The sequence below is a fragment of the Pristis pectinata genome, chromosome 9 (genome assembly GCF_009764475.1).
Source record: "Pristis pectinata isolate sPriPec2 chromosome 9, sPriPec2.1.pri, whole genome shotgun sequence".
Lineage (NCBI taxonomy): Eukaryota > Metazoa > Chordata > Chondrichthyes > Rhinopristiformes > Pristidae > Pristis > Pristis pectinata.
The window spans coordinates 27223916-27355238 of NC_067413.1; the positions used below are offsets into that span (position 1 = coordinate 27223916).

At 42.1% G+C, this 131323-nt stretch overlaps 2 protein-coding genes across 2 annotated transcripts; one reads left to right on the forward strand and one right to left on the reverse strand.

Annotated features, from left to right (window-relative positions):
* The first annotated feature begins 6398 nt into the window (after window positions 1–6398).
* Window positions 6399–10763, forward strand: LOC127574331 (cyclin-dependent kinase 5 activator 1-like). Its single transcript, XM_052023256.1, has 2 exons — window positions 6399–6846; window positions 7372–10763. The coding sequence occupies exon 2, from the start codon at window positions 7442–7444 to the stop codon at window positions 8348–8350; it is 909 nt and encodes a 302-aa protein (XP_051879216.1). The 5' UTR covers window positions 6399–6846; window positions 7372–7441; the 3' UTR covers window positions 8351–10763.
* A 19008-nt stretch (window positions 10764–29771) lies between these two features.
* LOC127574216 (unconventional myosin-Id-like) lies at window positions 29772–112451 on the reverse strand. The gene is made up of 22 exons (XM_052023027.1): window positions 112269–112451; window positions 108548–108756; window positions 101425–101518; window positions 99794–99959; window positions 96091–96144; window positions 93327–93422; window positions 89954–90070; window positions 88187–88393; window positions 84424–84569; window positions 82989–83103; window positions 82209–82379; window positions 81109–81179; window positions 80688–80762; window positions 78077–78209; window positions 74428–74594; window positions 72676–72883; window positions 68642–68865; window positions 67652–67796; window positions 66634–66738; window positions 62462–62575; window positions 60398–60540; window positions 29772–29996 (listed from the first exon to the last, which is right to left on the reverse strand). The coding sequence occupies exons 1-22, from the start codon at window positions 112361–112363 to the stop codon at window positions 29840–29842; spliced, it is 3012 nt and encodes a 1003-aa protein (XP_051878987.1). The 5' UTR covers window positions 112364–112451; the 3' UTR covers window positions 29772–29839.
* Between the last annotated feature and the right edge of the window lie 18872 nt (window positions 112452–131323).

Genomic DNA, 131323 nt, shown 5'->3' on the forward strand with positions numbered 1-131323 from the left:
ACTCCCTCCTTAAGTGTCCTTTTGCTCACTGGCCCAACCACTGAAAGGGCCCAGTTCATTTGGTTCACTCCCATCCGGGCTGGAGTGACAGTCTTCAGATGCTCTGTGTGCATTTCTTCTTTCTCTATCTCAGTTTGGTCTGCCTGGCCTTCCAGGTTGCGGAACTTGTCATCCTTGCCATTAACTCAGCTCCCTTCCCGTCTATTTTCCCACTGCCTTTCTGTCTAATCTATAAAACTAAACCTCTACCTCCCAGAACCAGCCTTCATTACAAAGTACAAGTACCATTATACTTTTACATTTTAATCACGGTTTGCTGACACGCTGTTTGTGTCTTCTGCATTCGCGTTCCCGTTCCCTCTCATTCGTAGCTCTGCTTCCATCAGGAGCAGTCAGATGTGAAGCGGCAGGCTAGTGTTCATCATTTAAATTCTCTGTAATGACATCGTTAGTGGGTGGACTTGATCTCTTGGTCTGCCAGTGAGGGCAAGAAGGTGGTGAGTTATAACGTTTGACCTGAGTCCAGTGTTTCCTTTGGCTGCCTCGCCAGGTCTGTACACAGACACAGGTGTCATTTGTCCTCATCCTGATGACCACCTTAGCGTGCGGCTGTATCATTCGGTGTGTGGACTCCAAGTACGTGGGCACCAAGTGTCACTACGTGCTGAGGCTCTACCTGTCTCTGGTGTTGTGGAAGATTGGCCTGGCCCCTCTACCGCGCAACGCCCCAGTCAGCTGGATGTTGCTGCACTACCTGTCCTTTGTGGAAGAGTTCTTCCAAGTAAACACGTTTGACCACAAGTCCATCAGACAGTCATCAGCGCAGAATGTACTTCGGACACTGCGGGACAGAGACACTGAATTCTGTGGGTTTGTTCCCTGAACAAATGGTCCAAACCAAATGGCGGAACGCCTCATCGCCAGATCTGACCAACAAGCACCAAGACCTCGCTTGGCTGGCAGTGAGAGCTGCCCTCCTAGTCAGAGCCTTCCTTGACAGTCAAGGTATCACCTCCCAATGCACGCTGCCCTCAGGACAGCTTGCGGTGGGGAAGAAACGGTCACCCATCTCTTTGCAGACTGCGAATTTGCTAAGAGGGTGTGGAGAAGGATGCAAGGGTCCATGTCCCGGTTCATCCCCAGCAGATGCGTGACAAAGGACTCTCTGATCTCCAGGCTGTTCCCAGGGACACACACCGAGACAGACATCAAGTGCTGCTTAAAGCTCATCAACTCGGTGAAGGGGCGCCCTTTGGTCTGCCCAAAACTTGTTGATCTTCCAGCACAGTGACGTGTCCATAATGGAATGCTGCTGAATGGCACAGTCCAGGCTGCAGGAGTACGTGCTGAGGGACGCACTGAAGCTCAGTGCAGCCAATGCTAAGGCTCTGTGGGGAAGGACCACAGTCTGGGCTCCTTCCACTACTGCACATGGAGGGGCAGAGTTGGGTGGGGAAGCCCCTCGAATAATGAAAGGGGTATCACCTCAGGGAGCCACATAAGTGTTGTTTTTTTCTCTTTAACGTTTACACTACTGAATGTAACAACCATGAATGTCAAGGTTTTGTTTTTTGCAATGTTTCTTCCTTTGTACTTTTTTAAAATTATGAATAAAGTTTATTTTTGAAATTAAAAAAAAAGGTGCCATTTGTCAATAGAACCACCTGTGGCCCTATCCACCTGGGAACGAACCCTGCTTTTACAGGCAGCTCCCCCAACGTGACTTGGTCACCCGGCTGTGGGAGGATGACCTTCTCTCCCTTTGGCTCTCTCTGATCAGCAATGTGTTGCTGCTGTTTTGCTCGGTCCCTCAACATTTTAACCTGGCTACAACAGTCCTTCACTTCTCCATATAATTTCACTAAATTGGCTTCAGTAGTTCCTTTCTCCACACTTGCAATTTCTGTGATCTCCTGTTCTGCTGCTCCCTTTGTCCTGTGATCTGCCCACTCATTCCCGTTCTGCTCCTTACTTTCCCTTTTCTGGTGTGTCTTTAATTTAATCCCTGCTACCTCTGCAGGCAGTCGCTCCACTTCTTGTTTCTGTCTGGCCCCTACCCCTGAGACATCCTGACATGATTCACACACATTGTCCTGATTCCTGTCCTTGCTTGGGGTTGCTGTCTCTCTGCAGGCCAGGTTGTCTGCTCTGTGAATCATATGGATTTGCTGACCATAACTCATCCACGTAATCTGTCCTCTTCCTGAGTCTGTGACAGCACCTGCCTTACATAGTGTGTCTATCCCCAGGACAGCACCCTCATTGTTTGGGCCTACCCAGAAATCTACTGGAAGCTGCACTCCCACTTTTATTAATTTCCAGTGGCTCACTTCTCTCTGCCCTCACTGTTTCCCCTCCTGCACCGGTAATACAAAGAGCCTCTCCAATCGTGGGAAAGAGTCAGTCAGTTATCGATACCGATGACCCTGTGTCCACTAACATATCATGTTGCTGGCCCCCTTGTACACCTCTTGTGTACCTCACCATGGGTGGCCAGTACTGGCAATGGGGGCTGCCGCCAACTGCTTGACTGACCTGGAGCTGTCCTCACCAGCTCTATGATCTGGTTGGCTGTCAGGTCGGACAGAGAGGGCACTGCTGTGGTCCCTGCCTGTTTTGCGGGGGGGGGGGGGAAGGTGGTGACTCTCATATCCTCCTTCCTTTATAGGACACCACCTCCAACCATAGCCTGAGAGGCCACAGCTGTAACACATCATCCCCTTTACCCTTCTATGTCTAGTGCTGCAGTCCCTCACCCAGTGCTCCAGTCACTGGCACACAAAGCAAGTCCTCTGTGGCCTCACAGCAGCTACATTCACTACAGACGCCTTACAACCTCTCTTCCCCCTCCTCTGGTCTATCTCCCCAGCCCATGATACTATTGCAGGATAGGTTGATCCCACTTTTATCGCCAAGTCTAAAACCTCCTGGTGGGCTGAGCTCAGCCCTTCCTTCAGCATCTTTAGGAAGACTGGATCATCCCTCCCTGGATTGTCTGCCCGAGTATTCCTCATAGGCCCGATATTTACACTCCGCATAATCCATGGCGGACTCATCAGTTCTCTGACCCACTGACATTATCATTCCCCAGTTACTCTCACCTCCCACCAGTCGCTGTCTCACTTCCCCCTTAAAGTTCAGATATCCCTCCTCGTCACTGGCACTCCCACTGGTCACCCGTGCACCATCCCGCACCCCCTGGGCCATACAGTTCCACATGTTCCTTGGGCAATTAGCTTTAACCAACAAATGTATATCTTTGGGGTGCAACTGGTGAATTTCACTTGTTTCTTCGAGCTTGTGCCAAAGTTGTGTTCCCACAAGCAACTTTACGTGAGGGCAGCTCAGACAAAATGCTTTGCTTCTCCCTGGGGGTGAAGGGTTTGTGGATGGTAGGGGCTGTGTCAGGGGCTGGCTGGGGTCATCAGGTTTCTGGGCCTACCTTTGCCTGACCTCAGTAGCTGCAATCCCTGCAGGCAGGGCTGGGTATAACCTCTCCCTCAAATATTTCCATACCAACTCCCATATTATACAAAATATACAGGATGGATAAAAATAAAACAATGCATATTTAAAACCTAAGAGTATGTATTCTGTGATCTCCCACTTCTGTGCCACTGAACTGATGATGGTGTTTGAATTCCCTTTCATAGAAGACAGTTTTTCCTCAAAGTTTCAAAGTTATTCTTAACACACACAAACACACAAGCAAATGCACTGCTATAGTTTACCGAATGAATATCCACGCACTCCTCTGGTGTCCTGAAGAGTCAGTAACCACCTTTTGCAACTGGTGGCCCTATCTCACCAAAATTGCCCAGTGCTGTCTGATAGCTGGTCCCTTACACAAACACACATTTATATCTACCAGTTCATCTCTCCGCTGTGTTCTTCGATACATTGTGATCCCCAGGTTGTTGACCTGAACAGATCTAAGGATGTGTCCCACACTTAAAAATACTCACCCCCTTAGACTGCTGAGGTTGTTGGCCACTTAGTGGTCGCAGACATGTCCCAGACAAGCCCCCAGATGCTGTGACTGACTAAACTGAGCCACACAGAAGCTGTAACTGGGAGATACAAGTCTTGGAAGAGGATTCAGAAAATGTCAAATCCTCTTCCAACACAATATTTTATACTTTTTAAACACAAAGATAACAATAAACAACTAACTGCAGTTTCATTGGTTATAATCACCTCCTTAATTCTGACATGTTGAATGTTGACAGGTAACTTTGCAGAATTACAATGGTAGCACATCCCAACTAGCAGAACCGCTTTGAATATTCAATACTGGTGGTTGGTCCAAAGATTTTTCAGCACAAACTCCAGACACCCAAAATATACCTCTTTTGTTACAATATTGAGGGATTTTTTTAATATTCCAAAATAAACTTTGTTCGTCATAAAAAAACAAACTATATACAACAATAAAACAGTGCGAACCTTTACATTTGTGTACGGATCAATCATTAGTGTTACCTTTTTTATAAAAAACCACAGCACTGATACCACTCATGTGGCTTCCTGGGGTGCTACCCCAATCTCATATTTACAATATTTAAGTACAATATTGAGGGATGGCTCGCTGAATATACAACTAGCCAGAATATTAAGTAACAAACTTGTCCTGAACTGCGCATTAAGTGACAGGGATAAACCTTTAACTATGTGTTAATACAGGAGGTGGCCACTTAATGCTTCCCTGATCTCATCCTGATGTTTTCAATGAGCATCAATTAACATGAACGTTCATCTATTGTCTTTCCCTGCATGGTATGGAATCAGAATATCCTACACCCAGTGATTGGTTTCAATAGCCTTAACATATCTGTTGAAGTTAAATTGTGAACGGGTTTTATTTCCTGAAAACTGGTTCTGCAGCCTCTCGTGTCCTCATTTTAATTAATGTATACCAACCATAATGTCTAACTCCAGAATAATCCCTAACAGACATAATGGATGAAGGGCCTGTCTCTGTGCCTAGTGGCTCTATGACACTATGCAAAAGATTCCAATGAAATAAGTTGTTGAGAAAACAGAAGGAAAGTCTGTGATGTGGTGAAAGCAGGAAAGGTTGAATATGATACGAATAAAGGACTATTTATAAATTATATGTAAAATTGGAGTAGCAGAATCATTACCTAAGTTTGTTAAATTCAACACTGAGTTTGGAAACCTGTGAATGTGTGCCCAACCAAAAGATGGCTTACTGCACCTTGAATTTGCATTAAGCTTCTTTTGAGTACTGGAGGATGGACAGGTCAGCTTAGAAATGGGATGAAGAACTAAAGCAAGAAGAAGGCTCAAGGTCACACTTGCAGACTGAATGAGGGTGCTCTGCATATGTCTCATAGGATTTGGTCCTGGTCTCTTCAGAACAGCAGAGACCATACAATGAAGAATGAATACAGAATGCTGAATAGAAAATATGTGCATGCAAGTCATGTTTCACTTGGAAAGAGTGCTTAGGGTCCCCGCCTCTGTAAAAGGAGGAAGTATAGAGGCAAAAGTGGCATATAATGATTTAATATTATAGAAAGGGAAGGAAGTATAGGGGCTAACAGAGAAGTGGACCAGGATAATACAAAGGGAAGGGTCCCTATAGAATGCCAAAATGGGAGGATGATTTTGGCGGTGCCATCATTCTAGAGATGACATTGGTTGTTTGTTGTTAGGCAGAAGGTTAGGACAAGAGAAACCCTGTTGTGCTTCTGGAGGGAAGGAAAGGTACGAAGCTAGAAGTACAGGACATGTGAGAATAGAAGCAACGGAGATGGAAAAACTACCAGATTTGTGTCCTGACAGGAAGTGAGGTGGGAAGATATAAGGTCAATGTAATTATGTCCAAAAGCAAAGCACTGCGGAAAATAACAGAGAAAATGCTGGAAATACTCAGCAAGCTTAAGTGGAGTTAATCTTTCATCAGAACTGTGGGAGTGGGATCAGAGCAGGGGTGTGCATGGAGTTGGAGGTGGGGCTATGACTTGGGGGTAAACAGCAGTGGCACGGGCCTCCAATAATCATTAAACATGTTCGGGATGTGCATGTATGAACTTAAGTGTACATTTTGTGCTGTAACCTGCCCTTTCAAAAGCTGGATTTCAGTCCCCCTGCTGACTGCAAAATCTGGGCCAACACACTAGTGCAGTAATGAAGTAGTGCTGATATGCACCTTTAGGGGAATGTTAAACTGACGCCCCAATCAGGTGAATATAAACAATCCTATGATAATCGGGAGAAAAACAAAATCAGGGAATTTCTATTTTTTTTTAACCTGATATTTGTCCTTCAATCAACATCACTAACACGGGTTATCTACTAATTACCATTCACACTGACGGCAAAAATGACAGGTTTCCCCCGAGAGAATGAATTTCATTTTCTACCCATGAAATGGGAGGAGAAGGGAGGCGTGTGCTGTCTGCAGATCTGTTGTCACTTTTACTCCACCCCAGAGTCTCAGCCGTTCGGATTCACTATAGCTGCCGGAGAGGAGGCGATGCGAAAGAGCCGGGTCCTGTTTCTATAGCGGGAGGCTTTAGTAGAATAGTGGGAGCAGGGGAGATAGCGGGGGAGGGGATGAAGAATAAATCGGGCGAAAGGGTGAATGGCCTGTTCCTTTTGCAAGTAGATATTATGAAGAGTAGAATTGAAAGGGATTTTGAATGATTGGTTCCCTGCACACACAGCTAGAACCAGACAGAGCGCTGGAAGAAATCGCCTTAGACTGTCAACTTGATGCACAACCTTCAGCGAAAAAGGCAATCTGCAGCCTCTTTTAAACACAAGATTTTTAACAAGCAGCACTTGCAGAGAGGAGGACAAAGATTTCAACTGACGCAGGTGAGATGCATGAATTTATTCCATTTAAATCCTGCCGGCTCCTGCTGCAAATAATTGTATGTGGGATAATTCTTCTAGAGCGGACCATTGCGTTTGTATTTATTAAATTGGGAAAGATTTATATTGTACCGGAACTCAGAGTCTGATTTATTGGTGGAAAAAAATCTCATCAAGCGGGGCTATCAAATTGCATTGCATCTGTGCATTTTCTGCTCGACCCTTCAACCAATTTCGTCATCCAGGCGGTCTGATGCCGGGGCCACAAATTGATGTTAATCCGGGAATCGTTCAGATGCTATCGAATGGATTTGTTTTGCCTCCTTTAAATGTTTAATGCCGCTGAACGCTATATATATTTTTAACCAGATAACGCTACCTGGGTCTCCAGCGGAGTGTAATTTGCGAGTTCGCGGAGATTTGCATTTGCAATGATTCTGCTAATTTGACTTTTTGCTTTGGAAATGCATTAAAATCGTGAACAGGAATTTGCACGAATTAATCGGGCATTTTTCCCTTCTTTTAAAGGCGCCAAGCCCACTACGCGAAGTATTGGATTTATAATCCATAGACATAGGTTGAAAAGAAGCAGCGTAAAATGGGCACCGTTTTGTCTCTGTCTCCCAGCTCGCGAAGATCGAGTTTATTTGAGGATGGTACCGATTCCAAGTCTTTGAGTCACTACCACGCCATTCAAAGTGCCAAAAACAATGGTCAGAAGGACAAGAACCTGAAGCGTCACTCCATGTTTATCCCTGCCTTGACTTGGAAGCGCCTGGTAGCCTCAACCAAGAAGAAAAGCTCCAGGAAATCCAACCCGAGTAACTACCACCACCAGAATGACGTGGTGCACCTCAACAGTGAAAACGTGAAGAAGTCTCTTTCCTGTGCCAATCTTTCCAGCTATGAACTCCAGGTACCCAGTGACCCTTTGAGCACCAAACAACTCTCTTCCATCAAGAAGGTCTCATCTCATAACAGTGGAGCAGGATCGCCCAAACGTGTTATAGTCCAGGCATCCACCAGTGAGTTGTTGAAGTGTCTGGGAGAGTTCCTCTGCCGGCGGTGCTACAGGGTCAAACACTTGTCCCCGACTGATCCTGTTCTTTGGTTGCGCAGTGTTGACCGCTCCCTATTGCTTCAAGGCTGGCAGGACCAGGCATTTGTCACGCCAGCCAATGTGGTCTTTGTCTACTTGCTTTGTAGAGATGTCATCGATGGGGACCAGGTGGCCACAGAGCATGACTTGCAAGCCACCCTCTTGACCTGCCTGTATCTGTCCTACTCCTACATGGGCAATGAGATCTCCTACCCGCTGAAACCTTTTTTGGTAGAGACTGCCAAGGATGCTTTTTGGGACCGGTGCCTTCGTATTATTAACACCATGAGTACCAAAATGCTGCAGATCAATGCTGATCCTCACTATTTCACACAGGTCTTTGCGGATTTGAAAAATGAAGGAAATCAAGATGACTTTAGCAGGATTTCTGTTACTTTAGATCGGTGACTGATGGAGGAAAAAAGGCCTCCGTACGAGATCTGCCAGAGAGTTGCTGGTATCGTTAAATAATTTAGAGTGTCCCTCCTACTGGTTTGCATAGGAAGCTTCTGTGATCTGTTAACGGTTGACATTGAAAATGTTAGACCTTTTTGCTTTTATCATTGTTTGTGAAAGGGAAAATGATTTTCATTTTCCTTTTTGTATCGTAAGAAAAGAGATGAAGTACAAAGGATTAAAATGGGTATCTGTGCAATGCTTTTCAAACTTTAGTATGGGGACCTAATGTAAATATTTGCCTAGGCATTCTGTGGATCTGCCCCTTTCAAGGGTTGATGATTGTTGGCATGGCCGATCCCTGTTTTCTAAAATAAGATCAAATGGAAACATTAAAATGATTGTACATCATTAAATGCAATTTTTACATAATGGAAATAGCATAACAAGGCACCCAATACAGAAAATTTACATAACTGGATTCACTAGAGACTTAAGAAGCTTGAGGGAAAACTATAATATTTTGGTAATGGCAGTCTCTCTTTAAACAGCCCTACTCAGTATTTATATTTTTTAGAAAATTGGCACATCACACTTTTCTGAAAATCTTTAAAATGGAAAGCTGCTATTTTATAGTGAGTATAATCTCTCAGTACTTAATGAGGTCATGGGCTGGCAGATGTAATATTTTATCCATCCTTTTGCACCTTCAGCCTTTGTGGATTTGGATCAATTTTCCTGTTTTCTCCTTCACCCTTGTACAGACCCACACATGCACACCCAATCTTCCCAAACCAACTGAATCAGTGAATCTGTTAGCAGTGAATCTCAGATAGACCTCTACCTATTCTGTAACCTGGGGAGGAGCAATACAGTTTCTTATCAAATGTATGCAAAGTGAAATCACTTCTTATGATCATCACTTACAGAATCCAAAGCATTTAACCACATGACATCCCACTTCCAATCCCTCCAGCCAGCCAAAGATCCTCGTTTCCCTCCTGTCTCCATTTTATTTTAATAACTTGATGGAGAGTAAATGCATTTTAAATGCTCCAATGGTTTTTCTTCCATGTTGCTGTAAAATGTCAGGAGATTTAATCCTTAATGCTTGAGCATTCAGCACAAACCTGAAAGGTTGGCAATCCAAAATGCTAACACCAGCTTTGGGTAAGGAAGATGAGGGATGGGGATCTCATCAGAGCCAAAAACTGGGAGCTTGTAAATAGCTTGATTGCCTGTTTTGATTATGGTGGGAAAATCCCTCCTACTATTAAAAGATTGAAGTGACATGCTTCTGAAACATTGAATGGTACATTCTAGTTATATCACTTGTCTAGTTTACAAAAAAAAAAGTCTGCATGAAGTTGCTTATGGGTTTTAATTTTTTTGGCCCACTGCACTGGTATTTTTTAATTCAAAGTTAGCAGAACTCCTGTGGAATTACTCAGGAGTAGTCCAGAGTTTCTGATATTTAGCTGGTATAATACATTTAACTAAGCCTGACCATTCTTTTAAAGCCAATGTTCACATAAATCCTGTGGAGAAATAGGTATCTCCAAGTCATCATAGCTGTTTAAGTTTTTGGCTCTTGTTCAAGAGAACCCAGTATCAGCTTTGAGGCAGTCGGCTTTCCTTTCTCTTTGTGATTCAAATGTAGCTAAATAAGATGGATGCATGTTAGATAGAAAAGTCTCCTCTAGTTTAAAGATAGCTGGATCCTCCCTATGCTTGCTTCCAACCAGAGATTTACAGCCTTTATCTGGAGGGTTTGGGAATAGGTAATTGGAACATCTTGGGGATTGCAATTAAGATGTTCATGCATGAAAAATAAAAGGGAAGCTACCTTTTGAAAGTTAATAACATCACAGGAAATCTTCTATGGCCCTTTGACCTTCCAAGAGATGTCACTTAGGCCAATGCTGCTAATAAATTTTGGAATATCCTATGTAAATATGATGCTACTGTGAATGTGAGCATTTGTATTGGAGATTTTTTTATTTAAATTGTTGTCAATGTAAACTAACTTAATCACCTTTCTCAAATCTCTTTTGCCAGTATTTGAGAATAGGTTATATTTGTCAGTGTTATTTAATTACTTTCTTCTCTACTGTGAGTTGGTAATGTTGCATGAACAGTTTTGAATTTTGAGACCTTCCACCTTGAATGTGTTTGCTCAGATTGACTGCCAGGAGATGTATTTTTGTTTTAAAACTTGCTCCTTTGCTTAAATTATTGCTTCATTTCTGAAAAGTTATGTTTAGAATATGTGTTCAAGATGGTTGGAGCTTGTAAACCAAAAAAAATGCATATGTCAATCTTGTTTGTTTACTTTCTGATTCTTTAAATAACCAGGTTGGCTGGAATTAAAAGAAGAAATTCATATGCTGAGATTCTGAAATAAAAACAGGAAGTTCAAAGCAAATCTATGAACATCTGAATGAGAATAAAGGTACCAATGTCTCAGGGGATCAGCTGGAATAAACTCTGAGCTTCAGATGTTTTCCAATGCAGCACATCTCCAGAGATGTATAGTTTTGTCAATGGAGGCTAAGGGGAGTTAGTGAAAGTATGTGCCAAATTTGTATTATCAAACGATTGCCGTATTTGTAAATCAGATGCTTACAGCAAAGGAATGACCCATTGTGCCTTTACCAGAGCATTTTAAGCCAATTTCATTGCCCTGATCTCCTGCCAGCAAAACACACACACACACACACACACACACACACACACACACACACACACACACACACACACACACACACCCCTTCACTTTATTTAATCAATTTATCCTTCAATAATTAACTATCCAATACAACCACAAATGTCCACACAGTTCCAATCTCAATCACTTTCACAGCCCTCCATGAAAAGGTTTCTTCTACTCTATTCTAAATCTCTCATGTTTGGTCTTATAGTTGTGGCTTTTGTGGACCCTAGCCCTTCAACTACATATGTGTTCTGCTACCATCTCACTTGGGAAGGTCCAGACCTCCTCCAAGTCATGAAATAAGATGTTATTTGTCTCTTAATAGGTAGAATGCCCCCTTTTTAAACTTCTTAGAAAGCAAGAAATTCTCTCAGAACTGTGTAATCATTTTCCTTCCCTTAACCAATGCCACATACAAAAGAAAGGTAGTATTTGTCTTGTTGCTGGTTTTATTGCTGGCTCAACAATTTCACTGCTAAACTTTTAAAGCATGTTGTTGAAATGCAAGAAAACCTTATTATCAATGCAAGTATTTGTGGGGTCATTTATTGACGCTGACTTCTTGCTGGTGGTCCCCAAAGAGTGATCCCTAGTCTAATCCCAAAATAAAATTAGAGGATTTGTTAATCTAAATCAATAGAATGAAGTTTTGCTTTTGCCTAAAGGAAAATATGGGAAACTTCCTTGGTATCTTTCTTGATCCAATGTCATGATATTGTCAGAAGCTATTTGTATATTTAATTAGATTTTTGATAAACATCTGCTAAAATTGCAGCAGCAATGGGGAGGAAGTTGAAGGAATTTCACCCATTATGGGTTCATTTAGCAAGTGTCTTTGGGGAACACAAACATGAGAACATCTAGCTCCCTTGACCCTATTCTGCCAGTCAGAAACTTTGCTCCACATTTCTTTCTGCTCTTGCCCAACAACAAGCATCCTCTCCATTTAATTTTGAAAACTTCTACTGATGTGGTCCAAGTTTGCTTAAGATTTACTAGTAACATAAAACCAGAAGAAGAATACTTTTAAATAATGTCATTTCCTCTGTAACCAAAGTACATTCAAAAAAATCTGTGCATGGCGTACCTATCACTCAAAGAATACAGGTGGCTAGATAATGGGCAATGTTAGTGTAGACATTTTATTAGGTCAATAGTTCATAGGTTTTCTGGGTTAGCAGTCCTAAGTTTATAGTCTTAGCATAGTGATTGAGAATTTGAATACAGTGGATTTTCAGATGTCTGGAAATAATTTTTAAAAAAAACTGTTGTCTGTGAAAGTGACCTTAAAGCTGTTGTGTTTTCATTTTTTTTTTAAAAATGCCCAACTGAAGCCCTTGCCTAGTCTAGCTTGTATATGGCATTGATCCCACACCAAAGTGGTTGGCCAGGAATGCCACTCAGTTGTATAAAATTGCTCAGGAGTTGACCCAATTTGGGTAACTGTTATTATTCATTTCTGTGATCTGGGCAAGACCAGAATTTCTTGCCCATCCCTAATTGCTCTTGAGAAGGGGGTAGTGAGCTGCCACTTTCAACAACTGCAGTCCTAATGAAGGTACACTCACTGTGCTGTTGGGTATTGAGTTCCAGAATTTAGCCCCTGTGATAATGAACAATAAATACTAGCCATACAAGCTACTTTGTGATTAAAATATGTATTTTTAAAGAAGTTGCTTTGCACACTCTACTTGGACCTGAGTTTAATATATCCTGGGTTTTAGGTTGGGGAAAAATGGAGGCCTCCTTTCAAAGTACAGTTAGCAGTTTGAATGAACCAATTTAAGTTACAGCATTCAAAAGATACCTTAAGCACAACACAGATATGAAATTTTTATCAAGGCCTGTGACAGATCTTATCTCAATACATGCATTTGTCCCATTCATGTGCAATCCTATGGGCTGGTATGCAAATAATAACAGCAGAGGTGGAGGTGTATAGTGCATATGTTCATGGTTCAGCTATGAAGTTTGATGATTCATTCTACCCTCCATTGTAACATTTTAGTTAAAAAGTTTTGCAGTTTTCTTTTACAGGATTGGGCAGCCCTATTTTTGTATTAAGTATGGAGGTTAATCTTAAAGTCTGTGGCCAGTGTAGGTGAATAAACTGTGAAGCTTTCATTGTTAACAAGTGAAAAATTCTTTGTTCTAATCCACTGTCACTGTGGAATTGGAACGTTCCACCTCAGCCTGTGAAACATTTGGCTCTTCATCCTTCTCTCTGTTCTGTTAATATTCATTTCTCCTCCCCCTATCCTAAGAGTGCAGATAAATCTACTTGCAGTTTCACATGTGCTGGCTGCCCCTTTGGTAGCTTGTTCAAGTGGCTATTTTTTGTCCACATCCTTAAGCAGTGAGCAGTGGCAGGTTGTTCCATTGCAACCAGGACTACAATATTATTCACACAATTTCAGAAATGGAACCTGGAACGTGAACATAAGAATGCAAGAAAACAGGGGTGCATGTAAGCTACCAGCCCCCTCAAGCCTGGCTCACCATTCAATATGATCATGGCCTCAGCTCCTGTGCCAGTTTCTCATAATCCTTGATCTTTCAAAGAGTTATCTATCTTCACCTTAAATAAATCTAATGATCTGGTCTCTGCCACCTCTGGGGCAAAAAATTCTAGAGATTCACTACCCTCTGAGAAAAATTTCTATGCACCTCAGTATTATTTTAGCATGAACGGGCCATTAATCCCCTGGAGTTTATTCTCCCATTGAAGTGGATCGTAATGAATCTGCATCTTCTCTCCATTTACCTACGATGGCGTTTTAGCCCTTGGTATCCTCCCAGCAATTATCTGTTAGCGTCGATGTTGAAGGTTCCAAATTTTTTTACCATTGACTATTCTGGGGGAGAGAGTTTGGACATGTTTCCTTACAACATAGAATAAGACCATTCAGTCCATCAAGTCTATGTCGGCTATCAGAGCAATTCCATTATTCCCATTCCTCCATTCATTTCTTGGGAACTTTTCACAGATACCCATCAACACCCCTAGATTCTACCACTCATCTACATACAAGCTGTAATTTACAGTAACCAATTAATCTACCAAGCTGTATGTCTTTGAGATGTGGGAGGAAACTGGAGCATCTGGGGATATCTACGCTCTCACAACATGCAAATTCTACATAGATAGCAAAGTACGTTGGGATCGAACCCGGGTCGTTCGAGGTGTGAGGCAGCAGTGTTACATCCTGCACCACCCTGTGGACTCTTGCATATCAATTGGGGGTAGAAATCTTGGGTTAACTTATTTAGTTCATGATAGCTGAGGGACAGAAGAGGAGTCTGGCAAAGAATTGCCAACCTGCCATAGATTGAATCTACACCTTGCAACAAAAAAAAGTATTTAGTTCTCTGTTGCTCATCTGAGTGCACTTTTTTAGAGTTTCACATTATTACTTAATTGAAGGCAGTCAATCCAGCTGCACCTTGACAAAAGGAGTTATACTAGCCACATAAAAAGGAATCATTGAATGACATAGCACCTTCCATTCATCGTGCTTGTGCTAGATCTTTAAAACTGTCCAATCAGACACATTTCTCCCTCTGAATCTTTGGAATTCTCCAGCCTGGAAGATTATGGAGGTCAGTCAATGGGAGTATTTACTGAAGAAGTATATACACTTCTGAAAGGTCAGGGAGCTGAGAGCAATGGGAATTGGCATTAAAGAGGAGACAAGGCTTGAGGCAGATCAATCGTGATCATATTAAATGGTGAGGCAGACTTGAGGGGCTGAGTAGCCTATTTATGTTTATCATTGGAAATTTTCAAGTGTTTACATCTAATTCCCTTCTGAAGATCATTTGCTTCCACCACCCTTTCAGACAGTGCTCCAGATCACAAGAAGTTGCTATGAAAATAAGTTTTTCCTTCTCTCACTTCTGATTCTATTTGCCTATCTTAAAACTGTATCCTCACAAGAACAAGATGTGAGGAACAATTACAAAAATTTGGATTGATTTTCTGGAATTAATAGATTAAAGAACAAGTTGTTTGGTTTCAAAGATATTAAGAGGGACGAAGGGGATGAAGCTGTTTCCACTGGTGCGGAATCTAGGACCAAGGGCATGGTCTGAAGGTTGGAACCAGCCTTTTGGGAGTAAAGTTATAAAACATTCTCTTCTGCAAATGGCATTTGAAGCTAGGCCAATTGTTAATTTTGTCTAAAATCTTGTGTTGATCAAAAGTTTCAGGGAAAATGGTGGAAAAGTTAGGTGGATGGATTGAGGCTACAGAACATGCCTAAGGAGCTAAATAGTTCTCTACTATTTCCTCGGTTTTGATCGAGTATCGAATATACAAATATTTATTGAATTTAATTTATAATCTGTGAAGATAGGATTAGAACTAATGAACAGAGTTGCTAGACCAATAATATAACAATGACATTACCAAATCCTTCTTTGCCCTATTATTGGTGACTGTGAGCTACATTCTGAAATTCATTCCCTAAACCCTCCTGCTTCGCCAATCCCTTTCTTTCTTTTAGACCTTATTTAAAGCTTCGTCTAATCCTAATGCTAAGCCTGCCGAATATGCAGTTCTTTGTTCCACATCTACTTTTTGTTAGATTACCACTTTTATGAAGCCCCTTTGGGAATTTTCCATGCCATGTTTAAGGTGCCATATAAATGCAATTGTGCAAAATTTGAAATGTAGCCATGATCCTTAATGCATGTCTAATCCTATCAGTATTTAGAACTGAAATATGGTCAAATGGGGATTGAGAGGTGGAGACAAAATAGAACTCACAATTGTATATTTTCCATGCTTGAGATCTCTACTGAGAAGAGAAAGACCAGATAAATTCCAGGCCTGCGATTACGAACTGTTACAACATATAGTTTGATGTACATGTGACTAATAAAGATATCTTATCTTATGTGTGAGTTATATCAGCTTTGTGGAACTGGACAACAGGCTGTCTTGGCCCAAAGGACTTTTCTGCTCCCGTATCAGCAGTCAGATTCTTCACCATTCATGTCCTTCTCTGAGAAAGCTGAAGAAGCTTAAGGAGGCCCTGTGCTGCTACCTACCGATACATTGTAAGCATTCTTGGAGCTTGTTTTCATGTTTTAAAATTCAACAATTAAATAAATATAAGTAACTGATATGAAGAGTAATGTGCTGTGGCTGTCTGTGATGCAGAATTGCAATCCACAGAGAGGCTGCCTTAATGGTGTTGACATAAAATCCGAACACTGTGGCTGAATGTGATGAAAAATGTTTTGTAGTCCATGAGCTGTAGTTTTAATAACTGTTTGTTTAAATAATTTTGTACTTAATGAATAAAATGAAAACTTCATAAAATGAAAAATGCACAATTTTGTCTACTTGTCTTTTTTTCAAAGGCCATTTTCTGCCACACTGCTGCTCCTGTTCTCAATTCAAGAAACATCCGGTCATCTGATTTGTATTCCTTCTCACACAAATAGCTTATAATCTTGTTACTCACCTTGCTCTGCTCTTCCACCTATGACTCCATCTCTCTAGCACACCTGGTTACACAGGTAGACGGGGTGATGAAGAAGGTGTATGGCACTCTTACCCTTTTTGGTACTGGTATTGGTTTATTATTGTCACTTGTACCGAGGTACAGTGAAAAACTTGTCTTGCATATCATTCGTACAGATCAATTTATTACAGAGTGCGTTGAGGTAGTACAGGGTAAAAACAATAACAGAATACAGAGTAAAGTGTCACAGCTACAAGGAAGTGCATTGCAGGTAGACAATTAAAACTGTACAAGATGTTGGTGAGACCGCACTTTGAGTATTGTTTCCAGTTCCGGTTACCATACGATACAAAGGAGGTGATTAAACTAGAAAGGGTGCAGAAAAGATTCACAAGGATGTTGCTGGAACTGGAGGGCTTGAGTTATAAGGAATGACTAGAAAGGCTGGGTCTGTTTTCCCTGGAGGGAAGGGGCTGAGGGGTGACCTTATTGAGGTTTATAAAATCATGAAAGGCATGGATAAGGTGGATGATTCCAGTCTTTTTCCCAGGGTAGGGGAGTCTTAAACTAAAGGGCATAGGTTTAAGGTGAGAGGGGAAAGATTTAAAGAGGACCTGAGGGGCAGGTTTTCCACACATAGGGTAGTGGGTATATGGAACGAGCTGCTAGTGGAAGTGGTAGAGGTGGATACAATTATAACATAGAGACAGGTTCATGGATAGGAAAAGTTTAAAGTTTAGCTTGAGTTAAATGCAGGCAAATGGGACCAGCTCAGAAAGGCACCTTGGTCGGCATGGATGAGTTGGGCTGAATGGCCCGTTTCCATGCTGTATAACTCCATAACTCTGACCCTATTTAGCTTGCAGCCTAGAAGGACTGTTCTGTGCAAGTTAATGATTTCTTTGTAGTGTGTAATGAAGGACCATTTTGTGCAATGATCTTACACTGGTCCATTTTAGAAATGATATTTTTAATTCTTCTGGATACAGATAGAGAATGCAAATCCAAGATAGGTTGTGCTGTTCCAACAGTGGTGACTGCATGCTACACCTGCTGTACTTGACTCTTATTAACAAGTTTCATTGTGGTGCCAAAGGTGTTTTCCTATAAAACTGGATAATTTTACATTTCCCCATACCGAACTCCATCTGCTTCTTCTTCGATCATTCACCTAAGCTGCCCATATCCCTTTGCAGCTTATCCGCATTCTTCTTGTTGTTTACTTTCCTGTCCTAGCTTTGTATTATCAAACTTGGGTGCATCTCCAGTTACAACTTGCCAACCCACAACTACCATATTTCCATATGACATAGAAGGAGGCCATTTTTGGCACTCAAGTATATGCCAGCACACAGAGTAACCCTATTCACAGAGTGATTGTTCCTGTAACCTTATCTCCCCTCAGATTTTACCACTCACCTACAAACTAGGGGCAATTTACTGTGACCAACTAACCTACCAACCCAGATCTTTGGAGTGTGTGAGGAAACCAGGGGAAACCCATACATCATGGAGAATGTACAATCTCCTCATAGACACCACTGGAGGTCAGGATTGAACCCAGTCACTGGAGCTGTGAGGCTGCAGCTCTACTAGCTGTGCCATTGTACCCTCCATATATTCATTTATCCAATTTCTCTTTGTTAACCAGTTCTCAATCTATGCTAATATATTACCAACAACCCCAAAAGGCTTGATTTGGAGAACAAATGATCTGCTAGCATTCCCTGCTAGAGAGTGGTGGTACTTAAGGAGTCATTGACCCAGAAACCTGCCCACATAACATTTCCAGTATTAACATGTTTTGAAAAGCTCCAAAAAGATCACAAGATTCATGAGCACCTGCTTGAAAACAGAACTATACAGCTCCCTTGCAACTCAGTATCAAGAACTGTTAACTTTATCAAACAACTAGCATGTATCCTCACATATGTGATCTCTGACTGTAGTTGCACAACATTACAGGCAGCAGTCTTCCAGCTGAGATGGAATGAAGGCATGCTCTGATGATGGGAGGGTGTGGTAGAGACTTCCCAGGGAGACCGAGGAACTTGCACAGTGAGTATAGGAGGCATCCTCCTTATGCAAAGTCACTTCTAACAAGTTGCCAGGAAGGTGTGTGTCAGAGAATGAGTGCCTTCCTTGAATGCCTGTATGTTGGTGAATCCAGCAGGGTGAGCAAATGCCAGCTCTGAATACTGAAGGTTTCTTGCCACGATAATTGAGATCTTTTTGGCCTCTATAATACAGCAGTCAACAGTAAAGTGCCATATGTGGTATACATCAGTAGAGAGAGTAGGAAGGAGACTAAGTCAAATTTTCGAAAAGTGGGGGTGACCTTGCTTTTGAGAGCAATGGAGGCCCTTGGGTGAGGATGTACCGGAGGTTTTCTGAGATTGCAGATGTGAGTGAGGATTGCTTTGTGGAAGGGTAGCCCACAGAAGTGTTGGTATCACAGTGGGCCACCCATGAAGCATAAGTAGATGAGGTGACACGGGAGACTGCAGATGCTGGGATCTGGAGCAACCTACAAAGTACTGGAGGAACTCAGCAGGTCAGGCAGCATCTATGGACGGAAATGGACAGTCGATGATTCGGGTCGAGACCCTTCATCTGGGCACCCTCGACTCTCCATTTCCCTCCATAGAAGCTGCCTGACCTGCTGAGTTCTCCTAGTGCTTTGTAGGTAGATAAGGTGTGAGGTTTTGTCAGATATCTTTCTCCAGTACTTTAACTCACTTCTCTATTTATTTCAGGATTTCTTCTGGTATTTAAAGCTACTAAACTTTGAGGGGTACCTACTGGATCCCATTTTGGGTCAGGTTACCTCAAGTGTGCAGCACTCTGCAGGAGAAATGCAATTGCTTCATTAAATAACACTCCAGTGGAACCTTTAGAATTAGTAAAAGCCAGATCTTCTGCAAGTTAACAGCATTAGTTGTTATTTCTACTAAAATGGTTAATAAACTGACTAGATTTGAATTTGTAGTGCTACAGAACTGTTGACTTTACTTAGACACCAGAGAAGCACCAGAGAACAAGAGAATCTTACATCAAAAAGGCCACCCTATATTAATGACTGGTGTTGACCTCCCAGAAATATGATCCAACTTGCTCAACATTATATTAAAGTGATTTTTATCTGTGCAACACCCTGTTTTCCAGCATTGTTCAGATGAATTTCAAGTCATTGTTCTTCAAGGTAGTTTGTGATTATATTAAAGTAACTGTGTCTTATAAGGCAGGTGAAGGAGATTATGGGCAGTGGCCTGTGAAGATGGACAAAGTAAGTGCTGAAAAGAGACAGCACAATTTTTATTTCGACCACAACCCTTCCTCAAGAACTCAGACAAAGAATCTCAGGAATGGTACAGGTTTGAGAACCAAATATTAACAGAGAAAGGTGATATGCTGTTTTGAGATGAAGGCAAAACAATTTCACACACCCAATGTCTCTAGCAAGTGCTAATTACTTGCTGTTGACTGGCTCCAGTGTAGTGAGAAGGGAACTGGTTGAGAAGAATAGGCTTGGCGAGGAGGAGAGAGGCGATGCTGGGATGATGCATGACTCTGCTCTGTTCCTGCATCAGCTCTGAGCTAATTATAGGTCTACACTGCAGCACTAGTCATAAATATTTTGAGTAACTGAAACCAACAGTGTGCATCATTTAATTGTAAATGGCGTTCTTGTTATTTGAGATATTTCTAGAGGAACAGCAAAATGCAGAAAGAGCCACTGACAATTTTATTTCTTTCACTTTATCCTTTATTCTCTCCTCACTCATTTTTTTTGTCTTCATTTCTCTGCTAAATCTTTCTACCCCTCCCCCACAGCTGTCCCCCCCTTTCCTTTCTTCTTTCCATTTGCAGTGCTGAGAGAATACTGGATAGAAGGAGGTATCTCTCATTAAATCCTTGCCCGAACTGCAAGGGTTAAAAAGTTCTGACGGCACCTTTTACAGAACAGTATTAGCCTTGCTATTTATTCCTCACCAACACCACCATAAACACATTGACTAACCACTTGTCTCATTTGTAATGTGGGAAACATCTGCGGCAAAATTCATCATCCTGTGAATGAGTGACGGGGTGCTTCATAACAGTAAGTCTGTTGCTTCTTTTCTTCTTTCCCTCCCTCCTTTGCTTTCCCTCCCTCTATTTCTCTTTCCCTTCCTTCCTCTCTCATTCTTTTTGCTTTTCTGCTTTTACCGCTTGAACTTTCTCCGTTCCCCTTCTTCAGTTTTCTTTCCTCTCTGCCTTCCCTCTTGATTTTCTCTTCCCTCCTACAATCTGCTTTGTCGCTTTGCTCTCTCTCTCTCCTTGCCTTTCTTTTTTTCTCTCAGTGCTTATCTCCTTTGTCTCTTCTTTCTCTGTCCTCCCCCTCTCCTTTATTATTTTGGCAACTAATTCTTGCTTCACTCTTCCCTTCTCACCTTTTTCTTAAATCTTTGCTCCCCGTCATATTCCCTTACAACATGAAAGGAGGCCATTTGGCCCATTAAGTATCTGCTACTCTCAGATCAATCCTTCGATCCCATTCTCCTAGTGATTTCCCTGTTATATATTCTTTCTCACATGCCCATCAACTCCACCCTAATTCTCCTACCATCTGCGTTAATTAATAGGAGACAATTAACCTATCCACCAGCATGTCCAATGACATTTGGACAGGTACATGGATAGGAAAGGCTTAGAGGGATATAGGCCAGATGAGGGCAAATGGGACTAGCTTAGATGGGCATCTTGGTCAGCATGGATGAGTTGGGCCAAAGGGCCTGTTTCTGTGCTGTGTTACTCTATGACTCTATGCCTTTGGCCTATGGGAGGAAACTGGAGCACCAGTGGGAAACCAATGCAGCCAGAGACAAAACATGCAAACCCCACACAAACAGCACTGGAAGTCTCGGTTGAACCTACGTTGCCAGAGTTCTGAGGCAGCAGCACTCTGGTGCTGTCCTTTACCAGCTGCTTTCCTCTACTTGTCTTTTCAGCTCTGGCTTTTCTCTTCATTCTCCCACTCCATAATCTGTCTGCTTCCTCTCCCTCGTGACTTCTTGCCTCTGCTGTCTGTAAGCCACCCTTTTCTTTCTTAGAACATAGGACAGTACAGCACAGGAACAGGCCCTTCGGCCCATGATGTTGTGCTGAACTAATTAAGCTAATGACATCTATTCCCTTCTGCTTGCACATGGTCCACATCCCTCCATTCTCTGCACATTCATGTGCCTATCTAGGAGCCTCTTAAATATCCCTATTGTATCTGCCTCCACCATCACCACTGGTAGCGCATTCCAGGTACCAACTACTCTCTGTGTAAATAAAACTTGCCCCACATATCTCCTTTGAGCATTCCCTCTCTCATCTTACATGCGTACTCTCTAGTATTAGACTTTTAGTCCTGGGAAGAAGATACCTATGCCTCTCATAATTTTATATACTATCAGCCTTCGCCACTCCAGAGAAAACAACCCAAGTTTATCCAACCTCTCCTTATAGCACTTTCCCTCTAATCCAGGTAGCATCCTGGTAAACCTCTTCTCTACACATCTTTCTTTTTCTCCCTCACAACTTATCGCTGCAAGTCAAACTAGCAATCAGTCAGTTAGCAGAGTACACATTAGTCATACATCCACTCTTCTATGATTGGAGGGAGCTGTACAATTTGGTGCAAGACTATCTCAGTTTTGAATAAAAAGCCCTGGAAACCATGACATTTCATTTATTGTAATTTGTACTATCATATGAACAGCCACACACATCACAACCTATCACTTGGAAGTTGGCTTCTCGTATAATTGCTGTTTATTTATACTCCATTTGTTAATGACACTGAGTTATACAGGGATGAAGAGCTTCAAGTATAATTTCATCCATCAATTACAACATCATTTAAAATGATGTGAAATACTTTGGAATATCCAAGGGACATGGTAAAGTATTTGAAGTGAGAAGTTGTCATCAATAAATGTGACGATGAAATCATTGGGTTATTGTAGAAACTTATTGGTTCAGGAATGCACTTTACCAGATATAGCACTACAGGGAAAAGTTGTGTTAAAGAGCAAGAAAGGAGAAGGAAGGAACATGGCTCCAGTCCTACATAAATTTTGTTGAACTTGAACTGCTTTTTGACTGACCCCGATTGCATCAGATCAGTGCAGTTTATAAGAGTCCAACACTTTTTCAGGAGAATAGGAAAGGACAATAGACATTGCCTTGCTAGTGATGTTGATATTCTGAAATTAAGTTCATAAAAATCTTCAGTATCCTTTTCATTGCGTTCTAATAATAATGTTAATTTGTATTTATAAATCCTCAAAGAAAGAACTAGAGAGAAGTTTCTGCCATGCAGCCAAGCCTGCACTTGTACCTCTAGCTCCCAATGAAATGCACTGCTAGGAAGCACTCCTATGGCAGAATTGTCCCCTGGGTTGAAACTATTAGGCCCTTCCTCCTAAATGCAGAGTGCTCCACAGGTATAGTGCTCTGGTTGGGCATTCAAAGAGAGACATCTGTGCCTGCCAGTTTTACATGTGTTATTAGCAGAATTCCTTCAGTGCTATTTATGATGCATTGAAGACTAACTTTTGTCACTATTTGGAAGTAGGGATAAAACTATACATTTCTAGTAATAACACATTTGCCTCTGTCGGAAAATTGTTAGTTCAAATCCCATTCTGAAGCTTTCACTGGTTGTACATAGTTTATTCCTTTCTGAGTTACAGAAATTAATCCTGTAATTAAAATACTGCCACAATGCTGATCAATAGGGACTTCCGGGATTTTGCCCAGTGACAGTGACTTACATTTGATATGTTTGAGCTGCTGATACAGGGTTTCGATCTGAAACATTGACCATCCATTTTCCTCCACAGATGCTGCTTGACACGCTGAGTTCCTCCAGCAGTTTGTTTTTTGCTGCATGTTTGAGATGCGATAGAGTGCAGTTTGAAGCTGTGGTGTACCCGTGCACCTATTGTCCTAAGTGCTGTAGATTTGGGAGGTGCTGAAAAAGTGAATCTTAGCCAATTACTTGGTCCATGTGCTCAGAACACCTTGTCCCTGGGGTTGTTGGAGTTGGGACCCAGCTGCTTGGTGCAACTTAAACCCTAATTTTAACCTGACCTGTTTAACAATGATGGTGTGGATTTGAGTGGGAAGATAGATTTACATTCTCGTTTTATTTGAGGGATTAGCTATGTCGGCACAACATTGTGGGCCAAAGGCCTGTTCTGTGCTGTACTGTTCTAAGTTCTATGTTATTCTACTTTTCAATGACTTATTGCCCATTTAGGAAAGCACAGACTGAGTCATAGAAGAGAGTGAGGATATATTGCGGGCAAAATTTTCTCAAGTAATTTAATTGATTTGATGAATTACAATGTGGGCAGATAAAGGGAAAATGCACTTTCAGATAGCCCTTGACAAAATACACAAAGCTCTGCAAACCATAATTTATGAGTTCAAATACCAACAAGTTGAATGGCTACTTGATGGTTACCATGGACTCAGTGGGCCAAGGGGCCTGTTTCCATGCTGACTGACTCTATGACTCTTAAGCAAATGAATTCAAAAACATTAGCATCTTGTGGGTACCCCCACAAAATATGTCCATAAAAAACTAATCATCATGTAGACACTACTCGTTCACTGATAATTTCAGGGAAGAAGTCTATCTGCCAGTTTCATGGCTGTACAACATTAGTGAATTACATGTGTTTTCATGAGTCAGTATCTGATGGGTTCACAGACACTTTTACTAATACCAGCTGTTTATTTCCATTTTCCTTTCAGCTGAATTCAGGTTTTCAAGCTGCCATGATAAGATTTGAACTTACATTACTTAAAGTAAGTCAAAAAACTGCTGATGTTGGAAATCTGAAATAAAGACAGAAAATGCTGGAAATACTCAGCAGGTCAGGCAGCATCTGTGAAAGGAGAACCAGTCTGTGTTTTGGGCCCAGGACCCTTCAACAGAACTGGGAAAGAGAAAAAAAGAAATTACTTCTCAGTATAAGCGAGCTTAAATACGTTAGTTTCTCCCACCTTCTCTCCTACTGAAAACTGAAATGTTAACTCTGTTTCTCTTTCCACAGATGCTGCCTGACCACTGAGTGTTTTCCAGCACCTTCTGGTTTTGTTTTTGCATCCACATTCCCTGAATTATTATTATAGTGCCTCTTGTTTATTTAACTGTGGCCCATAGCAGATCTATATATGAGGCTGCCCTGTTCCAAGTACAGAAGAAGTATCCTGTCTGATTAAGCATTTGACTACACACGTATTTAAACCTTTAATCCTCTTTAAAAATGAGAGCACGGTAAGCATTATACCTTGTGATATAATCTGGGAACTAAAACCCACCATAATTGTCTCTTAAACGGTTCATCTATTTTCCACATCGACAAATCCTTCTTTGCCCAGGGAGCCAGCCGATGAAGCTAGTGCATGCAGAGGCTGGAGAGAACTGGTAGGGAGCAGTTCCACAATGACTAAGGGTGGAGAGAAATGGGGAAGTTCAGAGGTTGCTTGGACAGCATCGTTCCTCCTCCTGGCCCTCAAGCAATTCTGAGAAAAGTAATTTTGAAAAGAGCTTAACCTCTGCTGGCTGGTCAGCTCCTTGCACTGTGGTTTTACTGCAGGGCTGCTGCAAGTACAGACCTCTCCTGGTGTAAATGTAATACTCATCGTTAGGCCATTGACTCCTCTAGGACCTCAGCTATGACGAGTTTAGGTTCCCATAAGTTTTAACTGGGTTCTTGCCACATCATTAGTCACTGCCATAAGCATCACGGCCCCAGAAATAGGGTCTAAGTCTGGAGCTGGAAATTTCAGATTTTAACCTCTCCTTAACACCATTCATATCGGGCAAAGAAGCTAATCATCCTGGCCCTATTGTTCCTTGAAACCATTTCTTCTGAGTTTATGATAAGATATCTTTATTAGTCACATGTACATCGAAACACACAGTGAAATACATCTTTTTGCGTAGTGATTTGGGGAGCAGCCTGCAAGTGTCGCCACGCTTCCGGCGCCAACATAGCATGCCCACAACTTCCTAAACCGTATGTCTTTGGAATGTGGGAGAAAACTGGAGCATGCAGAGGAAACCCATGCAGTCACGGGGAGAACATACAACCTCCTTACAGACAGCGGCCAGAATTGAACCTGTGTCACTGGCACTGTAATAGCGTTACACTAACCGCTATGCTAGCATGCCTGCCCTGAGTTTAGGGTCACAGAGTCATACAACAGCCCTTCAATGCAACAGGTCTGTGCTGACTATCAAGCACCCGTATAACTAATCCTACACTAATCCCATTTTATTCTCCCCATATTCCCATTAACTTTTCCATGCCCCCCATTCCATTTTCCTACTGTTCACTTACACTAGGAGTAGTTTACAGCAGCCGATTAACCTACTAACCAGTATGTCTCTCAGATGTGGGAGGCAACCAGAATGCTCAGGGGAAACTCATGTGGTTACATGGAGAGCATGCAAACTCCACACAGACAACAGCTGGACGTCAGGAGTGATCCTGGGTTACTGGAGCTGTGAGGCAGTTGTACTGCCAGCTGTGTCACCCTGCTGCCCGAGAAATACCAAGAGGGTTTACTTGTTCAAGATTTTCACTGATAATTTTGTCTTTCTGGCTTCTGCTTCTCTGCTTTCCCTTGTTTACCGGATGTCCTCTTGGATTTGAACTACAGGGGCCATTTTTCCCAGCTTCTTTCATAATTGGTCAATGACCCTCAGATCAGTTCAAAGTATCCTCTTTCCCCACAAAAGGTCAACTACCTGACGTCCCACCATCACCAGTACACCGTGCTTGCAGTATGTATCATCTGCACAATGCACTGCAGGAGCCTTGGTAAAGCAGCCAGCATAATCAAATACCTCTCCCACCCCAGACATTCTCTCTTCTCCCCTCTCCCATCAGGCAGAAGATACAAAAGCCTGAAAGCATGTACCACTAGGCTCAAGAATAGCTTCTATCCCACTGTTATAAGACTATTGAATGGACCTCTTGGACGATAAGATGGACTCTTGACCTCACAATCTACCTCGTCATGGCCCTGCACCTTATTGTCTGCCTGCACTGCACTTTCTGCATTCTGTTATTGCTTTTCCTTTGTACTACCTCAATGTGCTGATATGGTGAAACGATCTGCATGGATGGCATGCAAAACATGTTTTTCACTGTGTCTCGGTACATGTGACAATAATAAACCCATATACCAATTAACAAGTTAGCAGGCACGGTAGTGTAGGGGGCAGGCATGGTAGTGTAGCAGTTAACATAACTCTTTACAGCGCCGGCGACCTGGGTTCAATTTCGGCTGCTGTCTGTAAGGAGTTTGCACATTCTCCCCGCGTCAGTGTGGATTTCCTCCAGGTGCTCCAGCTTCCTCCCACATTGCAAAGATGTACAGGTTGGGAAGTTGTAGGCATGCTATGTTGGTGGCGGAAGCGTGGTGATACTTGCGGGCTGCCCCCAGAACACTCTACACAAAAAAGATGCATTTCACTGTGTGTTTCGATGTACACGTGACTAATAAAGATAGTCTTAAATGCTAATTCACCAGCCTCTCCCAAACCTGTCCTCAACTGTCTAGAAGAACAAGAGCAACAAGCACATGTCACCAGCGCCTGCAAGTTGCTCTCAAGTTGCCCTCCACCATGCATGTCATCCTGACTTGAAATGAATCATTAATTCTTTATCACAGCAGGATCAAAATCCCGGAACTTATTGCACTCTGAGGGCAGCCTCATCACCAAGGGTTCAGTGGTCTGTGCAGGTGGCATACCTTCTTGAAAGGATCTGGGGATGAGTAATAAGTACAGATCTTGCTGGGAATGTTCATATCCCATGACAGAATAAAAAAGCTTTCCTTATGAGCTGCATCCCGATATCTACTATGGTCCTGATAGCTGCCACAGAGCCATGAAACATGATACTTGGTGTTTCAGGACATCTTGTGTTTTCCGAACCATTTTTGATACTGGTCACATCAGTTTCAATGAAACCTAATTTGGCAAGGTTATCAGGATCTCATCCCAAGGCGTTATGGTGATTTGAGCCAGTGATCTTCCATCAGGAAGGTCAGCAACATGAAATGTTGACCGTTTCTCTATTGGCAGATGCTGTCTGACCTGCTGAGGGTTTCGGGCATTTTCTTTCCTTATTTTAGATTTGCAACAGTTGCAGTATTTTGCTATCAAGTTATGGATACAGGTCCTCCACAGCTTATGAACAGCCCAACTTATGTACATCCTCTACATACAAATGAGCGTTTGGGATACTGGCATGATGGATTTGCTGGCTGTTATGGGGCTGCAAGCAACTGTTCTCGACACTAGCTGGAATGTTGTCACATCAAAGCCGAGAAGAGCGCATTCTAGTTAACACATTGATATCCATTCTGCGAGTCCTACCTAGGACCAGAGGCAGCTTGGGCTAAATTTGTTCATATAAGCTTTATTATTAAGAATAGCAAAACAAGATTTAAAATGCTTCTCCAGACTATCTATTCCCATGGGACAACTCACCTCTGCAAGCATCTTCTGCCGTGTGAGAACTCGGTTTGTGGCCGCACTTCCGACTTGTGACCTGATCAGGTAACGAACAGTTCTCAGGAACGGAACACTGCCGTAACCTGGGGAGGTGCTGTATTCATCCTCTGAAATGTAAATAAAGGATTCACTCACAGCTCATGTACTTTATCTACATGCTCTGCTGAGGCAGAGGCAAAGGCACAAGGAAGATGGAGTTTAAATTAACATTACTGATTATTGAAAGGATTTCCATGGATCCAGTAATGTTATTTGGTTTTACTTGTACTACCTCAATGCACTCTGTACTAACTCAATGTAACTGCACTGTGTAATGAATTGACCTGTACGATCGGTATGCAAGACAAGTTTTTCTCTGTACCTCGGTCCAAGTGACAATAATAAACCAATACCAATACCAATACCAATAATGGACATAAACACATAAAGTCTTTAAATTGTTGAGTATTTATGCCTCAGTACTTACAGTTCTGCTCAGTGCAAGCCAACATTGGTCTGAAACTGAGATTCCACCTTTACTCCTGAAGATGCTGCTTTGTGCCATTATATTCCAGTATGTGCGCTGGTGAAACTGCAAAGCGTTAACATGTCAGCTATCCTACACTGGGCTAAAATGATGACTGTCAGCTCATCAGTCAATAAGAAGATCCACCGAGGGGAGTGAGTGCCACTCCTAGAACTAATGGCCTCTGCCAGATTTCCTGGTGTGGCGGCTCAGCGGTGATGCAGGTAGTGCAGCTGCCTACAGCTCCAGCAACCCGGCTTCGATTCTGACCTCTTGTGCCCTCCATGTGGAGTTTGCAAGTTGGTCCTGTGATTATGTGAGGTTTTCCTGGATGCTTTGGTGTCCTCCCACATCCCATACATCAACTGATTGGTTAAAATAAAGATTAAGATTTCTTTATTAGTCACATGTACATCGAAACACACAGTGAAATGCATCTTTTTGCGTAGTGATTTGGGGAGCAGCCCGCAAGTGTCGCCACGCTTTCGGTGCCAACATAGCATGCCCACAACTTCCTAACCTGTACTTCTTTTGGAATGTGGGAGGAAACCAGAGCACCCAGAGGAAACCCACACAGACACGGGGAGAACGTACAAACTCCTTACAGGCAGCAGCCGGATGTGAACCCGGGTCGCTGGCGCTGTAAAGCGTTATGCTAACCACTATGCTACCATGCCTGTTGGCATGTGAATTGGCACTGTAAATTACTTATAGTGTAGGCAGCCGGTGGGAGAATCAGGGTGGTGTTAAAGGGCGTGTGTGTGAGAATAGGTTACAGGGAAATAAAGTGGGGAAAGGGATTACTCTGAGAGCTGGCATAGACTTGATGGACCAAAAGGCATCCTTCTATGTTAATATGAAGTAATAGATTGAATGTACACCAGTGATGCAAAAATCAAAAAAACTTCCATTCATTTACAGTCAAACATGACTTCAAAAAATCCCAGATCACTTTAAGAGCAATATGCATGGTTGTAAAGTCGAAAATGTAGCAGCCACTCTGTGCACAAAGCTCCCATACTGTAAATGGCAAAGATTTGCTGTTAGTGATGCTGGGTGGGCTTGGGATGTGGGAAAAATGCTTTTCAATCACACATTCACCTTGGTCCATTCGAGGCAGGCCTTTGATGCAAAAATGAGCGAGTGAAGAGAGAATAGAATTTATTTTATTGAAAAAACAAATCTTAAAAAAAAAGCTGTCTGTGTTTATCATCACTGAAAGCCACGAGTTTGCACGTTATATCCCCGACCAGTACAATGTGAAGCCTCTGCCGTTTTTCTTGAAGTCTGGCTCAGTTTGCTCGATCCTGAGCTCCACCGCTATTGTGCGGTTCTTGCCACGCATATTGCACTGGGCTGGATTGCAGACATTGATCTCCAATGGTATCTGTTTCCTGAAATGATAAAGTTAAAGGTTACGAAAAGAACGGCTTGATTAGATATTTCTGGGAGGGAAAGGTAGGGTAAATAATCAGTTGGAAGTGCCATTGGGGCAGATCATTTTCAATCTGGTCTGCTGCCTATCTCTCTACTGTGCTCCCAACCATCCACTAATGCCCTGGCCGCACTCTGTTTGTTCTGGATGCCTCTCCCCTGTGGCCATCCCACAAAGTGGAGCAGGCCACAAGGGATGAGCTGGCCTCAGGCAGTGGATGCTGAGGCCCTGCTCCCAAGACTGCCTTTTGACAGATGAGAAACATTTAAAGACAGTTCAAAACCATTTAAGTGGCCTTTAAAGAATTAAGAAAATATGAGGGATTGAGGGTAGGGGAGGGTGACGGATGGGGGAGAGGGTGAGATATGCTGTTTTTGGATATGAAACTATCCAAAAACAGCAGAAAGATCGATCTTCTCCAAGGCTGAGATGGGCCACTGATAGCTGGCCATGACTAAGTGCTGTGAAGATCTATTGACTGGATGGTCCGTGTGCCTCTAAACGCTAGAAATGAATTAAAAATATTAATATAATAATACAGATAAAAACTTTACCCCTACTTACCTTTTCGATCATGATCAGCAGTCCCAGGTCTGGGCTGTGTTATGAACACCAGATATCCTGGCATAAAACTGAGGGATCACCTACATATACACCATGCATCTGGTCATCAGCTCAGGACATTTCTGCTCTACTCTTGATCTCAGTGCTGAGTCCAACGATACAGCAGGAGCTCAGACGGAACAGCAACTGACCTCCAGCTTGTCACTGACATCTGCCCTGTGAGGCTCAGGAGTAAAAGCCAGCAATGAACTGACCTGCACACAGCTGTTATTCGATGGTTTTCTATGGAACCACTGGCTGAAGAGTAACACAGTCTAATCCAACACAATGGTGTCCTGTCAAAGGACAGGTACACTGGGTGGGTTCTGTCCATCTACAGGCACAGTAGACATGGTCTTTGCCACCTGACCACTCCAAAAGAAATGCAGGGAGCACCCCGGCCACTGAACAAGGCCTTCTTTGACCTCAGTAAAGCCTTTGACTCCATCAGTTGGGAGGGATTGTAGAACCCCTCCTCAAGTCTGGTTGCCAACAGACATTAGTCTGCAAGGTATGATACTAACCAAGAGGTGTACAACAGAGCCAATCCAGTGAAGACTAGTGTCCATCAAGGCTTTATTATTGGCCTAACACTTTCCTCAATCATTTTCACTGGAATGTTACACTTCACGCCTAATAAACTTCCTGTGGAAATTGAGCTAATCTTCAGAATTAATGAGAAACTATTCAACTCATGGTGACGACACTCTAGAGCCAAGATCACTCAAACCTCAGCAATCAAGCTGCAGAATGCAGACAACGCTGCTATTTTGCATGATCAGAGGTCAAGCTCCAAGCAAACATTAATTTGTTCGCTGAAGCACACAGGAGAATAGGCCATGCACCCAACATAAGCAAGGCAAGGGTCTTCTCCTGAAAAACACTATGATGCTACAGGAACCTCATCGAGTGTTTTTCATCTAGATATTCCAGCACCTGCAGTCCTTTGTTTCTCTAAGGGTCTTCTACTGACCTGCTCCGATTGTGTTACATCACTGTATGACAACAAAGGTTCACAGCAAGATCATGTGAACAACTTTCCATATCTTGGAAACCACCTTTTGGTGACAGCAGACATTGATGATTAAATTCACTGTCAGCTTTACTGCATCAACATGCTCTTTGGTTGATAAAGAAATTGGGTATTTGAGGATAAAGACCAGATCTGGCACAAAACCCATAAAACTGGAGTGGAGCCAAATCATTCTTGATCCCGAGGGACTGTCGAAGAAAAACAGCATAGATTGGATAGACAATACTGCTCCCTCAATACTGTACAGTTTCCGTCAAACATTCCCAAAGCAAAAACAGCATATTAGATAGGGAATAAAGCTCCTTTTATGTTGAATCATAAAAAGAATCCAAGAACAACTACAGTATAGAATTTATATAGGGTAAAGGTCCCCCGATACTGCCATCTCAAATGTGGCAGGGGTTAGATACAGAATAAAACTCCTCCTACTTCGGAGTTCCATCAAATACTCCAGTGTCAGGGGCAGCATGGATAACACACAAGATAAAGTTCCTTTTACGTAGCCCATCAAACATCCCCAATCAGATAGATTATAAAGTTTCCTTTACACAGATGCATCAATGTATTATCACTCGGGACCGGAAAATCTGAGTGTTGCGAGTCAGAATATCAGAGGTAATTCCATAATTCTGCAGTGTTGGCAGTAGCTAAGGACATGAGTATAAATCAGACAGGAGACCACTGTATCGTAGCCCAAGTTCAATGGTCCCAGCTCATTACCAGCCTAGGGCCACTGGCCATGTGGCTTCAGCAGGTTATTCCTGAATCTTGGAGATATATCTATATATATATGTGGCAGGGGTTAGATACAGATATATATTTAGATATACATATATATATATTGCTTTTCTGTGAGAAGTCCAACTGGGAGATTCTCATAAGGTAAGATATCTTTATTAGTCACATGTACATCATATCACAGCATAGCGTTATGCTACCCGCTACACTACCGTGACTGCAAACATTCATCATGGACTTTTCCCTCTGGTTTGCCTTCTTCCTTTCTATTTTTTCCGAGGCTTTACACTATCTCTTGTTGCAGAGTGAAACAGGGGGCAGCACAGTTATTACAGAACATACTGGTTGTTTTAGTTTTTGATGGAAAGCCTCTGCCCTAAATGTCAATCTGCCTTTTTTTTCTTTCAGATATTAACTGAGCTATTATTCATACCTGGTGCTTTCTGATTTTTATTTTAGATGTTTGCAGCTTATCCCTGCATTCTTGCTGGCCTGTATTGGCTTCAAGTTAAGCAAAGCTTCAACAGCAAAGCTAGCATCCCCTGTTTTCAAATCCCTCCATGATCTAGATCTTCCCTACGTCTGAAGTCTCCTCCAGCCCTCCAAACTTCCAATATACCTAATCTGCTTCAATTATCCTTGAGTTTAATCACATCGGCAATGGTGACTGTGCCATTAGCTGTCAACTCTTAAAATGCTTCCCTAAATCTCTTCATCTCTAACTTTCTTTCCTGCTTTAAGCCACTCTTTAAAAAGTACCTTTTTGACCAAGGTTTTGCTGGTAATGGGGTCGTATTCACCTCAAAATCAGGTCAATATATTTGCTTTGATGAAGTGACCTGCTCCATTTTGAAAGGGGCCAACTCCAGCTGTTCAATTCACTTACTTACCATGACACAATAGGAGGCCATTTGGCCCATTGGATCTACGTGGCTCCCCACGGATCAATCCCATCAGTTCCATTCCTCCCTCCTTATTTCCCTGTACTCCTGCAACTCATTCTCTTTCAAATGTCCAGCAACTCTCTTTTGATTCTTTTTGCCATTAACCCACAATAAGCGGTAATTTACAGTGGCCAATTAACTAACCGCGTGTGTTTGGGGTGTGGGAGGAAACTGGAGCACCCAGTGGAAGGCGTTGTGATCACAGGGAGAATGTGGAAGCTCCATGCCCATGGCACCTAAGGTCAGGACTGAACCTGCACCAAGAGCTGCACCCCCATGCCGCCCTACAAAGAGGTTTTATTAAACATGGAAATCAGCCTTATTTGAATGCTCCTCCCAAGCCCACAACTATAATCTGAACCATCACCTCTACCATGAGTTGCCCCTTCCTGTGGTTTATCAATTGGGTGCAGCCCTCTCTCAACGCTTCATTTTACTGAGTCACACAAGTCACTTATTTAATGTCCTGCCCCGAGTCTTCCCTACATTAAAGTGGTTGACTAGACATGCCCAAAGGTCTAAATCTACTCTAGGGTGACCAATGACTAGAACAAAACCCAACTGCTGGAGAATTGCCACGTTTCATCCTTAGCAGCTGTGTAACAGAGGATTCTCTGATCTACAGGCTGTTCCCAGGGACACACACACAGACAGACATCAAGTGCTGCTGGAAAGTCGTCAACTCGGTGAAAGACGACCTTTGGTCTGCCCAAAACTTGTTGGTCTCCCAGCACTGCAAGATGTCTGTAGGGGAATGCTGCCGACTGGAGTACGTGCTGAGGGACTCACTGAAGCTGGATGCAGCCAACGCAAGGGCTTGGTGGGGAAGGACTACAGTTTAGGGTTCTTCTGCCACTGGAGAGGGAGGGGCTGGGTCAGGCGAGAAAGCCCCTAAAATATTGTAAATACGGGATTGGGGTAGACCACCAGGGAGCCACACAAGTGGCATCAGTGCTTTGTTTTTTATATAAAAAGGTAACACTAATGATGGATCCATACACGAATGTTAAGGTTTGCACTGTTTTATTGTTGTATATAGTTTGTTTTTTATGATGAATAAAGTTTTTTTTGGAATAAAAAAAATTGCCAGAGGTTCTGATGTCATTCAAGTAATTGCTTAATGCAGTATTTATTTTTCTTTCACCCCTCTGATGCTCTTGTCCTTCCTGATGGATCCAGAAAAGGGTTCTATGCAGCACACGAACAAGACAGGAGAGAGACGGCAGCCCTGCCTGACTCCAGACTTAACGGAGAAGCTGTCTGTTTCCCACCCATTGATTTGGACTGCGCTGCTGATGTCTGTGTAGAGCAGTTGGATCCAATTCCTGATTCCCTCCCCAAAGCCCGCTTTGGAGAGCACGTCAAACATCTACGTGTGTGATATCCTGTCGAAGGCCTTCTCCTGGTCCAATGCAGTGTTAATTTTTTTAAATCAAAATAAACTCTATTCATAATAAAAGACAAACTATATACAATAATAAAACATTAATAAAACAGTGCAAACCCTTACATTCTTGTACAGATCAATTATTAGTGTTACTTTTTATACAAACCACAGCACCAATGCCACTCGTGTGGCTCCCTGGGGTGATACCCCAATCCCATATTTACAATCTTTAAGGGACTTCCTCGCCTGACCCCGCCCCTCCCTCTCCAGTGGCAGAAGAACCCTAAACTGTCGTCCTTCCCCACCAAGCCCTTGCGTTGGCTGCACCCAGCTTCAGTGCATCCCCCAGCACGTACTCCTGCAGCCTGGAATGTGCCAGTCGGCAGCTTTCCCCAGGACTGGGAGAGAATGGAAGAGGGGGAGGTGCATTATAGGCATCCACATTAAGGTGAGGTTTGTGGCCTAACCTCTTCAGTTCTCTCCAGGATACAAATTTAAAAATAAATCAGAAGTTGATACATTAGCTAAAGAAGAGAAAGATATTTTCTTTTCCTATAATATGTCCAGAGAATGGGTTCATTCAGATGTCCAGGGGGCCTCTTGATCAAATTATCCACTGTGTTTGCCCAAGGCTGCCGAGACACAAAAGTAGTGCTGTGACATTCTGACACTTCTGCTGTGGAACTCCTAGCTTCTTTTCCCGATTTTCTCAAAAATAGACTTCAGTGTGTTTATTCTCAGACATTGTGCAATCACATTACCACAGACAACTTTTGAGTTCATCAGACTCTGGTGTCTTTGCAGAATGTGTTCCAAAAGTCACGGCCTGGCTGGGTCTTTCCCAAGTCACAAGATTAAAATCCACATGAGAAGCACTGAACAGAGAATGGGTCTCTGTATCAGATTTACTCCCTATTTATTGAAATCTGAACTGAAAATATTACCTCATAAGAGAAACTTCCCAACTTTGCTCACTCCTTGAGATTGCGGTTCTGCTGCCACTGATTCAAACAGCAGTCATGCTAAAACCACCATTCTCTGGGGCTCTGGGTGCGAATTCAGTTAAAGTGCCACTGGTTGATTAGAGTCTGCTCTAACCAGCCTCTCTACACCAGACCGAGGACAAATATCCCGTATGGACGTCCAAAGTTTGCAGAATTGCAAGATTAGGCAAGATCAATCACGGCATCCTGGACTGGCAGACTGGCAATCTTGCCTGTCAGAGAGGTATAGACAGACGTGTGAGCCTGGAATTCAGCAGTAGAAGGTTGCAGAGCTCTATGACCACCTTTTTGGGGAACCTTAGCCTACATTGACACAGCTCCTTAGAGAGGTTAAGGTAGGAGCTTGGGTCATTCTAGACCCTGCAGAACTAAGGTCTGCGGGAGTGAGCCTTCTCACTTGGTATACCCGTCTATGGCTATGGCCGCTCCTGCTTGTGCTCCAAGAGTTGCAGCAAAACCAGCATACAAGCACCTATTGAAAATAGTTTCCAAGTTCTGAAAATGCAGTGAAGCTTGGCCAAACTCAGAGTTCAATGATTAGAAGTAGGTTTTAGTATGAGCAAACAACCTTCAGGCTGTTCTGCACAGACCTCAGAACGTGCAAGTGATAGTGCGAGTGGACCCTTCAGTCTCACAACTGCTGACCAAGCAGCATTATGGAGACCTGTGTGGCCATTGAGTGACCAATGACAGTCAAGTTTTGGAAAAAATGTCACTGAATTTCACAACACAATGCTAAAACACAATATTACATCAGGAATAATGTCATTAGGAGTACTTCTGATGCTGGAAATGCATCATCCATATTAAACTTGACAAGAAAAAATATAGGGTTAAACTTTTTTAGTATAGGAATCCTTTTAAAAACATGGCAAGTCTTAATTACTGCCAAACAACCTTCCCGATGTTGATAATTAACTTTTACAAACATGGAGAATCAGTCCTTCAGATTTTAAAAGATTATAAAGTCAAATATTATCCTTAACATCTTTTCAAGTGCCTAGAAATTCAATCATATCATTTCAGCTGGATGCTGGAAATTCATCACCCATAAAGCTTGACAAATACCAGGAACAGCCCTTTCAAATTTCCAGAGTGATGCTAGTGACCTGGAAAGGGTTATTTGCACCCTTTGATGAAAAACACAATGATGCTGGAGGAACTCAGCAGGCCAGGCAGCATCCGTGGAGAAAAGCAGGCGGTCAATGTTTCGGTTCAGGACCCTTCTTCAGGGCCCATCCTGAAGAAGGGTCCTGACCCGAAACATTGACTGCCTGCTTTTCTCCACAGATGCTACCTGGCCTGCTGAGTTCCTCTAGCATCATTGTGTTTTTCGTCTAGATTCCAGCATCTGCAGTCCTTTGGTCCTCTAGTATTATTGCACCCTTTGTTTGCACAGCACTTAACTAAACAGTATGACCTGACTGAATTTCTAGCCCTGACAAAAGTTAAAAACTACATATTTTACTCTAAAATATTTTAAAATCTGAAGGATTGAGCCTTTACACTTGTAAATGTTAATTTTCAACATCAGAAAGGTTGTTAGCTGTAATGAAGACTTACCATGCTGGTAAAAGGGTAACTACTCTGAAAAGACAAAACCTATTTTTTTTGGTCAAGGTTAGTCACTACATACCTGGCAAATAATGAGATTTGACATCACTCAATATATTTGACTGGTGAGCCTCTTAACAATGTACCACTAACAAGCAGCTTCTGGAGAAGAGCATTATCAGACTGCAACCTCTTAAAGTTCATAAGTTAACTGCATCTGCGATTGCTGGAATTTGCTGTCCTCATAAATAACAATGAATGCTTTTTGCAACTAAGGTCATATTTGACCTCAAGATGAGTTTCATTACTCATATGTTCCTCAGTAAGTACCTATTTGCACCTCCACAACGTTGTCTTCCTAAAGGCAGAAGTTAAAATGAAGATCAGTTTTTTTCTCCCTTGTTTTTAGAAGATTGATCTGAAAATGATCAGTGTTTAAAATGATAAAGGGATTGTACACAGACACATACAAATTATTTCTTCTGGTGGGTCAATCAATGTGTTGCAGTCTCAGAATTAAAGCCATACTGTTGGCGTATTTTGGAAGAACTTCTTCATATAAAAGGCAATAGAAATCTGACGCACTCCCTCTGACAGGCTACATTGGTTGGATCAATTTGAATTATCAGCTCTGAGATTTATATTTTTGTAAGGTGGGTTGCATAACAGCCATGTCACAAGGGCCTGAACAGCCTGCTGCCATTCTTCTGTCTGATTTGTGCCAATGGTACCAGAAAGGGGGCTGGAATGTGGGAAACACCATGGTAAGCAAGGATGAGAAGCTGAATAATGAAATGTCCAAGTAGCTTACAGTGTTAGCAGCCAGGCTGAGATTCATTATCTTAGCCTGGGCAATGTGGTAAAGCTGTGATAACACATCTGTCAACAAAGTTTAGGTGATAGACACTAAGCCAATGAAGAAGTGTACAGTGTAGAAGGAGGCTTGCTCTGCACCCAACCCATGCTCTAAATGCCTTCAGAGGTTTGATGGGACAACATAGAGGGAGCTTTGTTCTATATCTAATCCATACTAGACCTATTCAGCCAATACTTGATGCTGACAATGAACGTTGCATACTTCCCATTCCTCTTGATGAGGATCAAAAAATACAATTTGTATCTTTAATTAATGTGGCTGCCTTGAATCCTGGATATCTGATCAAACAAACACAAACGGGAAGGTGTAATGGGTTCCTGTGTGAGGTTCCTTTCTCCACCAGCATCTCTTTGGGTCTCAAATGAATTGTTAGCCCAATTAAATTGCTCTCCAAAGAGAGGATAAATCTATTCCCACTGGAAGCCTCTCGATGCCGAATGTTGATTTTGGCAATTAAGAGAAAAGTAATATGTGTGGAGGGAGCGAGTTAATTACAGGTGGATGTGATCATTGACTGTATGTTGTTGTGTAAACAATGAAGCAAGCTCCATTCCCTCCAGAGTAAATTATAAAATGTTATAACACTGGTAATTTCGAAACTAGTGGTAGAAAGTGACTATGGAAAGTTCTGGATTCCTGTAAGAAATGGACACAGAATTAGATCAGGGAGGGAAATCAACCTGCTGCCTTCATACTAGTTCTGACCTTTATGTAACTCCTGTCCTATTCTATGTAATTGGCTCTCATTGTTCTTAGCAATGTTCTAAGAAACTGAAATAAGTGCACAGCAAGATCCCAGAATAACCCAATTTTTCCAGGTGTTTTATTCAGCCACGTTCTTTAAAAAAATAGCCAGAAAACTTACAACCTGAATGAAAACAAGCAGAGGATTTCTTGCTTTAATATCTCATGGTGGTGACCAGTTAGTGTTGCTGCCTCACACTCGAGTGATCTGGGTTAGATCCTTACCTCAGCTGCTGTCTGTGTGGAGTTTGCACGTTTTCCCTGTGACCATGTGGGCTTCCCCCGCTTATTCAAATTTCCTCCCACATCTCAAAGAATGTGGGTTGGTAGGTTAATTGTCCACTGTAAATTACCCCTAGTGTAGGTTAGTGGTAGAAACATGGGTGTGGGGGAAGTTGAAGTGCACATGTGGGAGAATAAGTTGCAGGGAAATAAGTAGGGAGTGCGATAGATAGAATTGTTCTTTGAGCTGGCATAGACTTGATGGGATGAATGGCCTCCTTCAATGCTGTGAAAAGAATTAGAAAACATCTACCACTCTCTCATAAAGATACAATAATACATAACCCTAGAATGTTTCTTTTTAATTCGTTAACCGAATGGGGGCACGGCTGACAAAAACTATTCATTTCTCAGTCTTAATTATCATTGTGAATGCAGTATGAGCTGCCTTCTTCCGAGATGTAGGCCCAAAATTGTTGAACGAATGGTGATATATTTGCACTTCAGGAGAGTTAGTGGTCTTCTCATTCATCTGCTGTACTTGCCCTTCTGGTTGGTAGAAGTTGCAGGAGGTGCTGTAAGAGTACCTTAGGCAAAATCAATGCATTTTGTAGATGGTACACTTTACAGCCACGTTGTGCTGGTATTGGAAACGATGAATGTTTAGGATGGTGCATAGGGTGTCAGTCAGGTGGACAACTTTGCTTAGATGGTGTTGAACATCTAGAGTGCTTTTGGAGTTCCACTCATCCAAGCAAGGGCAGAATATGTTCATCTGCACAGGGATTTGAACTTCTAACTTGGATACAAGAATGAAGTCATGTTACTCAGCTGATCTAGGGAATAAATTTGTTATGCTCCAAATGGATAGCAAGTATAGCAATTGTTTCATGTATAGGCTTTTCCACCATCTATACAAATCAGGAGTGTGATGAAGTACTCTGCACTTGCCTGGATAAGTGTAGTGCCAACAACTCTCAAGACATTCAACACCATTTGGGACAAAGCAGCCCATCAGTGCACTGTGTCCCATCAACAAAATGTACTGCAATTATTCTCCCAGGCTTCTCTGACAGCACCTTCCATCCCACAACCCCTATTACCAACAAGGACAAGGGCATGAAGACAACCACCGGCAAATTTCCCTCCCAGTCACACATCATCCTGACATGGAAATATCACCAATCCTTTATTGTCACTAGGTCCATTTCCTGGATCTGGACCTGAGCCTTTCTCCCTTCAGCAACAGAAGCAGCAGCTGAGGCATCAAACAAACATAGCAAGGAGGTCTACAGCATGCAAGCTGACAAAACCTGTCCAGTGTTAATGCTGCGCCAGCCTCCGGTAGGTCCTGGGGACGGTGTGGGCATTGATGTTGAAGGGAATGAGCTTGGGCTAGCTGCAGCCCTCACTGTGGACAACTGCTAGTGCTTCCACTGGTGGTGTGAAGCACCTTTAAAGGCTTAACATAAACATTCTTTCGTATTGCAGCCTTTGCAGTGATGCTCCTTCCTGTTTCCCTGGTTCCTCTTCACAACAGTCAGTGTGGCTTCCTGGACCAGTTTTGAACGCCCAAGGGAGTTGGGAAAAGAATTTTTTACCCCTATTGACATGGATTTTTATCTGGCTCTTACGCCTGACTCAGGACTTCACGTCTGTGAGACAAGGGGCGGGAGTGACAAATCATGGAGTGTGGGGCTGGCTTGGCGATCATCTGGGGTTTTCCTGGCTGTCACATTCACCAGCTAAAATGGTAATCTATTTAGCCTGTTCACTGAAATCTTCTTCCTGAAACATTGAAGTAAAATTAGAATTTTAATATTTGGGATATTTGGTGGGAAGCTGACTGTGGAATGAGAAACAGGAGAGGGTGAGCTACAGACAGTGTCACTCTCACCCTGCACACAAGCAGCTGACTGAGAGAATTCTCTCTCAAAACCTCCTCTCTGCGTCTCTCTAGGGCAAGTCCATTACTTCAGCTTTTTAAATGAGCTTACCTACGTTGCTTAGCAACTGTTGCCTCGGTGTCGAGAAAGGAGACAAGTTCGTCCCTGACAGATTGCTGATGCTGAGAAATAACACAGCTAGGTGGGAGGGGCCCCGAAGTGGAAAAATTCCCATTAGACTGAACAGAGGAAAGGAAGGAAAATGATTGGAAAATCTAATCTCGAGCACTTGCTGTTCCACTTGCTTTCACCTCGCTCACCTTTCTTAAGGGATTGATTGCTGCAGGGCATGGCTCCAATGGTGCTTGGGTGTGAGCCTAGACTGTGTGTAGCTCAACTACATGAGCCACCATATATGAATGAATGTACAAACAGATGGACAGAGATGATCAGTTGTCCCATTCAGTAACCCCACTCCCGTAGTTATGTAACTTGCCGATAAGAAGCAAAAAGCACCAAAGAAATTCCTGGACCACACGATGCCCTCACACAGAGGGATCCAATGGTAAGTGATCAGGAATGAAACTTGACTGCATAAAACCAGCTGCAATATAATTTTTAAAAGTATTTCTGGGTTCTGATTGTTGCCGGCAAGGTCATATTTATTGCCATCTCTAATTGCCCTTGAGAAGGTGGTGGCAAACTGCTTTCCTGAACCATTACCGTCCTTCCGGCGAAAGCACTCTCACAGTGCTTTTGGGTAGGGAGTTTCATGAATTAAACCCAGTGACCATGAAGGATCAGTGATATATTACCATTTGGGTTGGTGTGTGAAGTGAAAGGAAGCCTGAAGGTGGTTGCATTCCCATGTGTCTGCTATCCTTGTCCTAGCTGATAATAGAAGTTGTGGTATGGAACGTGCTATCGGAGTAGCCTGGCTGAGTAACTGCAGTACAGCGCAATATCAAGGTTAGATGGTTCGATTTATTTTCTTGTTGGAAATATTGCCTGGTGCAAATGTTACTTTTCATTTATCAGCCCATGCCTGAATGTCATCTAGATGTTGTTGCATGCAGACATGGACTGCTTCATTTGCTGAGGAGCTGTGAATGGAATTAAAGATTGGGCAACCATCAGCAAACATTCAGACTTCTGACAATATGAGGAAATGAAGAAGCTGAAAAATTATGAGCCGAGGACACTGCCCTGAGGAACTTCTGCAGTGATGTCTTGGGGATGGAATGACTGACTTCAGGCAACTGCAACCTTCTTTATTTGTGTGAGGTATACAGTAAACCATCAGAGTGTTAGCAACCTAACTAGATGGCAGTGATAATCCAACCCTATTTTGAAGATCAATCTAGCAAGTCACATGCTGAGGTACCAATTTTATATTCTCCAGCTCATCTGCTCCACAATCTCCACTAGCATGGCAACTGTAAGTGTTTTAGCCTTTACACATCCTACTTCTAGATACTCTTTCAGCCCCCTTTCTCATCACTTTTGGCCAGGATTGGAACATATAAATGGTGGTTCAAATTTCTCTGCTCACATCTGCTTTGCCATTCTATGAGCTGTGTGCTATTTATCAACCCTTCAATCAAACCTTATAATGACCTTACAAAAACACTTCAGTACAAGTGTTGATATTCAAAATGGATCCAGCATCCACTGACTTTCTGAATTCTACTGCCTGCTGTATTTGACTGTTTGGCTCTAATCTCAGCATAATTTGCTTGGATCACTGTCCCAAATACCTCACTCACCATATTTTCTCTCATCATGCACTTTTCTGACCAATCAGATTCCTAGTTCCTCCACCAATCATTCTGACAGCTGTGGATATGGGCCAGACTCTTTCATGCATTGTTCCATCAACTTCCCTCCAATTGGCAGCTGAATCGAGTGAAGTCAAAGGTATTAATTATGGAGGAAGAACAAGGAAGAGCAGATTCAAGCCAAGAACTCTCCAGATGGAAACCTAACCAGCCAACTGCTGGCTCCTCCATCACTGCTGTTCTATAAATGCCCTGTTTCTGTTCTTTAGTTGAGATGTTAAACTGAGATCTCATATTTGATATAAAAGATCATATGATGCCTTTCAAAAAGGAAAGTGCTTTCACCCGTGACTTAGTTTGAAGCACATACTTGTCTTTAAATCTGAATAAAGGCATCCCAGAGTCTTGAGTGGAAATTGTCAATAAACACTTCTGAACAGCATTCATGGGGTGGTGTTATTACTGAGAACCTGAAGGGTGAAAGATCACTTGGCATTATTCAAAGAGGTGCAAGAAATTTCACCTAGTGTTCTGGTCAATATTCATCACACAAGCAACATTATAAACAGATTATCTATCTGGCCATAATTCCACTGTTGTTAGTTTTTGCCGTGTGTAAGTTACCTGTCATGTTTCCCAATATTACAGCAAACAAAAGGCATCTCTGGTGTGAAATACCTAGGAATGTTACTACATTGAAAACAAGTTTGTTTCTTCTTCTTCTGCTGTCCTGTTCAACATTTTTCCCTCAACCAACAGCCTAGAAAACAAATATGGGGTGGCCGTTGATCTGGTTTCTGTGTGTGGAGATTCATTGATGCAGATGGCCACTATGTTCCCTTTTGTAACAACCACCCCTTCACTTCAAAAAATAACTCATTTAGTTGAAGTGCTTTGAAAAGCTTGCCAGTTAGGGAGTATTACATTTGTGGCAATAATCCGCCACGGTTCTGAAGGAAAACCACTCTCTCCTTTTATATAGGTCAAGCGACTGCACAGAACATTTCTCTGTGCTCTTGTTCCTGATTATTAAAGCAAGAATTGATGGGGATTCCTCCCTTTAGCCTTGTCTAGAATGTTATCCCATACATTTGACTTGTACCTAGACAGGCTGACTAGTCACATCTGAAGCAGGAGGGCCATGATATTTTGCCTGGCCATAAAACCATTTAACCATTAGAATGTTTCTTATTCACCGTCCTGCTCACCAGGTTCTGATGTGCATGGACGGCAAGCACAGTAAAAGGGTGGCCATTGCTCTGGTTGGGAGTTTAAATTTCACTAAGAACAGCTGGCAAATTGAATTCTTCAAATGTGGTGCGCTGGGACCAGATAAAATTACCCTGAGGTCAAGATTAATCCCCTGCACTACTCCCTCAACAATGTGCAGGAAAGAATCAGAGGGGTGATAACAATTTAGATTTGGAGAATACATCTCCAAACTGTCTTAAGTATCTCCCAGTCATAAAGCCAGTGCAATGCTTGTTTCTTGTCTTGAGCAGGATACTTTATTATATACTATACTGTTATTGAAAGTGAATCTTGGGAATTAATATTGGAAAACAAGGATATGGCAAATGAATTAAACATGGATTTTGCATCAGTCCTCACTCTAGAGGATAAAAACTGCACCCCGGGAATTGGGAATTAGAAACTGGGTGTGGGGGTGCTTGAAAATGACAATTACCAGGGAAATGGTACTGAGCTAATTGCTGAAGCAATGGGCCAAAAAATGTTAGGGTCCTGACGGGCTTCATCTAAGGTTCATAACAAACGTGATTAGTGAGATTGTTGATGCGATGGTTTCAACTTTCCAAAATTCCACTGATCAGGAAAGGTTCAATTAGATTAGAAAATAGCAAATTTATTATAAAAAGGAGAGACAGAAATCAGAAACCATAAGCCAGTTAGTTTAACATCTGCTGCAGGGAAAATCTTAGAAGCTTTTATTAAAGATTTTATAGCAGGGCACTTAGAAAAAATCAAGGTGATCAAGAAAAGTCAATATGTTTTTGTGAAAAGGAAGTCACATTTGACAAATTTATTGGAGTTCTTTGAAGGGGTAACATGTGCTATGGATAAAGGGGAACTTGTGGATTTGATAAAGTTCTGCATCAAAGCTTATTGAAAAACTTAAAGGCTCATGGTGTAGGAGGTAATATATTGGCATGGATAGTAGATTGGCTGCCTAACACAAAACAGATAGGAAGCATAAATGGGGCTTTGTCTGGCTGGCATGTCGTTACAAGTGGTGTCCCACAGGAATCAGTGCTGTGACCACAGCTTTTCACAATTCCGATAAATGGTTTGTAGAAGAGACTGATGGTATGGTTGCTAAATTTGCTGATGACACTAAGATGGGTAGGAAGTTGTGAAGAGGACGCAAAGAGGCAAAAAAGGTATTTAGATAGGTTAAGTGAGTTAACAAAGATCTGATAAGTAGAGTCATAGAGTTATACGACGTGGAAACAGGCCCCTTGGCCCAAATTGTCCATGCCAACCAAGTTGTCCACCTGAGCTAGTCCGATTTCCCCTCGTTTGGCCCATATCCCTCCATGCATTTCCTATCCATGTTCCTGTCTAAATATTTTTTAAATGTTGTAATAGTACTCGTCTTTACCACTTCCTCTGGCAGTTTGTTCCATATACACCGCTCTCTGTATGAAAAAGTTGCCCCTTAGATCCCTTTTAAATCTTTCCCTCTCACCTTAAACCTATGCCTTCTAGTTTTAGACTCCCCTGCCCTGGGAAAAAGACTGTGACCTTATCTATGCCCCTCGTGATTTTATAAACCTCCATAAGGTCAGCCCTCAGCCTTCTATGCTCCAGGGATAAAAGTCTCAGTCTATCCAGTTTCTCCTTATAGCTCAAGCCCTCCAGTCCCAGTAACATCCTCGTGAATCTTCTCTGCAGCCTTTCCAGTTTTAGAACCATAGAACCATAGAACCATACAGCACAAAACAGGCCCTTCGGCCCACCATGTTGTGCCGTCCATCAAACCACCCTCACACTATCTAAACCTTTCCTCCCGCATATCCCTCTATCTCACATTCCTCCATGTGCTTATCCAACAAACTCTTGAACCTGTCCAATGTATCTGCCTCCACCACCACCCAGGTAGTGCATTCCAATGCACCAACCACTCTCTGGGTGAAAAACGTCCCCCTGACATCTCCCCTGAACCTCCCACCCATAACCTTAAAGCCATGCCCTCTTGTCTTGAGCATTGGTGCCCTGGGAAGGAGGCGCTGGCTGTCTACTCTATCTATTCCTCTCAATATTTTATATACCTCTATCATGTCTCCCCTCATCCTCCTCCTTTCCAATGAATAAAGCCCTAGCACCTTAAGCCTCTCCTCATATTCCAAACGCTCTAATCCAGGCAGCATCCTGATAAATCTCCTCTGCACCCTCTCCAACGCCTCCACATCCTTCCTATAATGCGGCGACCAAAACTGAACACAGTACTCTAAGAGTGGTCTAACTACACTTTGTTATCCTTTGGGAAAATGTGAAATAGTCCATTTTGGCAGGAAACATAAAAAAGTATATTATCTAAATGGTGCAAGTTTGTAGAGCTCTGAGATGCAAAGTGATCTGGGTGATCGCATGATTCTCAAAACTTCAGTATGCAGGTACTACAACTAATCTGGAAAGCTAACAGAATGTTATTGTTTATTGACAGGAGAATTGAATATAATGGTAGTGTGGCGACTCACCGTTTAGTCGGTTGAACCGGCTCGGCAGTCGGGTCGAGCGGCGTCGGAGCGACGAGGCCCAAGATGGCGGCGGGCCTCGTCTTTCCCGAGCGACGGGGAGAACCCGCGCGCGGGAAAGTCTTGATGACGTAGTACTTACGTCATTGCCGGTTGGATTGGGCGGGAACAGGCTCCCTTAAAGGGCCCGCGCAAGGCGGGAAAATAAACCAGTTCTTGTTCGACAATCCGCCGACTAGCATCTTGTTTTATTTCGCGGTAGCAACCGCTACATTGGTGACCCCGACGGTCCAAACGGATTTTGGACCCGCGCAATGGCCGACAGCGCAGCAGCCAACGCAGTGGCCCTCAAGCTGCCCACCTTTTGGACACTCCGGCCCAGCGTCTGGTTTGACCAGGCCGAAGCACAGTTCCACCTTCGGCAGATCACCTCCGACTCCACGAAGTACTACCATGTGGTTAGCTCTCTGGACCAAGAGACAGCTGCCCAGGTTGGAGACTTCATCCAGTCGCCTCCAGAGGAAGATAAGTACCCGGCTTTCAAAGACCTTTTGATTCGGACCTTCGGCCTCTCCCGTCGTGAGCGTGCCGCCCGCCTGCTTCATCTGGACGGCCTGGGGGACAGATCTCCATCCGCCCTAATGAATGAGATGCTGGCATTGGCCGAGGGACACAAGCCATGCCTGATGTTCGAACAGGCCTTCCTCGAACAGCTCCCCGATGACATCCACCTGTTGTTAACTGACGCCGACTTCAGCAACCCCTGTGAGGTGGCCGCCCGGGCAGATGTCCTGTGGAGGGCCAAGTGCGGAAGTGGTTCGTCCGTCAGTCAAATCACCAGGCCGCAAGCCCAACGCCCACCTCGCCCGGCCCCAGCAACCGAGCAACCACACCCCAGGAATGCAAACGACGACACGGGTGACCAGCTGTGCTTCTACCATCAGAGGTGGGGTGCGGAGGCCCGTCGATGCCGCCCACCCTGCAAGTTTCAGGGAAACGCCAGGGCCAGCCGCCACTGATGGCTATGGCGGCTGGCCGCCGACAGAGCCTCCTATTCGTTCAGGACAAGAAATCTGGACGGCGTTTCCTCGTTGATACTGGAGCGGAGGTCAGTATTTTGCCCCCGACCGGCCGCGACACTCGTAACAGGCCACCCGGTCCTCTACTCAATGCCACCAACGGTACAACGATACGGTCTTTCGGCACCCGTACACTTCAATTACCATTCGGCGGCAGCCATTTTACCTGGACCTTTACCCTTGCCACCGTCGCCCGACCACTCCTAGGGGCCGATTTCCTTCGGGCCCACAACCTGTTAGTCAACCTGCGAGGGAAGCGGTTAGTCCACTCTAGCACCTTCCAGACCTATCCCCTGGGAGAAATCAGCACACCAGCCCCTCGCCTGGACTCCATTTCCCTTTCTGGCAACGATTTCGCCAAGCTCCTAGCCGAATTCCCATCAATTTTGGCACCTTCATTTACGAATTCTAGGCCCAAACATGGGGTACGACACCACATCATTACTACAGGGCCACCCCTTCATGCCTGAGCATGACGATTACCTCCAGACAAGCTCCGCCTGGCAAAGGAAGAGTTCCGTCACATGGAGGAGCTGGGGATTGTTCGCAGGTCAGACAGCCCCTGGGCCTCACCCCTGCACATGGTCCCCAAAGCCACCGGAGGGTGGAGGCCCTGCGGCGACTACCGCAGGCTGAATGATGCCACCATCCCGGACCGCTATCCCATCCCTCACATCCAGGACTTCGCAGCGAACTTACACGGGGCCCGCATCTTTTCCAAAGTGGACCTCGTTAGGGGATACCACCAAATCCTGGTCCATCCAGATGACGTCCCCAAGACTGCGATTATCACCCCATTCGGCCTGTTCGAATTCCTTCAGATGCCGTTTGGCCTTAAGAACACCGCGCAGACCTTCCAGCGGCTGATGGACGCGGTAGGCCGAGACCTGGACTTCGTGTTCATTTACTTAGACGACATACTGATCGCCAGCCGTAACCGCCAGGAACACCTTTCCCACCTCCGCCAGCTGTATTCCCGCCTCCGCGATTTCGGCCTCACGATCAACCCGTCCAAGTGCCAATTCGGACTTGACTCTATCAATTTCCTCGGCCACAAAATCACCAGCGACGGGGCAATGCCCTTACCTGCCAAGGTGGACGCTATCCGCCATTTTGGCCGCCCCAACACAGTCAAAGACCTACAGGAATTCCTTGGGATGGTCAACTTTTACCATCGGTTCATCCCTGCAGCAGCCTGTATCATGCGCCCTCTGTTCTCGCTGCTGGCTGGTAAGGGCAAGGACATCACCTGGACTGACGAGGCTGTGGCTGCTTTCGTTAAGGCCAAAGACGCCCTGGCAGACGCCACGATGCTTGTACACCCTAGGACTGACGTCCCAACCGCTCTCACGGTAGATGTGTCCAACACCGCGGTGGGTGGGGTACTGGAACAGCTACTCGAAGGCCGCTGGCAACCCTTGGCATTTTTCAGCAAGCACCTTAGACCGCCTGAACTGAAGTACAGCGCTTTTGATTGGGAACTTCTAGCACTGTATCTGGCGGTCTGGCATTTCCGATACTTTCTAGAAGGCAGGCCTTTCACCGCTTTCACCGATCATAAGCCTTTGTCCTTTGCCTTCTCCAAAGTCTCCGATCCCTGGTCAGCTCGGCAGCAGAGACATTTATCCTACATTTCCGAATTCACAACTGACATCCAACATGTCTCCGGAAAGGATAATGTCATTGCTGATGCACCTTCCAGACCGACCATCCACAACCTATCCTTGGGTGTCGACTACACGGCCCTAGCTGACGCACAGCAGGCCGACGATGAACTGCCCAGCTACAGTTCTTGGTTGGTCCAGGTCAGCGGACCCTACTTTGCGACGTTGCGACTGGTCAGCCCCGCCCTATAGTCCCTGCAGCCTGGCGGAGACACGTTTTTGACCCGGTACATGGGTTGGCACACCCGTCCATCAGATCAACTGTCCGACTGGTCGCCAGCAAGTTTGTCTGGCATGGCCTGCGCAAACAGGTCAGTGAGTGGGCCTGGACTTGTCCGCACTGCCAGACGTCAAAAATCCAGCGACACACCAAGGTCCCGCCACAGCAGTTTGAGCCTACCTGTAGGAGGTTCGACCACATACACGTCGACCTCGTGGGCCCTCTGCCGGTTTCAAGAGGAGCCCGGTACCTCCTTACCATTGTGGACCGGTTCACGAGGTGGCCTGAGGCAACCCCCCTGACTGACATCACAACTGATTCCTGCACCCGGGCGCTTCTCGCAACTTGGGTCTCACGTTTTGGTGTTCTGGCCCACATCACTTCAGACAGAGGCACCCAATTCACTTCCAGTCTCTGGACTGCATTAGCGAACCTGCTAGGGACGCAGCTGCACACCACCACTGCCTACCATCCTCAATCAAACGGGTTGATGGAACGTTTTCACCGCCATCTGAAATCAGCCTTGATGGCCCGCCTGAAGGGTCCTAACTGGGTCGACGAGCTGCCTTGGGTCCTGCTCGGCATACGCACTGCCCCCAAAGAAGACCTCCGCACTACATCAGCTGAGCTTGTGTACGGGGCGCCCCTAGTTGTCCCCGGGGATTTCATACCTGCCCTTCGGGACCAAGGGGAACAACTCCCAGCAGTCCTACAAAGACTGCGCGAGAAGCTTGGCAACTTGGCCCCGATTCCCACCTCACGGCACGGTCAAGCCCCATCCTGCCAGCCCAAGGATCTATGGGACTGTAAGTTTGTTTTTGTTCGCAGGGGCACACCTCGGGCGCCGTTGCAACGACCATATGAGGGACCATTCCGAGTCATAAGGAATAATGGATCCACCTTTATTTTGGACATTGGAGGCAGGGAACAGGTTTTCACGGCGGACCGCCTCAAACCGGCCCATTTGGATCTGCAGCAACCTGTCGAGGTTGCAACGCTGTGACGCAGAGGCCGGCCCCCTAAGTGGCAGCTGGCACAGCCCGCGGACCTTGGGGACTGTATCGCCGGTTCTGGGGGGGGTTGTGTGGCGAATCACCGTTTAGTCGGTTGAACCGGCTCGGCAGTCGGGTCGAGCGGCGTCGGAGCGACGAGGCCCAAGATGGTGGCGGGCCTCGTCTTTCCCGAGCGACGGGGAGAACCCGCGCGCGGGAAAGTCTTGATGACGTAGTACTTACGTCATTGCCGGTTGGATTGGGCGGGAACAGGCTCCCTTAAAGGGCCCGCGCAAGGCGGGAAAATAAACCAGTTCTTGTTCGACAATCCGCCGACTAGCATCTTGTTTTATTTCGCGGTAGCAACCGCTACAGTAGGCATATTAGGCTTTAGTTATATAGGGCACTAGTGAGACCACATCTGAAGCACTCTGTACATTGTTGGTCTGCTTTTGTAAGGAAGGATGTTAATGTGTTGGAGGCAGTTCAGAGAATGATTGGTAGACTAAAACCCAGCATGGACCAGAACCTGGTCTTCTAGGGAAAGGCTGACACACTAGAGTGTTCACCAGTGTTTGGGACTTGATTGAAATGTTAAAGATCCCCAGGGATCTTTATAGGCTGGATGTGGAGAGGATGTTTCCTCTTGGGAGAGAATCTAGAACTAATGGTCAGTGTTTAAAAATAAGAAGCTATCGTTTAAGACAGAGATGAAGCAAAATTGTTTTCCTCAGACTGTCGCGGTTCTTTGGAACCCTCTTCCTCAAAAGGCAGTAGTACGTAGGTACTTGATAATTAAGGGTTTGAAAGATTATGGCAGGCAGACAGTAATGTGGAATCAAGGTTACCGTTGCAGTCATGATCTTACTGAATGGTGGAGCAGGCTTGAGGGACCTACTCCTGCTCCTGATTGTCTCTTTGGATGTCCATACAGCTGAGCTCCCTCAGTGCAAAAAGTGTCTGTCTTATTTGAGTCACCTCAATGTTGCGGTGGCCTTGGCTGATGAGAAAGGTGTAACCTTGAGTTGCTGATTTTAATGCCTCTAATGTTGGGACTGAAATTTGTAGTGGGGGTGGAGGTTAACTTTAGCTTTCTCGCCCGCACAGACATGATGGGCGAAGTGATCTCATTCATGTTGCCTGCAGCTGGAGGAACGTGACATTTCATTTGTGTGAGATACTTGGAGCCCTGTCAGCCTCAGGTGAAATGACAGTCAGTCTGCAGCATACCAGCATCCTGCCGAGAATGTTCGGCCCATTAAAGTATCGTATTCTCCTTTGAGTGTAAATCACTGTGAGTACAACATTTGCCCAATAGCCTTCATCTGTCAGTCTCACTGTCTGTTCCTCCCTTCCTTCTGACAGAGATGTGATTTGGCTGCAGGAGCTTTTATAACTGAATGAATGCATCATAAACAAGCACAGACAGGTTGGGAGGGGGTCATCGACATGTTAAATCAAAACCTTCTAGCCATTTCTCTGCTATCCACTGTATGTGGACTCAGCAATTGTTATGTAATCATTGGTCAGTTGTTGGAAACTAATGTAAGATGTGAACTAAGGGAGTGAGGTGGTTGAGTCAGGTCTTGGTGACAGCACTCCAAGTTAAAATGTCCTGGATTTATGTCCTCCTCTAGAAACTTGAACATGGATTCCAGCCTGATACAGTTCTGAGGAGGTTCTCCACTGTTGCAAGTTTTGTCTTTTTGGGGAGCTGTTAAGACAAGGCCACATCTGCCATGTCAGGTTTGTAGGTTTTGATGAAGGATCCTGCACTTGAAACATTAACCGTTTCTCTTTCCACAGACACTGCCAGGCCTAGACTTTCAAACAGTTTCTGTTTTTATTTCAGGTTCCACACACTGTTGGCAGAAGAGAGAAATCCAACAGCTACTTGGTTAAAATTTTGTCCTCAGCTAATGCCACAAAAACACTGATTATCTAGTACACTATTTTGCTGCTGCTTCGAGGCCTTTGCTGGGTTTACTGCATTCAATGGTATTAAACTGTTGTAAGATACTTCGAGGCACCCAAAGAATTTCAGAGATTTTTTTTTAATGTTCAATGTACTTGCTTCAGCGGCTGTAGTCTGATTCATTTGGCAGAATGCTGTTGCAGAATTTCACCGTTGCACCCTGAGTCACTACATCTATTAAGATATCGGTCAGCTGTAGGTATATTTTAAGTGACGCAAAACCCATTTATGGAAGTGACTGTGATGTAGAATGTATGCATGAACTTGATATCCATGTATGTGGTTTGTGTGAGCGTGTGCATGTGTGCACGTGCGTGTGTGTGGATCTACTGCAAACTAATTGGACAGGAAAATTATGTGATGTGCCTGCTTTGTAACAATGACATTGACTGGAAGACTCAGTCTGTAACAAGGGCTTGAAGACTCAACATGTAGCTAAGTTAAATCACAGCCTCAGTTGACATCCATACCAACACATCCATTTCTCTGGGCTTTAACAGTGTTTGTGGGTGGAAGCAACAGTCAAGTGTCTCCTCCAAAATTATTGGGTAGAATTCTAATTTGATGATGTGCTGGGAGCAGTGAAGGGAGAGGAATAGGGAGTGGCAGTTGATGGAGGAGGTCTTGGAGTGCACGGCAAAATCATAAAAGTGTGCCATGTCTCTGGCTTTTTAATACAGCCACTACATTAACATACTCTTTGCAAGCATGATAACAGTGGACAAAGTCAATTTCAAAGCCTGTATTTAAAAGGACATTGCCAGTGCTAAATATGGTGGTTTCTGGATTGGGAGGATAAAAATGAAAGTGAAAGGACTCGTAGATGTAAAACTGGATGCTGTAAGGGCACATGGGAGATACTGTTTCCCACTCTTCCTTGTGGTTACAGCCAAATCACTCGGACCTTATTGAATGATGGAGAGGATCAGGATTAGAATGCCCTACTCCTGCTTTCAAAGTGCATGTTCATATTCTTACTCAGAGTCCCCTATTTCTCAGCAGTCACGGTTGTGCGCAAAAGTTTAAACTTTACTACTTCTGGAGAAGTCATGTTAAACGCACAAATATACATAGAGACACGTTCTAAAATGCATGTTCTAAAATGCTTAAGGATTCCTGGGGTGAGCAGAGCCCACGCACCTTGCAGGGGATGAGAACACAGAACGACAGCATAAACTGGAGGTGGCCCTCCAGGACCCTCATAATTAACACCTGCAGAGATGGAGGTGCAGGAGCTAAATTGTCAATTGAAGTTGGAGAAATGGGAGCTTACAGCAATTTGCTGAAGATATCATCGATATACGCATATATACTCATAGAATCATAGAAACATACAGCACAGAAATGGGCTCTTTGACCCACCTCGTCCATGCCGACCATGATACCTATCTACACTAATCCCATTTGCCTGCATTAGCCCGTATCCCTCTACTCTTTTCTTATCCAAGTGCCTGTCCAAGTGCCTTTTAAATGTCATAAAAGTATCTGCCTCCTCTACCTTCTCTAGCAGCTCGTTATAAGAGTTCACCACCCTCTGTTTGAAAAACTTACCCCTCAGGTCTCCTTTAAATTTCTCCCCTCTCACCTTAAACCTGTGCAGTCTAGTTTTAGACTCCCCTGCCCTGGGAAAAAGATCTTGACTATCTATCCTATCTATGCCCCTCATAACTCTATAAGCCTTTATAAGCTCACCCCTCAGCCGCCTCTGTCCCAGTGAGAATAACCAGTCTATCCAATCTCCCCTTATAACTACAGCCCTCCATTAAAGGCAACATTCTGGTGAATCTCTTCTGCACTCTCATTATTGTTACTCATTCAGATTCATTTATGTTCAGCTGAAAATAAAATATTATCATGCATAATGATGACTTCAAACATCATTATTTCCACAGACTTAGTTCCTGCCTTTATTTCTCCAGTGGGAGATGTTCCAGCTTAATGAAAATAACACCTCAAGAGGTTCCTCACTCTGTGGTGCACCATCATAGGACTCAGGGAAACCTTGCTCCACTTCTAATTGGTGGAATTGGTAAGAGAGCAGAGTTTCCACCTGGGAACTCACACATCACAAACGAGGAAGTGTTGCCAGTTGGGACTAGGACAGTACATTTTTAAGTGGGTGTCCTTTGTCTCCAAGTAGCTGTGGGTAAGCCTGATTCTTAGTGCAGAAAGCCCAGGGAAGGGTGGACTGTTGCAGCATAGATTGCATGCAGTCAGTAGCACCCTGCACCTGAGGGAAACCAGCTAGAGCCCAACATTCGAGTGCTCCTTCTCCTTTATTTTGGTCCTCGTACAACTGCTGAGTCATTACATCACACAAGGAACAATCCAGTAAATTCCATTTCTCAAGCCTTTCCTTGGAAACTTACAAATTATTTCCCCTTATGTGCCTGAACAACACCCTTTTGAAATCGCTTGCTCTACTTCCACTAATTTATGGGATTTGAGTGCCAGATTACAGCAACCTGCACGAAAAACACTTTTCCTCACATCCCCCTGCAGCTTTTGCTTTAAATATTTTATATATTCATTCAAGTGGTGTGGGATTCGAGGGCTGAGCCAGCATTTAATTGCCCATCTCTAATTGCCCTTGAGAAGGTGGTGATGAACTGCCTTCTCGAAACCGCTGCAGTCTTGGAGGTGTGGGTATACCCACAATGTTGTTAGGGAGAGAGTTCCAGGATTTTGACCCAGTGACGGTGAAGGAACAGCAATATATTTCCAAGTCAGGATGGTGTGGGGCTTGGAGGGCAACTTCCAGGTGGTGGTGTTCCCATGCTTTTGCTGCCCTTGTATTTCTAGCTGGTAGAAGTACTGGGTTTGGAAGGTGCTGTCTAAGGAGTCTTGGAGAGTTGTTGCAGTGCATCCTGTAGATGGTACAAACTTCTATTGCTGTGTGTTGGTGGTGGAGTGAGTGAATGGTTGTGGATGGGCTGCTATGTCTTGTGTGGTGTCGAGCTTTGAGTGTTGGTGAAGCAGCACTCATAAAGGCAAGTGCAGAATATTCCATCACACTCCTGACCTGAGCCTTGTAGATGATGGACAGGCTTTGGGGAGTTAGGAGGTGAGTTACTTGCCTCAGGATTACTAACCTCTGACCTGCGCTTGTAGCCACATTGTGTATATGGTGACTTCAGTTCAGTTTCTGATCAATGATAACACCCAGGACATTGATAGTGAAAGATTCAGTGATGGTAATGCCATTGAATGATGGCTGGATTTACTCTTGTTGGATATCGTCATTGCCTGGCACTTGTGTGGTGTGAATGTTACTTGCCACCTATCAGCTCAGGTCTGGATATTGTCCAGGTCATGCTGCATTTGGTTGTGGACTGTTTCAGTATCTGAGGAGATCTGTGCCCCCTTTGCTCAGAGCAGCTAAAGAGAACAACATTTCTGTGTTTCTCCTTTCCAAACTCATCATGTCCTTATCAAATCTAGTAGGAATGGCAGAACTGGCATCAATGGATAGTTCAGCTTTCCAAAGTACAGATCAATGTGGAGACCTCCAAGGTTTACAAACTAAATGTTAAAGTTACCAAGATAACTCTTATCATAGGTTGTATGAAGAAAGTCTTTTGCAGAACCACTCAGGAAAGCAGCTGAAAGGATGCATTCTTCATTGATGCATTTCCCTGACAGTTCCTGATCCTTCTCAAAAGGCATTGCACTCTCACTTTGCTTTCATTGGCAAGTTCTGGAAAGCACAGGAAACTTAATGGACCTATCTTCATGTTGTTATTATTGCCCTAAATGGCCCAGTGGCACATTAAAACTTTTAATTACTTGCAGGCCATCGAAGTTCCGCAAATGTCGGGTTGCTGCTGCCTTTCCGATGACTTGTCATTTTATCATATTTACCACCCCCACTTTCCAAACTCACACAATCAATTAAAATTCAGCCCACTGAGGGGAGTTTGAATGCCCAAAACCAGCAGACTGACTGAGATTAACCAGATCCAACACAGGCTGCAAATCAAGCCTGCACTTCTGTTCTGAGTTTCTCAAATAGAGTTTTCATGGATTAGAATAATTTGAACACATTTGCCAAGCAGTCCATGTCAGTCAATAGTGATCTCATGTCTGTTATCACTTCACTGCTTTGGAAGGCAAGGCAGTTGTAAAGATTATTCAACTGCCTGCCCTTCTCACCTCTGCTCACAGCTTCAACCCCCAACAGTCTGTGTGAAGTAGGCCTCCATTCAATGTGCTGTGGTGCATTAGTTGCCCTGTGCCACAATGCTGCCAGCAGGTGGCAGGCCCTCTCATTTCCCTCCCATGGCCTCTTAGAAGCCAGCCAGACGCGTGCTGACAGCTGCCTCTAACAGATGGTGCTGGTCATGTCCTTTATTCCTGGAGCTATAGGGGAGGGAGGGGGAAGAATAGAGTTAGGCCTCAAAGCAAGCCATCTGTCACTTGTCAGAGTTTGATTCTGAGAGAGAAAAACTATTTACACCACATATCCCCTGGCTGTTCAAAAATGGGATTACACAAGGACAATGATTAGACCATTTCAATGTCCCTAACCAAGGCACAGATACAAGCCCATGGCTGTTAAATGGGAAAAACTCAAGGAGGGCGTTCGAGCTTTGAACTCAAGGCAATGGTTTGCATCATTGTTTAAAATTAACAAACCATGTCTGACACAGAACACAAATGAACAGTACCAAATTCTTCTCCCTCATAGCTCTTATATTTTTCCACTCTCTAACTTTTCTTCTCTTTTCTATATCACCATCACTGCTGGACTTATATAAGTTTTTCAAAGAATGAATGGGAGTGCAGGTTACCAACACTCGCCAATTATCCAAAGGAGTCTAAGAATTGGAGGGCGATGTCCTGGACATCACTGGAAGGAACCCAAGAAATATAATGGGAGCTCCTTCCCATTGTTAAAATGAACAGGAGGACTCTTACTTTAACCAGAGTGCAAAGCAGCATTGGTGCATTGGTGGTCTAATAAAAACAAACAACCTACAGAGCAGTTTTAGGATTGTTGGGAAGTGAGGCTTTTGTAACCACTATAATTAACATTAAGCTGAGGATTGAAGCATCGAGTGAATGATGGGAAGAAAACTAGGGCAGAGTGATGGGAGACAGTGAAACCTCCCAGTATAGGGATTAACCGCAGCTAACAACACATAGAAACCTCAGAGCTTGTGGCTCACTATGCCACAGTGAGTGAATAACCGAGGGAGATCTCTCAGGATCAAGGGCACATCAAATAGAAGCTGCTGCAATAGCAAAGATCACTCACAGCTCTGGAGAACTAAGATGATTTCCAATAATTAGGGGGCTCTTGCCTTAGGAGACAAACAGACTGACATCACCATCTGAGTACATCTGTTCATCCCAGTCTTTAGGAAGGCTTTATTGACCTGTTAAAATACTGCCTAAATATTGACAATTTCATCTTCTACCTGATTTACTCATTGATCTGCAAGTCAAGTGGGAGTTTAATTTGAAAAAAATAGGTTGACGTCAGACACACAATGGGATTATGTACTGTCACATCCTGACGGCAATTTGTTCACAGTAGCTTTAACATGCACTTTTAGTTCACTTTCCTAAGGTACTTCAGTCTTCTACATTGACTAGAGGAAAAAGTGAGATTAATGTAGAATTAGTGTCGATGGGTAGATAATAGTTGGCATGGACTCAGTGGGCCAAAGGGCCTGCTTCTGTGTTATATCTCTTTATGCCTCTATTGGCTGAAGAATAACTATTGGTCAGGGCACCAACAGGAACTTCCTTTCTTCATTCTGAATAATACTGTTTATGCCTATCTATGTACTCAACTCTCTGGAGTGAGACTTGAACCCATAACCTTCTGATTCAGAGGTGAGAGTGCTACCAGCTGATTAAGGGCTGGCCAAGTTGGTTGAGTAACTTGATCCTTGCAAAGGATGTGTCTCTGTGCAATCAATACCACACCACAAAAGTAAGAGGTAAGGTGTTTCACATGGATATGGATTATCATTAAGAGATAAATAATAAAGACAAATGATTGACAATAAAAGCCCAAGGAGCTAATTCCCCCCCACAACCCCCACAGAGGATTCATGTAGTGTGAAAACAGTAGGCAAATGCCCCAGCTGTTACCATGGAGACAGAGATGCTGTGCTTTAAAGAGTGTTGTTTTCCTGATGGCTTTGTTCAGTCAGTCATTAAACCTACTTCCAAGCTTTGTTTGTAAGATTAGAACAAATAGCAGGCAACTGTCATCTTATTACAGGAACCTCCCAAGCAGATAAAGCAGTCACACATCAAGTAATTGGTGTCAACAGGGTGTTAGTCAAAGCTAATTTTGTCCTTTTAAAAGTTGTCAGTAACAGGGAACAGAACACTCTCTCTAGTCTCTGCATCTGGTGTTAAGAATTAAACAGCCCCAGGTACTGCATGAGTTCTGCACAAGATTTGCTCTACCTTGCTCCATTGGACATTCTTAGGTCATTTAGAGTCTGGGTTAAATGCAGAGCATTCCATCAACATATCCCCAATTATTGTTCTCTTCTGGCCTGGTCATAGGCAAGTTGCATGTTCTGATTTTTGTATCAAAAGTGTGTGTTTTCATTACTTATTTCTGGATCTTATGATGTTTAGCATTCTTTAGGGAAGTGAAATCTCCATCAAAACTGCTGGCAACCTTCTTTACAGAAACATTTTTAAAGGTGTTGATTTATATTGGAAGCTTTGTCAAAATTTGCACTGCTGCAACCCTTTTTGCTCTCTTTCCTCACAAGGCTCTCCAATCCCCTGATTCTTCCATTTTATTCCCAGCTGCACCATCCATCTCTTGACTCTTATGCACATTCACATCTTCCGGTACTCATATCCTGCTGCACTATCCCAACCACTACTGGCTTAACCCAAGTCACCATCCCACTGCAGAAACCCATATACCATCCCCAGCTAGCCCATACTGACTCCAGCCTCACACATATCTGTTTTCCCTATTTCAGCAGTTCCAAGCCAAGGTCGGTTTAGAAATTGGCAAAATTGAGGAAGGTTGCCTGTTGTATTAATGTGGCCATTGCATTTACTACAAGACAACATATTTTGGTGTTTGAGGGTTATTGGCAAATTAATGCCAATTAATACTGACAGGCACGGTAGTGTAGCGGTTAGCATAACGCTTTACAGCATCAGCGACCCAGGTTCAATTCCAGCCACTGTCTGTAAGGAGTTTGTACGTTCTCCCCGTGTCTGCGTGGGTTTCCTCTGGGTGCTCCGGTTTCCTCCCACATTCCAAAGATGTACAGGTTAGGAAGTTGTGGGCACGCTATGTTGGCGCCGGAAGCATGGTGACACTTGCGGGCTGCCCCCAGAACACTCTACGCAAAAGGTGCATTTCACTGTGTGTTTCGATGTACATGTGACTAATAAAAATATCTTATCTTACAAGTAGTTTTATGCTGCAGACTCCTATCACTTTTTCTTCGTGACTCCTACGCATTTGGTGGCCAAATGCTAGTAAATGAAAGATGGCTGAAACCATGACATTGAACTCATATAATATACAGTTGGATATTATCATCTAAAGGCAGTAAGTTTAGCTTATCAATCAAAATCTCAGTCATGGTCCAAGAGGGTTGGTGCTCTAGAAGGATGAGTTTAAACAGGCTGACACCATGTTATCATCCTGGAATTCCTCATCTTCTTTCCTAACCCCTTCCTTCAACTTTAATATCATCTAGACACCACAGGATTCTTTTCTGTGTTGGAGGTGTGATCCATATCTACCCAATAATTAAAAAATTGCAAAGTCTGCCTTGCACCTTCTCAATACCAGCCCAAGGTGCCAGTCTTAGACTGCTGAATATTCTAGCTGAACACAAAATATCTACATATGATATGCCTGTATTTTCATGGTCAGCCAACAGCTGCATAGTGGAATACTTGTTTATATTTCCATCACAATATAGTGCTGCATGCATCACTTACTTGTTAAAGTGATTTGCCAGGACTCCAACAACTTCTCCGATCCTATTCACATTCCCCTGTAGGCAAACTACCAGGTCATCATTTGCCTTTGTGTGAAAGATGATCAACTGATCTTTGCCATTAGTGACACTGAGTCCAGTCACCTAAAAGATCAAATGGCGGTGTTAGAGCTTCCTTTAGTTTGTGCAGTGGAGGTCTTCAGTGACAAGGTTGTCAGAGTTAGAAACATTCCAGTGAAAATTAGCCATTTTAATTGGGATATCTTGAATGCAACTGGCACATCCTGATTGATATATTTTGTGCCCTCACAGTAGGCCACAGTTGTTAATGTTAGCTGCAGAATTTGGTGATTATTTTTAAACATCTGCTGGCATATCAGTCTATCAGTGTACCCCATCATTGTGTATCCCAGGCCTGTGACTAGAAATGCACGGAAGTAGGCCATTTGGCCCAACAACTCTCTTCCATCCCTCAATTATATCATGCTAGATCCATACATCAATTGCTTTCACACAGCTTTGCTTTGTAGAGTTTGTTGTCCTTAACTAATAAAAATGTCAATAAATCTTAGGGTCCAGCATCCACAACTTGCTGGAATACAGAATTCCTGATTTCTGTTTTGCTGGGTATTCAAAAGAGCTTCATGCTATGTTGGCGCCAGAAGAGTGGTGACACTTAAGGGCTGCCCCCAGCATATTCTCAGTAACACAAAAGATGCATTTCCATGTACATGTGACTAATAAATAAATATCTTAAATATCTTATATATTGATCTAGTTCCAACTTTAATATGCCCCCTTGTTCTGGAGTTCCTCACAAGTTGAAATAGTTCATCACAATCTACTCAATCAACAGGTCTTTGTTATTTTAGAGAAGTAACTTGTGTTTATACAGCATTTCTCATGATGTCTCAATGGGTATTACACCTGAATAAATACGTTTTGAAACTTAGTCAGGGTTACAGTGCAGGGTAATGTGCATGGGGTGTCATTAGTTTTTTTCTCTCGAACCAAAAGGTGCACCACTGCAACTCTAGGCCACAGAGAAAATTTCCCCCAAGAAGGTCTGCATCATTATCTTGAATGCAGCATTGGCTGCTTTAAGAACCTTAGGTTAGGCTTCACACAGCTCACTTATTCAGGTAAAAGAGGGAAATTCCATCTAAATGGCACCTTGTGCAATCGCAGGACATTCCAAAGTGATCTTCAGCTAATTACGTCCTTTTGAAGTGAGTCACTATGGTTAATGTAGCAATTCTGGCAGCTAATTAACATGCAACAAGCTCTCACAAACACCAATGTGATAATAATCAGATAATCCATATTGTATTTAGGTTAATAGAGGAGAAAATATTTTCTTGGATAACTCTCCAACTCTTCTTCAAAATACCAGCATGACATCCTCTATGGTCAGCAGACTGGATTTCGTTTTAATTTCTGCCTCAAAAGGCAGCGCTTCTGACAGTGTTGCACTCTCTCGGTGCTGCACTGGAATGACAGCTTACATATTATACACGTGTGCAGACGAAAATATGAACACACAATCTTCCGATTCAAGGGCAAAAGTGCTTTCAACTGAGGCAGAGCTTGGACTTCACTTTGTTTTCGTACTTGAACTCAAAGGTCACACTGGACTTCAATCAGTTTATTTGTAGCACCCTGCTTGCCTTTTTACATATTGCCTGAAAATCACATCAGGCCGGCTTTAGACATCCTTGTGGCTTTAAACTACTACCTCTGACTCTTCAGGATCAGGCCAGAAGGCAAGCAGCAAATGCATCTAAAATGTTGTAACAAGGATTGCCAGCTGCAGACATTCAGATTCTCTCTTTAAAAGGATTCCTGATGGTGAGATTCCATCTTTAAAGGCAGTGATCAAGGATGAAATTTGTTCAGATTGAGGGACAACAGCTCATGACACCTAGCTGCATTGTAAGAATATGTATTGGTTTGATGGCACAATAAATGTAAAGAAAGACGTACTGATTGTGTTGCATTTACATTTGTCTTATGAACAAAGTAAATGTTTGAAATAAAAGGAAACAATACCTAGCTGGATACTCACGTGATTGAGTGGCAGTGCCTTCATATTTTTGTAGCGTTTGGCGGGCTCTAGTTTGTACAGGTGCTGGTCAGTTATGAGAATAGCCCGATCTTCACACTTGTTGAACCTATTTACCTTATTAGCCCAGAAAACAAGAAAAAAATAATTACTTTTGCTGAGGAAAGAATAAATGTTCAAAACAAAAGTAAGTATGTGCTTATGCAAAGCACACATAAGCAAGTATGAAAGCACTTATGACATACACACACGTGTGCACTCACACACTCACACACACACACACACACACACACACACACACACACACACACACACACACACACACACTCACTTAATGAAAGCTTTCAAATTGACATTGGGCTATTCAGTAGAATTTATGTTCAATTACTTTCTTTCTGAGTGGCTACTTATTATAAACAACTTCAAACCTCACTGAGACCTATGAACAGATTGACATTCACTTAGGTCACAGGGGAGATAGAGCCCAAAATACTGTTCAAAGGTATCCCAGTCCAAAAGGAGTTCCATTTAGATGGTCAGCTGTTCAAAGATTTTAAACCGTTCTCAATATTGCACTTAACCAGCCACATAGTTGCACAGGGGACTTGCTAATGAATGAAATAGTCTGGAACATTGAGTAGTTTCAAGCCTTTAAGCTTGAAATGTTTGTGAGAAGAATGCTCCTTGAAAGACAAGGAAAGCAGTCGTTCATCAACCAGGCTGGGCTAGATATCTTCTGTACCACTAGGAAAGAGCAACAATAGAATTTAACCTCGTGTCTGATTTAACTGCTAGAGAACATTACAATAAATAATCAATCATAGGTAAACCGAAATACATATTTGGATAAACATATATGTTCACACTCAAATAGTCACATGCAGATACACATGTATATATTCACTCATACGTAACAGTCTAACATTCAGATACAACTACATGTTAATACCCACATCTACAACTGCTCTGCCCAGGACCACAAGAAACTGCAGAGAGTTGTGGACACAGCCCAGCACGTCACGGAAACCAGCCTCCCCTCCATGGACTCCGTCTATACTTCTCGCAGCCTTAGTGAAGCAGCCAGCATAATCAAAGACCCCATCCACCCGGGTCATTCTCTCTGATGGGAGAGGGGAGAAGATACAGGAGCCTGAAGGCACATATCACCAGGCTCAAGGACAGCTTCTACCCCACTATGATAAGACTATTGAACAGTTCCCTTATACAATAAGATGGATTCTTGACCTCACAATCTACCTTGTTATGACCTTGCACCTTATTGTCTTCCTGCACTGCACTTCCGCTGTAGCTGTGGCACTTTACTCTGTATTTTGTTATTGCTTTTAGCCTGTGCTACCCCAATGCACTGTGTAATGAATCGATCTGTACAAATGGTATGCAAGACAAGTTTTCACTGTACCTCGGTACAAATGACAATAATAAACCAATACCAATACCATCGGGGAGGAGGTACAGGAGCCTGAAGACCCACGCTCAACAATTCCAAAACAGCTTAGGACAGCTTCTACCCCACTGTGATAAGACTATTGAACGGTTCCCTTATACAATGAGATGGACTATGACCTCACGATCTACCTTGTTGTGACCTTGCACCTTATTGCACTACACTTTCTCTATAGCTGTGATACTTTACTCTGTACTGTTATTGTTTTTACCTGTACTACATCAACGCACTCTGTACCAGCTCAATGTAATTGCACTGTGTAATGAACTGACCTGTACGATTGGTTCGAAAGACAAGTTTTTTACTGTACCTCGGTACAAGTGACAATAATAAACCAATACCAATACCTCCGCCATCAGATTTCTAAATGGTCCATGAATCCATGAACACTATCTCGTTATTCCTTTATTTTTGTGCTATTTATTTATTTTTGTAATTTACAGTAATTTATGTCTTTGCAGCGTACTACTGCTGAAAAACAACAAATTCCACATCATTTAAGTCAGTGATAATAAATCTAATTCTGATTCTGATTTCTGATTCCGTACATTATACAATTTTATATTTGCTTTAACATTTTCAATTATGTATTGATTTTGATCGTGAAATTTATTACAGATTCCTGTTTCCTGAAGGGCTTTTTGTGAATGTCACAAATATCTTGCTTGTATGACATCTTTATCCTTTTTCATTGATTATATATTTTATATAAAATAACATATCTAAAGTGTTTTTATTTTATATCTACATATTTTAAACATATACAAAAGATGGGTTCACCTACATATCTAGGTGAAAACACATTTATTCATCTGCACAAACTCACACATACACTCTTGATAATCACAGGCAGAAACATACATCTACACAAAGATGCAAAATGTTGAACTATAAATACATTCCCAAACAGTATATGCACATATAAATTTGTGACTTTATAATTCAAAGGCAAACATTTATGTACACCCAAGGGCAAACATCCACAAAAGTTCACACAGATACACATATAGTAATGAATATGTTCAATCAATTTGGTTATTTTATAGTACAAATGTAATAATTATCCATTGTTTTACTCTTTGCATTAACCTATTCTTAAAACTCTTGATAAATTATTTTATCATAGAATTGAATTTGAGCCCCTTCACATCTAGGTTACTAATACTGCAGTTTGTGAGCTCAAAATGTATTTTTTTTAAATGTTGAATGGATCAAGAGTTTGAACAAAAGATAGACAAGAACACAAGGAAATGGGAGCAGGAGTAGGCCACATGGCCCCTCAAGCCTGCTCCACCATTCAATATGATCATGGCTGGTCTGCCCCAGGCCTTAATTCCTGTTCTGTGCTACTTCCCCATATCTCTGAATTCCCAAATCTTTCAAAAAATTATCTGCTTGCCCTTTAGATACCTCCAATGACCTAGTCTTCACAGCCCTTTGGCGCAGAGAATTCCAGAGATTTACCACACTCTGTGAGAAGAAATCCCAATGCACTTCAGTTTTAAATGACTGCCTCTTAGCTTGTAACTATGTCCCCTTGTTTGAGGCTCTCCCACTGGTGGAAACATCTCAACATCTACTCTTTATGCCCCTTATGTGACTTTTATGTTTCAATGAGATCATCCCTCATTCCTCTAAGCTCCAAAGAATGCAGATTCAATTTCTTTAGCTGCTCATGATAGGAAACCCCTCTTTTGGACAGCCTCTAATACTATCATATAATTTCTTAAATAAGGGGACCAAAACTCTGCAGAGTACTCCAGGTGAGACCTCACCAACACACTGTAACAATTCTTTTCTAATTCTAAACTTCAACTTGCTAACTTTTCGTGATTCATGCACAAGAACACTGATACCTCTATACTTCAGTAATGTACATTTTCTTTCCATTTAGATCATTGTCTGCCTTTTGATTCCTCCTTCTGAAGTGCATGTCCTCACATTTTCCCACATGAAACACCATTTGCCAAGTTTTTGCCCACCTACTATCTATATCTTGTTGCAGAATCCAAATTTCCTCTTGAAAACTTGGCTTTCCACCTATTTTTGTGTTATCCACAAACTTACACCCTGCTCCCTCCTTCAGGTCTTTAATATAAATAGTAAATGATTGAGGGCCAAGGACATTAGTTTTAACTTCCCAGGCTGAAAAAGACCCATTTATTCCAACTTTCTATGTTCTATGTGATAACAAGTCTTTAATCCATGCTCAGTCATAACATAATTTGTCTTTTAAAAAATTCTCTATCAATACTGATGAAAGAATGGGGGAGTTGAAGACTGAGCTTTTATAATCACAGACAAAGATCTAATTCATAGCTAAGATAGCAAGAGAACCAGGGAAGAGATGATGAGGAATATTTTACATATGCGTGATCTGGAATGTGTAGCCTGAAAGTGTGGTGGAACCCGATTCAATAATGAACTCTACAAGAGAAATGAATATATGTTAAATGTAATTCAATTCTCATGGAAAAAGATTGAGGAATGGATAACTGGATCTCTCTTTCCAAGAGCGAGCAGAGTGATCTTCTGTATCATTCAATTTTATGATGACTTTATTTCCTCGGCTTTTTGAGCAGTAAGATAAACTCTGACCGTTACTCTATGAATTAAAATAGCAGGTGATGGGAATTCTGAATAAACATTATTACTAACATCAACAGAGATAACAAGGTTTTAGTTAGGCACCTATCTTCTTTGTCCTTACCTTTCGGACATGTGCAGAGAACAGCACACTGTTGAACTTTTCCTTACATTTTAGCCCATTCATGGTGGCGACATACTGAGACATCATCTCTGGGTTGTCCCTCGCCTGTAAGAACAGAGCTTACAATGTCAAATTGTGTCCTCAGAGGAAGTGGCAAGGATCTATTGTGTTGGGATAGCTGTTTAATTCAGCCTCACTTGATGCCCCATCTGTGCTGTCTCAAGCAGAAGAGGCTATGTATCCCAGGAAAAATAGATATGTAATGGATAAGGTTCTTCCCTTTGACCCATGTACTTAGGCAAGAACTGCTATGTCATGGTGGCATTCTATTAGGAAGCACTAATGGCATTTTGAGGACAGGCAATGTACCCGCCTACAAGAACGTCAGTAGGCCATTCAGCATCCCAAGCCTTTTCCAGCACTTAGTTAGATCTTGCAATTCAATACTATTTACTCCCTTTTGCTTGGAATCCTTAACATCAACATCAATCTACGTATCCTACTATTATATGGTGTATTTAACATTGTATAAATTCCCAAGTACTTTACATGATAATAATCTGACAAAGAAATGATTTTGAATCAGAGTTTGAGGGATGAAAAACCTAGTAAAGGTATGTTTTACAGAGAGAGAGAGTCTGAGAGAGGTGAAATCCTAAGCCAATGATGGGGCAAAGAAAATTACGGTTGCAAATAAAATTAGGCATGGGGCAAAGGAACCATAGGAATTGTCCACCATGAAGAAAATACACTTTATAGTTATAAAGGACAATCTGGTAGGGACCCTTGACAGTAAATCAGAAATTCCGCCATGTACTCTTATATTTTATTTTCACTTGATGCCACATATGTCTGCATTTGCCAAATCAGCTTTTCAACTTTGACATTCTTTGGTTTTACTCCATACTCCCTTGTGAATGACCTTGGGATGATTACAAAGAATTAGTTCAACCTGTGAAGGGAAGAGGAACCATGCAATTGAGAGGGCATGACAAAGTTAAGGTAAAAGAGTACTTACAGATGAGAGGTAGTCCTGCTCCCATGTTCTCTGCAAACCCCAGTCTTTCCTTCGCCCCATCAAGGCATCCATTGCAGCAATCTTTGCCTTGATTTGTGGCATGTCAGAAGGTGGGATGTTTTTGACAATCTGCCGTGCCCTCCACCTGCAAAAGAATCACCTGTTATAACAATTGATACAGTTGGAGTGAGCAACAGAAAGTGCTGATTTTATCAGGGTTTCAAATGTCAGATTGAAGGATCTGTATCTTAATTAAATTTCACTTTTCCTCTGCTTTCTGCTGTAACTTTTGCAGGGGGGGGGGGGTGGGATGTGGGTGATGTCATCAGCCAGGAGGAATCTCATCTTTTTAAAGAAGAGTCCCTAATAACACATTTTGAAGACAATTATTTTCTACCAAGAATAAAATAGGTAAACTGCTTTGATGTGTTAATCTTTGTTACAAGGGACAATGGTGGAAGGGGTTTCTAACCCAACAGGACTTCATTGATGAAGAAAAGGATTCATATAAATTACAGATTGAGAGAAAGTGACATCAACATTTGGAACCCTTTTGATCAACTGGCTCACTAAGCCTCCCATATTTTACACTTATATATCAATAATGATTGATGTATGTAATATAATGGCAGTTATACTGTAGATATTAATGATAACTAGTGTATAACAGTTGATCTGTATTTAACCCATGCTGTATCTCCACAGTGAGTACGTGTTAGGAATGCGCAAAGGGAATTTTGTGTGTTTCTAACTCATGCTTTAACTGCTCTGGAAATTCTTAATAACAAAATGTAGTGGGAGCTTTATTCTGTTCCTAACCCATGTGTCCTGTGAGTAGCACCAGAAACAATGTAGTGGGAGCTTTATGCTGTATCTGACTTGCACTGTTCCTCCTTTGACAGTGCTCAATGGGAAGTAATGATCACTTTTGCTCTGAGTAGTTTATTGCACATAATAGTTAACAAAACTCTTTAGAAAAATATGTTTTACCTTCTGAAAAGGTGCTTCATGTTCTCCTCAAATTTGACTAAGACTGTCGGGGGCTTTGGCCAGACCACACTCTTTCCATAGTCACTCATGCTCCGTACATTCTGGAAGCGCCTCATTACCTCCATGAGATATGCCTTAACTTTGTACGTCTTGTAATGACTCATGATTGTGTAGACAGCTTTCATGCCCCGGCAACGTTTCCTAGCAAGGGTTCCCCTCCAAATCTGCCAAAGTAAATAGGAAAAGCAGATTGTGAGAATTCTTGGCATTTCATTGCACATTATTATCAAATCAAATATCATTGAAGAATTGAGCAGATATTGGCCTGTTATCTCTGGTGTCAGAGTTCCAATCCACACCTGATCAATGGGATGCAATTTTCCTCTGTCTCTCCTTTGGGTACAGTGATTCTCAGATTCAATTGGTGTGAGTCCCCAGTGTTAACATTGCAGGTACTTTATCAGTAATTATCAATGCCACTCAGCACCACTACTGTTCATTCCATTGAGCATCAGCCTGCTATATTGTTCTAGAAACTGGTAGCATCAGATGCAGCTGTTCATGGTGATTTATCAAACTTTCATTTATTATTCATAGTAAAGTTCTTAATCAAGTAGCAGAAGCCCAGGCATGAATTCCACTGGGGATTCACTCAGCAGCCTCAGCAGTGAGCAATTTCTTTTCCAAACAGTGGGGAGGGAGGTAGATACAAATACAATGTGTAACTACACTACTGCTGAGGCTGCAGCTAAGGAATGTCAGATGGATTTGGTTTGCACACTACAGAGACAGCTTTATTCTACATATATCCTGATGTTATATTTGCCCTGGAACATGTTGATCAAACAGTGTAATGAGCACTTTGCAATGCAACTGACTCACATTACGCCAGTCTTGAGATCGTTTGACTGGAGGCTTGACTTTAGTCTGTATCCAAGCTTTCCTGTACTTGCTCAATGAATGTTTGCTGGGATATTGGAGAGGTAGATTTGCATATTAAATATAAAGGAAATAAAAATTGGGAGAGCTGTAATACAGGCTGCAGAATCCCTATCATCCATTTCAAGCTCTGGCACAAAATCAAGATCTACCTCACACCTCCATGTGTAAACTCCCAAGTGATTTCCCGCACTAATATATACCATAAGAAGTAATTCTGATTAGTGCTTGTGCCTGTTGTTGTGGATGCTAAACCCAATTATTTTAACTGGGTAATTTTAATCTGGTAAATTTGGTGACAACAAAATGTGCAGGAGATTTAGCTGGAGCAAGTTGGTATTCATGTAAGAACAATATTGAGCGGAAGGCATCCCCACTAATTTGGAAAAGGAGTTGCTCACTGCTAAGACTGGTCTCTGAATCCCCTGTGGAATTCATGATCCAGCTTCAGTTGCTTGATAAGAATTTTTCTATGAATAATTAATTAGAAATTAATAAATTACTGTGAACAGCTGCAGCTGCAGCTTCCAAGTAGTAAAGCAACAGAGCTGTCTCCTTTTGTTGCTGTTCAGTTGCTGTGTCCTATTTTTCCCTTGCAGGTCTGCACCTTTATATCACAGCCTGTCTGCACTACTTTATCATGGTCATTAATCTGCTTATATTAAGCACACAGAGGAAATAAAAGCCTTTTGGTGCCTTGAGGGTGAAATAGGAACTAAAGTAAAATACAAGCACTTAAACATGCTTTTAATTATGTCTTTTTGCCAGAGCTTTTGTGCTACAATGATCTTGGCAGGCCTGACAGTAAATAGACACTATGCGAGCTCACTACACAGACTACAATTTGTTAAGTCTTTGTCAATGTAAACAGCAGAGTCTAAGTTTAAAACATATCTAGGCAAAAATAGAACAACATCCCCTGAGAGGTTTGCTCTAGGATCAGTGTATTTGCCGCCTAGTATGAAACCACATTTAAAAATGTTACATACAGGATAGGAATTCTAGGATACGAAGAAACTAGGGTATGATTCTGGTATAGGAAGAGAAAAATCCACTGGATTTCAATGTCTATATTTTTGTACATCTGTACCTTTGCCTGATTATATATGTTACTGAATATTTGTGTTTCCTTATTTTGTCACTTTGTATATTTAGGTATTGATGTTGCTGAATGCATATAAATGTGGGTATAGGTATGACTCTTTAGGTTTTTTCCACATTTTGTTTACATTTGTGTGCTTGTTTAGTTGGATACCTGCACATTTGCATTCCTTTGTATGTGCTTGTCTGCATGTGTCCATTAATTAATGTGGCCAGACACTTGTATGCTTATGCATCAGCCTGTATACTTGTGTGCCAATCCTTCTATGTGTGTTCTATTGTCCTCAGGTAAATTTGCCTGAATACTTGTGTACCTGTATACATATGCATGTGTATTTTTCTGTTTTTTTTTGTTTGTGCTGTGATTTGGTGCATGTGTTTGCTTATATAAGTACTTGAATTGTTGTGTAGATGTGCCAATATATTTGTGCCTGAAAATTTGCCTGCCTCTGTACCTCTGTATCTTATCTCTGTACATCTATTTGTATATGTGCATGTCAATACATCTTGTTTGGCTGCCGCTGTTTTTCTGCTCCAATTTCTAAAATAGGAAGGGTCTACCAATTTTAAGTTCTCCCCCAGGGCCAGATAAATTGCAGCTCTATAAAAGAACCACACATTTATCAAACCCAGCATGAAAAGGCCAAGGTCATGAAAGTAGGCCAGACACCTTCATGTGATTTGTAGAAATCTGACAATGAATAACTGGTTTGTGGATCCACATTCTTCTCTCTATTAATCACTAGTAACCATAAAACATATCATTTTTCTGAAGACATGAGTTAAAATGAAGGCTTTTAAGGAGTAAATTGAAAATGCAGAATATTTAAACATTAACACTCTATCATCAGAAAGTAATTATTTTTTTAAACGTAAAATTGGGTCATTTGAATATCCCATCAGTAGCTGTGCTGTAGAGAGAAAGCTCATTACCCTTGCTTTAGGTCTGATACTCTTGCAGTACTTACAGATGAGACTCTAAAATGAGCCCCATCTGCAGCCAAGTGGATGTTAAAGATCTCATGTTACTATTCAATGAAGAGCTTTGCACTCAAGTATCCTGGTTTTTTTATATATAACACTTCAAGAAGTATGTGATTGGCAACAAAGTGCTCTGGGGCATTCTTTGATTGTGAAAGATGTTTTATAAATGCAAGTTCTTTTTTACCTTCATGACAAGAAACACTAGCTTTGTCAAATTTTTTGAGTTTCAACCAAATTACATCACAAATTCCTCTTTTTTCAATAAAGAGAAACAATAGTGAGGGTTGTTGGTACTTGGAATTGGAAATCTTCCTGCTTCATACATACAATTTCAGTATGCAGTGCTACTGGGTCAAATAACACATGGCAAAGCTGCTGTGCTTCATATCAGACCTCAGAAGAAGGCTTCCTGCTGTATCAGGGTACCTTCTCCTCTATTCTAACACCAGCACTCAATGGTATATCTGTCAATCAATGATGAATTAAGAGCATTTTTGTAATGTAACATCAATTACAAACTGGATTGAGACAGTCAAACTCATGCAGCAGATTTATAGCCAGCAGATAGCAGCAAGAACAATCTTGTGTGTATATTGCAACCTCTGGACCTCCTGAAGTGCTTTATAATGTGGCAATGTAGGAAAACCAGCAGTCAAATTACATGCATCAATTTCTCAGGATAAAAGAACTTCTCAGAATTTATGACAACATTTACATTCACCTGAGAGGCCTCACTTTAATATTTCTTTCATAGGTTGGCATCTCTGGCAATGCAGCACCCTCTGCACTAGAGTATTTTAAAACAACACAGCAGTTTTAAAAGTTCAATGGAAAACGACAGCTTCCCCTTGTTGGGGAGTCTACGATATGATTTTAATTGGCAAGGAAATTGAAAAAAAATTCTTAACAAAATGGGACAAATAAGAGTTGTTCTGACAAAAACAATCAGCACAGAGAAATTCTTTGCTATAACCTCAATGGATTACAAGTTATCGACTGTGTATCCTTACCTTTTGCAGAAAGAGTACAATAAAAGGAATTTTTTCAGCCCGTTCTGTCTCCAGTTCAAATAAAGTCTGAGGTGTTCGAATAAATAGCTTGGTCTTTCCATAGGCAACATCCTGCTGGAAACCGTGTTGATCTATAATTGCCCGGACTGCTTCCATGTCTGTTGACATGAGGTGATTTGGCCAAGTGTACTCACAGGTCATCTTATACCTGGAATGCATTTTTAAATGAAGATGGATTTTAAACTGTGTTCAATTAATTAATGTGCCTGTAACAAGACGCATGCTGTAAATAAAATGGAGTAACTTCACCACATGAATTGCAACAATTCACCTTCTCAAAAGAAAACCAAGGCTGCCCATTAAGTGCCAGTTTTGCCATCTTTCCCTATGGCCTAACAATGAATTTAGGAAAGCCTCCAAAATCTTGTATTGGAAGTAAAAACAGAGCTTAATTGTAGTAATTAATTCAAAACAAATAGGTTAAGAGAGGTCTTATGAGGCAATCAATTGGTGGGACATGGAATGTTCAGTCAGAAGCAACGGAGAAAGCAGAATCCAGCATTTTACTGGGGATTGGATAAATATTTAAAAATAATCATTTAGAAGATGATGGAGTCATTTTAGGAAAATGGGACTGAATGGAAGAGTTCCTTCAGTTTATTCAGGGTCCCATAGAAGGAAGGGTAGGAATTTGATGACTTAGGCAAGTTCCCCAGAATACTACAAAGAAAACTAGGTAGATTAAGCGAATGGGCAAAATTTTGGTAGATAGAGTTCAATGTGGGAAAATCTAGGGGCCTTATACTTTAGATCAAAGGAAGATAAATCAGGTAGGGTGATTGATCCACAATGGACACACAAAAGTAGTGGCTCTAAGAAGTTCCACCAGTCCAGCTCCGTGAGAACTTCCCCTCTCTTGGAAACATAAAAAGATTAGGATCAAGATTAGGCTATTCAGCACTTTGAGCCTTCTCTGCCATTCAATGAGATAATACTTGACCTGCTGCTCAGCTCCTTTACTTTGGATGCCTAGATACACTCACCAGATAAAAGTCAACCTTAGTCTTGAAAATTGCATTTGACTGATCCTACAGACAGCTCTGGGTAAATGAGATCCAGATTTCCATTATCATTGTGAAAAGATGCTTTATCTTTTCTCTCCTCAATGGCCTGGCTCCAGTTTTAAATTATGTCCTCTTAATCCTGATTCCCCACCACAGTAAAAAGTTTCTTCTAAGGGGTCCTTGGGCTTGACTCTGCCATCTTGCATCGGAGCTACGTGCATAGTAGGTGGACCCAGACACATCAACTGTGTCCTCATTGTCAGACAAGCAGAAACATTCAAGTTGACACAGATCCCTTAGTTGTTCGAATTAGAAAGACGCAGCAGAGAAATTGCTCTATTCGCTATACATCAGAATACGGAAATTATCATGAATGAGAGTATATCAAAGTTGGAGAATTTGGAAGATTAGGTCCTTCAATGGATAATTTGCAATGCATTTACAATCCTCAACCAAAGATGAATTTCTCGCAAATACACCAGCAGAGTATGATGATGTTTACTCTTAAGAGGTATGGGCTTTTCATCAGTGTTCCTTTAACTAGGACCACAGTCTGAAGACTGGTTTACCACTCTATTGAAGAACTGAATTAGAATTGCAACAGAAAAAAACAGATTCTGCCTTTACATGGGAGGCAAATGTTTACCTGCTGATTCTGTATACACTGAAATACGGAAATTAGAATTACCTCAGCAGGAAGCGATGGTATGGCTGCCTATAGGCAAATCCAGCTCTTCTCACACGCACATTTTCCAACAGTCCCAAATATTCCACTTGGTGTCTGCAGCGTTCATAATCAAAGAGGACTGGTGATTTTTGATCATTGGGCTTGATGCATCGCACATAGTAAGGTTCCTGATTAAAACAAGAGAATGCACAAGACAATTGGAGTACAAGAGAACCACAAGTATTGGGACTCATAGGTACCACTATGTTAAAGTGAGACACACACTGAATTCACTTACTTCATTGCAATAGTCCCAATCCTATTATACTCATTCCCTTTGTATAGAATCTCTAAGTTATTCCAAAGTTAAAACATCTGAATAAACCAAACTCTTTCTCATTTACCTACAATGTACAGGAATTAATAAAAGAAGTCCAAGATGAATTTAGTTAATCTATCATCCTTGTATTGGTAAAATATGATAAATTGGAGTTATTGACAAATCATAATTAAAGGAGAGAGAGGAACGCTGTTAGCTAAGGCTTGTTAATCATGTGACTTGATTGGAAAGAGGTAAATGAAAACAGAGTGAGAGAGAGAAAGCAAAATGAAAATGCTGGAGCTGTGAGCTGCACAAAAAGTAGAATCTGTAAAAACAGAAATAATAAAAAATGATGATGACCTTTCATTCACAAACAAGAATGGATGGTTAATAGAAATTGTTGAATTCAATATTGAATGCTCTGGGCTCTACCATCCCTAGTCAGAAGAGAGCTTACGTTGTGCTTTGCTAAAAACATTGCAAGAGGTCATAGACAGAGAGGTCAGAGTGGAAGTGAGATGAAGAATTAAAATGGTGGGCAACTGGAGTTCAAAGTTTTCCTTGTGGTCTGAGCAGAGCAGTCACCCCTGCATTTGGTTTCTCCAATGTAAAGGAGACAACATCATGATCAACGAACACAATATACTAAATTGGAAGAAGTACAAACGAATCACTTCTTTACCTGGAAGAACAGTTTGGGTCCCTGGATGGTGGGAAGGGAAGAGGTAAAAGGAGCAGGTGTTGCATCTTTTGTAGTTGTATGAGAAGGTGCCATAAGAAGGGGAGTGAGTGTCATAGAGTCAAAGAGTCATAGAGATATACAGCACAGAAGTAGGCCCTTTGACCCGACTGGTCCATGCCGACCAAGATGCCCCATCCAAGCTAGTGCCATTTGCTAGCATTTGGCCCATAGCCTTCTAAACTTTTCCTATCCATGTACCTGTCCAACTGTCTTTTAAAAGTTGTTATTGTACCTGCCTCAGCCCTTCTTCTGGCAGCTGATTCCACATAGATACCACCTTTTATGTAAACAAGTTGCCCCTCAAGTTCCTACTAAATCTTTCCCCTCTCACCTTAAACCTACTGTATGCCCCCTAGTTCTTGATTCCCCAACCCTGGGAAAAAGACTGAGTGCATTCACTATGTCCCTCATGACTTTATACACCTCTATAAGATCACCTCTCAGTTTCCTATACTGTAACGAATAAAGTCCTAGCCTGTCCAACCTCTCCCTATAACTCAGTCCCTCAAGTCCTGGCAGCATCCTTGTAAATCTTTTCTGTACTCTTTCCAGTTTCCGGTCATGAGTGATGGTGAAGATGGAAAAATGAGCCAGGAAGTTGTGCAGGGAACATTCTTTTTGGAAAGAAGAGGGGAAAAGAAGGTATGGTGATGTCATGCTGAAAGTGGTGGAAATTACGGAGGATTTGGAGGCTGGTAGGGTGGAAGGTGAGGACAATGTGAACCATCTTTTTCTAAGTGGGAAATGGGGGAAGGACAGAAGTGATGCAGTAAACTATGGTGGATCTGTCAACTATGGTGGAAAGGAAACTATAGATAAGGAAAAAGCAAGACATCTTGAAAGTACTGGTATGGAAGATGTCATCATCAGAAAGATACAACAGAGCTGGAGAAGATGGAGAATGGAATGGAATTACAGGAAGCAGAGTGGTGTGGTCAAGATTGTTGTGGAAGTCTCTGGGCTTTTCATTTCAAAACTTGACAGGTAAATTTCCCACACAAACTTTATGTTTCACCATTACATACATTGATCTCCAGAGACAATGTAATTCTGGATGACTTGTTTTTTCTTTCCCTGAGCTAAAAGCCAATTACAGCACCTGAAGTGAAAACAAGGAATTAAAGCCAGTGCTGCTTTTATGGAAAACGTCCAAGAAGCCATCACAGGACCTGATCCTTCAACCAATGGGTTTTGTCCCTTCTTGCCAAGTAAGTTCTTAGTGACTCATGAACAATAACTCGCTTTGGAGGTGCCTGCTTCAGCATAGTTTGAGCTATTAAGTATAACATATTATGTGGCCAGGAACCATTACTGGAAGCTTTGAAGGCTCACCTTAACATATACTTCGTTCACTAGCTTTCCACAGGACAATCCCACATAAGGCCCCAATGATTTAGCATCCCAGAAAGTATCACACATGGCAGCAATGACAGGAAGGGACAACTGTCCTGATTTCTACTCCTTTGGGAGCTGGCCAGTTAATCATGACGGCTCAGAAATATGAAAACTGTTCAGGAAGGACAAGAAAGAATATCAGTGCCATCATTTATCTTATTCTGCCTTGGTTCCATGGGTTGGCTACAAAAGAGATAAAGAAAAGCAAAGCCAGATCCAGAACCTAACTCAACTCAAGATTCATTCAGAATAAAGATTACAAAGTGATTTGGCTGAAAGGATGAGTTACTGTAGAAAGAAACAACCCCCATTTCTTCCAAATAAGGATTCTAGTTTGAGTCTTTAAGATTAAATGTGAGAGACAGGACTGAAAAATGGATGAGCTCAATACTGTATGTGAGTGAGAAGCATGAATGATGTGTACATGTTAGAGGTTTGTATTTGGGCTAAGTGTGCATATGAAGAAGATGCATGTAAACGAAAAGGTTTGTGCATGAAAAGTACATGCATGTGAATGAGTTGTGAGTATATGAGATGTGTAAGTGAACTATAAGTAAGGGTAAGTGATATGAGCAAATGAATTGTGTGAGTGACAGGTGTGAGTAAGCTGTGCACAGGTGGGATGGGTTAAGATTGTGTGGGTGCATGTGCATGCGTGTGAATAAATTATGTGCATTTGCGAATTAATCGTGTATGCATATGAAAGACATGAGTATGAGTTGGTTGTGTAATGAGCCATGTGTGTAGGATGGGTTAATGTCTTCTGTGTGAATTAAATGGATAAGTTGTACACATGTATGAATGAGCTGTGTGAACATGCAAGTGAGTTGTGTGTGCATGAAACAGGTGGGTAAGTTGCCTGCTTGTGTGAATGAGTGGTGTGCACATGTATGTGAGGGATTGAAATGAGAGAATGCCCTTTGTGTCTGGAATGTCTCTTTAGGTTGGACTACAATGTGTGAATAATGTGTTTTCTGTGCACGTGTGCGGATGGTGACAACAGCTGTTGACCTCTTCCCTATTCTCCTCTCCACCCATGCATAAAGAGCCGCTCCTCCTTGGGGTCAACAGAAGGTTAACAGTCCCACTGAACTTGTGCCATAACGTGAAACTGCCACATAAAGGAGAGGAGAGAAGGCAACAAAAGCAGATTTGCTCCCTGTGGTAATTGTAATGTCAGTTCTGTGCAGAGTCAGGCAGCCTTGCCCTACCTTACATTCCAAGTTCACTACAAGGGCAATCATGGAACTCCTGAAGAGAGTTGCAGCAGTCAGAGGTCGTTTTGTAACTTCTGTGATGCTCATTTCCCCCTCTGGCCACATGTCTTTCAGTACAGGGTTAAGACTGGAAACAGAAAAAAAAAATCATTTTAGCTTATTGTATTGCAAACCTTTTACCCAAGGCTGGATATATCAATATAAGGAGCAAGGAGTTTCCCCCTTTCTCTTCCACTCCCAGGGTTAGGGATTTACAGGTTGGTTGCTATGTGAGTTATGTACAATTACAGCTCCCTCTATTCAGTTTTGGAACACAAATAGACACAGCAAAAAACAAACTGCTGAACTCAGCAGGTCAAACATCATTTGAGGGATAGTTGCTGCTACAGGTCAAAACCTGTAGCTGTGACACTTTACTCTGTACTGTTATTGTTTTTAAGTGTACTACATCAATGGACTCTGTACTAACTCAATGTAACTGCATTGTGTAATGAATTCACCTGTACAATCAGTATGCAAGACATGTTTTTCTCTGTACCTCGGTACAAGTGACATTAATAAACCAATACCAATACCCTGCATCAAGACTGACAAATAGACATACTTATGTGGCACTTTTCAAGGCTTCACATTAATCCCATGTACTTCTCAGATAATGAAGTACTTACTTGTTGAAGTGTGGTCTAAAGGGAGTGTGAAGAAGGGCATTCAGTGCATGTGTTCATTGCACTTTCAAATTAAGAAGAATTCCAGTGGAAATTCTGAACTAACATTGCCATAAACAAACTAGACTAAACCTCAGAAATTCTACAGGAGATTGCCCAGTCATCGAATGAACAGAAACTTTCATCATTTACTGTGTTCATCCTGGGAAAATTCCATCAATCACTCCAGCAATGGTATAGCAGAGAGTAGCTACAGGGTACAACTTTCACTATTCCCACCCCAGAGGAATTTGGTATCGAAGTCTGAAAATACTTTCAGGAATAGTTTACAATTTCGCTGCCCTCTGTTGGATCTTGCAAGAATAACAGTTGATTAAAAATTCCCCAAACTGAAATCTTTTTTATCAGCACTTTATTTATATAACAATATGTTTGTATATAGATGCCTATAGCTGCCAGTGAACCTGTTCCCCACTGGGTAACCACAGCCCTACTGTGCCTCTCCCACCATATGCATAGTTTGCATAATAGAAGACAGTTGTAAAAGTAGTTTGTTCTGAGATCTCATAACCTGTGAGAATAAACTTTTAAGTGTTGAATCCTTCAAGAAGCAGAGTGCTGTAGCTTGGTGATGGATTGAAATCAGCACTTTACCACAGACCAGGTAATGAGATGACTGACTCAAGCTGCTGTTCTCCAAAGCGTTGTTGATTATTTACTGAACAGTGAGGCTTATCCATGAAACAAGGAGTGCAGGAGATGCTGATTTCCTGATTCAGCTCCAATTTACACCCAAGACCCTAATGGTCCCAGCTGATCCATAGAAATTACAACTGGGACTAACCCACCTAAATCTGTTGGTATTTGCTCTCTTCAGCAGCCAAGAGTTCCAATCAAATTTTACCTGTCTCACATCAAACAATTCTGTAAGTTTCTCAGCCATAACCCATCATTCTGAAAATCATGTTGGCTGCTTCTAACTGTTTTCTCTTTATCCAGATACATGGTAATTTCAATCTTAATTAAGGCCTCCAAAATTTCCCTGGCACAGATGTTAAGTTAAGTGGCCTGTGATTAGCTGGATTAGTCCTTTCCAAGAATGGGCATCACTTCACCAACTCTATACTCCTCCAACATACACCCACAATTACAAAAATGTAACTTTTAGTCCTTGCAATTTTCTACCCCTCTCCCTCTAATTTTACAATATGTCTAACAAATTAAATTAAAATTCCATTTCCTTATCATAATTTTATTCTCTAACAAATGTCCAGTTTAATCTTTTTCCCTTCATGCTCCCACTTAGCTTTTCTTACTCTGCTTTTAAACTTTCTTATAATCTCATATTCTTCTGAATTTCCCTATGGACCTTGAAGACCATGTTCTTTAACTTTAATTGGTTTCTGGGCACATCTGGTAGTTTTCATTTCTAATGGAGTATTCTATTACGTAACTTTGCAATCGCTTTTCCAAAAACATCCTGAATTAAAGATTTGATAGTATGTTGTAAACAATGAATTGCTTTGAAGTGCAGAGGCAAATACACAGCTGCTTTGAGAAAATAAAGACCCTATAAAGCAAGGTTTAAGGGCCTGCTGCTATTGCACACTAAGGGATCGGAATCTATGTAAAAAAAGATCCCTAAGACTGTTTGCTCAATGAATAATGTAAATAGAATGCAATTGCTTGTATAGAGGATGGCAACATATGAATGAATTATATTAGCTGTTTGCAAAATTTATGAACAAAATATATTTCTGGAAAAAGGAAAAGATCATTCTCATTTAATCATGGGAGATGAAACCGAGACAAACATGAGTTATACATAACCAGAAGGGAATTAATCATTCCCTTTTACCAGCTGTTTATTGCAGATTATAAATAAAAGCCAAAAAGACACTGCAGAAATCAGGACACAGATCATGTGGTGCTGTCCTCACCTGTTGTACATCAGGCGTTTGAAGTCCTGATAGAGTGTGTCCTTGTTCTTATCAATGAAACCCTCCACCGAGTACCTGAATCCAAGCACAAAACATAGTTTAGTTTACTACTCCATTTTCTCCTTACTGATCCATACTGACAGATCCACCAGAACTTGTAAACCCATCCACATCAGCAATTCAGGCAAGTGATCATTTTTTTTGAGTGAACGTTGCCAGGCTTTTACCATGAAGGCCAAACTATTGCCTAGAAATTGTATTTCACCCATTTTTGGCGTGTTAAATGGGACAAATGCCAAATGGGAAGTCACCAAAAAATTGTGAATTTGGGGCACACTTGCTTAAAAAAAAATCACAATTAAGGCTCTCACCCATTAAAAACCATTACAACCCAGCCTACACAATTAAATAAACAACTTACGTGACTTGTCCAGCATAATGTTTTATTCTGAAGTGCTTGTTGAACTCCATATCCTTTTCAGTTGGACACAGCTGCAGATTAAACATTTGCAAATGTTAGATACCACAAGGTTTAGGGGCTTTTGGGTGACATTGTGGGCATGCCTCCCTGTTACATGAGTTGATGCTTCCATGAAAGGATGTTGTCAGATTTCATGTGTGGCTTTGCTGAGTCACCTGATCTCAGGTGGGTCATTAGTTGGGCTGTCAGTGTTGATCCTCAGAACCTTTCAAATTGGGAATGGTAAGAATGACTTCGGCTTTAGTCCCAGGTCATTATCTCAGTGGCTGTTGCTAGAGAACTCCCTTATGAATATCAAGTGATGGAAAAACCGATATTAGTTGTGACTCCTACAGTATCTTCCTCCCTGCCCATTCAAAATCATACATCATCCAGAATTGGAAATATATTGCATTCCTCCATCATCATTAGGTCAATATCCTGGGAATCGCCACACTACACTGACAGTGGCATTTCCAGAAGGTTAGTAGGTGCAAAGCTAGAGGAACCACAACCTTGCCAGGACAATAGCACCCATGCCAATGATGAAGGAAATCCTGCTCACCTGGGTGCAGAATGTAGTCCCTAAAATGTCCAATGTCATTCCATCTGGGAATTAGTTGTGTTTAGTTCTGTCAAGTTGTAGGCAATTTGTACAGCAGCAGCACATGTACATGTCAATACTGGACCAATTACTGCGCTGGTCATCTTCTGTAAAGGCGGGGGCAGAGCCCTGTTATGAGAAGGATGATTCCTACCCTTGAATGTTGTCTTTTGGGGGCTCTTTTGTTGCCTCAGGCCAGGAAATGCTCTTGTGGGCACCTTCTGAGTTACCAAGATCCACCTCACAATAAGAGAAACCTGAGTGTGAAGGGAAATGATGGGAACATCACAATAGCTGTTTACCAGATTCATAGGAATCCTAGTGATTTGTATAATGGGGAAAAACTCGCTATTTGTGCACCACCCCTGATGTTTCTTTGCCCTGATAATTTGATTTACAGCTTGTATCTATGTTACACATTTCCTGATTTCAGTATCATCTTCTGATTTTGCCGTACATTTCTGCTGGTGTAGTGAGCGTGTTTTCCCAGCTTAGCATTCATGGTGTCCACCAGTATGGTGTCTGTCACCTTCCCAACATTCATACAGGCCTCGTCTAGGATGGCAATGATTCCCTTGTGTGGCTGCTCCACCAGATCCACAATGATCTGATTGTTGAAGTAGTCAACCTGGAAAAGGAAAGGGTAGACAGGAGAGAAGTTGTCAGTAGTCTTTCACAAACTTTCCCATCTTTGGAGCATTTATGTAGTGCTAATCCATGGAGCTAATCCAGACATGGTAAATGGGAACAAGCGCAATGGATTCAATGCATACTGGCAAGACATCATTTATTTCCTTTTCAAAGGTGGCGTTGAGCTGTCTTCTCGAGCAATTCACTCTTCATGTCCAGCAGTTTTGATACAATGTTTTGCTAGGCAATGTCAGAGAGCAATTAAAAGTCAACTACATTGTTGTAGATGTGGAGTTACATAGAGCTCAGTCCAGATAAGAATGCCAGGTTTACTCCTATAAGAATCATTAGTGAATCAGGTGGATTTGTACAGCATTTTTATTGAAAATATTTCTTTTTAACTTTCGATTTACTTAATTGGCTGAAATTAAATCCCTCAATTGACATTATGAGATTTGAGCTTATTTCAGGCAATTATCTAGGTCTCTGATTTTCTAATACATATATCACCATACCCTTGGGACTCCAGGACTTCCAACAGGACACATTTAACCTTTTCATTTCTGCATTCCGCAGGTGAACCACTCTCCATTATGAAATAACTTACATGTTGCCACTCAATCCCCTCTCTCTGGTATTCTGCTTGCTCCTGCCTCAGGATCAGCTCAATGAAGAGTTGTTGAAGCTTCTCGTTGCAGTAATTTATACAGAATTGCTCAAAACTGTGGGAAGATCCGAACAAACTATTAGCATTTATATCATACCTTGCATTTATAATCTTTCCTCCATTAAGATTGATATCTGAGGGCAGCAAATCTAGCAGATGATGAGAAACTCCGGGAAGGAGGAAATAAAGGTTTGACCTCTGAGACCACTTACTGCTGAACTTGTCATATCACCTGCCTTCAGTCATTCTGTTTATTTCTTATTAAACGCACATCCAAACTTTGGTTATCTTCAGAATAGTACAAAGTTGTACTGAGTGCCCTCTCATCTTCCACTCCATCAACTTTTGTTTATCCAAAGCTCTACCACCCCTGTCCTAACTCAAACCATTCACATATCACTCTTGAGTTTGCTAACCAACATTGGCCCCTGTTTCCTAAATGTCTTGCTATTAGTCTTTTTACCCTTGCATTCACCTCACTTCATTTCAATAACTCTTACAGTCATCGGTGAACTCTCGTGTTCCTTCAACCCCTCCTTCTTGTCCATTCCCTACATCTTTCACCTTGCCACGGGCAACCATGTCAATACTCTGACATTTCCTGCCAAAACCTTTCTGCCTCTCAGCTCTCTTTCCTCCTGTAAATGCTCTTTAAAACAAGTTTGGCCAAATGCTGGCTCGCCTGACCTTTCATCATTGATTGTACTCCCATGAAGTGCCCCGGGATGTTTTGTTATGTTAAAGACACTAACTGAATAATAGCTAAATAATAACTTGCCTCAGAATACATAACCTCTGACACCTATTTTAATTACACTATAACTACAGCTGGCCTGGTTAAATTTCTGGTCAATAGTGACCCCCAGGACATTGATAGTGGTTGGCCCAATGATAAGAAAAGATAAGATAAGATTTCTTTATTAGTCACATGTACATTGAAACACACAGTGAAATGCAGCTTTTGCGTAGAGTGTTCTGGGGGCAGCCCGCAAGTGTCGCCACGCTTCCGGTAATGATGGCATTGATTGTCAAGGAGAAGTGGTTAGATTCTCTCTCTCATTGTGATGGTCATTGCCTAGCACTTGTGGACTGCAACTGTTATTTGTCAGTTATTAGGCTAGGCTTGAATTTTGTCCATGTTTTTGTTGACACAACATTTACACCAGTTTCCAATAGTCACTTCCATTTATGAACCAAATTAATTTTATCTAATTAATGAGTGAAAACTCTGCAAGCTCAGAATTTCCCAACTAGAAATTTCTGTCAGTACTTTATCATGGAATCAATGCCAAAAGGCATAAAAAGTATTTTAACCTGAATGTGTTATGAAGTCAGCCATAATATCCATGTCAGCAGGTAATAATGTGCTCTTTACCTGTTGCTGTCAAAGATCTCAAATCCATAGATATCGAGCACTCCAATTACAGTGTTCTTGCCATGAATGCGTGGATCATAACCCTTTACTGCAATGACTGTGTTGATGTGGTCCACAATCCAACAAAAGAGACGCTCATAAATTGCCTGTGGGGTGGAGAAAGGTGAAGACAAACCCAAGCAAGACCAAACTAAACTCTGTTGCATTACAAAGGTTGAAGCCAGTACACTGTTCCATACAAATGTAGATTTAGCAGAAAAATCCAGGTAGTTGACAGATGAACAGGCTTAATACAAACACCTTTGTTATAACTAAAGCCCACTTCCTTGGGATTGAATATTTCTTGATCAAGTTAAAGGAGATAAATAAACAGAAACAAAAATGTAGGAGTACATCTAGCAATTGCAAAACCTGAACTAGTTGACCAGCAAGCAGAAGCAATTTAGAGTCATAGAGTTGTGCAGCTCAGAAACAAGCCCTTCGGCCTACTGAATCAATGCCGACCATCAAGCCTATCTATACTAATCCCATTTGCCTGCATTAATTCCATGTCCCACTATGCCCCGCTCATTCAAGTACCTGTCCGGGTCCCTCTTAAATGTCATTCCTGTTCTGCCTCCACCACCTCCTCTGGCATCTCATTCCAGATACCAACTCCTCTTTGTGTGAAAAATTTACCCCTCAGATCCCCTTTAAACCTCCTCCTTCTCACCTTAAAGCTATGCCCTCTGGTTTTAGACATCACTATCATGAGAAACAAGACACCGGCCAACTAACCTATCTGTGTCTTTCATAACTTGATATACTGCTCTCATGTCACTTCTCTGTCTCCTTCACTCCAGGGAAAACAAACTTAGTCTACCCAATCTCTCTGGAAACTCAAGCCCTCCAATCCAGGTAACATCCTTGTGAATCTTTCCTGCACCCTCTCTAGCTTAATCATATCGTTCTGATAGTTTGGCGACTAGAACTGTACACAATATTCTAAGTGCAGCTTAACCAATGTTTTGTTCAACAGTAACATGACATCTGAACTCTTATACTCAATGCCTCGGCTGATGAAGGCAAGCATGCCATGTGCTTTCCCCACCACCTTGTCCACTTGTGTTCCTATTTTCAGGGGACTGTGTACTTGTATCCTAAGCTCCCTCTGTCCAATAATGTGCATTTACTGCAGATATCCTGCCCTGGTTTAATTTCTCAAACTTTCACACTTGTCCAAGTTAAATTCCGTCAGCCCACTTTCCCAGTTGATCCTGTTGTAACCTTATACAACCTTCACTATACCACCAATTTTGTAAACTCACGAATCATGCCACCTACATTCCCATCCAAGAGATTAATACGCATGACAAACAACAATGATCTCCGCAGCACACTGCTGGTCACAGGCCTCCAATCTGAAAAACACCCCTCCACTACCACCCACTGACTCCTACCACCAAGCCAATTTTGTATCCAGTTTACTAACTCATCCTGCATCCCAGGTGATCTAACCTTCTAGACCAGTCTACTATGCAGGACCTTGTCAAAGGCCTTGCTAAAGTCCATGTCGACAATGTCTACTGCTCTGCCCTCATCAATCCTTTTGGTCACATCTTCAAAAAACTCAATGAAATTTGTGAGACATTATTTCCCATGCACAAAGCCGTCTAGTCAGAAAAGTGTGCAGGTTCTACAGGTAGGAAACATACCAAAATTAATAATGAAAGAGTCAATAAGAGAGACTACTGGGGTAGAGATGGTTTGGTGGAGTGGGAAAGGCAGTTACTGTGATTAAAGCTGCAGGAGTGAGAAGGGCAGTTGTTGTGATTAAACATTCCAAAATATTTACTGTGTATTTTGATGAGCTCCTTGGAGCCCCTTTCTCAGGCATTGCATTTATTACATTGCTTAACCGACAGGAAGTCAAGAAGTTGTGTAGGAGGGAAATGAGTTTGCATTTAGTCTTTTGCAGCAAAGGGTGCAATGCAGCAATGTAAAAATTCCTTCGTCAGATGTTTGAAATGCTAAGAAAGAAACAAAACTGTGAACCTTTAGTAAATATCAAAGATTAAAATTTCTGTGAGCAACATGATTCAAATCAGAGACAAAGAAATTATCTTTTCTGATTTGTGTATTGTCTTTTTAAATATGTCTCCCATTTCCTGATGTTCCCAGCTGCATTGTCTCACAAAATGCAAAGTAGTTTAACCTTCTGTAATTGCTGTTAGATAAGATATTTATTTATTAGTCACATGTACATCGAAATGTGCTGCCCTCACTAACATGAATTAGCAATTCATATTTTGATCACTGACTTTTCTGAGAGTGTATGCTGTTTTAAGTCAATTAATTGGTTTCTCAGTATACAAATGGCTGCTCTGAAATATTTTCTTGACATACTGTGTTGATTTAACATGGCCTTCCAGGCATCCCGATGAATTTCTTATGAGATTATGAAGCAAAAGCACCTTGCTGGCCAGCTCAGGTTATTCTCTGGATTTCATATAGTGGGGACATTACAACAGGACAAACTTGGCTTTTTTGTAGGTTAGTCTCACTACATATAGCTGAATCACAGTATTAAAGAGGTACTCATGTTCCACTCTTGGTGCACAACAGCATGTCCCCATGTACGTATGTACAGGAGGCATTGCCTCAAGAAGGCAACATCTGTCATCAAAGATCCCCACCATCTTGGTCATGCCACCTTCCCGCAGCTACCATCGGGCAGGAGGTACAGAAGCCTGAAGTCCCACACCACCAGGTTCAAGAACAGCTACTTCCCTTCAACTTTTCAGTTCTTGAATCAACCTGCACAACCCTTATCACTATCTTAGTACATCAACACTATGACCACTTTGCACTCGAATGGACTTGGTTTTGTTTAGTTTAAATTGTGTTCTTGTAAAAAATGTGTATAATTTTTGTTTAATTTATGTTTTTTCTTGTGAATGTTGTGTATCTGATGCTATGTGCCTGTGACGCTGCTGCAAGTAAGTTTTTCATTGCACTTGTGCATACATGTACTTGTGCATATGATTATAAACTTGACTTTGCATCTGACTTTGATTTGGCCAGAACAAAAGTCTTTATAACAGTTTAGCTTTGCAAAAAAAAAATTCTGGTGGTGAGTAGCTTTTTGGAATCCATTTAAGAATAAAGGAAAGTTTGACTTTCAGTAGTTTTATGTGTACCATTGCACTTTGCAAGCAATGAAATACTTCTGAATTGCAGTCACCATTGTAAATGTAGGACATGAGGTGGCCAACTGATACACAACAAGATTCCAGAAACAGCAATGAACCAAATGATCAGATAATCTGTTTTAGTAATGTTGTTGAAGGGCAAATACTCTCCTAGTCTTTCTCAAAATAACTGTACATGATCTTTAAAATTAACCTGGGACTACGAAATGGGACTTTGATGGACTACCAAATGGGACGAGCTCAGGTAGGCAACTTGGTTGGCATGGATGAGTTAGGCCAAAGGGCCTGTTTCTGTTCTGTATTACTCTATGACTCTCTAACCTAAGAGGGAAGACACAACGTTTGTTTAACAGCCCATCTGAGGAACAGTGCCTCTTCAATACCGTACTGATGTTAGTCCACATTTTTAGTTCATCTTTGAAGTGAATTTTGAACCCATAGCAGTCTGATTAAGATATGAGGATGTTAACACTAAGCCACAGCTCTCACTCAATTTGGGAAATGTGAGTTTGTGGCATTCCTACCACAACCAAATAATAGAAGCACCCAGACTCACAAACAAATTTTCCTACCTTAGCAAAGGCATCCCTGCCATACGTGGCTTCCTGGGATGTGTGTTGCTTTTCAATTACTTCACCCCCTCCTGTAGCTACAGTGCGATGGAGAAGTGTCTTCCTTACAGTGTCTGGCTCAGTCTTTGTGATCTCTGCAATCTGAGAGACCAGGTAGTCATTGCTGAGTGAGGCAGTGTCACTTTCTGTGACAAAAATCAGGTTCCCCTGTGAAGATCAACAAAATCAGAAGTCAACAAAGTCCATGAAGATACTGACAATGAGTGCACAGAGAGGAAGCATGGCAGCTGATGCATATACATGACACTTGAGTATATACAAATGAATTAAGAGATGTGTCACATAAACATGAACTCTGGGAACACACTAAAGAATGCTGGGATGCATTAATCAATTGAAGACTGAGCCAATTGGACTTGCAGGACTGAGGTTGATAGATTTTTGTCAGATTAAGATACAAAGGATATGAAACAATTTGAGAAAGCTAGGGAAGGGAATTGAAGTAAAAATCAGCCATGATCCGATGAATGCCAGAAGAAGCTTGAGAGGTCGAAGGGACTATTCCTGATCACATATGATTACATGGGATGTACAATGCAGGAACGGGCCATTCGGCTCAGTCTATGTAGGCTTCCTCCTATCTTCTCTCATCTAAATCTACCAGCATAATACTCCATTGCCTTTTTGCTCGTAAGCTTATTTTGCAGCGCCTATTTCCCTGTGGTAATGAATCCACATTCTCACCACTCTTTGGGTAAAGATGTTTATTCTGAATTCTCTATAGGATTTCCTGGAGACTATCTTATATTGAAGGCCCCTAGTTCTGCTCTTCCCCATAAGTGAAAACATATTCTCTGAACCATTCTATCAAAACTCTGAAATTTTAGAGACATCTGCTAGGTCAACCCAATTATTTTCTCAAAAGAAAAGCAACCGAATCTGTTCATTCTTTCCTGATATTTATATACCCCTGAATTTATAATATCATCCTTATAAATCTTACTTGCATCCACTGCAATGCCTCCATATTCTTTTTATAATATGGCAACAAGAACTACGATCTTACCAAGGCTCTATTCAGGTTTAGTATAGAGTCCATATTTTTAAATTCTATTTCTCTGGAAATGAATCCTTGTGTTTTATAGCTTTTTAATGACCTTGCTAATCTGCAACACAACTTTTAATGATCACACTCCAAGATCTTGTCTGTTGAGATTCATTTGTCAATCATTTGCCATTCTGCATTTATTAACATTCTCCACAATTTTATTGTAATCCTATTCAGTAATGATTATTTCCTTTCCCCTTAATTTGGTATCATCTTCAAATTTAGAGATTGGGTTTTTGATTCCAGTGTCTAAATCATTCATGCAAATTGTAAATGGTAGTGGTGCCAGCACTGATCGTCGTGGAAAATCTTCTGTGGCAAACAGCTACCCTTCAATTTCACAGTCTGCTCACTGTTCTGAAGCCAGCAAGCAATCCATTCTACTACTTCACCCATGACTCTGCAAACTCTGATCTAGTTAGTCTATCATGGAGTACCTCAGGAAAAGTCTTTTGAAAACTGAGATAAATTGCATCTACTACATTACCATTATCTACTCTCTCTGTTGCTCAGTATGTTTGGTGAAACAAGGTTTTCCCTTTTCAAATCCATGCTTAACATTCATTGTTAAAATTTTCATCTCTGGGTGTTCTTTTGTCCTTTCGTGAGAGATCCTAGGGGCTTATATAAAACAATTATAAATCAAGGTTAGTCCTCACCAGATGTAAAATGGTGGCCAAGACTGTATAGATGGTAGCAATTTCCTCATCACTGAACCCAAGCACTTCCATTGCATTCCTCACCATCTTGAAGTTTGCTTTGTCATTAATCCCAGTCTGGAAGTGAATTACAATGAATGTGAAGACAAGAAATTGGCAGAGTTAGCACCAAGCTGTATGGTAATGAATTGCATAGCTTTCAGAAACATTCGGAAGTACCAAACAACAATCATTTTCTATGACAAAGTTGAACCCCCAATCCCTTGAAATTCAGTGGTATTATTATTGAATCCACCAACATCAGTACATTGGGGTTACCACTGAATAAAAATTTAACTGGTCCAGACAATTAAAAATGAAAAATGGAGACACAAGAGACAGCAGATGCAGTAACCTGGAGAAACAAACAATCTGCTTGAGGAACTCAATTGGTCAAGCATAGCATCTGTGGGGGAAAAGGAATTGTCCATGTTTCAGGTCAAGACCCTGCATCAGGACTGATGATAAATTTCATCTTTCCTTTCAGTATCCCAGCACAGCCTTTGACCAACTGAGGAAAAGGGCTTTTCATGAGAGATCATACTGGCACAAAAAGGTCTTCCAGGCAGCAGTGATCCTTGTCCTCTTATATGTTGCTGAGACACGGATTATCTACAGCAGGCATCTCAACACCCTGGGGAGGTACCACCAACAATGTCTCTGCGAAATCCTCCACATTCACTGACAGGATAGGTGAACCAACAAGAAGATTCTCTCCCAGATCACTGTCCCCAGCACTGAGACCAAGATTCAGTCAACTCCAATGTACGGTCCATATTGCCAACACCAGACCCTTCTCCAAGGTCCATCATGGTTAAAGGTTAGCAGTGGACTGACGAAATCAATCAAGAACATTCTCAAAGTCTCCTTAAAGGAGTGTGGCATCCCACTTTTGGGAATTCTGGCCCATGTCTGCTCAATGTGGAAAAGGAACATTGAGCTGGCATTGATAACTCCAAATCTCTTTGAAAGAGTGCACCATCTCCCAAACTGCTCACCTACCCACCCTGTCAAACACCTCATGTCCTACCTATGGTAGAGTTGTTATATCCCACATTTGTCTCACCAACCAGTACAGAATTCATAGAACTGGACTGGAATTTATCATCCTCAACCCTGAGGGGCTGCTGAAAATAAAATTTTGGAAGAAAATAGAAAAATGCAAAAGGTGTAGACCATATAAAGAGCTAAGAAAGGTTGGAATAAGTGAGGATAAATAGAATCTTTGACACCTGTTTATTAACTCTACTGATCTGATTCCCATCCTTGTGTTGGAATTAAATGGCTGAAAAAAATTGGCTCCAGTGAACTGAGTGTTGATGCTTTCAAATATTTCCAGACTATTCTCTTTTTCCTATGTATATGAAGACAGCAATATATTGATAATTCACTAACCACCAACTCAAGCACAACCAAATTAGGAAAGAAGTAAAAACTATTGTTTGATTTTTTTTTAAACAGTAACCACTTCCTTTCCAAGGACTGTGGTTGTATGCAGCAGCAGGCTTGGTCTGATATTTCCTGATTCATACCAGGGTCAGCCTGGGTCCCAGCTTTCTTCCACAGCTGCATGTTGACAGTGCCATTGCCCACTTCAGCAGAACAAAGGTCTAAATTGAAAGCTTAATCTTCTTGATCGTATAGGTGCTTGACCAAAATAAAAAATTATCTCCGCACTTCGAGATATACATTCACACTCCCTATGATGACACTTTCATGCATTCTCCCACTGTGACAAACCTCCAACCTCCAAGACAACCTTGACCCATTGCAATTCATCGAAACAGGTCCATGGCAGATGCCATCTCCCTGGCCCTACATGCATCTTTGGAACATGTGGATAACAAAAGCACTTATGTCAGATTCTTATTTATTGACTATAGCTCTGCCTTCAATACCATAATTCCAAATAAACTCATTTCCAAACTCCTATATTTAGGACTCTGCATCCCCCTCTGCAAGTGGATCTTTGACTTCCTGATCAACAGACCACAATCAGTAAGGAGAGGCAACAACACTCCTCCACGATTATCCTCAACACCAGTGCCTGGCAAGGCTGCGTCCTCAACCCCTTATATACTCCCTATATACTCATAACTGTGTGGCCAAATTCTGCTCTAACTCTATTTACAAGTTTGCACATGACACCACCGTAGGGGGCTGGATCTCAAACAACAATGAGGTGGAATACAGGAAGGAGATAGAAAGCCTAGTGGCATGGTATCAAGGCAACATCCTTTCCCTCAATGTCAGCAAAACAAAGGAGCTGGTCATTGACTTCAGGAATCAGGGCAGAGTACCTGTCTGTACCAGAGTACCTTGTCTGTATCGATGGTGCTAAGGTGGAGATGGTTGAGAGCTTCAAGTTCCTAAGTGTAAATATCACCAACAATTTGTCCTGGTCCAGCCACTTGGATGCAATGGAAAGTGTACCAGTGCCTCTACTTCCTCAGAAGGCTAAGGAAATTCAGCATATCCCCATTGACTCTCACCAATTTTTACAAATGCACCATGTAACCTTTCCAGATGCATCACAGCTTGGTACAGCAACCGCTCTGCCAAGATTGCAAGAAATTGCAGAGTTGTGAATGCAGTGCAGTCCATCACAAAACCACTCTCCCCTCCATTGACTCTGTCTCCACTTCCTGCTGCCTTGGGAAAGCAGCCAGCATAATCAAAGACCCCTCCCATTCCAGTCATTCTCTCTTCTCCCCCCTCTCATTGGGCAGAAGATACAAAAGCTTGAGAACACATAACACCAGGCTCAAGGACAGCTTCTATCCCACTGTTATCAGACTCTTGAAGAGACTTCTCATATGCTAAAAGATGTATTCTATCTCGTCATGGCCCTTGTACTTTATTTGTCTACCTGCGCTGCACTTTCTCTGTAACTGTAACACTATATTCTGCACTCTGATTTCACTATCTCAATGTACTTATGTACTATGTTCTGTCTGGGTGGCAGGCAAACAAAAGCTTTTCACTGTATCTCAGGACATGTGGTGATAATAAACCAAACATACATTTTTCATGGGATGTAGACACGGTCCCCCTATCTGTGGTAGGAACAAACATTATTTTCATAAAGGGCTATCTAGAACCAAATGGGTCTTAGTGACATCGATCCTTCAAGTTCCTGCAATAAATGTGCTTGGGAATACTGCAGATTAACTTGGTTCTGATAATGAAGCATGTTATCCTGGAGCCAAATATCTAAGCAGAGTATGTGGTACTGACTATAACATGACATTAGACACATACTGTATGACTTAGTATGGCATGCTTGTCAGAAAGGTAATTGTAATAAAGAAACATTCATCCTGTGTCTACTTACATTGGCAGTTGCTTCATCTCTAGTGAATGTGTATTCAGCAATGTCTCTCTGCAGGTACAGGGATTCCAACAGTTTGTCAGAGCCACCCTGTAGAAGCTAGAAACAGCAAAAAAGATGAAAGGGATTTATAAAAAATGTATCTGGTCTAGTGTGCAGGATTAATGAGTGCATATGATTAATTCTCTACAGGGTACAGTTTTTAACACAGTTTTGAAGCTTGTTTAAATTGGGAAGACTCTGTAGGTTAGATAGAAATCAGACATATATATATATATAACATGCAAAACTTTCTCCCTGACATATTTTGAGGAAATTTAGAAACCTGATACTAACATTTGATGTCATGAACCAGCTCCAATAATCTTTCAGTTTTGTTCTTGAAACATAAACAACTTTGACAGGGCTGCATTTATCACTTATCCTCAGGTGCCCTGCCATTAAGGATCAAACACAGATTGAAGTGACACGCAGCCTAATCAAATTAGGGTCTCAAGGTCCCCTCATGGTAGGATATTTCTGCATAAGGTATATTTTTAAAACAATCCATCAGACTTGTGCTAAATCCCAGTCCTGTCTAAGTCAGAGAACAAGGTTCCAGTAACAATGCCGCACTAAATATGGTAAATATTGTAAAAAAAACATTCAATATCACAATTAGTATCAGTCTAATGATACTTAGAAGTGAGTAAAGATGAAGTAAGCCACGAATGTCCTAAATGTGGTAGGAAGTGAAACCGCACGATCTTAACTAGACAGTTTATTCTTATAACTGTTAAGACACATTGTGGGAAATAATGGCTTAATATTGATTTGTGCGTGCCTAAGTGCCCATTTGTTCATTTAATTTTCCTGAACACCCACCTCCCACACATTTGACATGTAAACTACTAAATTATAAATAACAATTTCTACCATCCACTAACCATCAAGATCAAAACTCCACTTACCAGTCAATAGCTGGCAGTTGTCCATTGTTCATGGTGGGGTAAGGATGTTTGGGGGCAGTGGTCATGACAGCTAAAGGAAATTGTGGTGTGTTTGAGTTCAGTTGACTGCAAACGAGGATGCTGCAGATGGTAGGCTGCAGCTGAGTCAATACTCTACTTCAATACTGCTTGCATGTAAGGGAGACATCTTTACAGATTTTCCAGACACCACAGTTAAGCAGCTAGCTTGGCTCCTTGGTGAGGTGCCTTCAGTGGTACAGCTTACTCTCAGAATGGCACTGTGACAGCCTTAAAACCAGGCTCATCCTTGAACCAGTGATTTTTTGACCCCATGGTAAAAGAGCACTCACGAACCAAGCCTGAAATGCTCATTCAGAGCGATATAACTCACACCCATGGCTTATTCTTTTTTTCTTTTGTGGAAGCTTCCATAAAGTTCTCCAAGTTGTACCAACAGCTTCTAAAGGATTCTAAAATATTGAATACCTAAAATGGCGCATAAGGTTCAGGAGTAGAAGATGTTAACCTCCACAAAGTATTCAACAGATTAGTCTTACAATGCACTGATTGTTGGTTGGAATGTCTTCCATTAGCTTAATGATGCAGCTCCTTACTGAAGTAAGGAGTATGGGTTCTGCCCTCTTATGTACAGTTAACAGTAACCTGCCTTCAGCACTTTCAAGTGAAATCATTCAGCACGTCTCTCTTTCCTGAATGCAGATCAGGAAGGTTACTCTCTGACAGATCATTTTACCTCCAGCTGTTTCCTCTAACTACATTACCCATTTCATTCTGCCTCTCCACCCCAATCTCTCTCTCTCTCTCACTTTCTTTCTTAGTCTTAATAACATCAGAGTTCCTCTGTGAAGTTACCTTTCTCCTTTTCTTTAAATTCTCCCTGCCCTTTCCCTTATCATCACACAATCTATATCTATATATTTCAGCAGTGTTCATCAGAGATCTGATAATTTTCCCCCATCAGTTTAAGGACTCTGGGGCTAACTATTGACACTGCCCAATTTCAGCGATTGTGACCCCTGGTTCCAGACTTCTCAGGCAGGGTAAACATCCTATTATTTCTACTTATCAAGGCTTTTATGAATTCTGTATGCTCCGATATCCACATCTCTTCTAAACTCTAGAGATAGAGTCCTAGCCTACTCAATTTCTCCTGATATGTCAGACACACCATCAGTCTGCAGTCCTCACTGTACTCCCTCTACAACAAGTACATCCCATTTTAGATGAAAAAACAAAATAGTACACAACATTCCAGGTATGGTCTGACCAAGGCCCTGCGTATTTATAAGATGGCTTTACTCTTGTGCTCATATTTTCTTGCAATAAAGGCCAACATACCATTCGTCTTCCTAACTGCCTGCTACACCTGCACATTAGCTTTTTGTGACTTGCATATAAGCATACCTCAGCCTGTTTGAACATTAACATTTCCCAGTCTGTAGTTTTCTGTTCCCTCTCCTTCTCCTTGTGGCAGTTTGCTATCATCCATTCTGCAGGAACCATTCCAATCACAATCAGCAGTCACCCCTCAGCCAACAGTATCAACCAGACTAAATAGTTTTTTTATGGGATCTTCTTATGCTTCTGTGTTGTCCACTATACTTTAAAGAACCTATTGCTGCAAACATTCCAAGAAACACTCAGATTGTATCCATGAAACACTCCGCATAAATGCATCATCGCTTTTTCTTCACGTTCTGGTATCTGGAGCTGCACCCTGTGGGTTCTGCCCTTTGTTACTTCAAGTTAGTATTTTAAATAAATGAATCAGATGATATAGTGGAGTCACTTGTTACCTGATAAAATGAATGGAAGTTCCTTTCCCCTTTTTGTTGTACAATAACTCGTGACTGTAGAGGAAGAGAAAAAATATCTTGTAACTCAAGAACAGAGACCATGAAAATTAACAATAACATGCCCACCAGAAAATGTTTAAGATACACAACAAGTCCACTAGCATGAGGAACAGTGAAACAGGTCATTTTTTTAGGGTGGGTTGGTTATGGAATATAGAATACAGTAAAGGTCACTGGAGTTCATGCTGGACTCCATCAGCTATTCTCTTCTTCCTCATTGGTTTGCTCAGTCTAATACATTTAACCTATTCTCTTCAAACACTTCCCTTCCTAATAAATTCCACATTCTCAGTATTCTCTGGTTAGTGAAGTTTATACTGAATTCCCTATTTGACTTTCTGATCAATGGTTTCTCAACTTGCTTTTCCTTGCAAGTGGAAAACGTCTCTCTGTGTCTAAGACAGTAAAATATTTCATGGGGTCATGGAGCAAACAGGCCCTTCAGCCTATCGAGTTTGTGCCAACTATCAAGCACCCACTTTCACTAACTGTACATTAATCCTATTTTATTTTCCCCACCTTCCCATCAAATTCCCCAAGGTTTCTATCTCTCCCCCAAACTTCAGGAACAATTTACAGTGGCCAATGAATCAACCAATCCACTCATCTTTGGGATGTGAAGGTCCTGGGGGAAACCCACAGAGTCACAGGAAAAATGTGCAAACTCCACACAAATAGCACCTGAGGTCAGGATTGAACTCAGTCACTGGAGCTGTGAGGCAGCAGCTGTACTAGCTGCACTACTATGGCTGCTCTTTCATACTTCCTCTTTCACAATCATGACTATATCCTTTCCAGCTGAGCAATGAAGTCACCAGGAGGATAAATTTACCTCCCTCTGGGACATGGGCCAGCGTTGTTTCAAGATTCAAGCAGACATTCTGCATCTGTAGCTTCCAGGAATGGGGGTGTGTGCACTAATGTCTGTAGCCTACTTGGTCTATATTAGAGTAAAATATCCCGTGGAGTCGGGATGGTGTTGGGTGGGGGGGTGGGGTATGGTTTGCTGAGATGCCATACTAGCTCATACTCCACTCTGAAACCCAACCCATAACAGCACTATTCCTCTTCTAGTTTGCCCTTCCCGAGGAAGGTGCACCCACTGTCTTGTTCTTTGAGCTGGCCATCACCTGACCACCATGTCTCACTCAGAAAGAGAACATCGATGTTGGAACGTCTGAGTTTCCGATCTGTCTTAAAAAAGCAACTAGAGCTCAAGGTCCTGAATTCCACATTGGGAATTTGAGGTTCCCTGTGCCTGACCTCATCTGACATGAGAGAGCTATTCCACAGCAATTACCGCACCCTAGGTCTAGTTCCAGTGAAAAGGGCTTCAAGACAACTGGAAACCAGGTTCTGCTACGTGATGCTTATTAATCATTTGCGTGCACGCGCATGCACACACACACACACACACACACACACATTAGACACGCGCATGCACACACACACACATTCTCACACACACCCACTCACACACACAGGCACAAACACACACATGCACTACACACTCATATACACACACATACGCACACACACACAGACGCACGCACACACAGACAGGCGTGCGCACACACACACACTCACATACAGTCACACAAAACACACATACACACACACACTCTCACACACACACACTCATATACACACACACTCACATGCTCACACTCACACACACATTAGACACACATGCACACACACCAACACACAGACACACACACACTCACACACACACACACACTAGACACACATGCACACACACCAACACACACACTTTCTCACACACATACAAACACATTGATTGTCAGATTATTGAAAAGGTATGATTACATGATTGCACTGGAGAGGGTGCAGAGGAGACTCACAAGAATGTTGTTGCCTGGGGCAGAACTTTCCAGTTATCAGGAGAAAGAGGATGGGCTGGGTTTGTTTTCCTTGCAGCAGAGGAGGCTGAGATGGGACCTGATATGCAAAACTATGAGAGGCGCAGACAGGACGGGTCATAGGAAATATTTCCCCATTGCAGAGGTGTCCAAAACTAGAGGACATAGGTTTAGGATAATGGGTAAAACGTTTAGAGGGGGTATAAGGAAGACATTTTTCACTAGAGGATGGTTAGAATCTCATAGAGTCATAGAGTTATGCAGCATGGAAACAGGCCCTTCAGCCCAACACATCTGTGCCAACAAAGACTCCTTCCTGAATTAGTCCCATTTTCCTGCATTCGACCCATATCCCTCTAAACCTTAAATATTTATAACCCTGGCCAAATGTCCTTTAAATGCTGTAATTGCACTACTTCTACCAGCTCCTCTGGTAGCCTGTTCCATATACCCTCCACTCTCTGTGAAAAATGTGTTCCTCAAGTCCCCTTTAAGTCTTTCACCTTAAATCTGTACCCTCTAGTTTTAGACTGTGACCATTCACCTTATCTATGCCCCTCATGATCTTATATACCTCTGTAAGGTCACCCCTCAGCTTCCTATACCCCAGGGAAAACAGCCCCAGCCTATCCAATCTCTCCTCATACCCTAAGCCCTCCAGTCCTGTTAACATCCTTGTGAATCTTTACTGCACCCTTTCCAGCTTAATGACATTCTTCCTATAGCTCAGCAGCCAGAACTGCACACAATACTCCAGAAACGGTCTCACCAACGTCTCGTACAGATGTAATATGACGTCCTAATTCTTGTACTCAAGTGCAGCGCCTGAGTGGGTGGCAGAAACGGTGACTCTCTCAACATTTAAGAGGTATCTAAATGAGCATTTGAACCACCAAGGCATAGAAGTCTACAAACAAAGTGGTGGTAAATGGAACAACTATAGATAGGTACTTGACAGTCAACATGGATATGACAGGCCAAAAGGCCTGTATGCTCGCTGTCTGACTCTACAGCTGTATGGCTCGATACCTAATGGAACCTGCACATGGATGCCTGTGAGCATATATTTGCTTATACACAAACACACACAGGGGAACTCAGTCACAGATGTTTTCAACCACTGCCTTCTCCTGACCATCCTGTTCACCCTCAGAGTGAAGGAGGGTTTGGGGATAATGGGAAGGAGGCAGAGGGTGGGGATGTAAGTCAAGGGTCAGAGGGGAGGTGCCTGTAGCAGGGAAGGAAGGAGGTGCCAAGCAGCAGGCTCCAAAGGAGAAGATGCAGAGCGTAAGGCTTGGAGAGGGGCGGGGGGTATGGGGCTCTGAGAGAAGATGGGAAGAGCTTGCGCGCTGAGGTTAAGGGTGACACTGATAATTAGGGGAGGACTGAGATTTATAAATCACAATGAGAAAGAGAAAAGCAGTAGCAAGACAAGGAGAGAGGGAAAGAGAATCAGACAGTGTGGAGATCAGAGAAAGAGACAGGTGGTGATTGGGATAGATGGTAAGTGAAGTGATCTTATGAGAGACTTAGAGAGATGCAGAGAAACAGGGGACAAACCCATAGATAGAAAAGGGTAGAGAATGAGTGAGAACCACTGATAGAATGAATAAGATTTTGAGGAAGAAGTAAAGAACTGTCAAACTGTCTTTAAGGAGAATTAAAGAGAGACATTAAATAGATACTGTATGTACCACGTAGAGAGTACAAGGACAAATTCAGTGTCTGTAACCTTAAGGAGACTAAAGGCATTGTCTTACCTTCTCAAGCAAATAGTTGTTTATATGTCCACCAGTGGGGTCTCCTTTGAAGTCAAAGTTGATGTCCATGTACTTCCCAAAGCGGCTGGAGTTATCATTCCGATTTGTCTTTGCATTCCCAAAAGCTTCAAGGATGCAGTTTGATTTTAGCAATATGTTTTTCACACTTGAAATGTTCAGGGACAGGCAATGAAATAAACCGAGTACATGGTCAGATTAAAATGTTCTGCTTTGAAACTGCAAATAGCACAGTGGTAGTATCAACCTCAGAAACTGAGAATGAAGTTCTAAATATTCATTTCCCTTAAAGAAAATGTTCTCTGCAGTGGGAAGCTTCTTAGTTCATTGAGTCTTTACCCATCAATTAATTTTATTCATACTCTCTATCTGGGTGAAAATATAATGGAGGACAACCCCATTACTCTCCCAACAATCATGTATTTAAATAGTAACTTTAACATTGTGTAAAATCTCAAAGACCTTCGGAGGAATGTTAGCAGACAAAATCTGACAGAATTAAAGAAAACAAAAATGTTAAGTAGTGGGAATCTACAGTTCAGCCAAAGAATTGTACTAGGAATTCTGTGGCATTGCACAATATTTATGTGTGTTCCACAATATAATCTTAAAGAAAACAAAAGCATTACCAAATACTTTGTGTATCAGATGTCACTTCCAGAAATTAGATCTATCTATTACATGTGAATGACACACATATTCACACAGGCCACTGGGGATGCAGTATGGAATCAAGTGTCATGCAATGTTTGCTTTGATACTCTCTTTTCAGGTTGAAGACAGAACAATTCTACATAAGTGGCACCAAGGCTTGTTCTGCACACCATTTGACATGACTGAAATTGCCTGGCAACCTCCCAGTGTGTGTGTGGAGCAGGTGATTGGAGGATTGGAACAAACATCCGAACTTGGTACTCCTACAGTGAATATTCAATCGTGTTGCAGTACACTGTTGAATTTCCAGGCCTGTGTCCCTTGTTCACTGTCCTGTTTTCCCAGTCTTGACTCTAAATTCTGGAAGCTTCTCCCTAAACTTCTCCATGTTGTTACTGTCAAATTTAGTCTCATCATGTTCTGACATTAGATATTTGATTGCCCTATATGTTCAATATTTTTGCTGATTATTGTCACATTTACCAGAGAAGCTCACTAGCTGCTCCCTTTAGGTCCCTTCTCCGTAACCTTGCAAATTTTTCTTCGCTGTATATTTATCCAATTCCTTTTTGAAGGCACAGTGGAACCTGTCCCCATCTGCAGAGAGTGCATTTCAGATTCCAACAACATGCAGCGTAAAATAGTTTTCCTAACGTTAATCTTATTCCTCTTCCCTTTTATTTTTTACCGTGACATCTGGTCCACAACCCCTCCACCAAAGGGAATAGCCTCCCACAATCCACTTGGTCTCATTTTTTTTTACATATCAAATATCCCTCTGCCATCTCTTCTCAAAAGAAAACAGTTCCAGATTCTCAACTCCAGCCTTGTAATGGCAGTCCTTCATTCCCAGAACCATTCTCATAAATCTTTTCTGGACTCTCTCTCTCACATCTTTCCTATAATGAAGTGACCAAATAAAGTTGGCATAGCAACAGGGTATGTGGACTCACTCTTACCTCTCAACTTCCACTCTCTGACTGGGGTTGGTGATGGCAGCAATGTACTGCATTATGTATTTACTTGCCTCTGTCTTGCCAGCACCACTCTCACCTGAAAACAGGAACAAGGAAACATCCTGATCAATCCAGAATCTGCAGCATATCCAGTTAGTTTTAGTTTTCTTGAAATAAGCAACACAATGGAAGTCAGATGTCAGGACATTGCAAGATGCAAGATGGCACCGGAGCGTGCCAACTCGTTGCAATCTGCTCTCTGCAGATCCACTCATTTCTTTTACTATAATCGTTCTACACTTTTAAATCTAAATTCTAGGTCACTAACTATTACTAATAATGTTCTTTAAAATCTTCTTACAGGGCTGGCAATCTTCTGACCTCCAGGAACGACTGTGAAACAGACCCAACTCCCAGACCCCGATGGAAACAACCAGTGAGGCTAGGATGGACCTGTCCACATAGAAGACCTTGCACCTTACTGTCCCTGTAGCTGTGACACTTTACTCTGTATTCTGTTATTGTTTTTACCCTGTACTATCTCAATGCACTGTGCAATGAATTGATCTGTACGATCGGTATGCAAGACAAGTTTTTCACTATACCTCGGTACAAGTGACAATAATAAATCAATACCAATACCAATATAAAGACCTGTCAATCCAGGCTTGTGTCAACCTTACTCCAGTCAATAACATTCTCACTTTTGAGTCAGATGGTCGTGGGTTCATGAAGCCACATATTATATTTAATGCTCAAAATCCAGCCCAACATTTCTGCATAGTGTTTAGTGAGGCTCCGCCTGCCCTCTCATGTGTACGAAAAAGATCTTGTAACAGTCCACGGTATTAAAGGAATTGTGCCTGGGACAGCCATGTTTTTTTTTTCATTCATTCTTGAATTGTGCAGGTGGAGTCAAAGCTGACACTTACTTTCTTCTGGAAAGTCATTTGTTTCTTCATGTCAGAAGGCATTTAAGAGTCATAGACTAATGTGGGAGTAGAGTCACAGATTAGTCAGAGTGTCTGAAGACAACAGATTTCCTTTGTTGATACAGACCATCTGAGGAAAATGCAAGATGTATTATTTTAAAATAAATTTTCTACAATTGCTGGTATTGTTGTTGGCATTGGTATTGATTTATTATTGTCACATGTACAGAGATACCAAGATACAGTGAAAAACATTTGTTTGCATGCCATACATAAATACTTTGAGGTAGTATAAAGAAAAACAGAATGCAGAATGTAGTGTTACAGTTACGGAGAAAGTGCAGTGCAGGTAGACAGATACAGTGCAAGGGCCACGACGAGGTAGATTGGGAGATCAGTTGCACAAGAGAGGTCCATTCAAGAGTCTGATAAGAGTGGGATAGAAGCTGTCCCTCAGTCTGGTGGCAAGTGCTCTTAAGCTTTTGTACTTCTGCCTGACAAGAGAGGGGAGAAGAGAGAATGACTGGGCTGGGAGAGGTCCTTGAGTATGTTGGCTGCTTTCCCGAGGCAGCAGGTATATGTTAAGCATCCTGAATTCCCCTATGAGGATGATGGTGGTTCTCTGTGAACATTTAATGAGTGTGGTGAAGCTGCTCCCATAATTTGAGGTAAGGAATACAAGGAATTTTACCCAGTGACAGTGAATGAATGACAATGTATATCATAATATTGTGTAACTCATAGAGGAATGTGAAGAAAATGGTTTTCTCACGTGTTCTGTACTCTTACCTTTTTAGTGATGGAGGTCATGGATTTAGGAGGAAAAGATGCTTTGGGCTATTTTTACAAGTTTGATAATACCATCAGAAGAATTTTACCAGAATAAGGAGCATTTAAATGGAATATCTCTATTCTTCACTTCAATGCTGCCAATTCTCCAGTGTTATTTTGTCATGGATGAGGCTCTCAAGGGAAACAAGTTTAAAACAACCCTCCCTGTAGGTGCAGGATAAGCAGATCCAAATGCTTTAAAGAATGTTTAGTCCTCTACAGCCCTTTATACCCTCTCCCAATTCTTCACAATGCATTAGATCCTCATCTTGTCCATCCATCCTCCCAGGCTTTTCTTGCATTGAAATGTTAGCAGGTTGGGGCATTCATTCTCTGTTACCCTATTTGTCACACAGCTGACATTTTTTTGTGGTTGTCACACCCGATAGTTAAAATCTGATGATTTCCCCAGTGTCCTAACGGCAATATATCCTGCATATGGATACATTGGGCTCTCGTTTTTAATCAATGCAATGTATTCACTAATGCATTACAGTACAATACATATACATCAAAAGAGACAGTGTTTATATACAAGGCAAATGCACTTAATATTGAGCTTTCAAGTTCCCTCTATCAACTATATTCCAGTCAGTTGTGCAATTTTACAAAGTCAGCACATCATGTCTTTCCTACTAATTGAATCACCATATGTCCATACTTAGAGAACACTATATCCATGCATATAGACTACTCTGCATGTGTAAATGCCAATGGATTTATGCTGAATCAGTGAGAACATAGAGCAGTTGAGCACAGGAGTAGGGCCATCAGCCCAGAATATCTGCGCCAAACACGATGCCGAATTAAACCAGATCTCTTCTGCCTGTACATGATCCATTTCCCTCCATTTTCTGCATATTCATGTGTCTAACTTCTTAAATGCCACTATCGTATCTGCTTCCACCACTACCCTTGGCAGCCCGTTCCAAGCACCTACCACTCTCTGTGTAAGAAACTTGCCCAGCAAATCTCCTTTAAGCATTTTCCCCTCTCACCTTTAATGCATGTCCTCTAGTACTTGACATTTCTACCCTGGGAAAAAGATTCTTATTGTCTACCCTATCAATTCATGTCATCTCTGTCTTAAATGAGTGACCACCTGTTTTTAAATAATGACCCCTGCTTCTAGATTTTACCACAAGAAGAAACATTCTTCCTACATCCACTCAGTCAAGACCTCTCAGCAAAAGTATTGTATTCAGTTTTGGGCACTGCACTGTACTTTTTGGTCTTGAGGGGGTTTTGCACAGATCCAGGTTAAAGGTTAATCCAGGTTAATCCCTGTATTGGTTAAAGCTTTGTGAGGCCAGGTTGTATACACTTGGCTAATATTCCTTTAAGTATCAAAGGTTGAGTGTAATCTGAGTCTGAACTGAAGAGTTGAAGGCATGAAGATGCAAGAGACTGCAGATGCTGGAATCTAGAGCCACAAACAATTGGCTGGAGGAACTCAATAGGTCGAGCAGTATCTGTGGGGGGAAAGGAATTGCTGATCTTTCAGGTCAAGACACTGCATCAGGACTGAGAGGGAAGATCACCAGAATAAAGAGGAGAGGGGGAGTAGTGAGACAGTGGGCAGTAGGTTATTGGTGGGTTGAGGAGGGGTGAACGATGATGGGAAAATGGAGCCAGATAGGGGAGAGGTTGAGGTGGAGTTGGGTGACAGAGGTAGGTGGATGATAGTTGGAGGCAGAAAAAAGGCAGATGCAGCCAGATTGGTGTGGGGGGGGGGGGAGGTGAAGGTGGAGGTGGCTAGGACAGTGATAAGCAGGAACACCAAGCCTACAAGTGCAGGAATCTACTCAGTAAGGAAGGTGATAATGGGAACTATTAGGGGAGAGATAGGCAGATGGAACTAGATTGGTGGAGGGGGAGAATCCGGTGGGTAAAATGTAAGGGTGATAAATGGATGGAACTAGGAGGGGGAGAGGATTAAATTGGGTAATGTGGGCTGGAGGAAGGTATAGAAATGGCAACAAAGCTGGGAGGACCAGAGGTGGATCAGGAGGGGTGGGGGGAACACAGGAGGTAACGGTTGTCTGAAATTGGAAAATTCAGTGTTCATACCATTGACTTGTAGACTACCCAAGGGGTTGAAGACATGAGTTTGACATGAGTTATTGTAGTAGCTGGTGAATTTCCATTAATTATATACTCTGGAATTAAAAGTTAGTACCCACTGGGATTGTTGTAAAAGCCAATTTGACTTTACTGTCCTTTTGTGAAGGACGTCTTTCACCCTTACCTGGTTGAACTATACCCAGACCAAAATAACTTCCATTTAACAGCCCTCCGAAATCAGCCATCAGCATCACAGTTGCATAAAATCACTATGTTAAAACATAATGATAAAACCAAGTGAACCATCCTACATCAACAGGGATACTGCAAAGCTAGGCTTAGCCCAGCTGACCCTGTAAAATCCTCCTCATATATATCCAGCGATTGTGCCTGAATTGGGAGAGTTGTCCCACATATTAGTCAAGCAAAAGATGCCAACATCCCAGATTTTTCCATCATTATGTGTGGGCATATCCTCTTCCAGCAGCACAATATTTCCTGAGATAGGATATTCCCAGGGATAATGATGGTAGTGGTATTGTGGCCTGCAATCGGGAAGAAGTGGCCATGGGAGTCCTCAACCAAAGACCTCATAAAATCTCACAGAACCATATCAAACATATGCAAGGAAACCTTCTCTTCATTACCACTTACCACTTTCCCTCAGCTGATGAACAATACTCCTCCACGTTAAACAACACTTAGCAAAAGCCTAGGGAGCAGCAAGGGTATAGAATGTAGTCCAGGAGGAGGTTTACATTGCTCATTGTCAGTGGCTTATTGTATCCCTGCTGAATGAACTAGTTGAGTCCTGAAGGACATTTCTATCAGGTTGGGTATATGCCACATGGTGAGGAACTAATGTGAAGGTGAAAACTTCCTGATCTCATCCTCACCATTCTACCTCTTACAGAACAATCTGTCCATGACAATATTGGTAGTAATGCCCACTGCATGAGCCTTGTGTACACAAAACAGAAATAGAGAGTAGATCTTTTTTCAGGTGGCAGGTAGGGACTGGTGGGTGCCACAGGGATCAGTGCTTGGGCCCAGCCACTCACAATATATATCAAAAATTTGGATGAGGGAACTAAATTTAACTTAAGGTTGCAAATGACACAAATCTGGGATAGGTTGGTGGGAATATGAGCTCTAAGGAGAATGCAAAGGGACTCCAATGGGATTTAAGTAAGTTGGGGGAATGTATTGAAAATACATTTTAATGTGGACAAGTGTGAGGTTATCCGATTTGGTTCTAAAACCAGCAAGCGATTATCTGAATGGTGTTAAATCAGGAAAATGGAAGATGCAATGGATGTCCTTGTACACCAGGCACTGAAAGTAAGCATTCTGGTCCAGCAACGCAGTTAAGAAGGCAAGTAGCATGCTGGCCTTCATTGCAAAAGGATTTGAATGCAGGAGCAAGGATTTCCTACTCCACGTCAATAGGGTCTTGGTGAGAAAGTTTTGAGTGCATTTGGTCTAACCTGAGAAAAGTGGGAGTACAAAGGCTTACTAGACTCATTCCTGGGTTAGCAGGACTGAAATAGGGGTTGATTAGGTCTGCATTCACTCAAGTATTGAAGAATGAGAGGGAATCACAAAGAAATCCATCAAATTCTAACAGGACTAGACAGACTAAATGCAGACATTCCTGATGTCTGGAGATTCCAGAATCAGGGATCACAGCCTTCAAGAGATATAGGGTATACCATTTAGTTCTGAGTTCAGGAGAAATTTCTTCACTCAAAAATTGGTGAATCTGTGGAATTCTCGACCACAAAAGGTTGTGGAGGCCAAGTCATTGAAGATATTCAAGAAGGAGGTGGATATATTTCTTAGTGCTAAAGGGATTAGGGGATATGGGAGAAGGCAGGAGCAGGGCTCTGAAATGAAAATCAACCATGATTGTGTTGAATGGTGGAGCTGAACAAAAGGATCAAATGGGCAACTTCTGCTCCTGTTTTCATTATAAACCCTCATCCTAACACTGCAGACACCCTTTATCTTGTTGTGTGCATTACCATGGTGCTCAGAACAGATCTGGCAGCTCAAAACTGGGCATCCAAAAAGCATTGTGGGCCATCAGCAACAACTGAGCTACATTTGTAACTGCATGGCCTGGCATATCCCCAGCTCCACCACCAGCATCGCACCAGGGGTGCAAACCAGGCTCAATGAAGAGTGTGGAAGAACATGCCAGCTGGAGCATCACCAGACATATTCAGAGACAGGCTGCCAAACTGATGAAATCACAGCACAGAACATGCATACCAAGCCACAGAGTCATCATGCTATGGACAATTAAATTACCTCACGACCAATGGAGCAGATCAAAACCCTCCATGAATCGTACTATCTCTGAGGATGGTAGAGCACAGCACTTGAGTGCAAATGGTTGTACTAAAGGACTTGCAGCCACCTTCAGCCAGGATTGCTGAGTAGATGATCGACCCACTGCAGCAGGATGGAAGTCAGCTTTCAGCAGTTTGATTCAAATAAAATGGCATCTAGAATTGAATGAGACCACCAGAAGCAGCAGGGGCAAAGGGACCAGACAATATTCTGGCTGAAAGGCTGAAGATGTGTGCCAGATGTAGCTGTGCCTTTGGCCAAGCTGTTTCAGAACAGCTGGACCTATTGGCACTCCGAGGACAATGTGGAAAAATGTGCAGGTATCTCCTGACTACAAGAAGCAAGACAAAACTAATGAATGGGTGGGTTAAGGTACAGATCACCTGCATTGTAACAGAACAAGCTGGGGAAGTCAATGGCCTGGTCCTGTTTTTGTTGCCACAGAGTTTAAATTTTGCTTTACCCTCCTGTCCATCCCCAAAATCTCTCCCCCTCCCAACCCCTCTATGCTTTGTCTTGAATACCCAGTGGTTGACATTGATAAACTGAGTGATGTAGTAGTGAATGTTACTTTGTAACTTCATAAATCACATCAAGGGACGAATAATTCATGTTATTGGTACAAATACATCAATGATTTTAATACTTATGTCAGGAGTGTTACCCAATTTTTCTCAACTACTGAATTGCCACTGAGGGCACTTCCAAATAAATGTGAATATCTTATAAATAATATACTCTGGAAATCTATTTTAAAACCTCCCTGGTCTTACGTCTCTCACTTCCTGTATTCAAATAAACTATCCCATTAACAATAACTTTGGCCCAAATTACTTCGCTTCCATGCTATATCACACTTATCACACCTGCTCTTCCCTGTAACTGATGGTATAATGTGGATGTCCTTGGATATAACGTGATATTACCACATTCTTGGTTCTCACCTGATATTACAATGCAAGTGTCCTTTGATCTCCTCTTCATCGCTTTGTAAGCTGCATCTGCAATGGCGTACAAGTGTGGTGGTCTTTCATATAGCTCCCTTCCTTTGTAGTGCTCAATCACGTCTCTCCCATATAAATCAATCTGCTGATATGGATTTACTGAGACAACCACCTCTCCGATGTAGGTGTAGATTCTATTCTTATCAAACCTATGGGAGAGGAAAACAATAAAGTAACTTGATCCTTAATGATCTTTGTGGCAACAAATTCTCCTTTAAAGGTTTGCCCACCAATATAAGCTGCTTAGGATGTAAAAAAATAATAAAACCTTGTAAACCACATGCATTTAAGGTTCGAGCTTATCATTACATAAACATTACATCATAATTTATCTTGTCTCCACCTTCGTAGATCACAGGGTCAAGGATACTTGTTAAGATGGAAAGCTGTTTGGCCTACTTTAATAGACCCGTCAACCCTTCATTCTCTCCCTCCATCTATCTGTTAGTCAAATGACTTCATGGCTTAATTTTCACCACCCTTTCAAAAGTCCATTCCCAGCACTGACTGTCCTCTCCCTGACGAGCGAGTTCATATGTGCTGAAGCCATCTTTTACTAATTTGAACTCTTGACCATCTTGCACCATTTAATTTGGAGGAACATTCCATATTAATCTTGTCTCAGCCATCTAACCCTCTACACGATCAGTTCTTAGGTATCACCTTTGCAGGCTGAAAATTAAAATTCTCTCCAGCTCTTAATGTGCCACTGGGTTGGGGTCAGTATCCTAGAATGGATAAATGACTGATGACAAGACACAAATCAGAGTTGGAAATAAACTGGTCATTTTCATGGTAGCAGGCTCCTACTGGTGGAGTGCTTCAGGGACAAGTGCTGAGGCCCATTGTCTTTTACTGTCTATATTAATGGCTTTGATGAATGTACTAGGTGTAATGTATCCAGCTTTGCTGACAATATAATGTTCAGTGGAATCCAAGCTGTGAGGAGAATGCAAGTATTCTGCTAAAGAATACAGACTGGTTAAGTAACTGGACAAAAAGGTGTTTAATGGAGTTTGATGTGGGGAAATGTGAGGTAATTCACTTTAGTGGAAAAAAAAGAGAAAAACAAAATATTTTTCAAATTGTGAGAAGCCAGTAAATGTTTGTGTTTGGAGAGATTTGGGTGTTCTTGCTCATGAAACAGGGCAGGTTAACAAGAAGACACTTAGGAAGGCAGTTAGTGTGTTGTCTTTTATTGACTTGGGTTGCAATGCCAGGGATTGCAAGAGGAAGAAGTCCTTGATGCAATTCTACAGGGTTTTCATGAGATCACATTTGCACTACAGTGTGCATATTCAGTCCTTTTATTTAAAAAATGATACATTTGCTTTGGAAGAACTCATTGGTTTTCTTTGAGATGAAACTATGGAGGAGAGCAGTGGGCATGCATAAAAGTAAGGCAGCAGCCCGACAAAGCTGCAACATCTGATTACAAAGTAGCATACAAAATAGCAAAAACAATAGACCTGAGCAATACTACAGCAGACCAGCCTTTTGCAATCCTGTCTTGAATATTGGTGGATAATTAAACAATAATAGGAGGGTAAGGCTCCAAGAACATTCCCAACAGCAGCAATGGAAGGGTGCAGCACATGAATCCTAAAGACTACGCTGAAGCATTCTCAACATGTTCAACCAAAAATGCCAAGCAGATCACCCATTTTGATGTACTCCTGAGATCTGCACCATGATAGAACCTAGTTTTCAAAGAATTCATTTCACTCCATATGATACTTATATAGATGGTTTGGATGAAAATGTACAAGGCATGGTTAGTAAGTTTACAGATGACAGTCAAATAGGTGGTCTCATAGATAGTGAAGTAGGTTATCAAAAATTACAGGGGGTCTTAATCAGCTAGGTAATGGCAAATGGCATTCAATCCAGGAAGGTGTAATGTGTTGCATTTTGGGAAGTCAAACCAGAGTAGGACTTTCACAGTGAATGGTTGGGCCCTGGGGAGTGTTGTAGAACAGAGGAACCAAGTACAACTACATAGTTCCCTAAAAGTGGCATCACAGGTAGACAGGGTGGTGAAGAAGGCATTTGGCATGCTTGCCTTCATCAGTCAGGGCATTGTGTATAGGAGTTGGGAAATTATGTTGCAGATGTACAAGATATTGGCGAGGACGCACCTGGAGAATAGTGTACATTTTTGTAACCCTGTTTTAGGAAATACTTCATTAAGCTGAAAAGAGTGCAAAGGAGATTTGCAAGAATGTTACTCGAACTTGAGAGCCTGAGTTAGAGGGAGAGGTTGAGAGGCTCGAACTTTATTTATTGGAGCATAGGAAACTTAGGGGTGTCTTACAGAGGTGTATAACATCTTGAGGGACATAGATAGGGTGAATGCACACAGTCTTTTTCCCAGAGAAAGAGAATCAAAAGCTACAGAGCAAGGTTTAAGGTGAGAGGGGCAAGATTTAAAAGGGACCTGAGGGGCAACTTCTTCAGAGTGTGGTGCACATATGGAACGAGCTGCCAGAGGAAGTGGTTGAGGCAGGTACAATTATAATATTTGAAGGACAGTTGGACAGGTCCGTGGATAGCAAAGGTTTAGAAGGATATGGGCCAAATGCAGGCAAATGGGACTAGCTTAGATGGGCATCTTGGTTGCCATGGACAAGTTGGGCTAAAGAGCCTGTTTCCCTGCTGTATTACTCTATCACACTATGAGTCTATATCAAAAAACAGCTGAGAGCGCAAGGTAAAGCAATTACAATGGGAGCATACAACATCCTTGCTGTGGTACTGAAGACCTGTGTACAAGAACTAGCCATGTCTCTGGGCAAGATGTTTCAGTACAGTTACAACACTGGGGTCTACCTGCCAATGTGGAAATTTGCCCAGGTGTATTTTGTCCACAAAAAAACAGACATAGCAATCTGGCCAATTACCACCCTATCAATCTACTCTCATGTTGCTGTCTGTAAGGAGTTTATACATTCTCCCCATGTCGGTGTGGGATTCCTCCAGGTGCTCTGGGTAGGTTTACAATGGGCGGCACGGACTTGCTGGGCTGGAAGGGCCTGGTACCATGCTGTGTAAATAAAGTTTTAAAGTTTTTCAAACATAAACAAATTTATGGAAGGTGCCATCAATAACGGTGCCATTCATTTACCAATAACCTTTGCACCAAACCCCAGCTTGGGTTAAATTCCCCAGCTGTTATGATGGGATGCTGTGCCCCTGGATCAATGGAAAAGAACTCTGCTAGTCCAGTAACTTAACCACTATTCCACCTTAGGCCATGTCATGAGAGTACATACTTAAGTTTCTGGAGCAGAGTTTGAAACTGCATTTTGACTCAGAATCAATAAAGTAACTATGTGCCATGGTTAACATTTAAATGATCAATAAGCTCACTGGATTTCCCCGTTTAAACTAATTTCCCCAAGTAGATACTCAAGTATAATTTTAGCTGCCCTACAGTCTTTGATCTCCTGCCCTGTTGAGCAATATCTTGTCATATTCTCTTTTGGATTTGACTCAAAATGTGACGTATAATGGTCAGTCTGACTGTACCATTTCAGTGCTTCTCTTACACATCTCACATGTTCTTTATTGACTTAGTCTTGATCCAGAGAAAATCAGCATTGATCTCTTTTCAAGTTCCCCATTGTTTCACCCACTGGCTCCTCCCCATACCGGCACTCACCTCACTTTCAAATTTGCCAGGAATTCCTCAGTGGTGAGATTGTCCAATAAAACAAAGTCAGCTTTGCCATACTCCAAGCTCTCCTGCTCAGCCATTCTCTTTGAAAAGCAGGGTGTGAACCTGCTGCCTAGGAAGTGGTATGATCTCAGCTCTTGGCTTCTTCCTTTAAATGCAGTGGTAAGTGTGATAATCATCCGGAAGGCACCAAGTCTTAGATCAACTGGGAGGCTCCTCGCAAAGTCACAGTATGTGGTTACGTATTTCCCCTCAACCACCTTAAGTCACTGTCGTTTGACATGCATAAAACCTATTGAATCAGGAACTTAAAGCAATGCTAAAGTAAAGGGTTTTATTTTGTTTATGTAGGATTTTCATCGGGAAAGTTTAATATTCAACATTTCTTTCCCTTCAGCTACTTTGTTACCTTCTTATCATTCTTGCTTCTGAGTCAAACAGTTAGTAGTTCAGTGCCACATGTGAGTTTTGAGCACATAATTTAAGCAGGCACCTCAGTGCAGTACTGACAATGGGCGGGGCATTACCGAGGCAGCGGTGCACTTCAGAAGGGCCAATGCTGAAGGAGTGCTGCACTACGGGAGGGACAGTGCTGAGGTAGCGTGACTCCGTACGAGAAGCTGCACTGAGGGAGTGGAGCACAGTGGAAGGTGCTGTCTTCCAGATGAGTTCCATCTCCCCTCACAGTCAGACATCTAATAAGATCTCATATCACTATTATGAAGGAGAGCAGAGGAATTCTTCCAGTGATGTGGCCAAAAGTCATCTCTCAACCACCCTCACAGAAACAGATTATCCAGTCACTTATTTCACACTTGCTAGTGAGGCCTTATAATGTGCAAACTGGCATCTGCATGAGCTTATAATGGAAAAGTGAAAGTACTTCCAGAAGTACTAATTGTCTGTAAAGTTACTTCATTTAAAATGTTTCCTTCCTTATTTTTTCTCCTTCATTCTTTCCCTTTTTCTCTCCTCCTTTCTTCAGTCCCTATCTCTTGTCCTCACTTCCTCCATCCATCCCTTTCTCCCTTGCTCTCTTCCTCACTCCATCCCCTTTCTTTCCCTTTCTCTTTTGTACCCTTCCTTCCTCCTTAGCGCCTTAGCTTCCTATCTAACATTTTTTTTAAGTTTCTTACCTTTCCCCTAAAGGCACTTACCCTACTGTAAAGCTGAGGTAAAAGAGTTCAGATGTGAGTCACCCACTCAAACCAGACCTAATGCCACAGATAATGCAGCAAGTGCCACACTTCCAGTTAACCATGTGTAGACACACATGAATCAGGCAGTGCTCTGTAGACATGAAAACAAGAAATGCTGGAAACACCTAGCAGGTCAGGCAGCATTTGTGGAAAGAGAAGCAGAGTTAACATTTCAGGTCTGGGACCCTTCATCAGAACTGAGAAAGGAGTTCGCCTTTAGTTGCAGGGAGAGTGGAGGAGGAATGGATCGGACAAAGGGAATACCATCACAATAACCCTTGCCTCACCCTGTCAGAGCTTCCCCATTTGTCTTACCCCTCCCTTCCTGCAATTTAAAAGTTACTTGTTTTCACTCTTTCCAGTTCTGTCGAAGGGTCTTTGATCTGAAACATTAACTCTTTCTGGTTACACAGATCCTGCCTGAGGCTTTGAGTGTTGACAGCACTTCTTGTTTTAATGTAAGATCTCCAGCATCTGCAGCTTTTTGATTTTTATCTACAATGGTCTGCATGGAACGTCCTCAAGATCTGCGGGAGAAGGAGTTAGTGGATCCTGTGGGTTGGTACCCCAAGCAGACTGTCAAAATTATTTGGCAGAATGTCCTATCACCAATACTTTCAAACAAGTACCAAGACTATGCTTGGCCAGTGGTAATAAGGGCCTTGCTCAATCCTACCACATGCTGCCCTCAGGGTGGTTGTGATACAAATGAGATTAGTATCCATCTTTTTCTTGTATTTGTGTTTGCCAAGTATGTCTGGAGATGGATAATGGTTTATGTTGAGCCTCACCCAAGCAGCTGTGTAACACAGGATTCTGTGGTTTCCTTCTATTCATTCGAGGGATATGGGCTTTGCAGGCTGAGCCAGCATTTAATTCCCCTTCCCCGATTCCTGGTGAGAAGGTGGTGGTTGTTCTCAGAGATACAAGCTAAGACCAACACATTACTTCTAGGTGACCTCCAGTTTGGTGAAAGAGGTATTTTAGTCTGTCTGAAACTTGCTGATCTTCCAGTGCAGGAGCTGTCCCAACTAAATCATGGAGTCACAGAGTCATGCAGCATGGAAACAGGCCCTTTGGCCCGACAGGTCCATGTCGATTGTGTTGCCCAGTGAGCTAGTCCCATCTGCCTACTTTTAGCCCATAGCCCTCCAAACCTCACCTATCCATGTACTTATCTAGATGGCTTTTAAATGTTGCTAATGTGCCCGCCTCAGCCACCATTTCTGGCAGCCCATTCCAAATACCCACCATGCTTTGCATGAAGAAGCTGCCCCGATGTCCCTTTTAAATCTTTTGCCTCAGATCTTAAACCCATCTCCTCTGGTTTTTAGCACCCTCTCCCTGGGAAAAAGATTATGTGCTTTCACTCTGTTTAAGCCCCTTATGATGTTATATACCTCTATCATGTCACCCCTCAATCTCTTATGTTCCAGGGAATAAGGTCTTAGTCTTCGCAACCTCTCCTTGTAACTCAGGCCCCCAAGTCCAGGCAACATCCTGGTAAATCTTTTCTGCACTCTTTTGAGTTTAATAACATTTTTCTTATAACAGGGTGACCAAAACTGTACACAATACTCTAAGTGTGACCTCACCAACGTCTTATATAACTGCAACATAACTTCCCAACTCCTATACTCAATGCCCTGACTGATGAAGGCCAGTGTGCCAAATGCCTTCTTCACCACCCTATCTACCTGTGATGCTACTTTCAGTGAACTATGTACTTGCACTCATAAGTCCCTCTGTTGCATAACACTGCCCAGGTACCTAGCATTCATTGTACAAGTCCAACCCTGGTTTGATTTCCCAAAATGCAATACCTCACATTTATCTGGATTGAAGTCCATTTGCCAATTCTCAGCCAACATACCAAGCTGATCAAGATCCTCCTGTAATTTTTCATAACCTTCTACATAATCTACATCACCACCTATTATAGTATAATCCGCAAATTTACTAACCATGCCTTGTACATTCACATCCAAATCTGAGCAGAGAAGTGGTGGATGGAGTTTAATCCAGGCAAGTGTGAGGTGTTGCACTTTGGGAGGTAAAATGAAAGGAGAAAGTATACAGTTAATGGTAGGCCCCTCAATAGCATTGAGGTACAGAGGGACCTAGAGGTCCAGGTCCATAGTTCACTGAAAGTGGCTACGCAGAGGTGATAAAGAAGGTGTATGGCATGCTTGCCTTCATTGGTAGGGGTGTTGAGTATAAGAGTAAGGAAGTCATGCTGCAGCTGTATAAAACTTTAGTCAGACCACACATGGAGTATCGCGTGTAATTCTGGTCTCCCCGTTGTAGGAAGGATGTGGAGGTTGCGGAAAAGGTGCAGAAGACTTTTACCAGGATGCTTCCTGGATTTGAGTGTATGAGCTATAAAGACAGTTTGGACAAATTTAGGTTCTTCTCCTTGGAGTGTCGGAGGCTGAGGGGAAACCTGATGGAGGCTTTTAAAATATTGGAGACATATATAGGGTAGACAGTCAGAATTTGTTCCCCAGGGTAGAAATGTCAAACACCAGAGTACATGTTATTAAGGTTAGAGGGGGGAGGTTTAAAGGCAATGTGAAGAGCAGGTCCAGAATATTCTGAGGGGAGAGGGTGATTAACCAGAAGTCTTGGTACATGTAAGTACATGCTTTTAAGGTTAGGGGGGGAGGTTTAAAGGCGACGTGAGGAGCAGGTCCAGAATATTCTGAGGGCAGAGGGTGATCAGCTAGAAGTCTTGGTACATGTAGGTACCAATGACATAGGTAGAAAAAGAGAGGAGGTCCTGAAGGAAGATTACAAGGAGCTAGGAAGACAGTTCAGTAGCAGGACCTCCAGGGTAATAATCTCAGGATTACTACCTGTGCCACGTGCTAATGGAAGTAAGAATAAAAAGATCTGGCAGATGACTGTGTGGCTGAGTGACTGGTGCAGGGGGCAGGGCTTCAAATTTCTGGATCACTGGGACCTTTTTTGGGAGAGGTATGACCTATTCACAAAGGATGGGTTACACCTGAACTCCAAGGGGTCCAATATCCTGGCGGGAATGTTTAATATAGCTGTTGGGGAGGGTTTAAACTAATTTGGCAGGGGGAAGGAAACCAGGATGTTAGGACAGAGGAAGAGGTATATAGGAGCAAGTCCAAGACAGTGTGCAGTGAAGATGGAAAGAAGGACAGGCAGGTGAAAAGACAGGATAATTTGCCGAACAATAGAAATACAGCAAAATCGGCAGCAGGAACAGGTCTAAATGTACTCTATTTAAACGCACGTAGCATTAGAAATGAGGTGGATGATCTAGTGGTACAGCTACAGATTTAAAAATATGACATTGTGGCTTAAGGAAGGCTGTGAGTGGGAACTAAATGTCCAGGGGTACACAGTGTATAGGAAAGATAGACAGGTAGGCAAAGGGGGTGGCGTGGCTCTGATGGTTAGTAATGATATAAAATCAATAGAGAGAAGGGACGTAGGGTCAGAAGAAGTGGAATCCTTATGGGTGGAGCTAAGAAATGGCAAGGGTAAAAGGACAATAATTGCAGTGATATATAGGGCCCCTAACAGCAGCTGGGATGTGGACTATAAGTTACAGCTAGAAATAGAAAAAGCGTGTCAGAAAGAAATTGTCAAGATAATTATGGGGGATTTTAACATGAAGGTGGATTGGGAAAGCCAGGAAGGTAGTGGATCTCAGGAGAGCGAGTTTGTGGAGTGTCTACGGGATGGCTTTGTGGAGCAACTTGTTGATGAGTCCACCAGGGGATCGGCTGTTTTGGATTGGGTGCTGTGTAACGAACCTAAGGTGATTAGGGAACTAAAGGTAAAGGAACCATTAGGAACTAGTGAATACAATATGATTGAGTTCAGTTTCAAATTTGAAAAGGAGAAGCTGATATCAGATGTGTCAATATTTCAGTGGAACAAAGGAAATTACAGTGGCATGAGAGAGGAACTGGCCCTAATTGATTGGAAAAGTAAGCTAGTTGGAGGGATGGCAGAGCAGAAATGGATTGAATTTCTACAAGAAATAAGGAAAATGCAGGATAGATATATTCCAAGAAAAAAGAAGGCTATGAATGGAAAAATGGCACAAATGTGGATAACGAGAGAGGTGAAAGCTAAAATAAAAGCAAAAAGGAAGGCATACAAGGAAGCAAAAATTAGTGGGAAAACAGAAGAATGGGAAACTTTTAAAAACTTAAAGAAAGAAACTAAGAAGGTCATTAGGAAAGAAAAGGTGAATTATGAAAGGAAGTTGGCAGATAACATTTAAAAAGATACCGAGTTTTTTTAAATAAATGAAGAGTAAAAGAGAGACATGGGTTGATATAGGACCAATTGAAAACAGTGCGGGAGAGATTATAATGGATAACAGAGAGATGGCAGATGAACTAAATGAGTATTTTGCATCGGTTTTCACTGTGGAGGACATCAGCAATATACCAGATAGTCAGGGGTCTCAGGGATAGAACTAAATTCAGTTAAGATTACTCTTAAGGTGCTCGGGAAGCTAAATCGACTAAAGACCGATAAGTCTCCTGGACCGGATGAGGTGCACCCCCGGGTTCTGAAGGAGGTGGCTTTAGAGATTGCAGAGGCATTGGTGATAATTTTCCAGGAATCAGTAGACTCCGGCATGGTTCCGGAGGACCGGAAGGTCGCAAATGTAGTTCCGCTGTATAAGAAGGGTGGGAGGCAGCATAAAGGAAATTACAGACCTATTAGTCTGACATCGGTGGTGGGCAAGTTATTGGAATCGATCGTCAAGGATGAGGTTATAGAATACCTAGAGGTGCAAGGCAAGATAGGCCCAAGCCAGCATGGTTTTGTGATCCTGCCTGACCAACCTATTGGAGTTTTTTGAGGAAATCTCAGGTAGGGTGGATAAGGGAGAGGCTGTGGATGTTATGTATTTAGACTTTCAAAAGGCCTTCGACAAGGTGCCACACAAGAGGCTGATTAATAAGATGAGAGCTCATGGGATTACAGGTAGAATATTGGAATGGGTGGAGCATTGGCTAGTAGGCAGAAAGCAAAGGGTGGGAATAAAGGGATCCTGTTCTGGTTGGCTACTGGTTACTAGTGGTGTTCTGCAGGGGTCGGTGTTGGGGCCGCTTCTTTTTCCTTTGTACATTAATGACTTGGATGATGGAGTAAATGGTTTTGTGGCTAAGTTTGCAGATGACACCAAGATAGGTGGAGGAGTAGAGAGTATTGAAGAAATAGGAAGGTTGCAGAAAGACTTAGATAGTTTAGGAGAATGGGCAAAGAAATGGCAGATGAAATTCAATGTTGAGAAATGTGCAGTTGTACACTTTGAAAAAACAAATAAATGGGCAGATTATTATCTAGATGAGGAGAAAATTCAAAGTACAGAAGTACAAAGGGACTTGGGGGTACTCGTGCAGGATACCCTAAAGGTTAACCACCAGATCGGATCGGCGGTAAAGAAAGCGAATGCTATGTTAGCATTCATTTTGAGAGGTATAAAGTATAAAAGTAGGGAAGTGTTGATGAGGCTCTATGGGGCACTGGCGAGGCCTCATTTAGAGTACTGTGCGCAGTTTTGGGCCCCTTATCTTAGGAAGGATGTACTGATGTTGGAGAGGGTTCAGAAAAGATGTATGAGGATGATTCCCGGAATGAAAGGGCTTACATACGATGAGCGTTTGTCGGCTCTTGGACTGTATTCATTGGGGTACAGAAGAATGAGGGGGGACCTCATAGAAACATTTAGAATGTTGAAAGGACTGGACAGAGTAGATGTGGTTAAGCTGTTTCCCTTGATGAGTGAGTCCAGGACTAGAGGGCACAATCTTAGAATTAGAGGGTACCGGTTTAAAACAGAAATGAGGAGAAATTTCTTCAGCCAGAGGGTAGTGAAATTATGGAATTCTTTGCCACATACAGCTGTGGAGGCCCGATCATTGGGGGCATTTAAGGAGGAGATTGATAGGTATCTAATTAGTCAAGGTATCAAGGGATATGGGGATAAGGCCAGATCTTTACGCTGAGAATGGTAGGTGCTTGGAATGGGTTACCAGGGCTAGTAATGGAATCAGGGAGTTTGGTGAAATTAAAGGGGCTTTTAGAAAGACATATCAATATGAAAGGAATGGAGGGATAGGGATGATACACTGGAGGGGGACATTTGGTATAAATCAGCATCAAGATCGGCACAACATCATAGCCCAAATGGCCTGTCCAGTGTTGTACTGTTCTATGTTTTATGTTCTATGTTTATATAAATTATAAACAACAAAGGTTCCAGAACTGACCCCTGTGGCACAGGCCTCTAGTTCAAGAAGCAAGCCTCGACCATCACCCTCTGCTTCCTACCACTAAGCCCATTATGAATCCAATCCACTTTCTCCCCCTGAATCCCATGCCATCTAACCTTCCCAAACAGCCTGCCATGAGGGACCTTGTCAAAGGCCTTGCTAAAGTTTATATAGACAACATCCACTTCCTTACCCTCATCCAGCCTCTTGGTTACCTCCTCGAAGTACTCCCAAGAGATTTGTCAGATATGACTTCCCACGCACAAAGCAGTGCTGACCATTCCAAATCAGACTCCATCTCTCCAAATGTTGGTAGATCCTGTCCCTCAGGATCCCCTCCAGCAATTTACCCACCACCAATGTCAGACTCATTGGCTGTAGTTTCCTGGCTTGTTTTTGCAACCCTTTTTAAACAATCGTACCATATTAGCTACTCTCCAGTCTTCTGGAACCTCATCAGTGGCCAGAGATGAAGCAAAAATCTCAGACTGGTACATTCCAAGGTGCAGGAGTACATGCTGAAAGATGCTTTGAAGCTTCGTGCAGCCACCACAATGGCTCTGTGGAGAAAGTCGATAGTTTATAACCTTTCCACCACTGGACAATGAGGGGCTGGGCCTTGTGCAATTTCCTCAAAAATTTACCACTAATGAAATGTTTATCACTAAAACATTGACAACATGTTAACATATTATAAATGTTACAAGCAAATCTAATGGTGTGTCTAGTAAAGTAAATGGAGACTATGCTATTTTATGAATAAACTGTATTTTTGGGGAAAATAAGTTAATCATGATTCGAGCGTCATAGCAACATTCAATCTAAACTGTACTTGATTGTAGAAGAAGTGACATTAAGGCACATGTAAACTGTGAAATATGAGAATTGTTCACTTCTACAATAACGTACTGTCCATGTACTGGAGCTAACACTAAGGCTCTCAAACCAATTACAAATGCATAAAAATGTCCTTGACGATTGTCACCATTCCTTAAGTAACCTCAAGAATGCTTTATCTGAATAAGTCAATGTCTTCCTCAGGAAGCAATGTGGTGGGGCCAGATGCACTTGCTATTTTAATATATATATGTTTAACTCAACATTGGTGTCTCAACTGCTCAGAAAGGATCTGTGATCTTGCTTATTTTGTCAACAATCATCAGGAGTATTCATGTAATGGACAAAATGGAAGGGAGAAGTACAATAGGTGTCAGTCCTCTCCAGAAACTTCATAGCTAAGTTGTTATTTAAATTCTTCCAGTACAGCACAATAGTTGGGTGTGAGAAAAGGCTATTGTTCTTTTTAAATGCAAAAACCAGAAAAATGCAATAATTTAGTTACAAAATCAAAGAATCTTACTTTACTAGTAGAAGGCACTTAACCCATTGCACCTCCGTCAGCTTTTTGAGAAAGGTATCTAATTTATCTTGCTTTCCACATCCATGTAAATGATTATATTTATGTATGACTTTTATAATCTAGAGTTTGCAAAAGTGCTTTCCAGCTGATTAATTGCTTTTGAAAGGCAGTCACCATTGAACACACAGTAGCCAATTTATGTTCAACAAGGTCAACAAACAAAACCATAAAAATGGTTCAGGAGAGCTTAGACAGCATTCTTTACACCAGGAAAACTTGCAATTACCTAAGGGAGCCAGTGAGGAATTTTCCAGATATTTTCCCTTAATTGGGCTGGGGTTTTACCAGACTTGTCAATTCTTCCAGAGGAATTGGGAGTTATTACATTATTACTAATTACATTAACTAGGAGTCATTGGTTTAATTAGTTTGGCACAACATCATGGGCTGAAGGGCCTGTCTTGTGTTGTACTGTCCTATGTTCTATGTTCTAATACTCACTTCTGAGTTTATGCTTCTTGATAGATTACAGTACTAATAGGGCTAGCCAATAAACATAAAAATATAAAACCTCAAGAAATAGAAGAGGAGTAATCCATTTGGCCCCTCATGGCTCCTCTATTCATTAAAATCAGGCTGATCTTCTCCTTCAGTTCCCTCTCCTATTCCATTCCCTTGAATCACTTATTATCCAAAAACAATCTTCATCATGAGAATATAGAATTCCAATGATTCCTTACACCTAGGTAAAGAAATTTCTTCTCATCTCTGTCTTAAATAGCTGACCCCTTATTATGAGACTGTACCCTGCCAGCGGAAACATCATCCCTGCATCTACCCTGTCCACCCCCATAAGTATTGTGTATGCTTCAATGAGATCACCCCTGATTCTTCTTGAGAATATAAATCCAGTTCACTTAATTTCTTACAGACCAATATTCCCAAGAAATCAGAGAATGCTGAAAACACTCAGCAGGTCAGGCAGCATGTGTGGAAAGAGAAACAGTTAATGTTTCAGCTCTGAGACCCTCCATCAGAACTGGGAAAGAGAGAAAACAAATTAGTTATGCTTCTTTGTCTGTGCATAATCCGCTACTTAACTGCTACTTATCTGGAGTGTTGCATTTAATTCTGGTCACCCCATTATAGGAAGGGTGTGGAGGCTTTGGAGAGGGTGCAGAAGAGGTCTACCAGGATGCTGCCTGAATTAGAGGGCAGGTGCTACATCGAGAGGTTGGACAAACTTGGGTTGTTTTCTCCGGAGCGGAGGAGGCTGACGGAGATCTAATAGAGGTTTATAAAATTATGAGAGGCATAGATAGAATAGACAGTCAATATCTTTTTCCCAGGGTCAAAATGTTTAATACTAGAGGGCATCACAAGATCACAAGACAAGGGAGCAGAAGTAGGCCATTCGGCCCATCGAGTCTGGTCCAAAGAAAAGAAAGGGAAAAAGAAAAAGAAAAAGAAAAAAAGAAATGAGAAATGGGGGGAAAAAGTCTGCTCCATGAGCTAAAGGGGAAAAAAAAGTGAGAGGGGGAATTTGGAGCATTTAAAGTGAGAGGGGGAAAGTTCCGAGGAGATGTGCGGGGCAAGTTTTTTACACAGAGAGTGATGGGCGCCTGTAATGCACTGCCAGGCATGGCTGTGGAGACAGATATGATAGGGGCATTTAAGAGGCTCTTAGATAGGCACATGAATATGCAGAGAATGGAGGGATATGGAACATATGCAGGCAAAAGGGATTACTGTAATTAGGCATCACTAGCTTAATTAGATCAGCACAACATACTGGGCTAAAGGGCCTGTTCCTGTGCTGCACTCTTCTATGTTCTATGTTATATGCCACACCAACCATTTGGTCTCATCCTATCAGAGATGTTTCCTTTATTCTACATATCCCTCCCCCACTTTCTCTACAACAGAAGGCTAACTCATTTCTATCAAATTCTGACTGCTTTTTCCTATAGACTCCTTAAGTACAAGATTTTTATTTAACCCTTTTCCCTGTCATGCAATGTCAGATCTAAAATAACCAGTTCCCTCCTGATTCCTCAACACATTGAAGTAGAAAACCACCTCGAACACAGTATTATTGCAGATTTAGACCAGTTGATGTTTTCTGACCAATACCCTTTGAATACCCTATCATAGAAGGGAGAGATTTTTGCCACAAACCATTCTTATGAAAGGGAGTTAGGTAGTTGGTTAAAAAAGGAAGATGCTTAAAATAGCTTAAATTACTTCATAAGCTGTAAAGTGTTTCAGGATATTCTGAAAGGGGTATGAAATGCACCATATAAATTCAAAGCTTTTTTTTGTGAGTTGGAAACTCAAACTAGATTGAATGATTCATGTGGAGAAATACACACAAATAGGCTGTGGGGTGATTTATCTTACTCAGGAATGTAACATCTTATGATTCTTCAGCCTCCAAAAGCAATATGAAAAATCTGACATGCCTGGATTTCACCAGATCACAAAAGGAATTCACATTTACCTGGGAGGTTTTGTTGGCAAGAGACAACTTGGGAACCAACTTGTATTAGGTCTGCTCTGTTATTGAGCATTTTAGTCTTGTCTATGAAGAGTGGGACCTCTGCCTACCCCTTAGAAGACAATTATCATCTTGGGCAGGAGGCAATTCCGATGCTAAGACTTCCAAGGTCATTGACTCAGCCAGAGTCCAGTGTGTCGATGCAACTTGCTACATTGGAATTCCTAGGCCAAGATTTCCAAGGTGATTGACTCAATCAGAATCCCGTCCATCTATCCACCCTGCTATACCAAGTAAATTGTGCCACACTGGCCTCTTTTTTCCTAAAATTATTGGAAAAAGATCAGTCTGTTATTCGAGAAAAGTATGAAGAGATGTACGATCTCATTAGGTAAATACTGTCACAGAGGTCAATGAGCTCCCTTGAGTAGGTTGCTTATCTATATTGATCCATAGAGCTCTTGGGTACCTCTCTATAAGCTGCAAAACCAACCAGAGTCTGAAACACTAGAATTATTAGTTTAATGTATTTTATTTTATATTGCAGTCATTTTCTCCTTAATGACAAATCTCAACTGCTTGTATTTAAAGAGGAATTGATACCATGTCGTAGCAGAAAGGAAGTGTTTGCTTCAAGTGACTCTGATTTTGTTTTGAGAAATATCATGAAGCTGGTTGTGTAGCTTGAAAGGAATCTGAAACTTAATTGTCTGCCTCAAGACTTCAGGAAGTACTGTGCCATCAGCGCGATCACTCAAATTACCGGAAGGAAATATTGCAGAGAAATGAAGGCGTTTCAAGCTAGCTAGGCTGAACTATGCAGTGGAACTGGAACTGGAACAGAGGACAGAACAAGTCCAGGTAGAATCACCTTTTACGGTAGTCATGGTAGAAGGGTGTGATGTTTATCCCAAATAAAACAGAAAATACTGGAAAAACTCAACATAAGTTTATCTTGAACAGGCTGGGTCAATAAGGTGAATAAGTACATGATAGTACCAGTGTTGGCATGCTCCATAAATTTTCTAAATGCTGCCAACTGTTAAAAACACATTCCCTTTGAGAGCTATACACTTAGCAGGAGCAGGCAACTTGCTGGTAACTTGTACCATCAATATAGAACAGTGTTGCAAAAACATACTGAAGCTTGTAATCATGCAGTTACACCAGAAGAAATACTCAGAGGCAGTCTTGTATTTGGAACTGCAGACTCAAGTGTGCAAGAAAGATTGCTACAAGAAGTTAACGTGACGTTAGAGAAAACAGATGAAACTTGTCATGCAGCAGAAAGAGGGGGAGGTCCTAATTAAGATAATTAGTGGGTGAATAGGACAGAACCTGAGTACAGTACGTAAACCCAAGGAAATCTCTAGGGATGACTGAAAGAAACTTCAAGCTCAAGCCAAGAATGTTGGAACCGTGAGGGGAAACAGAAATTCCCCAGTAAAAGTTTTGTACTGCATTTGGTAAAATACAAAATATGAAGAAAGAGCAATCATTTTACAAAGAAATACCATGAAAAGTATCATCTGCACAAAACAGCCAGAACAGCTGATAAGGAAGCAGGAACAACAGTTTTTGTTGCTGAGTTCATTGCTGGCAGTTTGGACAATGAGGAGTGTGTCATGCTTAGAATCAGGAGTTTAGAATCAGGTGGGCTAGTTGGACAAAGAATTCTAGTTTAGATAACACCAATTATTTGGATCAGCTTAATCCAAGGACAGATCACTATATATGTTTACAGCCTAACAACTTGAACAAAAATATCAGGAGAGAGAAATATCCACAGCTAAAGATAAAAGATGTAGCCACACACCTACGTTGTGCTAAAGTTTTTATGATTCTACATGATCAAGATAGATCATATGTCAGCATATTTAATTACTTTTCCAAAAACACTTTTGGAAGTACCACAGGAAGACTCTGCCTGCTCCAGAAGCTTCCTTAAGGGATGAGGTGGTGGGAAGAATTTCAGGGAATAGAAGTTCCTACTGATCATTTATGACAATAGGTTTCAGAGAAGAGCTGAAAGAAGAAATTGAAGACAATGCTAAACATGTAGAAGCATTTCTTCAAAAGTGCAGCTAATGCTAAATAAGATGAAACTTCAGAGGCAAGAAGATGCTTTTATTGGGCCAAGGACCCCACCAAGGTTACAGCAGTTTTAGAGATGTCAACACTGACAAATGTGGCAGGGATCTTAAGATTGTTTAAACTTTCTCAATAATTGAATGTGTTTCTTCCCTGTTTATCAGGCATGGTGGAGTTATTCAGATACTTACCTAAGAAGAGTACAGACTGCTTCTGGTCCTAGCAATCGCTAGCACACAGGCTTTGGAGTGTTGTAATCTTAAAGAAAAGTTAATTTTACAATGTCAGTCTGGACTAGAAGCAACAAGGATGCAGAACGTACAACCATCTGCAAAGGCATCAAAGAGTTAGCAGAAGCAGAGATAGTATACACGATCCAAGATGAGCAATTGCACTCAAAGCAACTAAACAATACACCCAAGAACTTCAGAGAATTCTGCTGAAATTACAAAGTACTGTACAAAAAAGGGAGAAAAATAGTATTAGCAGATAAACCATATAGAGCATACCAGCTGCAGGTTAACATCGCTTATTTTACGTGAGTTGGAAAATATTGATGACAGTGATTCAGCAATGAGAACAACTTCTTGCGGCTTCAGATGACCTATTTCAGAAAACACTGCGAATTGTTATTCAGCAAAGATCGCCAGTCATTACAGGTGACTGAACGTCCTTTTTTGCACTGAATCCTTTTGTTTTGAGATGAGTGAATTGTACAAGTAAATCTAATATTCAAAGGATTAATAACTTGTGTTATCAACTGTGTTGTGTAAAGGGATATCGTCAATCAATCACGCAATATATACCGGCACAGAAGGCTATACTGCTAGAATCTGTGACTATCTCTATTTACTGGGGAGATCATCAGATGTTATACAAAGAAAGGAGCCTTTACTTCAATGGAATAATATGGCTAGACTATGGGTGAAGATTAACACAGATCTTTGTGAACTACATGGATGCACTCTACTTGTGTGTGATTATTACAGTAACTTTATTGCAGTGAACAGACTTCCATTCTGCCTCAACTGATAGACAGATGATGTCAGCCTGCCTGAACTTCCTGTTCCTGAACCTTTGCTTCACAAGGTTTCTCCTGACTGAGGCTGATATTGGAAGAGAGACAGAAATGCAACTGCAGGTTTCGTTAGCCCCTCGGGTTAGTAACGTCCCAGCCTACTGCCCGCTGCTGAAAAGCAACCGCTTGAAGGCCCTAAGTGCCAAAGTTCCAGCTGTGAGAGGGGATCTACTACTGTCCTGCTACTTCTGATGCCAATGAGTTTCTCTCATTCCCTCTGAAATTTTGGCCTGAGGACAGTCCTGGTGCAAGTCCAATGCTACTTTAATAGAACACCCTAGCACTTGGATGCCTCAATAATGGAAGAATTATAGAGGAAGTGGAAAAAGTCTTTTCCTTCCTCACTTCTATGGTGCTACTGGACTTTGCCGGCTTAAGGCCAAGCCTAGTTGTGCCCATTTGGGAGAGCTCCAGGAATCATGATGAAGCAAAGTAGGCTCAGACGCCTGATGGATGCAGTGGATGCCTGACTTCCTGTCCTCTCTGCAGCACCTGAGAACTGAAGTTTCCCCAAACACCCAGCAGATGAAACTCAGTTCATATGAATGAGTATTCTTGTATTGCACACTTGAATTTCCCAGAATTTTATCTATATAACTTTTGTTTTTCTCAAACTTTTTTTTAAAACTTACATCAGTATCGTCAGAAATAGCATTCAAGGTGGGTACACATCCTTTCAGAGCTACCTAAATGTGTCACCACATGCAGTTAATGACATTAACATTTCCGTTTGTAAGCATTTGAATTAAAAATAAGATAATGCTTGTGATGTGCAGCATCCTGTTTTCATTTTAACTACACAATGCAAGTCAACATGATGATGATGCAATGTTTTACAGAAAATTGTGGCTAAAAGATAAAGTAGAGGAGTTGGCACCCCAGATGGGACTGTGTGGAGGCAACTTTATTTTGCATGACAAAAGAATATAAGGACATAAGAAATAGGATTAGAAGTAGGTTTTCTGGCCCCTCAAGCCTGTTTCACCACTCACCAAAATTGTGGCTGATCTTCTACATCAGTGCCATTTTCCTGCCTTTAATTCCTTTAATTTCCAGAAGCCTATCAATCTCTATAAGGAATAGGCAGCAAATGAACCTCCAAAGCCATCCAGTGTGAAGAGTTCCAAGGGTTCACCACCCCCTAAAATATTCTCCTCATCTTAATCAACAGCCTATTTTTTATACCGAGGCTGTGATCTAGAATCCTCAGTCAGTGGAAACATGCTCCCTCCTGTCTAACACTCTATGAATTTTGTATGTTTCAATGAAATCCACTCTCATTCTTCTAAACTCTGAAGAATGCAGACCTGGTCAACTCAGTCTCTCTTCATGTGGCAAACCTGCCATCCTGGAAACGGTCCAGTGAACCTATTCTCTCCCTAGCTACCCTTTTGCTCTTAATATACTGAGAGCATCTCTTAGGATTCTCCTTTACCTTATCACCAAGGACATCTTATGTCCCTTTTTGCCCCTCGTAATTTCCTGCTGAGTGTCCTTCTACATCCCTCATACTCCTCAAGGGATTCACTTGATCCCAGCTGTCTATACCCGACATATGCCTCCTACTTTTTCCTGAGCAGAGCCTCAATATCCCTCGTCAGCTGGGTTTCCCTAATCCTGCCAGCCTTGCCCTTCAATCCAACAGGAACATGATGTCCTTGAACTCTTAGAAGCCTCCCACCTGCCAGATGTCCCTGCTAACAGCGTCTTCCAAATCACCTTTGCAAGTTCCTGTCTAATGCCATCATAAGGAGTTCTCCAACTTTTCCAGTAGGACTTTTTGACTAATATTTATTTCCTTCAGTTTCTCATTCTCAAAATTTGTTTCTCAAAAATTTCTGGCAGATTGTTTTGTGTTTTGTCTTTGCACCAAGCCTGTGATAAGGCCTGGAGCAAAAGGTTCTGATGAAACCCGAAGTGGGCATTGGTGAATAGGTTATTGGTAAGTGCTATTTGATAGCTGTCAGAGTCATGGTTTCCATGACTTTGCTAACAATTGAGAGTAGGCTGGTTGGACAATAATTGACCTGAATTGATTTGTCCTGCTTTGTGTGAACGGGGCATACCCGGACAATTTTCCACATTGTTGAGTAGATGCCAGTATTGTAATTGTACTTTAACAACTTGACTGGAGGAGCAGGTAGTTCTGGAGTGCAGCTCTTCAGCTCCAGAACTCAGATATTGTCTGCTTCTGCAACCTTCTTCTGTGTCCATTACTCTCTGCCATTTCTCATAGAGTGAATCAAGCTGGCTGAAGACTGGCTTCTGTTGTGGTGGGGATCTCAGGAGGAAACCCAGATGGATTATCTATTCAGCACTTCTGGTTGAACATTGCTGTGAATGCTTCTGCCTTGTTTTTTTTCACACTCACATGCTGGGCCCTGCCATTGTTGAGGATGAGAGCATTTTTGGAGCCTCCTCCTCCCAATGGTTGTTTAATTGTCCCTCACCATTCATGACTGGATGTGATAGGATTGCAGATCTTTTATCCAGTCTATTGGTTGTGAGATCACTTAGCTCTGTCTGCTGCATGCTGTTTATGCTGTTTGGCAGGCAGGTGGTGTTGTGGTGTTTCACTTGGCTGGCAGCTTATGATTTTAGGAATGCCTAGTGCTGGTCTCGGCAAGCCCTTTGTATTTCTCACTGAACAAGGGTTGATCACTTGTCTACACCAGGCTTTCTGTGGTGTTTGGCATGGTTGATAATGGTATCCTCTTCCACCTCTGTCCTTGACTGGCTCCACTTCTATTTACAGGCAGCACATCTGTTTACCTCGGAATGGATATTCTGAAACTATGAACCTACTGCTCTCTACAACTAGCCTCACAAACAACTCAGTCATCGATCTTTGATGACTTAAATCTACTGAACTAATCAGAATCTTGAGAGGGAGCACACACACCAGGACCGCAAGAAGCTGCGGAGAGTTGTGGACACAGCCCAGTGCATCACAGACACCAGCCTCCCCTCCTTGGATTCTGTCTTTACCTCTCGTTGTCTTGGTGTAGCAGCCAGCATAATCAAAGACCCCACCCACCCAGGACATTCACTCTTCTCTCCTCTTCCATTGGGTAGAAGATACAGGTGCCTGAGGGCACATACCACCAGACTTAAGGACAGCTTCTACCCCACTGTGATAAGACTATTGAACGGTTCCCTTATACAATGAGATGGACTATGTCCTCACAACCTACCTTGTTGTGATCTTGCACCTTATGGCAATGCACTTTCTCTGTAGCTGTGACACTTTACTCTGTACTGTTACTGTTTTTACCTGTACTACATCAATGCACTTTGTACTAACTCAATGTAACTGCACTGTGTAATAAATTGACCTGTACGATCGGTTTGTAAGACAACCTTTTCACTGTACCTCGGTACAAGTGACAATAATAAACCAATACCAATACATCCAGTAGTACTGGAGGCTGGGCCACAGAAGGGAGCATTCACGTCCTGTAACAGTGCAAGCTGGCCCAGAGGGGCCAAAGTCGCACGAGTAGTCTAGCACCAGAGAGTTTGGGAATAAAGGATAGGCCACTTTGGACTGAGATGAGTTTTTTTTTCACTCAAAGGGTGATGAACTTTGGTATTCTCTAGTTCTGGACAGTTATGGAAGCTTAGCTGTTACATTCATCCAAAATGAAGACTGATAGATTGCAGGGTATTAAGGGAATCAAGCGATTTGATGATAGGGCAGGACAACAGCACTGAGGTTGAAGATCAACCATGACCTTGATGAGTCACAGAGAAGGCTTGAAGAGCCATCTGGTCTACTCCAGCTCTAATTCTTATGTCCAACCAAACCCTAGAGGTTACATGCAATTGGGGAGACTGGAGTGCATGGGTGGCAACATACATCATTTCCCTTTTATTATTCCAGTTTCCTTAATTGGAGCTTATTGTTTGTGTATCTTAATAAAAAAAGGCAGGAGGAACAATTTTGTTAATTAATAGTAGGTGTGTCATCTGAATTGAAAGATCTGGAACTAGATTGCAAAGCAACCAGATGAACCATTTTAACCGCCTGCCAAGACCTCCGGGAACTTGGCGTTCCTGGGTGAGCCAGTATTTCAGTGGACTTCTATGATATGAGACAAGGGCGAAGCCATGGAACCCACTTCCAGTAATAAGGTTACTTCATTGCATGTGTTGTTTAATTATATACTGGCTAGCCAGGGATGAAGCACTCCAGTGCCACTATGACCAGATAATATTCGTTGGAACCTGGAGTCTTATTATGCACAGAGCCTTGATTGGAACAGCTCCAGCTAAAGAACAACAAACAATCTGCTGGAAGAACTCAGCAGACTGAGCAGCATCTTTTTTTTGGGGGGGGGGAGCGGTGGAGGGAGGAATTGTCAAAGTTTTGGGTCGAAACCCTGCATCAGAAGCTTTATTGTTGTTTCACATTCCAGCATCTGCAGTCCCTTGTGTCCCCAGCCAAAGAGGACCCAGTAATTCTCGATTTTGTGGTGTTTTCCTTTCTGCCACACAAAATCATTCGGGTTTCTGCCACTTCATCTTCCACCAATCAGGA

Excerpts from the sequence above, each read along its gene's own strand:
- LOC127574216 (XM_052023027.1), bottom strand. The coding sequence starts at position 112,363 with ATGGCTGAGCAGGAGAGCTTGGAGTATGGCAAAGCTGACTTTGTTTTA. Across the intron at positions 82,380-82,988 it reads AGGGGATTGAGTGGCAACAT|GTTGACTACTTCAACAATCA; the intron begins GTAAGTTATTTC and ends TTCCTTTTCCAG. Across the intron at positions 67,797-68,641 it reads ATGAAGCACCTTTTCAGAAG|GTGGAGGGCACGGCAGATTG; the intron begins GTAAAACATATT and ends ATTCTTTTGCAG.
- LOC127574331 (XM_052023256.1), top strand. The coding sequence starts at position 7,442 with ATGGGCACCGTTTTGTCTCTGTCTCCCAGCTCGCGAAGATCGAGTTTA.